This window comes from Semicossyphus pulcher, unplaced genomic scaffold, assembly GCF_022749685.1.
Source record: "Semicossyphus pulcher isolate SPU_LCO1_2020_fin unplaced genomic scaffold, fSemPul1.0.p SCAF_16, whole genome shotgun sequence".
NCBI classification, from domain to species: domain Eukaryota; kingdom Metazoa; phylum Chordata; class Actinopteri; order Labriformes; family Labridae; genus Semicossyphus; species Semicossyphus pulcher.
Window position 1 is genome coordinate 22,038,305 of NW_027211670.1, and position 127,102 is coordinate 22,165,406.

A 127,102-nucleotide genomic window follows, 5' to 3' on the forward strand; every position below is an offset into this window, starting at 1 on the left:
AGAGCAGAAAGTGCTAAATAAAAAAGGGACAGGTTACCTTTCCTTGACTTGAACCTTTGTTTTTTCTGGCCAGCTTTGGCATCACATCCGAGCCTCCTCTGCTGCTCCCGGTGCTGCTCCGGTTCCGTGTCTGCTGCAGCGCTCCGTGCGGCTCCTCAATCCAGATTGCCCGAGCAGTCTGCACGTTTCCAATCGGTCCGAAATAGCTCGCGCGACTCACTCTGAAAATAGCTGCAGCGATCAAAGCGGCAACATTCAGCAGTCCTAATGCACAAGACGGTCACAGTAGCGACACCCATGGGTGTAAGCGGCGTAACCTCGGTCTGCAGCAGGTAGCAGTGCCCGGACTGACGGCTACTTATCGCCCGCCAAAGGTGCCAAGTGTCGGGGCCATTCACAACTACAGTCATGTGTGTGTGCTGCAGTCAGAGCCAGTCGGTGCCCAGTGCCACGCAGCGCCGCAACACAGAGCGCTGACCTGCCTACCACTGGGTCAAGTCCGTTAAATCCATCAAATATGATACTTCCGGTCTTAACTTTCAAAATAAAACTTTAACGGTTGCAACGTTTTTAGCGCTTGGTATAAAGCGCGCAAACACGATCATAATCTAATTCAAAAATACAACATACGTAATAAAATGTATGGATTTTAATTTAGTGCGGGGTTTTTTTTTATAATCACTGCCATATTTCCGGTAATAATCGGTTTTCTTTGACCGGCTTGACACAGCTGAAATCCCAGGCGGGCATATGGAGCAGAGGAATAAACATACAGTGGGGGTGGGAGGCAGGCTTGATGAATTATTTATGATGAAAGAAGGCACTAATACCTAAATCATTCATAATTATGCAAGAGAAACAAGGTCGATGCCAATCAAACTTCAATTCCTCTTCCCTGCAGATCATGGCATTTGACATTTACAATGATAGATGGAGAAAAGGTTGGCCAGTGTTGGACATTAACCTGACCTCTTCCTCAATCAGTCAATAAAATTACAGGCCCATCAGCCTGAATTACAATCAGGGATGCTGTAAAGGAGGAAATAAGCTACACACAGTGCTTGATTATGGCATTCAAGCTAAATGGTCCTCAGCTGACCTAAAGCTTCAAATTAATGTATCATAATTTAACTGTACATTGTTGAAAGGGTCATTTCAATGGAAAATGCAAGATTTAAATATATGGAGAATCATTTATATTGATTATGTTTGTGGTTAAAATGACTGCTGCTCATTTTTTAACGCCCTTTTATGGGCCACCATATTAATGCTGATTCAACCGGTTAGGAAGTTAATTATAATGTGCTTATCTGGCATTAATGTAATCTACTTATTCTCTTATCCAGGGATTTATTCTCAGCCTGTATTCAGATATGAACTAAAGTGGTTAAACCTTTCATTACAGTTGTCTCCATGAGGTGAGGTCACTTTATGAGGATTTGCTCAATCTATAGCAGAGGGTCTCCAACAGGTGGCAGTTGCTAGGATTTTACCGAGAGGTTCACAGACTCTGTACAAAAAATCGACATTAAATGCACCTTGAAAGCCTCTTCCCACTGTCCCACCCCCTCCAATACAAATAATAGGATAGGCCCATCAGCTGTCAATAAAACGGTGATGCTCCTGGCAAGTTTGTCAACGTCTAAACCAATCACAGCAATGTTGCAGCAACCTCCATTGACAGGTTGGGTCAGTTATTCTGCACGCTAGTTGAGCTTAGTGAGGAATTCGGTGCTGTTAGCCTGTTTAACCAGACTTAAGATGAACAGCGAAGGCGGCCACGCCAAGAAAAAGCAGATAACATACTATTTCCACGGGTGGAGTGGGAAAGAACGTTTTTATTCACGAATGTGAAGGACAAGTGTGTGTGCCTCGTCTGTGGTAGCAACGTTTCAGTCGACAAAAGAATCAACATGGGGCGCCACCAGCAATTACGGCGAGCAAGTAGCTCTCAGATGAACAAAGGTTGGAGACCCCCACTGTATTATATTTCTCAAGCTCCTCTGGTTTGTATATCTTCTTCTTGTCAGGAAGCTCCATAAAGATTTGTTGGACCTACAGTTTTTATGACCTTTATGTCCTCTGGTAGTTTTCGAAAAGGCAGCGTAAACCAATTCTCTTTCCCCCTGTCAAACTTCCTCTTTGCTCTCATAGCTTTATTTAGTAATACGTTATATTTTCAGTGCTCGCTCATCATTTCATTGAGGTCAAGCTTTTCAATTTTTTGACTAGGAGGACGACGTTCTCTACAATATCTAGCGTTACTAGCATGAACCATAGTTCACGAGTCTGTAAGAGAGAATGTCATCCTTTGCCTCCACATTGAAAACTTGGCAGTATTAAGACATGCCAACATCATACATCTCAGCTGGAGAGTGATGTAACTAAATAAATCCTGCAATTGGCAGACATGCTGTAATAAACCCACCAGAGGACATATTTGTACTTTAAAAGGTTCCCTCTCTGCAAATGGTAATGAGAAATACCTGAGGGAGGCCCTGGAAACTGTGCTGTGTTGCCGGGTCTCTGTCGGAGTGAGAGTGAGAGTGATGGACGAGGTGGTCACAGAGAGCCGAGTGGTTGAGCCCCGCCAACCTCTGGAAAACCCGCATGCTTCCACTGGCATTGCATTAAATCCCACCAGAGCCTCCTCTGTCTTCCCTTGTACTTTCTCTTCTCCCTGAAAATAAAGAATGAAAAAACACTAAAGGTTAGCGAGCAGCCTGCTCTGCTCTGCTCTTTAACAGACAGCAAAGGGAGGCGAGATTAATGGGGCCTAACACGAGATTGCAGAGAGATCAGCAGAGTCGTGGGGAGCCAGAGAAGTCAGAGAGCGACTCAATGAATGCTGGCCCCGGATCTCCTGCTAATCTATAGGAGCTCCAGCTCCTCTGGCACTGCTGCATGTGTGACGGCAGTAGGTGTCTTTTAAACTACTCTCACAAGTTAAGCCAATGTCAGACTGAGAGATCACAGGGACTGTTTCTATCAGTTATAGCTAATGAGGCGGCAATGATGATGACTGAAGATGTGTCAATATTTTCAGCTTTGAACCAAAGTTAAAGTATCTCACAGTCGTTGATCTTTTTTTTTTACTCAAGTTCTGTTATTAGGTACTTTTTTAGGCAGTTGTACTTAAGGACTGTACAGTTAATTTAAAGTGATAATCTGGAAGATTTTCATTTAAATAAATGTCTGTTAAGTCACTATATATTGCTGAATGAGGTAACACAATGGTGATTGAGCCGATGGCCCACTGATGAAAGCCTTTGCATTTGCAGTATTACAGAAAGGGTGTCTGAGGCGACTTTCGTGGAAAAAAAGCGGCGCCCAGTTAGTGACGCGTTTTCCATCACCCAGCAGTGGTTGAGCTGCCAGAGAGGGTAGGCGGAGCTAAGCATGCAACACTGTCTGGATATCTGGGAAGTGTGCTCCCGCAATTACCGTTTATCGCCAGAGATGGCGCCAAAGAGAAAGAAACTGAGGTCTTTGAGATTAGCACTTTAATATTAGCTGCATAACACGCGCATACACAAACACACACACACACACACCAAACAGAATGGCAATGTTGCAGACAACAAAACACACATCTACACTAATAAATTGCATACTTACATTTTCAAAAGAAGCAATGTTTCCTTTTTCACTTGTTAATAAGTAAGTATGTGTGGTTTCAAAGCAAAGTAGCATCCTACCACACAGACACTACACCCGTCAGTGGATACAGGTATTACACCTTGCTGCAGTCTTGCTTTCACCAGGGTTATTTCACACCTGATTGTATCCGAGCATAAACATTTCTTCCACACTGCCTATCTGCCATCTGTTCTGTTGTAATTAGATCCCAGCTACTGTAAAGTACTTTATGTTTCAGCGTTGTATCTAAAAGCGGCAGGGTGTTGAAAATCTCAGAGGGGGGTTGAATATGTTTTGGAAACAACGTTAGAAAATCAGGAACTGACAGCTGCAAAATATTGGATAAATTTGTCGCTGTCATCCTCTGTCTCATCGCCTCTTTACGATCTGTGCTCTGTGAGAATTAGGATCAAAGTTTGGAAAGAGAGAGGGTAGATACCGAGATGAAATGAGAGATTCCCTGCATGCAGATTTTTCAACACTATCGCAGTTCATGTCAGCTGCAAGAAGGAAGGCCTGAAAGATAACATTTTTTAACACACCATATAAAGAATAAGAAATTCACCAGTTGAAGGACATACTCAGAGCACATCACCACATTTTTAGTATTCCAGCACCCATCCCCACCCTTTATTTAAGCTTTCCGAGACACTCCAAAACCTCTGTGCTTGCCCCCTGTAGTCCTCCCCCTGCAGCTCTGGGAAATGTGCTTCTTCAGAGCCAGAAGGCCCACAGAAGAAAGGCTCAGTGTCCTGCCTTCAAGCTATCTCTAGTGTAACCAGAGCATACCTCCAGATTCGCCAATGACTTCAAAGATTCCCCACAGAGGGAAGGCCTCCCTGGCATCCAGATGGAAGTTCTCTAGGTTTTTGCACTGCAGGTTGTAGCAGAATGCAACTAGCAAGTATTCTCACTACCTGGTGTGTTTCAAAACCAATTTATTTCTGAACTTCTGTGCTATTTCATAATATTAACTGTAGCTTTATATCTACTGTGCTTTTATTGCGAGCCAATATGTTTGATTTCTTTTGGACCGCAGCTTTCCTGCATCTCCTTTTTCCGAGGTAATAAAGTACACCCTGCAAGGTATCACAGCAAGCACAGGTTGGAGCATGTGAAAGGCAGAGTATTAGACGGATCCACCCATGGGGAGGCAAGCAAACAAACAGAAAGCCAAGACATCCTGAAGAGCAAGAACAAGATGAAACACCTTTTCAACAAAACAAACATAGAGTGGATCATAGACTCTGAGCTTCCTCCCAGTATAGAGACTCAAGACAACTTTCTAGGAGGTACTAACAATGTCCAACATCTTCCCACATTAGATATATACTGTCCAGTGAATCTGAAGAAGGAGGAGGAAGATGATGACTCATTAGCCTCGAGGCAGGACACACACGGAGAGAGCGATTTGATCGTCTTTCCAAGGACACGTTCTCAGTCAAGCTCAGCCTCCACAAGCCTCTCTAACAGCATTCATAGTCCGCATAGCCTGCAGCCACATATAAGTACATCAACAATTTCAGATAGAGCATCTGTTAGCAGTGATAGATGCAGTCTCAACTCTCTCCTGGAGCCAAAAAGGCAACTGCATGTAGTCAACAGAGCACTCAGTGGACACACAAACATCTACCTGAGTTTAAAGGAAGCTGGAGAACACGACTGACCGGCCTATCTTTCTCTCCCAGGGCCAGCTTCTGTTAAAGGCAGGCAAACAGGGAGGGGGACGGTCTTCAGGAAGGAACTAGTAGCACTGTCGTGAGGAGAACAAGTGCTGCTGGACAGCTAGATAATCTGAACGTGGATGATACAATGATGTTTTGAATATTGAACTAGTACTCAATCAAAATGTCAAGCAGTCCAGGACAAACGTCTGGAAAAGAGGCCGATTGCAGATCAAAACAAGGGTGGCAAAATAACAGAGATCCAGCCATACATCAGTATGCAAAATATTATTTATACTTTCACTCTGTAGTGATTAAGGCACTATTTCCTTACAGGTATGTCATTACACAGATTATGTTTTGTTTTAATCTATTTATCTCTTTTAGTTCTGCAACAACTATACAACTGGAAAACAAATAAAACAGTAGCAGTATAAAGTGGTATCGAGCGAGTCAGGTTGATGGTACAAGAGAACTGCCTCGGACAATGTGCATCAATGTCACACACACAAAATCGCTGATGCTTCTCTGTGAGATTCCTGTGATGTGACTCAGTTCTCCCAAGACCTGCAATGCATCAACAGAAAGGCGAGATCATCAAATAGTTCATAGGGAAGGTGTTTGTGACAGATGAAGGACACGATAACATTGGACAAGGTAGATGACTTTATATGCTTTGATACAGGCTACATACTATTTGTAGGGGTTTAATACTTAAAGAGTATTTCACCTGTTCCCATTTCCTGACATGGAGGATGAATGTAGCCACAGCGATGACACCAACACCAAGAAGCATGCAGTCTTCAGTCACTGTCACAAACTTCTCTCTGTTTACAAAGGGTTCATTTAGTATTGAAGCAGCTTTAGCAAATATTTCTATATAAACAGAGAATCAAAAGACAGTGTGGAATAAGAAAGAGGTCAAAAGAGGACAATAACCAGCTGTGTCTTTACTTCTCCTCCGCTCCACAGATCCTTTAATTGTTTTTGAGCCTTTGGTTTTGGTTAAATGGCCTGTTCTGCGTGCTTTTGAATCTCCTTCATGGTGTTGTTTTGCCACAAAAGGCAGCCAAAAAAGCTCTAAAAAAATTAACCATCCACTACCTACCCAGCACCATATGTTAGACAACATTATCTGATAAACATGGGGGAGCACTTGGCAGCCAAAGAGCCAGAGATTTCCCTTAGGAGTGGATCAGGAGATATTTAAGAAACAACCAAATTAATGGAAATATGGAACCGTTTGCAATGTCATCTTAAAAGCCGTCAATAATGTGTTCACAGTTGTTTCTGCCGCCTCTAGGTGGACAAAAAATCATTTATTTCACGTTCAACAATCTCGGATCCCATCAGCTATAGTCTGACGACGATATAGCCTCTGGGGACAACGGTGAACATGTCGGGCGTGTAGCCAGCGATTAGCGATTAACGACTCCCAGTCAAGACTTCCTTCTCCGCGTGCTGCATTGTTTACAGAAAAAGAACCCGTTTTTCTTGTGATTGACTTTAATAAACGGGTCTTACCTTTGCTGAAATTTCATCATGATGCAGATTATTCAAAAGTAAAAATGCAGGTCTGTGCAACAACAACTTTAAAAATACTTGCTTGTTGAACAGAGGTCAGATCGATCATTTCTGATGCATTCGAGGAAGTCTGGAAATCTGAACGCTGAACGGCTGTTATGACACAGCGTCCAGGGAATTCGTCTCAAGCTGAATTTCAGATCTAAAACAGATTGTTAGCTGAACTTGCTGCAGATGTCTGTTAATAGAGATTAATAAATCGTTGTCAGATAGCCACTGATGGGAGCCGGGATGTCAATACGGCGCATATCGTTCCGCCTTCTTTCGCTCTCCACGCGGACTGTTGTTCCTGCACATGCCGCAGCCTGCTGATATTGGTCAATATTACTCGGACTACAAGCGTAGTACAAACGGAAACCAGACCACTTGCCATCCCTAAAATCCACGTCCCCTGCCTACATACAGATTACACGTTCAGTAACAGACCTCGCTGAAAGTAGGCTGTACTGCTGTGCACGAGGGGGTGAGCCATAAGAAACACAAGAGACCACAACAATATAGACGGCTCCCAGCTGGTCTGCTCAATCCTGCAGCTTGTCCACTCGACCATGACGGAAACCAACTGTCCACAAACACTGAAAACCTTGGCTTTAATTGACACATAATACCTCTGTTCTGGGGACGGGCTGCCACACTGAATGGTCGTCACTAACAAGGAGTCGTAGATGGAAGTCCTCTGCAGGCTGACGAACTGGAGAACATGGTGGCACAGGTGATGCAGGCGCTCCACAGGGACGGATTGCTCATTGTGTCCTGCAAAAGAATAGTCAACTCATAGGTCTTTAATTCTGGTGACATATAAATAGTGTATACATATTAAACTTACCAAGCACCTCCAGCAGGATTTCCACATATGTCAGGGGGTTTGGGGCATTCAATCTGAATTCAAGCCCTTTCAGAACCATCAGCTCTGATTTCAGTACAGTCTGTTTAGAAACACTGTGGCCGACTGAATGCAGAAAGCGCACGGCAGTATTGTTGTCGATTATCTAGAAAATGGTGCAAAAAGATCATCTTGACTTCACTGAACTTTAAGATGTTTTTTTACCTTGACATGTTTCGACCGCTGTCTTCCTGCAGTCTTCCTCAGAAGAGTCACATGATGTTGCTGTGATGTATCTTATCAGCTGTTGTTTATGTAGATTTGACAGGAAGATCACACCCGCTGCTGTCCAACCGTTTCCTGAGAACAGCATCCCAGGTGTGGGGCTACATATATGCTCCCTCGTACTGGTCCACTGTCCTTTGGACCCATTTCCGGATCTAATGGCCTCCCTGATCCAACGGTGGTACTTGTTGCTCTCTGACCGAACAATCTTGGCCTTTTCCTAGTTCATGGGAAACGGGCCCAAAGGGCAGTGAACCGGGGACGAGGGGGGCATATATGTAGCCCCACACCTGGGATGCTGTTCTCAGGAAACGGTTGGACAGCAGCCGGCTGGATCGTCCTAAAATAACAGCTGATAAGGTAAGTCACAGCAACGTCATGTGACTCTTCTGAGAAAGACTGCATGAAGACAGCAGTTGAAACATGTCAGGGTAAAAAAACATCTTAAAATCATTGTCTACTGATAAGAAAAACATTTTTCCACAGGGTATTGAGAGGTATTAACTGCAGAGGCTGTAGAACTTACATGACTGTGCAAAGACATTTTGCTTGCCAGTTGCACACAAGAGAAGATGATGAGAGGGAATTTCTCCTTGAGCTTGTCAAACACAGCACCCTCATAACTTGTCGGTGGACCAGCAGTCGCACCTTGAGGTGTGGGTGTGGTGAACAAATCCGTAAGGTGCCTAACCATGAACCTGGGTGAGATAATTATATAAATAGAGGCAGGGCTAAACCAATATTGCACAGGCACACAGGAGTGGCAAAAAAAGCAAGTGTCAATCTCCTTCTTACCTTTGAAATAATTCAATGGCATGATATCCAACCAGAGGATCAAGTCTCAGTTCTTTAGTCATCAGGAGGATGTATTCTAAGGCAGGAGAGGGGTGCAGGTTAGCAGAAATAGAAAACAAAATAGAAGAGTTTTTGTTGGAGTGGATTCATGAGGTCAGCAGATTGTGAAAGAGCTGATTATAATCAGATTATACAAAATACATTTGCAGAAAAATGCATCTAAAGCAGGATTATGCATGCATTAAAAGGGGCGCATTAAATGCGTGTATGTATGTCTGACCACAGCTGATGTGCGGAAAACTTTAGAGAGAGAGACCCCACGGAAAGCTGCAGGACCTGGCAGAGTGCTCCGAGGATGTGCAGACCAGCTGGCAGATGCACTCACTGGCATCTACAACATCTCTCTGAGCAGTGCAGTAGTTCCAACATGCCTGAAGTCTATCACCATAGTTCCAGTGCTGAAGAAGTTCAGCATCTAACACAACAGTTCAGAGCTGTGCAAATAAAGTATGTAACACACAATCACAACCATGCTGGGTTCCCAATCCAGCACTCACACCAACAGAGGCACATTGAAGAAACAGCGAGTAAGGACTTCTAATAGAGGTGCCCCGATGAATATATTTACAGAAATGTCAAGTACAAGGAAATATATAGATCAATGCAAGTTATTAACACTGCTTTCCATCTGCTCCTCCTCAATGGCAGGGTTGTTCTGTTGAAGTGCTGACAGCTGGGACACTCTACTACCTTAAGCAGTTTGTGTTGAGAAGTGGCCTCTGTAATAACAGGGCTCACAATTCCAGGTGTATGAAAGACTTCAGAGGGATGACAGGGTACTGTGAGGCTTAGTGGGCCATTCAAAGATTATTCTGGACAGCTTTATCAGTCCTGCCTACTGGCAAAATTATTCAAACGTGTGCAGAATGAAACTGTTATTGTAAATATAGTACCTACAAACAGATACAGTCTCACATTACTTTTTTAATTCATACTATAGTAGGAATGCATGATATTATCGGCATGCCATCAGCAGATTATGGCTTGAAAATGACATATCGGCATCGGCAGATATGTCATTTTTCTGCCAATATCTTCTGCTGATATTTTCCGCCGATAAAACAGACTTTAATTATGCCTAAATGCTCGATGATTCCCTAAAAGCTTGACATAATGTGGCTGTGCGCCAGTTTCCGAAACGGACAGCACGGTTGCTATTTGAAATGGTTGCTCAGCATCGGTCATTCGAGGAGAAGCCTGTCTAAGTTGTATGAATATTACAGTTTTATTTGAAAGAAAATGTTACACTGAAATAAATATGGCATATTGTACATACCCTAAGTTAAAGTAGTTTTCTTATATTGCCCAGTGAATGTGTACATTTTAAAAAGCACTGCATCATGTTATTTCTGCATCTGCCAGTGGGCCACTACAATTAGAGCAATCATGATCACAATTCCACTACAGGGGAGACTTGATGTTCTCTGCAAGGTTGGAAAATATCAGCATATCGGATATCAACAAAAAATCCAATATCGTGCATCCCTGTACTCTAGTTTAAATGACTGTACTAGTGAAGTGTTTATAAACACAGCTGTGCATTCATGTAATTAGAGGGATGACCATTTTGCAATAAGTATGCAGGGTACTAATTGTCACAGCTGTGTGTGATATAAGACGATTAAACCAATAGATAGCACATGATGTGGACATCACATTAATGATAGATGGCTTACCTTGATGGTCTATTGAAAAAATGAGACATTTTGAAGTTGCACAATATTAATAACGTAACTGGGCAAAATTGAAAAGAAATAGAATAAAACAAGCTCATTGTTTTATCACATAACGGTTATAAACGCTTACAGAGTTCAAAATCTGACGTCAGGCCCCTGTATGTTACGCATTTCATCTCGCTCTCTATGGTATAGGCCTACAAGTTGACATTACTTACCAATTAGTCTCTTATCTTTGAAACTCCCACTACATTTTGATAAACTGCTGAGGTTCTCTTTGTTTCTTTTGTTGAGATTAATAAGAAAATCTTTGAGTAGGTCAAAAGAAGCTTCCCGAAACTTGAAACTTATACTTTGACTCGGTGAAGACAAGAATCTCTTCGCCATTTATGCAATCGTTAACTTACACGGACTAACGGTTTTCTTTTTGGACAAAAAAAAACAACACAAATGTTACCTTTACAAGCAATTAAGTATAAATTGAGGAATATGTTTAGTTTTTGGTCAAATAAATTAGAAAACTGTATGTTTACTATATTTTCCAGAAGATGGCGTTGTTCCCGCGCTTTTCATCTGAGGACACCGTCTCCTAGTAGGAACCATACCTGTCGTGGGGGCTCATTTAGATGGTGCACAACGTTGTTTCATTCGCAAGCAGTACATGTTGGCGCTCATAGAGTTCAGCGCAGATCTCACAACATACTGATGGGCTACACAAAGGGCAATTAGAGGACACCAGCTCATTATATCTTTTAGAACTCAGCTTTGCATATAACTGCTGCGGAACAACCTTTCATGCTGCCCCACTGACTGCGGACATGGCTGACAAGACGCCGAAAGATTCAAATGCTCGCACTGCAACCAGGATTGACCCGACCAAAGCGGGTCTTTCTCCAGAACAGATGCATTTTATCCGACAGGTAGAGCTTGAACAGTGGAAGAAGAAAACACATAAGCTGCGGACACGAAACGTTGTGACAGGACTCGCCATTGGAGCACTCGTTCTGGGTATTTGTATCCTTGCCCTGCGCACTAGCGTCAACACAAGGTGAACTATGTAACGTTAGCTTAGCATGCTAAAGTTACTCTGTATTTGTTTAATAAGTCAATATGAGGCCTCATGCTAGTTTATCTCTGAGTGTTTGTAAATTAATTGTCAATAGCCATAGTTTAATTGTCTGGCATGTTTAGGAAATACAAAGTTTCCTCATTCACTGAACGCTCACATGACAGCTTGGTATTCCAGGTGGCGGTTTGGCGTGCATAGCTAGCTGATTTATTAATTAACAATCAGCTAGCTGTCCAGATTAATTCCTCACTGTTGATTGTTTTATATTAAAAAATCAATATTAAATATTAATACCATGCATTTTACTGCAGTTTTATACATACTAAGCTAATTTTTGTCATGAAAATAGAGAAATAGTTGGACATGATAATTATTTTTAAGTCAGTCTTGGTAAGTTTATTTTTAAGTGATTACAAACTGCTGTACGTCATAATTGCATGATGTTACATCAATTTTGACTTTGTAATTCATGTGTTTTATTATATACACATTTTATGTTTATCATACATTATATTTTCCTGGCCGAAATGGGTTTACACATTTAAAACTTTTAACAAAAACAATTCCAACAGAACTGACCTAATAATCTTAAAGCTCCCGTGAGGAGTTTTTCACTGCTTCTGAAACATACTGAAATTAATTCTGATTGCTCTATATGATCTACAAAAGCAAACCAGACCATCAGTGACATGATTATTTCTATATAGTTATTTTTAATGCCTGAAACCGCTGGTGGGTGTAGGTGTCAGGTGAAGTGATCAACTGCATGTAAGCTTTGTTTACATTTTCCAGGACAGAAATTTAAAGTGAGTGATACATATGACTGTTAAAGATTAGATTTTTTGTTAAAACCACCACTTAAGCAAGTACTGGACAAAATCAACTAAGAGTTAAGAGGTACGGCTTTGTCCACAGGGGGCGCTAAAATCAACACAAACCGAAAGTTATATTTTTCTTCTTGCTGTCAAATATTTCCCTTAACCACTTGCTTCCCTGCTAGACGGCTACACATTTTACTCAGTCTCCCAGGAGCGGGTCATGGATGAGATGGACGAGGAGGCCAAGCTTCGGAGAACGCAGGGACCAAAGACTGGTGCCAACTGAGCTGCATGCGTCGCCTGCTAGTTTTTGGACTGTGTGTCTGTCCTGCACTTAACGGAGAAGGGACTCACATGGACACTGATGCCACTGATTAATATTCCATGGCTGGCTGGCCGCTATTTTTCATGTTGAGACAGCGCTGGACTTTCTTCCTGATTATGTAGGGTAATGTGGGGTTCTGCTGCTGGAAAACTAGATGTGTATTGATTTTGAGTAAGTTTGCCTGTCGGTGTGAAGGAGTAATCCACTGACCTTAACATGCTGCCCAGAAGGCCCAGACTATAGAGGAATTACATCTTACCTGACAAGTTTCCAGCCCTGATCATGTGATTAGCATACAGTGCCAGGGGACACTCCTAAATATAGTCAGTTAATGATGTTAAATCTACAGTGGCCTTCACAGCAGAGAATGCGCTGCTGAAATGACACACAGATCAACATGCTCAACATTAAACATATTTATGTTGATGAAGTGAAACTTTATAAAATAACAATCTAAAGTATTTGATCTTTTTTTTAAAACACGAGTGTGAAGTATAAATGCAAGAAAAAAATAAAGTCCTGACAAAAGAGTTTTATTTACTGTACAGTTCATTTATTTTTGTCAAAATTGAATATATATACGAGTCTGATCTAGCCACCAAATCTTGAGAGTACAAATATAAAATAAGACATTGTCAGGGAAAGGCACAGATTCAGCATGGCAGGACAGCAGCAGCTTCAGAAAGCAATACAATTATATATTTACATTCAAAATTTTGAGACTTTCTTTGAATATATTATGAACTTTGGAAAATCTTACAGGAGTTCCATTGCCAGGAAATTCAGTGTGCGTTGGTGATATTCTTATAAGGCAACGGCTACACATTCACAGCTTGGACTGATCTTTGTCTGGAGCCCATAACGCACAAGTTCAAAAGTGTTAGAGGGTTCATCTTCATTACTGCGATCCAATACAAAATATTGTGATCAAAAATGAATTGGAGAATAAGCTCTGCCTCCCTCAGGGACAAAAATAACAGCTCCTCCTCGAGTGAACACAGTTTAATCCACAAATGTGTTAAATGATCAAGAACTAGAGTAGAGAGTACTAAAGTGCACGAGGTGCTTGATCTACGGAACAAGCGACAAATCTGATTTCTGCTTGAGCAAGAATTAAGGTTTAGTTTACTCATAACTTGTAAACATGATCTATAAATGCACTCTACTATATACACATGTACAATCAACAGGAGAGCCAGTAGTTTAAACCTAGGTGGGTTCTGCACGTCTAATCAATACGTTGTTTTTTTATGTGAAAGCGGTCTTTAGAATGATTGTGATGTTTATGCTGAAGCCTTCAGCACCATTTTTCCCAAACTAGTAGTTTGACGAACAGATCATCTCTGCTGAAGAAAGCGCTCGGCTAACATTTCTAACTGTTGAAAAACCTTTTTTTTTTGCCGAAGCATTGACATCTTTATGTGTATTTTTTGACAGTAACAATATATATCCATATTACACTGCTGTCAGTTTGAGAAATCTTTTATAGAACATCTAAAAATGTCCCGCAAAACTCTCGAGTCTAGAGGATGTAGGTCATCCCATCAGGTGTCAACACAACTGAAACAAATGATTTCATAACGCATATATTAATCAAACTGTACAAAGCATCTAGATCGCTCTCTACGGCCCCTGGAAGGCAATGATCAGAGTGTATTCACTGTGCTGTCAGCAGGTGCTGAGACATCAATAACAAACTACAGCTAAAGAAACTTAAAGAGATAATCCGACTTGTTGTCGTTTATGTTCGACAACTGTCAGTGAACGCGTCAGAGCCTCGCTGTGGTTCACATTACTGTGCTCACATTGATTACCGGCAGTGAATCAGACAAGCAGGAAAACAGTAACTTATCATTCTGGGTCAAAGTCATAGACAGTAAAACTGCAGGTTAATAAAATCTGCAGCCCTCTGAACCATGGTCTGACTGCGTTAAAGCCAAAAGCTCGCTCACAGAAACATTTAAAACAACCTGCGATGTGACATTTCACAGAGTTTGTGACTGAATCTGAAAGTTTATTTACAAGAGATCAAAAAGAACTTGTTACTGTGAACAGATCGGTAGGTACTCTGTGCTTCAGCTGCGACAAATTCACATGTGACTGAAAAAAGGGCTGAAAACTGGATGCTACAGTTCCTGTGTAAATCCAGCTTCACTGTTTGTTTGTACGTTGAGGTAAATAACCACCGGCGGAGGGAAGCCGTCTGCTGATCGGTGCGCCAGTGAAAGTGTTCCTCCTACAGGACGGGTTTGACCACTGCAGTCACACTTCAGATGAGGTAGTCCAAAAATACAGCGTGCTTGGCTGAGAGTGTCTTACTAGAAAAACAAGAAAAGAACACAAAGTGAGAACAAAGTCTTTTATGTTGCAATAAACAAGCAGAATTACGGTAATATTTAGTCTGTCAATGCAATGGTCCCTCACCATTCTACTTATGTCAGTGGCAAAGGTGACGCCTTTGCTGGGTTTATCCTGGGAGCCGCTGCTGCTGCCTCCAAGAGAGTTCCTCCTAATGATCCCTGAGGAAACAGGACAAGCTTTAAAAAACTTAGACACTGAGTTTTCAGAATTCCAAAAACAATTTGGTTATTTTTCCCGACCTTGGATTGGCAGTATGTCCAGGCGCTGCAGGCTGTTCCTGCGGGACGAGGGGAAGCCGCTCCCCTTGGACAGGCGGCGCTGTCGGCTGGACAGCATAGCAGCAGGAGAGACGATGCCTGGTGGGGGGATTTTCCCCATCTTCTCATACAGCTCCTCGATCTCCCTCTTCTGGGCGGCCTGCAGGGCCTGCACCTCTGTAATGTGTCTGATAAGGGACGAAAAGGAACGAATGTAAGAGGGTAAAGGCTCGGACGCGCAAGAGAAACAGAAAATCCTTGATGTCTTGTGGATTTCAGGAATATAAAATCCTCAGAAAGTTTGCGTTAACTTTTAATTTTTGAAGAATTTTATAAGCAACTGAACTCTTGAATTGAATTACTTAGAAGAGTAATATTTACTGGTTCTGGCTTTTTGAATGTGAGGATTTATTGCTGTTCACTGTTGGATGCACTCAAATGGATTTGGACTATTTATTGGACAGAACAAGCAGTACAAAGACATCCCCTAAGGTGCTGGGAAATTGTTCTGCTCATAAATCAATATTTTATAACATTTAAAAGACTTAGAATTAAATAAAAACAATCAACAGATGGACAGTTAACGACAACTGCTTCTCATCCGATCAATCATCGGATTATAAATATTCTTAGAGGAAAGTTTTCAGTTAAAAACAGAAGATTTTTTACTATTTAAAGCTCCTATATTGGGCGACTTTAGTGCTGCCACTCACTTCTCTCTGAGCTCCTGAAGCTCCTCCAGCATCTCCTCATCATCACTGTCTGAGTCATCGCTGCTCAGGTAGGGCGTGCTGCGGTTGTAAGTCATCATCCACAGATGATGAAGAGCGTTGCTGTACTGCGGACTGCCCGCCGCTCCGTCCCACAGCCTCCCCTCCATCTCTGCAGCCGTCACCGAGAGCCCGCTGTCTGCCGACGTTCCCATCAGGCTCAGGCTGTACGCTCTCCTCCTCGTCCTCTTTCTCGTCCTCTGTCGCTCCCCTAAAACCACCTCCTCTTCCTCCTCCTCTTCTTCCTCTTCCTCCTCTTCCTCCTCCCCTTCCTCTTCTTGTCTGTCCTGCCGCTGCTGCTCCTGGCTCCCGGCCCATCCCACCTGCCCGTCCACCTCCTGTTTGACCCCCACCGGCGCTCTGTGGGGGTGTGGGTGAGGAGGGGACATTGTGAGGGAGGTGCCCAGGCTCGTCTCAGACTCCCCCTGCTCCTCCGTGCTGCTCTCTGACTGGGTGCTGCCGCTGTCTGCAGGCTGAGGTGCAGCAGGTACTGCGGGCACTGGCACAGCAGGCGCAGAGATGTCCATGCTGGGCGTCACCTTAAATCGCCCGACCGTGACGGGAGCAGGCTGGACTTCTGTAAAACACATGAAGAAAAGGTGTTAATCCTAATTTTATGGTTGCATTGTCTTTTATATAAATCCTGCAGACATTTTTAACTTGCCCAGCTCCCTACGAGGTAAAAAAAATGTTGCATGATGATTTCTATGTGGATTGTGATTGCTGAACGTCTCCTGTTTGAAAACAACCATGCACAAAGACTTTAAACACACCACTTCGGTTATAAAAACCACTAAAGTCATAACTGTTCCCTTAATTTTCTTAAAGGAACAGCAGTGTTTGTTTAGTATCAAAGATATTTTACTGGTAAACATCAGTTCCCTTAAGCTGTTGTTCTCTCTCTACTTACTTCTAGTTTCCACAAATTGGAAGTTGCAACATCTGGAGGGTCAATTTATATGAGTGACAGCCAATCACAGGCTGAACAGCAGTGATTGTTCTCTAATCTGATCAGTACTGACTGATCATCAGAACAAAGCTCATTGCCGCGCTGTGATTAAAATCTCATCATGTGTTTCAGTCAAAGGAGTCTCACTCTGTTTTCATTGTGTCTTACGTCCTAAAATAGTCACCTCTCAGATATATGTGGAGTCTTAATTGATGGAAGCGATAATTGAGTTGTTTACAGGAGTCACCAGGAGGGCTCATATTGTGGAAACTCTGTTGGCCTTGCTTGTGTTTGTGACTCTTCAGCACAGACTGCTGTGAAACAGACTAAACCGAGGTCAGGCTCCTCTGCAACAAAGAGATGGTGCCAGCTGTTCTCCCTTGCATCGTGTGTGCTCAAGACATCTGTACTGAGATTCTGACAAACTACTAATATTTTGTTTTTAATAAAGAGTATTTTATTTATAGAACAGCTGAAGAGAGGAAATGTAGGGAGTAGAGAGTGAGGGACGACATGCACCGGGAGTTGAAGCTGCGATCAGTGTGTTGAGGACTGTGGCCTCTGAACATGGGGCGCCTGCTCTACTGACTGAGCTACACCAGCAGCCCAGAGCCTTTTTAAAATTTTATTTAGAATATGTTTTAGTGAATTTGAAAAAAAAAATTCTGCCTCTTTTCTCAGAACAAATCCTGTTTTGTGTTTTATCCAGGAGACGGTTTCTGGCGTCCACTTTCTAGCCTCTCACGGACTATCTGAATCAGAAGAACTTTATTGATCCTACAGGGAAAGTTACAGTTGAAATTACATGTAACAGATGTATAATAAGTAATTTAACAAAATACGAAGTTTATATACGCTTAAGTGGAAATAAAAATCTATACCGCTTATCCTGTTCATTGTTGCGCTGAGCTGGAGCCTATCCCAGCTGTCATTGGGCGAGAGGCGGGGTTACACCCTGGACTGATCGCCAGACAAACTTTCACACCCACACCTACAGGCGATTTTATGAAGCTAACGAGCATGTCTTTGGACTGCGGGAGGAAGCCGAAGTACCCGGAGGGCAAACGTGCAAACTTTGTCCTATCCAGGACTCGAACCAGGATCCTTCTAGCTAGGAGGCAGCATTATTTTCTGGTATGTACGTCTGTAAAAGTTAGGTAGCAGGGAATAATAAATGCATGTATGATAGCTTGAATAGTTGTTGCACATTGCACCTATAAGCAGAGTGAATGAAGCTCTTCACACAGCCATTTACTATGTATGCTTTTGTCAGCTGGTTATTATCAATGTGCAGAACGTTTCACTGGTCTAACTTCATCTATGGACTGATGCTTACTAATCCACTTACACGTCACATAAACAGTGTTCTGATGCCCTTTCTAATTAAATCTTTCCACCCCTTTCAAAATAAAAGCCTTTCCTTTTTATATTTTGATGCACTTTAACTACAACTTGAGAGAGAATCTGCAGGGCTTTGTTCCCATTAATAGCATTTTAAAATGTCTACCAGTTGCCACTTTGATAACGTAGAGCATAAATCTTTAAAATGAGAAGTGCAGTGTCTCGATTGTCCAGTGCGTGTTGTGTTGTTTTGCCTCTTTTGAGAATTAAACCTCCTTTCTTAATGAGATACCTTCTTAAATAAAGGTTGAATTAATACAAAGAAAACATCTGCAGATCGTTTTAGGTCTTTAACTCCTGCAGTGCCCCAGTTTGCCCACTGAGTGTCCTTCCAGCAGCAAACACAGAGAGCGTCTGGGCCTGTGCCCGCTGAAACAGAGGGACTCTGTTGAATGTGAGCTTCTAAACACTGACAGGTGTGGATGAGGGAGGAGAGCCCTGTAATGAGCGCGTCTGTCCCCTGATTGGTCGCTGCCGGTGGGTAGGGCCGCCATCACACCTACGTTTGTGCTGGTTTTGAATGGAACATTACATCCAGACTCAGTTACGCAACGGCTCCTGAGGCACCGTTAATGGGTGATAATGTCACCAAGGATACGGCGGAGAGAAAGAGCGAGGAAAGTGAAAAACAAGTCGAACAATAAATTGGCTGTAACACAGACAGCAGGCTGTACGCGGACCGAATACATCATAAAATGGAGCAGAGGGAGAAAACCCTTCGACTGTTCGGCTGCTGGTTTAACTGTGTGTATACCACAAGCATGTGTTTGCGTATGTTTGGAGTACAAACATAAACACAACATAGTTATGTCATGTACCACTTCTCTCAGTCCCTGTTAGTTACTTTCACTGCATTAGGTGCTTGTGGTCCAGTGACGGAGGAGAAAACAGCTTCACAGCAAGAGAACAAAAACAGAACTCCTGTTTTGACTCTGTTTGTTTCGTTCTGTGTGCGTTGTTATAAATAAACACACAAGAAGATAATAATAATAATCATCTCTTACCAGATTCAGTGGAAGATGCTTTCGGTTTTGGGGTACTGGTGGTCATCGCAGGTATAGCTGGGTGTGACTGAGTGCTGAAGGATGATAACTAGACAGGAAGGACAAACATTGTTAGCATTAGCACTGCAGCACATTGGGTATTGGCCAGTCATGACCGACCCTCATTAAAACAGTTTCTTTATCAAAGTCTTTTAAAACTCTAACCCCCAAATGCTCACTGAGATAAAATGAGAACACGGTACATTATACAGATCTCACATTGGGGATAAAACTGGTCACCAGTATTGCATTCTGGTACTGGAGTAATAAAGACTGATAAGGGTATCCCTTATGTTTTAAATGACTGATTTAAGTGTCTGTAAACACGCTGGAAACTACAGGCGTCATTCTGTGACCCATTCACAAGACTTATATATTTGCTATCTGTCCCCGAGGTGCATCTAGAAGCAGGACAAAGGGGTTTCAGGTGCGCCGCTCCTGTCGCTGGGAATCTGCTGCAGGAGGAGCTGACCTCTTTAAATCTTTGAGGACGCTGCATCAGGCTGTAGATGCTTTAACTGTCCGCTATACGACTCAGAAAATGCTGACTTGTGTTTACCTACTGTTTACCTCCATATTATACTGCGCTATGTTACTATTATTATATAGCATATTATATTCTGGAATTCTATATGTATATATTCATATTATACTATACATACGGCGTAAGACTGTACTGAACAACACCATATTACATTCGATTCTGTCTTAATATCATACTGCTATACTAACACAATTATACCTTTATATTACTTATTTAGTACTCGCATAGTATTCCAAACCATACTACGTTATAAACATATATATGTACTGTAATATACCATACTGTATCTACTGCCACTTTTATAATGCACCTTATATTGTGCACCTTATACCTCATAGCATTCTGTCTTATCTCATCCTGCTACAATGTTGCTGCTATTACACATACCATGCCACTTTATCTTATCACTTTAACTTGTCACTTACTCCTACTGTATATAATGCTTATTTATTTTTATCTAGTCTTATTTTTATATTGTATTTACTTACTTGCTATTTTGTTTTTGTGCTGCTGCAACACCTGAATTTCCCCGCTGGAGATCAATGAAGGATTATCTTATCTCATCTTAATTGTTGTGTGCTTTTCCTGGTTAAATAATCAAAAAATTGTGAAAAGGGCTCGCCCTTATCTCCCAGAACCCAAGATGGCATCTTAAATGACTCACTGTGACCAAACTAAAGTCTAAAATATATTTATATATATATATATATAATGTTGATTAATTGACATAAATAAAATAAAAAACATATTACAGAAATGTCAAGTAATAAAAACTGCTTAAGAAGTAAGTAAAGGATGCTCACAGTGCTTTCGGGGCTCTCTGGGGGTGATGGAGACAGATCTGACGAGCAGTTTGAACTGGACACTTCTGATCTGGGGTCAACCTGGGCTTGAACCTGTGCTGAGAAAGGGGCCACATAACTGTGGAGACCTTCCACCTGCGTCATGCTGGTTGGACTGTAGAGTCCGACCTGCTGTGAAGTCTGCTGAGGAACCGGCGGGGGAGTGGAGGGCATGGACAGTGGAGAGACGGGATGCAGCCAGTTTGGATTAACGCTCTGAGGAAAACCATTAACTTGAGGCGGATTCTCAGGGCTGTGGTAGATGTTGTTCTGTGCTGGGATGCCCGCTGTGGGGTAAGGGGCTTCTCCTGGTGAGGTCTGGTAGTGTTGTGGGTAGATGGAGGGGTAACCTGACTGTGGGGACATGTGACCGGGCAGCTGGGGGTGGAAGCCTGGGAAGGAGGGCATCCCCTGGGCGGGCAGACTCGCAGGAGGGATGAAAGACTGCGCCATGCTCATAGCCATTGAGATGACGTTAGCTAAGGAGAACAGGGGCTGCGTGTGAGGGGGCCACATGTTGGGATGCTGGGGGGCAGGTGGGGACATGGGGACGCCATCATTGCTGATAGGGCTCGGGGTCTCGTTCAGAGGACTTGGGGAACTGGGGGCAGGAGAGGGGGCGGAAGGGAAGGTGGGGTTGCTGGCTACACGTGTGAGGGGAGGATGGAGGGCTGGTTTGGGGGAACCAGGAGAGCCGGGGTAGGGGAATGGGAAGTGACTGTGGCCCATGTACGGTGAGTGGTAGAGCTGGTGGTGGGGCAGGAGGGACGCAGGGTTGTGGTGGTGCTGATAGTGGAGCGGAGACCCTGGAAAACAGAGAGGGAAAACAGGATTAATTTCATTATCGTGGAAGGGGACGTAGCCTGCATTGTTTTTAATGGCCACTGGGGGGCGACGCCACTGGTTGCATTAGGAAGTTGGATTGCATGAAGCAGATGGAAAAAATTCCTTACATCTCATTTGATTTATTACCTCAGTAAACAAGTTTCTAATGGCATTATGGTCTCAATTGAGAGTTTCAAGCCTTCTAAAAAACAGCGTGATGTTATGGACCAATTTAGTGTAAAATAGGTGATAAAGCAGGGTTTGCTTTTGGGTGTAGCAACCTAGATAGAGATGGAACAATACGAATCAACCCTGTTGTCCAAATATGGTCAGTTCTGGTTCCAACAAAACAAAATGGGGACGCCCACTTCTTTTATACAATCTATGCATTGATGCCAATAAACTTGGGTGCAAGAAACAACACGCACACACGTAATCTCTTTGATTAAATTGTCCGCCTGAACCCATGCTGAATAAAACTCGCCCTCCTGCAGTGGAATATTGGCCTGAGTTGATCCACAGAGAAAAGTGAGATCACTCAGTTCTTCCTCTCTTTCCAGGGTTTTGGTCACTCTAATTCTTCCTTCAGCCTCCTGCCAAGACTTGCGCCATGTGGAGTATAAATCAGCCCCATAAAATCAAATAATAGGCTTTTAAATTGAACAAAGACGTTTTGTTTAATCAGGTGTCTTAGCAGTCGCACACACGGTTAATGGTTTGAGGGATTCGGCATCAATCAAGCCGGAGAGGATGGTCTGTGTGCCATTATTAAGCAGTTTCAATTGGGCACACGTGCGTGTTTACACAAAGTTTTGGGTCTGATTTTGAGATTAAAGCGCTCACGATTGCTTCATCACTCCTTGGGGAAAAGTTAAGGATGCCAATGTTTTATCCGCATCCATTCATTTGACATTCACATCAACAATGGCTCCACAGTTTAAAAACCCCGCCTCCTGTTGCTGGTGATGCAAAACAAGCTCTACTTTTTCCATGCTGACGGAAACATAGGTTAAGCAACACTCTCTGAGGGTGGCGGCCGGCCAAAGAAGCATTGCGAAAGTGACCATGCAGGCAGTGGACTTCCAGCAGAGAGAGAGGACGCAGGACAAGAGGGGATGAGGATGTTCAGATGGTCGCTGAGGCTGGAACAAGGGGGCGTAGGGTGTGCGCTCTAATCTGCTTCAAATGCCCCTCCTGTGGGGATGGAGGCTTTTAAGGGGGAGGGGGAGGCTTTCTCGGAAATTCTGTAGGAGTTTGTGCTGGCAAACAGATGTTGCCGCCTATCGCAGCACTGGGGAACAGCTCATGCTTTACAGCGACAGCATTCATCGCTCCCTAAAAGCCAGAAAGCGCCCTTCAGGTGAGGTAATTACCCAAGAGGCTCGGCTGCACAGCAGACACAGATGAAGGCTTTGAGGTGTGGGGATGGCGGATGGCGCCATGTGAACGTCTGAACAATACAAGAACGAGCCATGAGAAGAGGAGGGGTGGGAGTTTATGAGGTAGCTGAGCTTTGCTCTGACTTATTCTTTGCCAAGGGACTGAAACAATTTCTCAGTGAGCTCAAACAGTAAACAATGCTCGGCCTCTTCGTGGGGACCAGAGGGAGAGGGCGGAGGGCTTTTTACCTGGGGCGTTGTGGAAAGACTGCGAGCGTAAAAGAGGTCGCCCAGGTGAAGTAATGTCTGCACTGAAGACGTCTCCATTGGGGAGCTGGGGGGAGCCACGTGCAGCTACATTGGGGTTAAGCACTCCAAAGTCTAAGACAAGACACACACATGCATAAGTGGATGCACGTGCACAAATGTCAATACACACATGCAATGATTAAAATGCTTAATACGATACGAACAAACAAATGCAGGTTAATGTGACATGCACTAAAACGGTCAGAAGGCACACACTTGATGCTACTTTGTGAGTTTAATGGAATAATTAAGGACTCAATTATCCTTCTAATGGGTGAATTAAGTTCAAGAGATCTGATGTGAGACTCACCGGGCAGAGAGGAGGAGGAGTTGGTTCGAGGGAGGGTGTGACTGTGCAGATTAGGCTGTAAGAGAGCACATTGATAAAAGTCAGTCTCTGCTTCTACGGAGAGAAATGAGCATGTGTAGTTGAGTTTAAAAATGGTACAATTCAGCTGCCGTACTAAACTACTGCAGGTTTTATCAGCAGCACTAATAGGTGGGTGGTTTTGTTTCCATATATCTGTATTTGTAAAAGCAGAATGGACAAAATCGTTGCAGAAAAATTCTCAAGATGTTATGCAGCTGTTTTCAAGTATCAACCTCTTTTACACTTGTCAGAAAATACACAGAATGCCTCTTTAAACGAGGACCTATAATGCTGGAGGTGACCTCAGGGATACGAGTGTTGCTGCTCCGTGTAGTACAGCATGTATTATGTGGACAATAAAGTCAGGACTAACGCAGCTGTAAAGATTTTACTGGTAGCTGTTTCCACAATAAATTCAAAGTTATTGACCAGTTAATTTCACTATTATTATGTCTTTGTGCATTTTACTGAAAGCCATTTAACCTCATAATAAGAAGAATAACTGGCTGCCGTAATCTGGCCTCCTCCCTGCTGATTGGTTAAACCATCGGGATGTCAGGCTGACGGTTGGCAGAACAGTTGTGCTTTTTAGTGAAATGATTACAAGCTGAATTGAAGATGGTGAAACGAACAAGGATTAAGGGCAAGAAGGGCAGCGTTTGTTTCTTGGGTGCAAGGCCGAGTTTGAGTATTTTATCTCTTAACGAAATTATGTTCATGTCGTATTTGCTTTGTCTGCTGACCCATCTATCTGCGTGATCTAATCTAAAAACATGTCCACACTGCTAATATTATTGGGGAAAGAGGGGAGAAAGACGGTCGCTTTCCTTTTCAGACTGTTTGCTTCATCTGAGCGTCGAGTTTGTTTCTTCTTCTTTGGATTTTCACTTCTTGTTGAAGTTGTATCTGTAGTCATCCATCTTTTCTTTGTTTGTTCAGCCATAGGAGATTATTGTTTACTCGCAGCGCTTGCAGAGAGCGGAAAAGCAGCCGCTTAGCTCCGCCTACCCTCTCTGGCAGACCAACCACTGCTGGCTGATGGAAAACGCGTCACTAACTGGGCGCCGCTTGTGATTTGTTCCTCTAAAGTCGCCACAGACACCCAGTCTGTAAAACTGCAAATGCAAAGGCTTTCATCAGTGGGCCATCGGCTCAATCACCATTGTGTTACCTCATTCAGCGATAGATAGAGACTCCTAGTGAATAAGTAAGTCCTATGATCTAGTCTTCTTCTTCATGTGGTGGGTAATCAAAACTAGCTACAGCTGGACAAGCACATCTTTCCAGGAATTCAAGCTGTGTATATACACCTTGTGTCTCTTCCCAAAACTCTAAGAATAGCGCCCAACCTCAGTAACCACAGCCAAAACAAAGATAAACAGATGAGTCTCTGGGCTTGTGGGTTTCTTTGGCTTAACTAGTTTGGCCTGGACGTTACTGGGAAGAGCCGCCATAATGGGTTTTTTCGTGGGATGTGGTCCATGTAGTGTTTTTAATCAGGTGCTGGAGCGGAGCCAGCAGAGATTTGTCCACAGTGGTTTGTGGTAATTATGTAGCCAGAAGGCCGGAAACATGGTGAACAAGGTAAAGGCTCTTACTTGTCTTTTGTTTACATGATGCCGCACACATCATCAGAACATATTTGATCGTTTTAAACAGCAGGCACAAGGAGATTTTGTTCTTTGTGTTCTGCAGAGTGGAGCACATCCCGGCAGAACAGACACTTCTTTTCTTTAAGTAGACAAACTGTATCTGATATCTCGTACAGCCTGGCACCGCTCCCAACAACACCGGGAAGTCTTCATTTTACAGCTTCACAGAATCTTCATTCAGAGCGGCTTCATAAATCTGAACATGGATTATTTTACCCGCTCATTGTGGGCACATATGCTGGAAAGTTCATTATGGTGTGAGGAGTGGAAAGTATTTCCTCGTGTGGGAACAAATACACGTGAAAACAGGAGGCATGGCTTTCCACAAATCATAGGGGCTTTATGACATTAGTGCTTTTAGTAACATTATGTTCTGAGTGAAAGCACTACCTCAGGTGGCTCAGGAACACTTAACCTTCTGTCTTTAAGGGCGGTCTCATGAGGGATGCGGACAGTAAAGAAAGCACTCCACTGAGGTTTTATTTCCAGTGAAAGAAGCTCGACAGTACAGCTTTCCATTAACACCAGATTTATGGTGCTGCCGCAGATAAGAGACACACTAAAGCTGGTGTCATTTATGATGATCAGACACACAATAAAATATTACTGTACTTTCTTTGTTCTCAGCTAACTGTGCTGTGGTGTGGAAAGGAGCAGGTGCTGCTGCTGACCTGAGAGGAAGACAAAGAGTTAACCCCGTTGTGGAAAGCGGGCTGGGGGTATCGGTGCCCGCCCGGGTGGACCGGCTGCTCTTTGGCCATCAGAGACTCGGCCCGTTTGATGATGTCGCCCATGCGGTGGATGAAGCCTTCCTTCTCGGAGGGCAGGATGAACTCATTGTGCACCTAAACGACAATGACAGAAGAAGTGATCACACTTTAGTTAGATAAAAGTAGCAATACAGCATTATTTCAAGCAAGATTACAGCATTTAAAAGACTAAAAATAATTGAAAGGAGACGCACTCCTGGTCTACCATAAAAGTAAAATGGATTGTGATTGCTGGATGTCTCCTATCTTTATCTGTCTTTGTCTCGTGTTATTTTGGCCGTCTTTTTTTGGTAGTTCAAACATCAAAATTATGTCTGTTCCTTTAATTTTCCAGAGAGTTGTATAGGTAAAAAGTACATAGGAAATATCTTGTATAAAAAAAACCCAAACATGTCGATTTATATTTCCGTAACGAAGCTCCGCCGCCATGCAGCCTTTCTCATTTTACATTGGACCAAGCAACGCCGGCGTGAAGCCGCCCCAGTGTGTGTTTTTTTACATAGCGTTCATGGGTTGCGGAAGCAAAACGTGCGCGAGGTGTAAACAAACAGCGCGTGCTTCAAATACACACACACAGCGCTGTTCTGTCCTGCCGGCTCTGCCGCTAACGCTGACGTCGTTCCGCCTCTGGTACTACCTCCGATGCCGGCTCAGAGGCGGAACGACTTTGCCCCACAATTCCGCCTCCGTGTGTTTTACATACAAGACGAGGCATAAGCGTGTATAAGCGGCTTGTGATTGTTTTTTTATGCGATATTAACATTTTTTAATTGTTTATATTAGTGCTTAAGTAGCTATTTACTGTTTCAGCGGTTTAAGGTGATGCTAATTCTATAAATTTTTACTTAAAGTTTGGGAGCTTAAACTTTAATCATATTTTAATTCATCATGTTTTTAGACTGAATTTCTAACTGTAGAGTTAAGAGGAACTATAGATGTCTAATACATAAAAAAAGAACAATATTTGCACTAAATGGAGACAAGTACAGATAAACTATCATTAAACTGTACTTCAGCACAGTACTTGGGTAAATGTAGTGCTGTTCCACCACGGAAAAGGATAAGATACATTCAGTACATGATGTTTACTGGTGTCCCTCTAACCACACACCAAAACAAACACCCACCCGCTCGTAGCTCAGGCTTATCCTTTGGAAATTGTACGTAAATGTTGTCTTGTAAATCTTCAGTACAGTAGTTTATTAGACGTTGTTGTTTTGCATATTCATGCAGCTCTGAATGTTGCTGTGAATTGTGGGTTGGGGCGTGGTGACCGTTTCCTGTCAGCATGTTATAACTCAGCTCATTTTAAACCCCGCTCTGAGAACCGGGGGGGGCTGCTGAGATGCCATGCGCCCATGCTGCGGCTGGACTCCGTAAACAAAAACCTGCTGAGTTTAAGAGTCAAGAAAACAGAACATACAGTGAACAAAAAGTGAGCACGCTGCCTCGTCAAACAGGCTCACTACCTCTTTAATGAAGCAGTAAGAGGGGGGATGAGCTGCCTACCTGCGTCACTCCCTCCACTGACAGTTAGATATACTATCAGACTGATTTAGGATTGAGGCTGTTAACTGGAAGGGAATGAATCATGAGTACATGCGGCTGAGATAGAGGAGTCCTATCAGCTGACAGGGTGAGATCATTTATATATTTCTGTACAAATTATTCAAAGTGCCAGAAGGTCCAGCCTCGAACGAAAACTGATTAGTTCCATTGTTCCAAATCGCCTTCCTACGCCATGAGATGGCTTACAAACATCATCTCTGTCCACATGTCAGCATCATGTTCATGCTGTTTGAGGTCCATGTCGTTCATGGTTGCACCCTTTCATGACATGTTCAAGATGTCCGGTGCATCATGTTGCCTGTATTCAGCCTCACATGTTTGATATCTTTGGATACGATGGCATCATCCCCGCACACAAAAACAAAGTGAGCAATGTTTTGCAGCACAGCGTGGATTTGTAACTGCTGAACCACTGCTGTGTCCTTGGGGAAAAGATATGAAACGATTGTTAAATAAAATGTCAAATGTAAGTCAAAGATTATCACTTGAAATTGAAATGATCCCTTCTTTAATCTCAATACTCGGGGGTTTGTTGCTGCAGCCTGGTTTACTTCATATTTCACTCTGTGATACCTGTGGAGTAGCTTTGCATAATTTACAGTTAAACTCAGTCAGCTCTGTCCCTTTAAGAAACCCCGCCCCTACAAGCCCGCTTTCTTCTGATTGGCCAGCTCTCAAATTGCAGCGTGTAGAAAAAACTGTGTGAAACCTGGCGTTCACAGCAGCCTCCACGCTGAGCTGAGAAGCCTGGGGTTTACTCCAACATACTTTGACCTACAGATTTGAAACTTCACCCACGTTTAGTCTGAACATCCAACATTATTTATATGTCTTAAAATGTGAAACAGCATAATACCCCCTCTTGCCCAGCTATCTAGCAAAGGTTACAAAGGTTCATTTAAAATCTAGGAGGCATTAAAAGAGTTTTAATTTGTGATGAGGACCAACAGTATATATCAGCTTCTCTTGTGCTCGCGTTGTGTTCCAAGTTTGCTTTGGTTGTAAATAAACTATTTTAAATTTGCTTTCTTTTTCCTGGGTTTTAATTTAATGGGAACGTAACAATTTGGGGGCTCATCCAGGATATGAACCCGGGACCTTTCACAACAGTTTTTAGGTGATTTGTTTCTCTGTTTTCCAGCAGGATTACGGAAGATCTACTGGCCAGATTTCTATGAAACTTGGAGGAAGAGTGTAACAAGGACCAAGGAAGAACCGTTAAAATGTTGAAGCTGATATGACTCAACAATCGAAAATAGCATCCTTATGAAGAGATTGTTTGTGCAGATTTGACTGAACTATTCGCCTCAGTGAAGGTTTGTATTTCCTAAGTGACGTCCAAGTTTTGCTTCCGTATCCAAAAAGATCGTTTGTATTAACAAAACATGAATATAGATTTCTTTTACAGTTAGAATCAGAAAAATGTTGGATAACTTATCACCAATATCTAATCTTTTTACTTAGTTCAAAGCCAGATTTCACAAAAAAATCAATACCGTTCATATCTTAAGAACAACAGAAACCTTTGTTTGATAACCCGATCGAATACGATACCTGTAGATGATTGTTAGGAAAGAGGCTCAGGAGCTCATGACTCACCATGACAGCAGCGATGTCTTCGGGGTTATCTCCATCCAGGTCAAACTTGAAGGTCACCATCTTGTCATTGTGCGTCTGCAGCTGACACTCCACCACGCGGTCCACTTTATCAGAGAGCTGCAGAGACAGACGGGATCAATGAGGAGGGATGACAGGTGTCTGTTTACCTTCTGACGGACGAACGATACGTCATTGTGCGAGTGAGCAAACGTGTGTGAATCTACTGTAAAGTGCAGTGTGCTGATGTGTGCACTGTTTGCACCGCATGTGGTTATGCATGATCTGTTTGTTTGGTGCAAACACGCGCATTAAAAGACCACAGAGTGTCCAGATCAGATGAGGAATGAACTGTGGTTGCAGGGGACAGAGCAGCACAGATACCGATAACGTTATGTAATCAGGGTGGAGCTTCACGGCTCGTAAATAAAATGAATCTTCTGACTCAAATATTCAGTCCAGCTGTTTGATTTATTTGTTTATGATGTGTTTAAATGTAATAGCTGTGTTGTAATGGGACAAAACTTTTGATTTATTTTACCCCTGTGATGCGCAGCCGCGACCGAGCCCTCCTCCTGAACAGCTTCGTAGCCGTCCTCCTGGCCGCCGTTTTCTCGCTCTTCTCCGACAGGCCTTCATAGCCGTCACTCAAACTTGAAGTCACATCGGAGGCGTAGCTGCGAAGAGCCAAAACATACTTCTGGTCAGAGAAAGACGCCCTGAAAAGCCACCAAAACATTTTTCATGCAGTCATTTCAAAGCAAATTAATCATTAAACAGAAGCGTGGAAGGAGTCGAATATCAATCATGGCTGATTATTGGACATCACACATAAAAACAAAAATAAACATCACTCTGAAGTGTCAAATAAACTCTTGATGTGGTACAGTGGCTCCTCCTGGGTGTAAACAGCACATTAAAACAATATCGTCCAACAGGCCTGTTCAGAGTCCATATACGCAGCTGGTGTCCTTCCAGAGCGAGCAACACGTCCATGTGATCTGTTGTATTTATACAATGATCAGGTTTTGGGTTTCTGAGAACCCGAGAACATTCAGCATGTTTTATAAAAAGCTTCGGTTCAGCTAATTGTGTCTCTGGGGTCTTTTCAGATCGCTGTGGTCACAGACTCCCCTCCATCCACAGGCTGCAAACATTTACAAGCCTGCTGGCTGGCAGCGTCCGCCTGTCTCCATTTAGAAACCTCCACTACAGGGGTTATTTGAGTTCAGAGTAAAGATCGCTTCAATCGTTAAACACGGCGTACATGGAAATCAGACTGAACACGATTAAACATTTGTGCTGATTTTGAGAAAGCTGCTTCTGTTTCATGATGAAGTATCTGCTCATTAGTCAGCCAGGGAAGGAGTTAGGGAATAGGAGTATGTTCTTGATCCTAAACTGTCAGGGAGCACGATGTTCAACTGTAGATGACATTTGCTCCAAACCACAGCGGACAATTCAAACTGCACGATAAATAAAAGTCTTTCTTTCTTTGGTTACTCTCACAACAATGTTCTTTTTACAATGCTGGAGCCTATCCCAGCTGTCATTGGGCGAGAGGCGGGATATACCCTGACTTACCACCTGTCAATCACAGGGCTGACACATACCTTTCAGACATAACCTTTCACACTCACATTCACACCTAGGGGCAATTTAAGAGTCACCAATGAACCTAACGAGCATGTCTTTGGACTGTGGGAGGGAGCCAGAGTACCCAGAGGGAACCCACACGGAAATCTGTCTGTCTGTCTGTCTGTCTGTCTGTCTGTCTGTCTGTCTGTCTGTCTATCTATCTATTGAAAGGTGATATCCATATCACAAAACAATAAAACAACATATTTTAACTAGTTATTTATTATAGGCAGAATTAATTATAGTTAAGCACATAAATCAATTTTAAACTGCAGTGACAACACTTGCTTAAAGCAGGATTTTCTTTATGTTTTTTCAGACAGTGAAGACGTCCCCTTGAGCCATGCATAAGCAAACCAGTTTCAAAGAGATCAATTAAATATAAAAATGTTTTTTTTTTTCTTAGAAAGCGTAACATCTCATGGACAGAAGAAGGAGCCACGATGACTCCTCCTCTCACACATGTAAATATTATCTGTCGTCCATAGCCGGCTCTCATGCTAAGAATAAAGCTGCTCTCTCCCAAACATCCCACCAACATGGAAAACAAGGCCTCCACAACATCTGAAACCTGCGAGGGTCCACGCTGCCTCGCTGCAACAAAAACACAGAAGAGCCCGTCGATCGCCTCGGGCTTGTTGTGACAGCCCCACAGATGTGCAGGAGGAAGACGAGGGGGAGGAGTTAGAGAGGGGAAACTGGACGTCTCTACTAGATTCACATCGATTGTCAGGCCTCTGACTTAAATAAAGACCAGACTATTGAACTCCTTTGTTCACTGGGGGTTAAAAAAAGAGCAGAGTGAGGAGAAAAGAAGGCAGGAGATCATTACCTGTCCACGGGGGAGTTGAAGCCGCTCTGGGGCCCTGAGTTGCCATGTTCGATGTTGTTGGAAACCGCGATACTCTATGAATAGAAAATGAGGGTAAACGTTGGTAAAGACTTACATTGATTCTTTTTCCGTCAGGCTCCAGAACAAGACAGGAAACATTTTCCACATGCTGACTTTTAAGTGCACATGTCCCGGATTTTGTCAACACACAATGTTTCATTTCTCCTCAAGGAAAATTACATAAACTGTGAAATCAATTTGCTGTGGCTGACATGATGAGTATTTAGTGACATGTTTCAACAACGATTTGATGGATTGCCATGATATTTGGCGCTGATATTCCTGCCCCCGTCAGGATGAACTCTACTCGACTTTCATCTACTCCTCCAATATTGTGCAAGACTTTGGTTTAAAATATCTGCAGACTTTTAGTTGTTCTTTGTTTGGTAACACATCTATGCCCCCTGGTCTTGTGTTCCCTCACCTAAAATACCCTTTATATGGCGCTTTGAGGAGACCTTTTTATTTTTTTTAATGTTTTTTTTTTGCCTTTTATGCCTTTAATCATGCAGCGGAAAGAGTCCGAAATAGGGGAAGAGAGAGTGGGGGATGACGTGCATCAAGGGGCCGAGGGTGTGAGTCGAGCCCGGGGCTGCCGCATGGAGGACTGAGCCTCTGTGTGTTGGATGAGCGATTTATCCGCTGAGCTAAATGTATGTCTCCATAATGTGCTGGTTAAGCACATTCAACAAAAGACTAATTCCCCCAAGATGCACCACAACGCAACAGGAAGTCATTCCTGCCTGAGGCCATCAAACTTTTCTACTCATCCCTCTGACTCTGTCTGACACACTTACTTACATGTTACATTAAATGTATATATAATTCACAGTTTTAACATATAATAATACATTTTATATAGTTTTACTTTATGTATATTATATTATTTCTTCATATTTTTAGTTTGTATCGAGCAACTGCAATGCACAAATTTCCCCCCGGGAGATAAATAAAGTCCTCTGATTCTGATGAACTATTTATAATAATAAATGTCCTTTTATGATAATAATAACACAATAATTTTATGCCTTTATAGGCAAAGAGGACAGTGCATAGTATTAGAAATAGGGGAAGAGAGAGTGTGGGAAAACATGCGGCAAACGGGCCGAGGGTGTGAGTCTAGCCGGGGGCTGCCGCATCGAGGACTGACTCTCTGTATGTGGGATGCGCAATTTAACCACTGAGCTCAACCGGCATCCCCAAGGAGAGCTTTTAAAGGTTTTTATGTCCTTAACAATGTTTTTTTCCTGAGATCAAAAGTTCAGTGTATGTTTGCCTGGGTCAAAATTGTAAACTCAAGTGCAAACAGGCTTAGAGCCTACTGGTGCTATACTCCTGGAAACCTTTATGTTCAAACTGTCTTTGAATCATACACCTCCCATTGCTCTTTTGCAACTCTAACTGCAAATATAGCCCTCTCTAATCTCTGAGGACCTTTGCCTTTGTGAAGCTCTTTGAATCACCCCTGTATGTGACATGTGCTGTATAAATAAAGCAGCCTTGCCTTATCGTCAGGTGTTCCTCTCCAGCGTTACATCGTTACATTCTCGCTGTCAGCGCTGTATTATAGTGATTAATGTTAATGAAGGAGGTCTCGTAAAGTCTGTCTCTCCTGCCTCCCACCTCCCCGCGCTCTGCACCTCGATAACAAGCTCTTTATCGGGGCCACTCACCGAGGGGAAGCGGAGGGCCGGGATGAGGAGGCCGTTAGCAGTCGGGGCGTCGGGGTGCTTGGTGGGAGGGGTCACGGGCGAGTTGGAGCTGTGGGCCTCCAGCGGATCCTGAAGCCCAGAGGAGCTCAGATAGCCGTCCGTCTCGCAGTCAGCTGTTTAAACAAAAGGATGTAAGCCGTTAGCATGTGACTGACTGTGGCCTGAGTGGCTGACACAAACTGTACTGCACACACACACACACACACACACACATCTGAAGACCCCAAACTGAGACCTACCACACACATTAACACATTCAAAGCTGTGGAACAGGACTACTCTGGAGACACAGGAGAGGATGGATTTATTCATGAGCTAGGACCACCGAGAGGAATATTTGGGCTGTTGTGTTAATAAATACAGAGAACACACACACACACACACACACACACACACACACACACACCATGAGACCTACAGGGGCTGAATAATTGAGTTATCCACAGTCTCACATTTCACTGTATGCCTCCCATGTGCTCTGAGGTCTGAACGCTTCCTGCTCAGTGAAATTGTTCAGCTAAATTTGTCTTATGAGGATTTCTTCACCCAAAAAACTCAAACTTAAACAAACTGGGAGGTTTTTAGAGTTGAGCTTTGACAGAAACATCTGATGCACATGTGTGTGCTGGGGGTTTCAGCTGTTTAGGAGTACATTTTCATCTTTACGTGTAACTTCACTAAATTTACTGTTGCTTTGACAGTATTTTTTACTAATTTACAGTATCAGACAGTCACTCGTAACTTTTCAGAATAAAATATCCTTTGAAAATCTTGATTAAACCACCCATAATGGTATCTACCATCCATCCATTATCTATACCGCTTATCCTGTTCAGGGTCGCGGGGAGGCTGGAACATATCCCAGCTGTCATTGGGCGAGAGGCGAGGTACACCCTGGACTGATCACCTGTCAATCACAGGGCTGACACATAAAGGCAGACAACCTTTCACACCTACAGGATATTTTAGAGTCACCTATGAAGGAGCATGTCTTTGGACTGTGGGAGGAGGGAACCCACGCATGCACGGGGAGAATGTGCAAACTCTACACAGAAAGGCCAACTACGTCCGAACCAGGGTTCCACTAGGAACTTTCTAGCTGTAAGGCGATAGCGCTAACCATTGCATCATGTTTTAGTCCCAATAACACTATATATATTATATATAGAGAATGTAATAACAGCCTCACCCAGACAGATGTCTTCATTAAAAATGCTAAATGTAATAATGGATCAATAATGTGATTTTATAACACTGTGTAATGACTTCTTTTTATAAACAGCTAATAAAACGTCTTTATTTTTGCCCTTTTAATTGTCTGTTATTGCTCATTTTATTAAAGTAAATTATGTAAATACAACTTTTTAAATGCTACATTATGCAAATGCATTTAGAGGTTTTATAATGTAAAGCTGTATTAAAATTGCAAGTTTATTATTCATTGTTATACTTGCTAGTATGATTAAAGGACATCTGTTACTGCATATGTGTTAGGATTACCTCTTTGATTTGAAACCATCATTGAATGCACTATTGTGTCCATATTATCCACCTGGTTTTAGGTGTTTAACGGACCTTTAGATAAGCCTTGAGCTTTTCATATGATGTTTGGTATGGTGATGTTATATTAGGCAGCTCACAGTTAGCAGAGGACAGGCTGTTGTGGCGCATGTGGAAGTGCTGGTCCGCCTCGGGCTCCTCTGGCTCTGCGGGGTAGTTGGAGCTGACCCCGGAGTCCACAGAGCTGGTGACGGGGGACAGGAGCGGGGCCGGAGGCGTCAGAGCCGGGGTGGGGGACTCTGCTGAAACAAAGTCGCTGGCTTTCGCTAAAGGAGGCTGCAGCTCTGCTTCTTCTTCTATGGCCTCCTGCTCCTGCTTCTTCTTCCTCTCCTCCGCCTGCCGCCTCAGCTTCTCCCTCTGCCGTTTGATGGCCGTCACCCTGTCCCGAATGGCCTTGGCCACGAGCTTGAAGTCTGCCTCGCACACGAACCCGAGCACGACCTGCATAACAAGACACAGGACCGGTCAGGGCACAACATAAACACATGTGTCACGGCCAGTGGTGTTGAATATGCAGACAATCCACACAGGTCTCGCTGACCTGCTGTGACATTAACAGCTCAACCTGTGGTACAACAAAAGCTTTCATTCATACTTGTGATTTGTAAAACTAAAGCATATTGAATGCATTCTTCTGTCGGCCTTACACAGCCTCTTGTGACACCCGGTCCAGCAGAGAGGGACACTCAGTCCGAGCCTGCCTCTCAACACATATTCAGATTACAGGAGACCGGCCGGACTAGATGTCCCCCGCTGATACCAAATTTGATCTTGATGAAAACTGCCACAAAGAGATAAACAAGTAAGGAATTGTGGCATGCATTTTCATTAAAAGTGACCTCTACGGAGGGGGCTGTGGAGGACACGAGCGCCTGTTTCGTAACAAGCAAGAGAGCCATTATATTATTAAAGACGTGACCCGGGCTGCTTCCTGAGACACGCTCTCACATTTCCAACGGCTGATGATTAAATGTTGAGCTGTGCCCTTGACACACTCCGCAAGGCGCTCTCTTTACGGGCCAAGTTTGTGCTGTCATAACAGAACCGTAAAAGAGGCATAATGATGCTCGGGTGCATTAGCGAGGCGGCTTTCACTGTGTGGGGTCAGGGGTCAAAAGAGAGATAACTCAGACAGGGATTTTTTGTTGGCCTAATAATGTCAGTCTCTAAGTCCAATATGTGGTTGTGAATTTAATCAACTTTAAACCACATTTTCCTTCCTTCAAAGCATCCTTCTTCTTCAGGGAGGAATTTGGAGCTTAATTAGGACCATCGGTGTCAAAAGCAACTCAAGTCAGCCTTTCCAAAGAAAACCAATAAAAAGCCATCATCATTAATCAAGCTCAGGATGCAGAGAACCATGTGGGATCGGCTGAAGTCGCCTCTATCTGTTGATCTGACATCAATTACTCAATTTCCTCACTAATAGCTGCTGCAAACAAGGCGGGGAAAGCAGTCAATATTGACCCCCGAACACACAGTCTTTATGTGTCGGCCTACCATCTCCTGAGACACCTCCTCCGGCACGTCTTTGTAGAGCTCGAACAGGAACTCGATGGCGTTGTTGTCCTTGTACTTCCCGTGCAGCTTCTTGGTGTCGTCCATGCGCAGCCACAGCTTCAGGCCCGGCTTCACCATGTCGTCCTCCTCGGCCAGCTCCACGTGCACGCCGTTGTTCTCCTGGAAGAAGGGGTGATCCAGGAGGTCCTGAATGGTGTACCTGCAGGGAGTGAAGAAAATCTGCTTTAGACACCTAATGTGCTTTTCAACAGCAGAAACTTTCTCCAGGAACTAGAGACCTTTTGAGGAACTTTCAATAGAAGGAATCAGGGTCTAAATTTAGTTCTGGGGTAAATGATTTACCCCCTGAGAAGTCTCTGCTCGGGGGGGGTCGTACTTTCCAAAGGTCCAGAACCTTTCAGGTTTGAGATGGAGTCAAAGAAGAAAGCCTACGACAGATGGACCGCGACAAGGTGCATGCCTTGCTGAGCATTTATGTGAAATAGGACATCCAGGGGGAATTGGAAACGGCGACCGAAACGAGAATGAGAACGCAAAGTACGTCAGTGGCCTGATTTGCGTAATCCTCCCAGGACTTTAGGCCGCTGTGCAAACGCAAACAACGGGCCACAGGATCCATTTAGTTCCTTGAAGAGAAGTTCCTGGAACTAAAAGTTCCTGGTACTTTTGGTCGAAAAGCACCTTTAGGGAACTTTAAGGATTAAAGTTTTGCATTACATTTGTTTATCATAAACTGTATCTGTCTATAACTTATTAATCAGATGACTTCAGCTTTAAGAGACGTATTTGCTTTCTTTTTTGCCAGGGGATGAACTGAAAACGAGAGTTTTACATATTCTATTGTTAGAAAAGGGTTGAAAAAAGTACTTAAAAGTAAGCCTCTCATGATAACATGCATATGGTAAACAAATCATTGTGCTAAATCACATCAGTACAATCAATCAACCAAAAGGGTGTTTTTAACCCTTTTTTGGTCAAAGACATACCAAGCTCAAACAATGTCCGACTGTTTTTGAAGCTGAAACTGCTGCCTCTTTGGATCACGCTTACGGTGCGGACACACTGAACATAATCTCACGCGGCCGAATATTCGCCCCCAATCATTGTGTATTGCGAGCGCCTGATTTGCTGCTCAAAGCATGCTGCTACCTAGCGACACGCAACAGGCAAGCAGCACCACTTTTTAACAGCTTTTCTACCTCATCATGTCATAATCATGCATTTAAAGAAATCAGTGATACATTATTTAGTAAATAAATCGGGTTTGACTGAAAAGATTTGCCTCAATTTGCCCCAATAAGTGACCAGCAATTCTGGGCCGGCGCGAGCGTAGATGGATTGGTCACGTACAGTCTGTCTGCGCCGTTACTCTGTATTTTCTGATTCAGAAGCTTAGATTTCTCATCACTGTGCTCCCGAAAGGCATCAAGGGTGCATGAATATTATGCAAGAAGCTTAGTGCTTTAAAAAAACAAAAGATGCCTCTCAGTGCAAGATCTGTGAACTCTCTGTTCGGGCCTGAGGGAGCATAAAAAACAGTGCTCAAAATATTAAACTTTGTCTGCACAAAATCAAAGTTAGATCCTGTTTGATTCAAAACAAAAGCAAAAAAAGGAAAAAAGAAACACTCATGTACATTATTTATGCAGTTTATTATTACACAGTGTATGTGTTCACCTTTCGTCATTGTCCATACGAATGCAGCCCTCAATGATCTCCTTCAGCTCCGGGACTTTGACTTTGTAGAAACTGTCGGGTTTGATCCCCTGTGAAAACAATCAGAAGAGTTTCACTTCATCTGTTCGGCAGCAGCAGCCACTCCCAGCCGCTCCGCATGTCGCCCTCTGCTTTGTGACATCTGCCACCAGCCAGCATGACATTCGGCTCTGCGATCATGTCAACACCAGGAGGAGAACAAAACCGAGAGCTCTTAAAGGTGGAAAAAAACCCAACATGCCAATCCTTCAACTCCTGACAGCCGGAGCGTCTTTGAAGAGTTTATCTCTAAACAAGAAAATACTCTGGAAGGACTCCTCAGAAATAAGGGAGGTGTTTCTTCTTAAATGCTATCACGAGAGCGTACACAGATTACTGCAGAGCTCCCATTCCTGTAAAAACACTGATACGACAGCAGAGGAGCAAGGTCACCAAGATGTTTGGCCTACAGATACCCGAGCGACCAGCTGATGTTGGGTCAAAACACCCGAATAATTTGACTCACAAGAAAGAGAGCTGCACTTTGTTATCACATTTAAAGGCTGACATGTCACACAGTAACTGCTCTCCTCTTTGTTATGACCACAGTTTTCTTCCTGCTTCAGACAAAGGACAAAGCTGTGACACAGTTAAAGCCCTTAGCGAAAGAACACCGCTGTGTTATGTAATAATTGAATTGAGAACTTTATGTCACCGCTCCTCTGCTGAGTCCAACCTCAAAAAAGCTCCAGAGCACTCTCACTCCTTAAAATCTTATCTGTATAATCTAATCTGTAAAATGTGCCTGAGAGGATCTGAAGAGGAGCACACATGTTTCTCTGTAGAAGGAGTTCACTTCAGTGACCTCACAGGCACCTTCAGAGCAAGTCAGGTTTCCCTCCTCAATCCAAATCTGATTTGTGACCGACCGCTTTCCTGCGGTGAGTTCAGGATAAGATCTGGAGAGATAAGCTGATGTCAGACTGACTTTGTTTGGTGGTTTACATTTGGATATTGTTCATTTTATGATCCAAACACAAACATTTCACACAATTATAAGAATGAAACTTCATCATGAAGGTAAAATGTGCTTCTCCATTTTATAGATTTCCGTCCACTGATAAATACACACCACGGAGAGCACGTGTTACTTACTTTTGGTCATGGGAGATTTTTCAAGGTTTTTTTTGCGCATTTGTTTCAGAAAAATATTCATAATGCTTTATCATACAATTATATGTAATTATAAAATGCTGTTGATAGCTGGTAAAGAATCTATCACAAGGAAGTGGGGTAAAGCGGATCCCCGTACCCCTACCCAAGAACAATGGAAAAGAAGATAGAGGAAATCTATATCATGGAAAAACTGACACATCTTTAGTGCAAGACGCACATTTGGAAGACAAGTGGGAGAAATGGACATTATTCACTCAATTAAGCGACGAGGATTACGGGACAGACAACTGATTTAAGAGACAGACTATAAGAAATTTGGGCAGCTATGGCTCAGTGGTAGAATCGGTCGTCCTTCAATCGGAAGGTCAGAGGTTCGATCCCCAGCTCCCTCAGGCTACATGTCGAAGTGTCCTTGGGCAAGACTCTGAACCCCAAATTGCTCGGTATGAATGTGATATCTGATTGACAGTTGGGCACTTTACGTAGCAGCCTCTGCCATCAGTGTGTGAATGGGTGAATGTGACATGTAGTGTAAAAGCAGCTTTGAGTGGTCGCAAAGACTAGAAAAGCGCTTTATAAGTACAGTCCATTTGCCATAAGAAATGCAGCTCCCAAACAATATAAGTTCAATTTTAGTTCCTTATATCACTCTAATTCTATGTTTGTTTGTTTGTTTGTCTACATGTTCATCTGTGGGCTCTATAAATGATGATAACGTCAATCAAAATTAAAGTGGAAAACAGAAAGATTTGTTTCTCGCTTGGTCGGACAAACCAAGAGACTTGTATACGCACGTTTGGGCTCTAAGGACTTGTTAAAGGGTTAGGGTTATTTTTAACACTACTTTCTGAGAGTGTAAAAACAAACAATCAATCAATAATCATTACGAGAACATTTTTGGACCTTCTTAGAAGAACGGATTCTGTTACCGATGCACATTGGGCTTCTGCCAAATCCAGTAAGATGCTAAACAGCTTCTTCACAAAGGCAATCAGACTCATTAACAAACTGTGCCTTCTCCCTCGCCGTCACTGACCTGACATCACTGCATCAAACGGACCTGGGTTTAGACTTTAAATACACCGCACCTTCAAAGATTACAATGTATGCTGCTCCTTAACTGTTCTTTATTACTTTTACTTTTGTACTAGGGATGATTACTTTAAAGATACGTTTTTATTAGATATATGTATGCTTCTGTTTGTTGTCTGTGACACAGCTGTGGGCTGGGAGAGCAGTGTCTCGTCTTTTTTATGTATGCAGATACATAAAGAAAATAACTGAAGCACAGCTAAGAGGCATGTTTTACTCGCTAGTCTATTAAATTGATGTTAAATTAATACATATAATAAAAGTCTGTTGTTACCACCCATATGGACAATTATTTCTAGAACCTTCCAACCTTTGTAAGAGTTCTGTTTCTCACACGTCTCACTCCGGGCCTCTTTAATGACTTCACACACAGCTCAGTCATATTCATGAAAAGTTACATAAAGTTTAGAGGCGAGTGTTTTATGTGAAAAAGAAACTTTCACACGTAAACTGAGAGACGTCGCCTAAAACACAAACAAACCCTGAAAAGCACAGCTAATACAAATTTAATTAAACTCTGTTGCATCATGGGTAAGCTTCTCCTCCTGCACATGGAACATTATTACGTTGTCCTGTGTTTGTGCAGCGGCCAGACCCGCTCCTGCTCGCTGGCATTGTCGCGTTCTCACTTTCCAGCCGCTGTCGGACTCTGTTTGCTTTGCATACGCGAGAGGTGAGAGAGAGACAGCCTTGTTTGTGGAGCCGCAGACGGAGACGAAATTTCCAAAACATATAATTCTAGCGTCGCCTGCTCGAGCCCACCGTGGCGTCATCGCTGTACTTGGCACCCTGGAGGCAGCTGTAATACGGGCGCTTAAAGCCTCCGTTGTAACGCTTTGGTCATAAAAGAATTCACTTTACTCCTTCTGGTCTTTATTTCTAAGAAGTCCGACATTTACGTCTGTATAAATCTGACTGGTGTGACTTTAATCCTGCATGACCAGGCTCGGATTCAAGCTCTATTCTGCCTCAGTATATATCATCAAATCTTCCATACATCTGTGCTTCCTTAAGGTATGTTTTCCAACACAGCTTTACGGAGGAGGGGGATATTCCAGTAAACATCATAGCCTGAACCAGTTAAACCGGATCTTTAAACTGGTACGTACACCGGTAATCAGTGAAACATTTGCGTCATGATTGTGGGCTGAACGGAGAAGCGGTCAGTTTATCATACAGCTCCACATCCTGAGCTTGTAATGGACAAAACTCAGCCTTTAATAGACAAACTGCGGCTTTCATTCCACGCAGGCCCCCTTCTTTCCAAGCATTCAGGATATCCACACGCATGCACAAGATATCCAGCTTCCTCTCGCTTTAATTCCAGCGTGCACATGGAGGAAAGCGAACACATGTGGACAATTACATTAAATACGGGGTCCTCCCCCTTCCTGTACTCACGCTGGTGACTTTGCGGTAGATCTGGGCGGCGTTTTGGCACTCGGAGTACGGGTACTCAGAGGTGGCCATCTCCAGGATGCACATTCCAAAGGCGTAGACGTCCACCGCCTCGTCGTACTTCTCCTCGTACATCTCCGGGGCCATGAACTCTGGTGTTCCTGTCAGGGCAGAGATAATGATCAACAGTTGTCTAAAATCAGTGAGAGACAATCAAAAGTTAATTTCAGCTCAATTTAATCTTCGTGGACCCTGAGGAAGAATGTGGGCAGCAAGTCCAACTGTATATACAAAGTCAACCTGTAAGCACCCAAAGGATACAAGCACTACATGATACCTTCACAGATTACTCATGCTTTAAAATGCTTCATGGCTACAAACTTATTTATGTTTATATTTTACTTGTCTAGGCAAACAGTCTGAAAAGGAAAGCGACCATCAGCAAGGAAAATCAAGAGTTACAACCGGAGCCAACCGTGGACGTCACACATGCAGCACTGTCTGGATATCTGGGAAGTGTGCTTCTGCAATTACCGTTTACTGCCACAGGTGCCGCCAAAGAGAACAAAACTGAGATCTTCGAGATTATAACTTTAAACGTTGCATTTATTGATATTTTATGTCATATATTTTATATTTTGGGGACAGCACAAACTGTAAACACGGGACTGACCTAATTAGAATCTTTTAAACTTGCAAGCATATTAGGAAACAGTGGTTTTCTTGCACATCAGGCAGATACTGAGCAACTCTTACATCACTTTTGAGTGTTGTTTCTGTCCATTTAATATGTTCAGTCCATTATTCACTCTCCTTTTAGCTCTGTTTTGGTCCTCACCAATTCCTAGGGGTCAAATCTGACTGATAAACAGCTAAAACACACTTTGTTCACCAGCTACTTGCTGACTTTATCCGTCTGCTGCTCGTTGCAGAGCAACAAGTGTACAGAGAGGAGAAGCTGCCTGCTGCTACTGAAAACTACGCTATCAAAGTGTCCCAAAACAGTAAATGCTTAATGTTTAAACGCTCTGTAGAGCTGCACCATCTGTTGATAATTTCCTCTGGTTTTTCCCTACAGACAAGTACTTTAATACATACTTTTGATCTGTTGTTAATGTTAAAATATTGATCAGTGCTGCTTTAAAAACATGGCAGAGAAAGAGGCTTTTTTCATCTTCAAAAGAATCCAACTTTCTCTAACATTAAGAATAAAACATCGTCTTTTCTATGAATTGATCAAAAGAAGTTTTGATTTGGATCTGGGAGTTAAACTCAAAAAACTTGTGTAACTTTAAACAAGAACCAAGTAACAACACGTCTTTATATCGCGTCTGATGGCGACACTCCCTGAACGTTCTGTGCTTTACGAGGAGTGAAATTAAAAGCCATGAGAGCAACGATGACGCATTTCAAACTGCGAGCACGAATTCAGACTGTGCTTGTTTGTGTGTCCACAGAGTACTGAGATGGTTATAAACTGTTAGATTGAAGCGTAATTGATGCAATTTGTGGAAATGTACACTCACCAATGACACTTTTAGCAAAAGAGGCACTTTTGAGCGTGGCCAGCCCCAGATCTCCGATCTTGACGGAGCCGATGGGGCCGGTGATGAAGATGTTGTCGCACTTGAGGTCCCGGTGGATGATGGGAGGAGTGCGCGTGTGCAGGAAGTGGAGCCCTTTGAGGATCTGACGACTCCAGCGCTGCAGCAGCTTCAGCTTCATCTCTTTGAACCTCTTCAAGTACCTAAAATACAAGGATAGTGATGGTTTAACAGTGTCTAAACATAAGGATAAAGAGAAAATGCCACAAAACAATTAATCTCTTATTTTTACAGCCAAGACGAAGCCCTAAAGTGAGCGAGTTACCTGATTCTCTCCTTGAATATTGTCTCCAAAGTGAAGCTACTCTCTGCTCTCCATTCTGCATCTTTTATCATACCTTTCAAAGCTGTCAAACACGACACAAATATCCTCTTTGCAATGGAAACTTGTAGAGTTATATTTGGTGAAAGGACGACAAGCCATTTGAGAACTTCCATCAAAGAGGAACTACTCGTACTTTTTGGTATGGAGCTGTCAATAATTACACACAACGACCTGCAGGAATATGACGCGGAGACTCACGTTTTGAGCGTGCCTGACGTCATGAGTTCGGTCACCAGGATGATGCACTTGTGGCCCTTCACCGTCGACTTCCAGGAGTCGTGGAAGCGGACGATGTTCGGGTGCTGCAGGCCCTTCAGCATCTCCACCTCCTCGCTGAAGCGCTGCCGCTCGGCCTTGGTCAGCTTACGGGTCTGCAAAGACAAAATCACAGTTTTGAGTTGAAATGCTCAGTTGTATCTTTTTATTGTGTATTTACATGAAACACGAGAAACTTCAGCTCCCTGTGCACATGATTGTTAGGCTACAGAGGTTTCTATTACACTTTAAATTGTCCTACAAATACTCCCCAGAATAACCTCCTAATTACTCCATATTTATAGTAACAAAGAAAGCGTTTGTACATGATTTATGATCCTTTCATGCTTTGCAAAGTTTGCCTTGTGAGGTGGTAGAAGCAAAAAACTGAGCAAAGCATATTTAGATTTCATGCACAACTACCTCCTTAGTTAACCTCCTTAGAATGTTTGTAGAATAAAGTCAGAATAAAGCATCAATAAGTGCTTTTTAATGCCTAATAAAGAGTTAAAATATGTCTACTCTGCATGCTAATAAGCAGCTAGTTAATAGTGAACATGTGCGCCTTAATATAAAGTGTAACTAAGGCTCCTTGGTTACTGCATGTCTGCATCTCTGTACTGATTAATTTACCTCCTAAGTTGAGGATTAACCCACTTGTGTTTGCGGCTTCATAAGAGAACATGAGACTCTGTTGATCCCTGGAGGGAAATACACAAGCCTCATCGACAGACATGCCATTTTGTTTCACTTCACTCAGCTCGACATCCTGTCCATGTTATGTTGGCCACTTGCTTCTTGGCAGGGGCGGGGGGTTTGTTGTGTTGTATGAGATTCAGATCAGAGCATTATTTCCCAAGCCGAATTCCCCTCGAGGACAATAAACTATATTTAATCTTATCTTAAACATCCGGTAACATTCAGCCGACGTAGCTGTCATGCTTTTATTGTAGGTCAACAAAGACGCCGTCACTGGTTTGTGGGTGCGCTTATCATTATCCAAGATGATCGCAGACATATGTCGAGTTTTTATCACCACTTTTCATCCTTATTGTTTAAAGATGTAGCTAATAAACGTCTCCGGCATAATCCAAAGCTCTGAGTTGTTTTATATTTCTCTAAGTAGGGCAAACAGCCGTCAATAGGTCTAAGCTTAATCCAAAAGGCCTGAGCTGGGTTCACGACTCACCCCTGATTACACATCTATTAGCATACTAATGACCTACAGAGGGCTTGTATTTCTGGCTCCGTCCACCAGCCAGTTAGAAGTGAAGAAGCCTTTCGGATGAGAGGTGAAACGTCTTCAAGAACTTCAGCCAAGTCCAGTTGCAACTACCATGACCTGAATGACTGAGAGCCTTCACAGAGAGCCGTCAATAAGCACAACAGACTGATTTAAGTCACAAGGAAGAAATGTGAGACGCAGAAAGGGGTTATGACGTCTAAAACGAGGCTTGAAATTCACAATACTGCTGCATTTTCTGCTCTGCTGGTTTTAACACGGTAAATAAAAGAAGCGTTCCACTTATTCCAGCATGTAGATCATAATGAGGGGTCAGCAAAGAACGTTTGCATGATATTTTGCATTGAAATATTGCATCAGTGCATGAAGCCAAATATATACGGAAGAGGATTAGGGCCACTGGGAAAAAAAAAAAATGTAAGGTCCACATTTTTTTTTTTAAATTTTATCCTGAGAAAAAAGTCAGAATACAATTTTTTTTTTAATTTATTGGACCTTAATTTTTTATTTTTTTTCCAGTGGCCCTAATCCTCCTCCGTACGTATAGATCTTCTATTATATAGATTATAACGGCAATATCGTGAATACAGATTCAACACAATGACTTTCATTAGCTGTCGCAGTCGGCAGGATTGGTAGGAAGTAGTTTCAAACAAAAATAGTTCTTTACTAGAATTTAACATTTATTTCTTTTAAGTAAGTGGTAACGTTCCTGTACATGTTGCATTGATCAGAAGTTTGCATTCAGCTGAGTTGAACTTACTGCAATACAAGTAGATTTTTTGAACAGTGATGGCCAGTCTGTCTGTGAGGTAAGCAGACTAAAAACGATGTCTTATTAGACATAACAAATGTTGACAAAGTTTTCCTTCTGGGACTTCATGTGTAGCTGAAACAGGTAATCCATGGCAATATATGATACTGCAAAACTCGCTTCGCGCTTTTCTCGTCTCCCAACCACTCAAAGCTGCTTCTTCACTCCATGTCACATTCACCCTTTCACACTCACAGTCACACACTGATGGCAAAGGCCTAAGTGCCAATCTTGCCGATTGATACCAGATGGTTATGCCTTCGGGAGCGATTTGGGGTTCAGTGTCTCGCCAGAGGACACTTTGACATGTGACTGTAGCAGCCTTCCGATTGAGAGACGACCGACTCTACCACAGCCGCCACAGCCGCCACAGCCGCCACAGCCAGCATATGGCAAACATTTTAAATTGTACTTATCTTGCATTCTGTTTTATTAAATCATCTTTTTATGCCTATGTTGAAAAAGACGGGACAGTGGATAGTTTAAAAAAGGGAAGAGAGCTCGGGGATGACACGTGGCAAAGGGCCGAGAGACTCTGTATATCGGACACACGATTTATCTGCTGAGCTAAAGCGGTGTCCCACTTATCCTGCGTTCTGACTAAATATTGTGATAATGTTGTGTTGCTGGTTATTCTCATCCTTAATCGTGTACACATCAATCAATCACTGTATATGGTTTGTTTAACCAGGTTTCTAGTGAGTACTCTGGCTGGGGATGCAACTCGAGTCGAGGATCAGAAACCTGTTGAAGTTGTAAACATGCCACAATATCCCATTCTGTGTAATCCAGGTTCCTTTAACTAGTTTACTTCTACAAACACAAAAGTATTACACTCCCAAACTTGGATAAAAGTGCGCATGTAAACAGAGAAAGTAATAAATTAACCTTGAGGTGACGTTAAAACATTTACAATCCAGTAATGCGTCTACTGATGAAGGCCATATGATACAACTGAAAGTCTCATAACTGCGACTAAATGGACCTTGATGTCCGATTGTTTTGTCAACTGTAGAAATGCAGCCGTGTTGACAGCTGAGTTGAAGAGTTCTGGTTTCGTCAGGGTTGTGTGTGTTCGGTTACGTAAGTCGGTAGCAATAAACAGAGTGTACAAACACACGGGCCAACTTGATAAATCACTGTTACTCTAACTAACGAGCTCGCTGAGCAACTGGAAACCACAGGTCCTTCCACCTGGGCGACCCTCTCATTACATAATCACATGTTTTCCTATAAGGGGAGCCTGACTTTATATATATACGGAGGAGGTCCTCAAAATCCATGTCAGACTGCACCAAACACTGCCATCACGCTGCTGAACAAAGACATTTTTGTGCTTCCTCTTGGATGAATGGCCCGATTTAGGTGCTCTTGGAGTGACTCTGCCTGTGGTGGGTGGTTAGTGGAAAACTCCTGGGAGACTTCGGGACCATGAATCCTGCATTGAGGCAGAATTCTGGGAAAAAATCTCTGCATATGTTTGTGCTTACAATCAGCTTGACCACCGCTCTCGGCTCGCTCGTTCCTCTTGGCTTTTCCCCCACTGAGTGTGAGTTAAGAGGTGCTGCTGCTGCTGCTTCATCGGCACAGGAGGAAGACTGTTTAATAGACCATGCGCCGTCTGAAGTCACACAACGTAAGGCCCCTTTAAAGTGCGTCAGTCACCTGTCAAAGTGTCGGATCGCACAAGTGACTCCAACATGATGTTTGTGATGTGAACACAGGCTGTAGTTTATTCCTCGTATGTAAGACTTCTGTCAGAAAGACTAAATGGTTTTCAAAAAGGGCAAACATGAAGAGGTTCAGAGGAGTGACAGACTGGACATCTGGACATTGGCCACAAGGGCCACCAGACTACTGGCCACTTCGGCCGCCCACAACGGGTCATCACTGCATTAATAAAAATAATATTAATATTATCAATAAAAATGTATCTTAAATCTAAAAATATATCTTATGTATGCGGCAAAAAGCATATAAAATGCCTTTTGAATTGTTAATTTTCCCACGTTCTCCTCGATGTAGCCGGTTATAACGTCAAGTGAGAGCGACACCATGAATTCAGCTGGCTACGCTAGCATTGCTAAGCTAAAAGAGAATGAATCTAAACACTTTATCTAACGGCTGACAGTGAAAACAAATGCCAGATTTATTTCCCAAACTTTGCCACTGCTGAGGCCTCAGCGGGCGTAGCTACCGGTGTCACAGAGAGTGCTGCTTAAGCTAGCAGCGCTAACATTTTAGCTAACATTAGTTTACATAGAGTTAAGACACATTTATCTTTATATATTAATAAAGTTTTTAGAGTATGTACCGCACCAAGAAGTGTTCCTGTTGTGTTTTAAAGGAGCTGTTGTATTATGTATCATGACTTAATGTCTAGCCTAAAATGGAAGCTAATGTTTTAGCTAGCTCTCTGCCGCTCTCACGGACTGTAACGATATTACTGTCTGTCGTTTGAGTATGTGTCTACTTGGGAATGTCTGCATTGGAGTCGTTCTGTCTGGTTTTATCACAAGCTTTTTATGTTATGTTGGCATTTTGTTGGTTTTGGCGTTTGGTTTTTAAAACAGGGCTGCCGGTCTGTTGCAAATGTCAGGGCCGTTTCTGATCCCAGTCCACCACTGGTTAAAATAATGACTGACGTTAAAGATATCATCAGGGCTATAAAAGCCAATAAGATCATACAAATGATTCAATTTAACTTTAATGTTATTTCCGCTTCAGTAGCTCAATTTAGTTTTAAGGACCTCAAAGGCGGCAAATGACAGATGAGGACATTGAAGTTTATTCTCTCTTTTGATCATTCTGTCCCTTAAAAACAGACGCAACATGACCCTAATTATGGCGTCCATGTCGGAGTGCAGTTTGCGCCTGAGCCGGGGTGAGTGAGTCAGTGGGTTTATGGGTTGCATCTGCATATTTGTGTATCTAAGCACGACAACATCAGACCCCTGCATGGCGAGCTCGGTCTCCTGTGGATAGGTGTTTGCGGCAGTGAATCATGCTCGAGCTGTGGCGTGCAGCCGATCCTCTTGGAGACGTCGACTCCTTCAACAAACCGCAGGATTTACTAGAGCTTGGCATCGCTGGATGGCACGATTGCAAAATAGTAAAATGGAAAAAAAGCAGACGTTTGGCAACTTTAGAGGAGCTACTGGGAAACGTTCGCTCCTGCTGTGGCAACTATGAACCAAACTGCTCATAAAAAGTGAGCTGATAATGTGCGATTATTCAATGTGACTCAGCAAAACCTGTCTTCAAACCAAAAAACTGAGGAACTATTGATGTAAAATGTCAAAGAAAGAGGAAAATGGAAAAGAAAAAGAACAAATATGAGCTGTTTCACTTCGCGATGCTGTCATCTGATCGCATCGCTATTGGTGCTGGCTAATTTCTGGGTAACATAACAACGCCTCCTGCCAGTAAAAACAAACACTTAAGCTCTAAGTAAGAGCAGAAAACTAACCACACATGGATTCAAATCATGACAGTTGGCAATTAATTCAAAAAAAGGTCCAATAAATATGATTTCTGTTGCTGTTACAGAGAACTACAGATGCTTTCAATTAGACACAACGATATCTATCTTTGGTCAGAAGCCCTTTGGGTGTTCCCCAACGGAGGAATCCTCTGTTGACAGCAGTGCAAGGCTTTTATCTAACTTTTCCATGGGATATTTTATTGCACCAACCTCTCTGCTCTTAAAAAAATGAGGCCAACAATCATTGCATAACACTGGAGCAGGCCGTGCAGGGGGGGGGAGCAATAAAAACAAACCATCTCTGTTTCAAAAGACAAGTGGGTCTATCCATAAAAAGTGTTTGGATTCAAAGGTGTGTAAAGGAGCCTCCGCATATCCTGTTTTCTCTTCCAGCTGGACGTTTTATTCTTAGCTCCTGGGAGGTGTGTGTGTGTGTGTGTGTTGAGTTGGGGGTCTGCAATAGCTGGGGTTGGAAATACTTGGGCCCGGTGCCACATAAGTGGAGTTACATAAGCAGTGTTGATGGTAGAAGAGCCGCTGGTATTAAGAAGTCCCTGTCAGCGCCCTTATTATGACAACCAGGACATGAACACGACATGTCAACGTTTGCACCAAACCAGGTGATGTTTGCTGGGATGAACAGTTTGTTCACGACTGATACTGTGAGTCTGAGCAGGACTTTAATAAAACATCCAGTCACTGCGGACGGACTGCAGGAATACAGAGAGGAAAAGTAGGACGAGAGAAGAAATGGGTTCAGTCATTCTGCTTATAGCTGCAGGGATGTGTGTTAAGGGTGAGAAGGAGACGTTTCAATGCAGTTTTTCATCTCCATGGCGTGAATACTTGGATCTGTGTTCATCAGTGATGTTTGGTACGCAGCTAAAAGAATGCGTTATTAATGGATTAGTCAACGGACACAAAATGGAAGGCGGGAAACCACTGGGAAATGTTATTATATATTTAAATTTTAAGTAAGTAAATAAGTAGAACTCATGTCATCATAAATAAACGCCTATCCTGTTCAGGGTCGCGGGGGGCTAGAGAGTCCTCAGATGTCATTGGGCAAGAGGCGGGGAACACCCTGGACTGATCACCCATCAATCACAGGGCTGACACACACAACCTTTAACACTCACATTCAGACCTACAGGCGGTTTTAGAGTCATTAATGAACCAAACGAACATGTCTCGTCAGTGACAAACCAAACTACTCAATTAGAAACTTGCAAAAAGATACAGCTGGTGTTCCATATTTCTTTTGTTCCCCGCCTGTCAGTCCGTCCCCATCCTGTCTATGGCACTCACACCCAAGCCTACACTGTTCCCACTGACGATGATGAATATTTAAAATAAACAGGTCACAAACAGGTGACATTAATAAGGAAAAGACTTGTTAGTTTATCCCAAAGCAGCTGGGAACTGTAGTCAATAACAAAGACTGCGTAGATTGGAGTAAATAATGCATTAGCTGGGGACTACTTTCTTCCGCGGATGAATCCACATTGAAGAACCAAGTGAGTAGCTGGATTTTTGTTATGTAATTTATGTGTAATTTTAAAGTACCCATGTTTGATATAGGGGCATGTGTTTACAGGTGTGTATATGTGTATACGACTGTATGTGTACTTTTTTTTTACTTTATATTTTCATTTTATTTCCTGACATGTTTTAAACTTAAAAAAAGTATGAATCCATTGGAAAATTAAGAGAAGCTCAATTGAGCTTGAAAACAGTTGTTAATTGAAGCCCTAAAAAGCAGCTGTTAATAGCACCAAGGCAGACAGAGATGACGTTCATCAGTTCCTAAAATAAAAACATTAATCTGTTCTCTTCCATCAATCTTGACCTCAGTTTGAACCCTTTTAGGGCTTTAAAGGTAACTCTTCCCTCCTATTCCTGCCATTAACTTGTCATTGAAGGTGCAGTTAACAGGCCATAACTTTTGTGCTCCAGATGCCGAGCCCTGCAGATAGAGGCCACAGTTCACAAAGACCCTTTAATGACAAAAAAAGACAGGAGAGAACCTGCACCGCTTAGGCATTACCAAACTCCTGTCCGTCAGAGCCGGGGACGACGGACTCGCCAAGATGAGGGATTGAGGTCAAAGGGAAGTAAGAACAAAAACGTTCTGACCTCATGCTTCTAGCGCTGACAAACACATTCTGACTGACACACACGTTCTGTAAACACGCACGTAGGCGCTCACTCCCGTACAGTGTTGCATTTAGACGAACGCAGGTGAGAACTGAGGAGGCAGTGTGCTCCTTCCAAGCAAAACCTGACATGTTCTGTAAATGGAGCGGCCAGAGGGAGGCGAGTCGTTAATCCCATGAGGATTGAGGACTCTGACTGCGGCTCTCACTCCGACTGCCTGACCTCCTGACTTGTGGCGCCCAGCTAATTACCTGCACGAGAAGAAGGACCTAGATGCAGGATTACACTATCTCAGGTGTGCGTCAGAGGTGAAAAGAGGCCTTTAAAGAGAGACCTTTTCCATGAGGTTAAGATATGAAATTGTTTCAAAAGCATCTCTAAAACTGGAGCCATAAACACACAACATAAACAAACGATTTTGATCCCTTAGATGTGTTCATTGATTTAAATATTGCGCACTCGTGGCCCTTTTTATAGAGTTAAAACCAACTTGTCAGTGCTCCCTAGTTGCCAATCAATGCAACACTGTTTATAAACTACTTCAAACCTACTTAAGCTTACTTATGCTGCTATTTCTTGTTACTTATCTGTAACAATATATCTCCAATAAGCTAATATCTGCCAATACACTTGCCTGGTCTCGCTCTGATATTCAGTATTTGCACAAGAACGAGTTTTCCATCTGAGTTGTCTCGTAAATATTGCATCACATTTTTTAAGAGATTGATTCCTTTGCGAGCTGGGAGATCTCTGCCTTTTTCCCTGTTTACTTTTGCTATTCATAACATCTCGTAACATGCCCGGTGTTTGCTTTAAGTGACTCACTTAAGCCCCATTTAAAGTCTTCTATAAACTGCTCCGCTATAGCCCTTTAAGACCCCTTTTTCTTAAATAATCCTCTGGCCTTTCAAGTTGAGATTTGTGTTGCGCAATGACAGGAACCGCTAACTTTTCCTTGCACGCTACTCGCACGGTCCATCCTCTTCCTTTTCACCTATAAGCCCTGTATTCATGCCTTTTGTTGCACTACTTTACTAGCAGTTTGTGGCTGCAGAAATGACAAAGACTTATCTAACTGTAAATATCGATAAAACTACAAACTGCAATGGCGGACATGTCAGCACAGTGAACATGCAGGAAATCATTCATAAACAATGCCTCCTCTGTGACCCTAATGCAGCTTAGATGGTGCATTTGAGGACCAGTTTGACTTGTGACACCTCTCACTGACCACATGAGTCTTCACAGGTCAGAGATAAATGTATGTGAAGACGTTGCTCCAACCATTTCAAAGAAACCCGCGAGGGAAGAGTCTATGAGAGTGTTAATGGAACAAACACTTTGTACTCCTCAGCAAACACAGTGAACCACAGAAGATCACAAGATGCCCGAAGGAAACGGCATGTACAAGGTTTGTCTTGAACAAATACAGCAGAGGGGTCAAGTCAACACGAGGAATCGGCTTAGTTGTGGGTCGTCCTGTCTACTGTAACTAGCTTATGTATGAGGCACAAATATGACATTATGTCTGTGATGACTGAAGGTTTTCAGTGAGGAAATTGACAGGTGACGAGTTCAAAGACGACACAGTCAGTTCCAAGTTAAAAAGCAAAGTGAATTTATGGTCTGTAAAGGGGTTCAAATCTATGATGAGATTAAAAAGATCAAACAGACATAAAATCATAAAAAACGTAAATGCTTTTAAATATTATTTAATTCTTTATTGTTTTATTCAAACAGCACTAGAGTTGATCTGTGATCTGCGAAGAGGTGTTTGATTGCTTCTGTCTGCACCCGCATCCTCATTTAACTAAAGGTGTCGCTGAGGAAACATCACGCTATTCCTCCTAATTATTCAACTATGTTGTTGATTTTAAACAGCGTAACCTTGCTGTAATAACTTGCTAATACGTTAAAAGTCTAAAGAGAGTGTTAAGGTAACATTTTGAGCAGGTTAAGTTTTGGTGTGAGAGGAGCGCCTGCTCGGTCACAAAGGAATAACCGTAGCTGCGTCGAGTGAAGCCCGGTTTTATACTTTCATTTATGTTATACTATATTTTTTGTCTACATTAAAATGTACATATTTCTCAAATATCCTTTTTTTTTTTTGTTTATTTTATTACTGCATTCTTTTTAAAATATATTTAATTCTATGATATTTTATATTTCCCTTATATCTAATATTAACCCTTTTAATTGGAGCCTCCCAGCCTAAGAATTTCACACAGTTGTTCTTGTATCACCGGAGCGACAATAACCGTCTTTAATCTTGATACTGATACCAATGTACTTAAATACCGACTAATACAAAGTACGCTTCAGGTAACAGTCAAATAAAAACATATTCCTTATTGTTTATGTTTGTTATTGTCACATGATTATTTACCTGACACCATGTTTTTTAGGGGGGGAAAGAGAAGTGAAGATACACCTTCCTAATCCCAGGGGGGAAATTCAATGTTTTTACAAACATGCTACACACACATAGGCCCGAAACACACACATGCACCAACAGGACTCTATGCAGAGCATGCATTGATGGAGAGATGTCAGACACCGCTTACCTACCAGTCCCAATGTCCATGCTTGGTCCGAGCCAGGACCGGCCACCCTCCCGTTCCCAGGCCCGTACACACTGAGCTACCTGAGCTGCTGTTATGGTATCAGATCGGTGAAACATAATGCCATAATCTAGGAAGTAACTGTATCGCTTAAACTCTAACTTGGAGTTGAGTTTGAACTTTAGAGTATTTTTACTAGTGAAATGTAGAGAGTGTAAATACCTTCCTGCTCATGTGTTTATGAGTAAACTCTTCAGTGCCTGTATTTATAAATGAGGCTGAAGGTGTGACTGAGGAAACATAACCACATCACTCTCACCCAATGTTTACTCGGCTTAAACTCAGGAGCGCTAAAACCCAACAAAGAGAACATTTCTACAAAGCCAGACTTTTACCCTCCTGATGTGCCCGGCCTGCTCAACGGCCGCCGAGAATTCAATAAACAAGTAATGTGTCACATGAGATTCCTCCATAAATAAACAACTTTGTTTAGCGTCTCGTCATCCGGCAGACTGAGGCCCATTATTGAAATGGTGTGTTCGGGTCTATGGCACAGCAGACATAACAGCCTGTCATCCTCCGTCACAGCTACGTCGCGTCGAGCTGTAAAGGGCCGAGGGGAGGCAGAGGGCTCTTAAACCTGATTAAACAGAGTCAACAGGTTCAGGGAACTATGGCAGCCACTAAGAATAATCTGTGTGCGGACATGTTTACAGCAGAGAGCCTTTCTCATCACCTACTGCTACTGAAACGGACAAATCCCATATATTCGACCAAATACATCCATTTACGTCATTCTTTTTGGGTTTCTTAGCACATTTATAGGGTTAAATCATCTAAAAATGTTTGTATTTTATTAACCAGCCAAGTATTACACACAAAAAAAAGCATCTAAATAACGACCAAACATTTCACCTTCCCTCTAACGGCAGCCTTGTAGAACGCTGATTTTATCTCATCACTGACGTTAGGGAGTGTAACCACCAAGCTCCAAATCTGATTACAGGCATTACCACTAATTATTTTAAACGTTTATAATGTTTAATGACAGGCCTCAACAAGCTCCTCACCATACATCTCTGACACGGCTTAAAGGTATGTCCCTCCAGGGCGGATTCCTTCCATCTTCTGGCGCCTGTAACAGTATTTGCACATACTTGTTTTTATTGTTTGTTCAGGTTGACTTTTGTGTCACAAAGGTGGGCTTTTACCAAACAAGAGCGGAAGAAAACGAGTACAGGAAGGTCACCGCTTACCTTTTTGTCTCTCTATATATATGTCTACATCTCTGGAGAGGAATAACTACCAATTATTTTACAAAGATGGAAGAAGATACATTGGTCTCTTTTGCTGGTGTTCAGCATTTCTGTTTGGAAATAATGCATTTATAATGTTGTTAAAATGTTGCTGACTGCCACTGGGTTTGGCATGCTCAGATACATCACCAGATCTGCAGTTATAAATTAAGATAATGCAATCAAAAAGATTTTTTTAGATGTAAATGTTCCAACAAAGTTCTCTGATTGGATAAGTGGCATCCCATGAGTGCTAATGTAGAGCACAACATCACAGGGACGAACTGAAATGAGACGGTCTGGTCTGCAGAGGATTTCCTGTTTGCTTGCCGCACCAAACGTCGCTCCTGTCGCCTAGCAACAGGTAGCAAGCAGGCTAACTAGCTAGCATAACTAACATCACGTAACTTAACCTATTATTTTTCAAAATAATTTGTTTCAAGGGTCCGTTCGTTTTTTCAAACATGTGTAACACCAGCTATTCGATTGAGTTGAAACCAAAACCAAATTTAAAAGTGTATCCCTCGGCCGTGTCAGAGTCCGCCATCTCGTTTGAACTGGCGCGCAATGAATGCATTTGTCGGCCGCATCTGAAGGAGCCTTCGAATTGGGACAGACTCTTGTTTCACTGGTTGACGATAAATTAAAACAAACAGATTAATGTACATGATTAAAACCAGCTGATCTGTGGTCACTTGTAGACAGATGCAGGAGAATGTTTGGGTTGCCTGGCAACAAAAGTCCAGTTTCAGTTAAGTTGTGGAACGAGTTGAGTTGAGTAGTACAAAAGCAATATCAAACTCAAAGCTGTGATGTTATACTGAATATCAGCACTGCTGGGCCGTCATCTCTCCCTCTAATGTGATATTGCCTAATTAGTAAATGGATGAGTCAGTTATTTTAGAGCTTTCTTGATTAAATTCAAAAGGATTTTTTTTAAGGTTGTATAAAACTGGTTAAAAATGATCTATAAAGTATTTGTAAATTTTTTTTTATCAATAATAAAAAACAGTTAAAATTTTTAAGGATGCCTTAAAAAAATGACACAGAAATACATTCTTTAATCATCCCACTGGCCCTTAAAATCTACTCTATCTTGACCTTCTGATATGGAGCCACTGTTACAGGCGTATATTAGATGACAACAAAGCTGTCACAGTTTGAACTCTCCTGACGCTGACGGCTCCAAACATCTGGTTACCCAAAGCCGGACGATATGTTAAGCTTTGTTGGGAACTGGTATTTGACAGGGATCTGAGCAGGAGAGCGTCGGAGCTCGGCCTTTTGAAGTTGTTATGACCCGAGGCTCAGCATGCAGGGAAACGTGCGCTTTCATCCTGGGGCAGTTCTGTCGTTTTTAATATTGCTTTCCATGACGCTGATATTAAACCTTTGACTTTATGTAGCACATATCTGGGAAGAATTGCAACATTCTTTTATTCCCTTCATAATAAAAAATGTTATGTTTTGTATCTGTTTTTCGGGAAGAAGGTTAACTGAATCCTGAAGCATGTGTTATGTAGAAACTGTTGTTTATTTGCTCCACTTCAGGTGGCTGCAGGAGGCGCAGCAGCAGCTTACTGTTACACTGACAAACAACGTGCTATCAAGTGCCACTGGCAACCAGGACCGGATACAGTTTACGAAGTGATGGTATGCAAGCCGTGCCCCTTGTAACGGGAAGGAAACAGTCTGAAAGATTAATGAAGCCTCAACTGGCTGCTCAGCTTTTTCCTATAAAGAGTAAAAACGTCGGATATTCTCGGAGCTCCGCCTTTAGAAACCAACCGGAGTTTAAGATAAATGTGAACTCAGAGGTCAAGTCTTTTTAAATGAATGTTTCTGTTGACTGAGAAAACATTCTACACGTGTTTGCTGATGGGTATCACCTGGTGCCGGACTCCAAACAGGTAGAGTTATTACTGTACACCAATGGCTGATTCATCCCAGGACTCACATGGCGACTTAGAGCACATTACCACCCCCAACACCTCCGTCCTGCACGCTCCGACACACATGGTCAGTTCAGAAATGACCAGAGGTTACCCCGCCGAGCAGCTTTTTCCCCTCACCAAGGAAGGCCTCTAAGCCCCAACAGCTATTAAAACTTGAGGTCTTTGGTTTGTTTAGGAAGCAGGACTCGGGCCTCTGCGGGGCCCACAACTGCAGGGAGACCACGTGTTTTTCCCCCTAAAGGATCGTACAATCACACACCGTCAATAACAACAACACGGTTTGATATCGGACTGTTGTAGGCAAAAGTTCAGAGAAATGTGTGACAACAATAATTCATTTAAGTCATATGTAAAAACAGCCAGTTCCACATTATCAAATATGATAAGAGGATTTTTGTGTTTTGGACTGTGGGTCACAAAAAACAAGCAATGGAAGACATAGACATTAACTCTGGCTCTGGAAAATTATGATGTAACATAATTCGATCAGGTAAATGATCCAATAAGCAACAGATTGAATCAAAAACTAAAATAGCTCCATCATAAGCCCAAATGGAAGTCTTAAGACTGACTGAACTCTATATATGACTGTTGCTACAAAACAACAACAAACTAAAATCTTTCACTTATCATTGCTGTGTATTATGTGGAACATGTGCAATATGAGTATATGTTGTTTGTGGTTGTGACTGGTGTGTGCTTCTCTGTTTACATGTTGATTGTTGTTTGTTTTCATTGTTATTTTATATATTTGTACTATTGTGGAGGCAGCTAAATGTGTGCAGAATTTGAGTCCAAGACAAATTTTTCTGCAGGGACAATAAAGTGTATCGTATCGTATCGTTTTGTGTCATGTTGTGTTGTATTACATCGTATTGTCATATTGTGTCATGTCATATCGTATCATGTCATATGGTATTGTTTCATGTCGTATCGTATCATGTCATATGGTATTGCATCATATCGTATCATGTCATATGGTATTGCATCATATCGTATCATGTCATATGGTATTGCATCATATCGTGTCATGTCATATTGTATTGCATCGTATCGTGTCCTGTCGTATTGCATCGTATCGTGTCCTGTCATATTGTATCGTATCATGTCATGTCGTATCGTATCGCATTGTGTCGTGTCGTGTCGTATCGTATTGTGTCATGTCGTATCATATCGTGTCGTGTCGTGTCGTGTCGTATCGTGTCATGTCGTATCATATCGTGTCGTGTCGTGTCATGCCGTGTCGTATCGTATCGTATCGTGTCATGTCGTATCATATCGTGTCGTGTCGTGTCATGTCATATCATGTCGTGTCATGTCGTATCATATCGTGTCGTGTCATGCCATGTCGTATCGTATCGTATCGTGTCATGTCGTATCATATCGTGTCGTGTCGTGTCATGTCGTATCATATTGTGTCGTGTCGTGTCGTGTCATGTCGTATCATATCGTATCATGTCGTGTCGTATCGTGTCATGTCGTATCGTATCGTATTGTGACATGGCGTGTCGTGTTGTGTCGTATCGTGTCATGTCGTATTGCGTCATGTCATGTAGTGTCGTATAGTATCCTGTTGTATGGTATCGTATCATAAACTAACCAATCCTGATCCTGTATGAAAAGACAAAAGATACCTTGATAAAAATATCACAGTTTATATAGTTTACATGCAGGCAAAGCAACAAACAACAATATGGAATTTATTATGTTATGTATATAAAGATAAACAGTAGGGTACAAAATTAAACCCTTGAATCAATGTTGTGTAATCTGACACGGATTGAGACCAAGCTTTTTTTAGTGTCATGCAATTAACCTGCAGGATCTCTATTATTAGACTGTGTATAGAGGCCTTAGTGTGCGAGGAATCATCTCTTTGAAGTATAGTTGTGTTATGCATTGATTGACAGAAGATCTAGAGCAAAACTTAATGCAAAATGTATTATATTTATAATAGATATACAGTATGTATTGTATTTGTCCTCCTTTAAACCGGCAGAGACAATGCAAAACTGTAAACTAAAACTACTCTTCTAGGAGTGGTTATTGTTGTCTTGAAAGGATCTCCAAAGCCTGGTGTTGAGTAACAATCTTTCATAAAGCAGAGCTTGTGACTGTATAAAATCTGGGTCACCAGAACTTTCTTACAGGAAGCTGGAGACTTTAAACACGCCTGGACTGAGGGATGAAACATCCCAATAATCGATCTTCAGAGAGATCGCAATAAAAGCTGTGACTCAGCCGGAGACTGCACTATCGCCAACAGCACACTTGTGTAAGTAAAACCACAAGAGCTCAGTCATTATATCTGGCAGGAGAACCAGTTTCTAATCTGTTATTTCCACTGACAGCTCCCAGTCTGTGGCTGGCAGAGAGATCATATGAGTCCAGTTGGGATGCTTTGTACTGTTGACAATGTTGATAAAACATTTTCTTAATTGTTTGGTGAAGTGTATTACATTATCAATCAATAATATATTTAATTACATGCCGTGTTATGACTTCTCAGTATGTGTTTGAGCGCCTCTGTAGCCTGACTAAAACGCATCTTAAAGGGGCAGTTCGCCCCTGTTAAAAGCTACTGTCAGTCAGAGCTGGTGTTCTCTGTAATCGATAGAAGCAATAATATTTTAAATTGGCGCCACAGCTGTGGAGAAAGTTGTACAAACAGCTCGTGGTTTCACCCATTCTACATTCCTACAACACCCAGCAATGCAATCGCTGCAGGCAAGGCTCAGAGCGGTACAGAATCCGAAATACGACGAGAATATACCGGCGGTCTAAAAACTCTTCAGGTCTGCAGTCTACATTTCAAACTGACGATTTAGAACGAGACATGACATCGGAGGCGGGTGTCCTAGATTGAGGAAGTGTAGTTTAGCGAGCTCCCTGGCCTCCGGTTTTCCAGGGTCCATTGGAGAAGCGGATAGCGTCCTCCAAAGGCAAAGAGCCAAAATGCTTTTTTTTCCTACCATAATGGCATTAGCTCCCCATCACAGCATGATAGGACTGAGGTTGAAAATGGGCAAACTGGCCCTTTAAAGACCTGTCCGTGCAAGTTACCTGGGTTTATTGGAGAAATTTGTATCGCTTTACAGCGTGGCTTTCTGTTAGGTAGCATTCCTCTCCTGTTACCAATTTTATCTTAGCGGAGTATTCTCAGTATGGACACAGAAAAGAAATTTACAGAGAACGCTGAGAAGAGTGACCAAGCAAGACAAGTGACAAGAGCAAATCTCGGTTGGAACACCAAGCTGCAAAAAATACAAATTCTTGCAACTTCTTCTTTTAACATAATGTATACTTTACATGGGAAAAAAACACTAAATCAAATAAATTACCTTAAGTTTGAGAGACAACAGGAACAGCCTTAAGCAACCCTGAGTCTTTGAACTATTTGTATTTCTTTCTACCATCCATCCATCTGTTTTCTGGACCCCTTTATCCTGTTTGGGGTCACTGAGCGGGGCTGCAGCCTCCCCCAGCATCGATTACTATACAAGAGCCAGTGTACAGTCACCGGTTTATCACAGGGCACACAGAAAGCACTTTCACTCACCTACACACTTATGAGTAATTTGGTCTCCTAAGAAACACACGAACACACCAAAAGGCCCCAGGCCCCTGAACACACAGTCACAATGCTGCCTCAGCTTGTACCTACAGTATCCACCCTGCTGACACACTATCATAGCAGCCAGTGATACTCTGTTATCTAGTTACAGAGCTGCATGATACGAGCATGCTGTTTCACTTAAAGAGCGCACATTAAGTACAGGACAAGTGTTACTGTATAGGTAGAAACAGTGCGGCCCTCCTCTCAGGACCGTGCAGAGCTAACGCAAACAAACAAACAGCCCCGACGTCAACGTGACTGAATGCAGCCTATCGGTTTGGGCCCCCTCTTTCTCCTCCGAGAACATTGCAGGCTCTGATAAGCCGGATCCTGCTGCAGCGTGGGCCCTGCGAGGAGAGACAGTGTTGATGTTGGCTACAGAAGAACTGATAGGAAGCCCACAGCTTGTGTTATGTCACCGAACACTAGCCACATTCAGATAAAGGTTACACAGCGAGGTTTGCAAGAGGCCCAGGCAAGAAGACGAGAGAGCGAGGCAACAGAAATTGAAGTGCGGATTTATGCTTTGTGTTTAACCTAATACGATTTTACAGCTTTGATTTAATCTGCTGCTTTATACGAGCTTCAAAACACTTTACGGTGCAGTTCAACACAGTAATGGTGCCAAAGCTTTCTACAGCAGGAGTGATGCTAATCTTTACACCCGCCTTTTGTCCTGAGGTAACTCTGTGTCCTTGAGACTTTAAAACACAAAAGGTTGATCTGAACTAAACACATTTTGGTTGATCGATTGTTACAGAGCTTCAACGAAATATCGATTAACTATGTAACAAATAAAATCATCGTTTTTAACTTTTTTTATGAATAAAAATGTCTCTGATTTCACCATCTCTAATGACAATATGTTCTGGTTCCTTTACTTTTCTGTGACAAATAACCGGATGTCTCTTGGTTGTTGACAAACAATACACGTGAGGACGTCATTTTGGGCTTTGGGAAACACTGATGGACATTTTTCACCATGTTCCAACATTCAACATTTTGACATTTGTAAATGGTAAATGGACAGTACTTATAAAGCGCTCAAGGTGCTTTTACCCTACACGTCATGTCGCTAACCATTCCCACACATTCCCACCCAATTTGGGGTTCTTGCCCTGCGACACTTTGACATGTAGACTGCAGGCAGAGTCCGTTTCCACCTTTAAGAAGAAGCTAAAGACCCAGCTCTTTATGAACACCTCTGACCTCAATGACAGTGATGCTATTGATGACGATGACATCGAGGATGTAGTTTATGCTGAGTAGGATTTTCATGATGATGATGATGACTATACTGATCTTGTTGATGTTGCTGATGATGATTATTATTAAAAAAAAAAGACGCCCTACACACTGCCTGTTGGCACCAGTGTCCGATCGCACTTGAAGCTGTTTGTTGGCTCTTCCTGACTTCGTTTCCTCCTGTCTTGATCGTTGCTCGTGTTGTATTGACTCTCAGATGTACGTCGCTATGGACAAAAGCGTCTGCTTAATGAAATTATAACATTGTAAGACGACTGACTCAACCCCTGCCGCTTTCGTGAAAAAAGGTCAATAAAATAAGTAACGATAGGCAAAACAGCTGTTCCCTCCTGACTTCAGTTTTCATGCTACGCTAAGCTAACCACCTGCCGGCTGTAGCTTTATGTTTAGTGGACGAAGGTGAGAGTTGATCGATCTTCCCATGAAGCTCTCCGCAAGGAAGCTAATAAGTGAACTTCACAACATGTTGAACATTTCCTCTAAATGCTGTTGAAACACGAGAAGCTGCAGCAGGAGAAAAAGTGCTAAAAACACATAATTACTGGTACCAAAAAAACAACATGGAGCTTTGACAGCAATTACAAGAGTGAAAAAAACTGCTTTTGCTAAATCTTGTTTGTCCATTGTACGTTTTAGTTATTATTTCAGACTTAACCCTGCAGTTAAAAGGAATGTGCCACCGATTAATAACAGCCCACAGTCGGGGGCAAAATCTCAATAAAGAGTTTCCACAAAAGAAAAAGCACTTAGACCAGCGACAAAAACAAAGACCACACATGGAGCACATTTACTTTTACACCCTGGTATGTCATAATCAGCAGAAAAGTGTCTCTCAGCCTGTGTTGGGCTGGCTAATTGGTTGTAGGCGCTGCAGTGTTTTTAAAGCCTGAATATGTAGCGTTAGGCACACAGCCCTCATAAACACAGATAGCTCTGCAAATACAGGTGGCCGTGGTGAACTAGAGTGCGCTGTTTATAGAGCATGATCATTAAAGAATGTGTGTCGGGTTAAGGTTTAAAAAAGTGTTCGGATGTCTGCTCAGGCTGGAGGAAACAGCTGGAAGCCGCCCTTAAAAAAGATCAGGTGTTGTGCAACCGGTGCCCTTTAAAGAGGCCGAACAAAGAGGATATCAGGCTCAGTGCACTCATTCCTATCAGTGCGAAGTCGCTCACAGTGATGTTGCATTCAAGGACAGATTAATTTAGCGCTATGACTGATGGTCATGGCGGTTTAGTGCAAGCAGCCGTTAGCATGACATACAGGTTGTAAAGTTTGCCTCCGTGTGGATGAATGGAAGCGGGAGGGGACCGTCATCCATTTTTTATCACGTCTACATTTCCCTCAAAGCCCAGTTTATGTTGCCTATATGGCACCTGAGTCACCTGCGGGCCTGCGGGGGGAGGGGTTGCTAGGTAGCCGCCACCTGGGATGTTTTATTTTTGTTCTGCTTCTTTTAGGAACAGATCTAAAGTTACACACACGGGTGGTTAAAGCTCTAAAGTCCTCATCAAGAGTTTTCCACTACGCCACAGTAGCCTTAATTGCTTAATGACCGTGAAGTCGTCCTGATAATCAGGCCGAATTCCCGGTTCATTTCATTTGATTCTTCTGTATGCTTTTTATCTGAATTGATTGATTGGATCGTGTGGCAAAAATCATGATTAGGTTTTGTTTTTTTAAACCACAAGAAAAGCCAGCAACAAGCCAACAACAAACGTTAGACAGAAAACTTCACTGGGGAAATACAGACTGTAGAGGCATGAAGAGCTGAAGTTAAATACAAGCTGTAAGTGTTCAAAAGTCTTTTACATTTGGACTGTGTTTAAAGATGATTCTGTTTGGGTTCTTACAGACATATAAGCCGGTTCTGATCTGTTATAAATTAAAAAATAGCTGGTTAAACTAACCAGACTGACGTGTGGTTAAATCTTACACCATGTTTTGTGTGAGTGGTGATACAAATACATGTAGGCTATTCATCAATTAGCTGGATTCCATATAAACCGACTGTTCTTGTTCAGGTATTTAATATGTTATATATACGTTATGTTGTAACATCTCTCATTGTGTCCAACTAATTGAAGCTGAAGGAGCTCTGTTTCCAGCGAGTGTTTACTGCTCTGTTGTATTATAGGTGTATTATTAGCGAGTGTTTATGAGCAGTGTCTTATTATTGTAGCCTGCGCTGGCTGAGCGTCGGTGTTGCATGTCATGGAAGAATCTAAATGTATTGTTTACTTTATGTGGACTCCGCCCAGACTGAGCCGAGCTGCGTTCACTGTAACCACACTGACAGAGAAAACGTTTGGCAGTAAAAGAAAATGATTCAAATCATGTTCTGCATTAGTGTGAATCAGGTGGAGCAGATGTCTTTGCAATCCGAGCAGCTGAACCTCGCCGCCTGCAGATTACAGCTCAGGCTGTGTAATACATAGTTACAAGAGCTTAAGGCATTTCTACCTGACATGTAATGACGCACCTTCAGCTGCTGCTCCGTCAACATTACAGAGGAGAGCGTGTTTAGCCACCAACAGCCAGCTTTTTGTGTCCAGTTAAGCAATCAGGGGCACACAGAGGGAAGACAGGGGGGCGGTGATTTCGGCTCATAGATGTGGCCGCAGCTGAGTCTTTTGAGGTTAACTTATCACAACAGTAACCATATCAACAACGGCCACCTTTAAGCTCATTAGCAGCGATTAAAGGAGCTTAACTGGGCCCATGTCTGGAGTAAAGGGATGAAACGGCATGCTTGTTTCCAATACGGCCTCCCGGAAGAGAGCCACGACACTTTTCACGCCACAAAAGTCTGAGTTTAAAAGTCAGACCGCAAACACTGCTGGACCCCCTGCTTGTTTGTTTATTACTGGAGGGCATAAAAGCTCCACAGCAGTGCAGGTACAGGGGACATCTGTGCCTCTAACAGCCCTGGGAGTGTCCCTGCCTACCCAGAACAGACACCTGTTGTGTGAACTGACAGGTGGCCTCTTGAGGAAGACGTCCTAACCTGCTGCTGCTGCTGGTGCCTGAGCCTTGAGGGCAGCTTCACTTCACCCTGAGTAATCCCTGACTGTCTGTGTGCCGGTGCCTCCTGCAGAGCTTAAATGCATGACAAAGACTGCCTCTGTGACTCATGTATTTAGCCGAATGAGAAGGTGCTTTTCTCCTGCAAATAGGTCTTCCAATATCTGTAAGATCTGATGAGAATAAGGTTTACTTCTAATGTCAGCTGCAGGGGCTTTAACTCCTGGTGTCGAGGGTAGGAGGGCACAACTTTGCGCATAAGAAGGCTAACAGGCTGCCAGTCACTGATAACACATGCCACACACTGCAGCAAATGTTAAGAGTGGAGAGCTTAAATCTTTAAATCCTGCACTCTGCTATCAAGATTTTTAAGCAAGAGAGGTGGCACCTGCTGCCCAGGCTGCTTGGTGTCTCTTTGCCAAACAGGGCTGACTACTCTATATGACTCCACAGACAGGAACTGGATTACTTGTGATGTTTACATCCAACACGTGAGCGCAAATCCTGAGCCAGACACGATCTCTTTGTCCTGATCCGCAAGATGGAAAGATATCAAAGCAGAAATTGGAATAGTGAACACGGTTCATCAGAGCTGAATATAAATGACCTATTGCCTGTCCGTTCTTGCACGTGAGGCGCTCAGAGAGCTCGTCTCGGTGTCACTGGTTGTTAATGAAAACAGAGATTAGAGGGGATCATGGCAGGCAGGCAGGCAGGCGGAGTGGTTCAGTCGGAGCTGACTGCTGACAGGATGACCTGTGTTAGCAAGAACGGGCCTGACACAGCCCGACTCAAGGTCAACGAGGAATAATAATCGGTAGATTAGCTGCTGCACATCCACTCTGCTGGCCTCAGAGCGGGGAATTAGAGCTGAGTGGGGCAGGAGAGTAGGGAAAGTATGCCAAAGCAAGGTTTGTTTGCTGGGTAGAAAAAATGAAGATCTAGGAGAGTGTTTCATGCGCAAACTTTGCCTGAAAATCTGTTCAACCTTTTTAAGTTTAAAGCTATTTACACAGTGCTTTAATGTGCAGACTTCTGGCTATTTAAACACCAACTGAAAAGCAGTTTCACACATATAAAACATGTACATTTGTGTTGATCAACTCTTGCAAGCAGCGTTTCAGTCCTAATTGTGAGGTTACAGTGTAAAACACAAGAGTGCATCCTACCTGTAGCTCACACCATGCCACCTCCACTGTCGTCTCTGTGTCCAGTCCTTTATAGACCGTCTTGAAAGACCCCCTCCCAATCTCTATGTTGAATTTCAGGTATCTTCCATCAGGCGACGTCGCCACCGCTTTGGTCTCCACGTCCTCCTTCTCCTCCTGCTCCCACTGAGCGTCAAACGTGATGCGAGACAAGATCTTGTTCTGCTTGTTCTGAAGTTCATTTTCAGACTCCGAGCTGGCGTCCTGAGCGCTGGATCTCGGCTCGGGGTCCCAGTTCCCACCGAGAGACCCGGCGTCTGGCTCGTGGCTGCAGGGGGGCGTGTTGGAGCTGGTGCCCGGGCTGGACACCGGAGACGGCGACGCTGGGGAGTCGTCGGTTTTCTCATCCTCTGCTCTGGACTCGGGCAGTGATAAAATATTCTCAGCAGACCAGGACAAGGCTTTGGAGAGGGCGCCGCTGTACAGAGGCGAGTCAATGTCCATGCTTATTTTCTGGAGCCCATAAGAGTTTCTCCGTGCGCCCAAACCGTGCGTCCTCAGCACGGATGGGACCCGGGACAAGCAGTCTTCAGTCATATCCAAAGAGAGGCCTGGGAAACCGCGACCTGGTATCTCAACCTGTGCGTGCGACATTGTAGCAGGTTCAGCGCGTTCTTGATAAGGAGCCTGGATGTGGAAACGGTAAGGAATACAGAGTACCGTTACTTTAACTTCCGAGTTACTTTCCCATGATGTCAGTGGCTTTAAACAAAGACTAAACCACAAAATAAGAGTTTATTACATGACTAACAAGTCAAGATTAAACATGTATGTCTATAAATCTAAGCTAACAGTACCTGTAGCTTAAGTCAACCGTAGAAATATCTTCTAAGTATGTTAAAAACACAGAAAAGTAAAAGAAATATACTTACTCATAACACTCGCTGCGTAAAAACACAATTTATAGACGTTACGCGCGCATAAACGCACATTTACGCATCTTTCCTGTCAAATAATCCGAGTCGTCCTCTCCTCTTCTCTTCCCTTTAGAAAGTCCTCAGCCATAACCTCCCGCGAAAGGACGGACCTGCCTATATCAACAGAGCTCTGGAGGGCTGTGCGTCCTGTGCGCTCCGAGTGCGCGCTCCCGACTCCGCCCCTCGCAGCATTGACGCGCTAATGAGAGTATCCAGAGGGAGTAATTACAGCGTTTTCTGAGAAGTGTTTGCAAACTAGTACGCTTTAAAACCCCAACATTTCATTAGAGTGCGTTTCCTTTTTATTTTTTATTTATTATGCGCAACTGGATTATGCGTAATTGGAATATCTTTGGAATGCAGACTGGAGGGAGAGTTGGATAAGACGTAAAAAAGGGTTTATCGGTTGAGTTTCTTTTTTAATTTCCTCGTATTGATTAGCTGGCAAAGTGCCTGATGGAGCCCTTCCAGTGACGCCAGAGAACAGGATGTCCCCTTTTCTAATTGGCTCCTTATTGACCAGTGCAACATCTCTAGTTCCTCTGAATTAAGATACATCTGACGAGTCACTTCACTACAGGTTGCTCTCACCCTGTCGTCACCTGATCAACCTGAATGAGAGAGATAAGGAGCCCACGGGGTGGAATGAGCAGTGCGCAGGACTAACCTGCAGGGGGAGCCAAGAGGAGAGTCACTGCTGCTGAAACTCGACACTTTTATCAGCCAAGGCCACACTGCTGGGCCCCACCTGTCCTCACAAGCGCACACAATGGGTGTTATCAGGAAACACACACACACACACACACACACACACACACACACACACACACAGGCAGGCAGAATTCCCTGGAGCTGTATCATCCCCACAGGCAGGGACACTGAGCACATGATGTGAGCGGACAGTCTCGTATATGCAGTCATTCAGTACAGCTGCAAGCAGAAAGTAGAGCATAATAACATCTCCAGCACCGCGCAGCCACTCTGCAGGGCGCTGCTGACATTATTATACACAACATCGGACACATTTTAAGAGTGTTAAAGACCTCAAGACATTTTAGAAGAAACAAAAACAAGCAAATTTAGCAAATTTCTAATTTATTTTCCTACAGGATATGAAAAAAAGAAGGTTTGATATACACAAAATAGAGAGAGAGAAAGAGAGAGAGAACAGGAGTGTCACAGTAGCTACTGCACAATAATAGGATGACAGCCGTCATGAAGTACATGAAGTCCACTATTATTAAACTCAGCTGAGGTGAGGGTTGATGGTCCGAGTCCCTGTGTCGTTCCTCGTCTGGAAGCATGTATTCTCAAAATAAAAAGTCCCCCTGGTGTTGCATTCTGGGATGTCTTTGGGATGTTTTGGTTGGAGCTGAGGAACGTCAGCCCAGCAAAAAGGTACAGAGCTAATCATACCGAGGAAATGTGTTAACAGGGAGAAGTCAGGATAAAACTAGTCGTATTTACAATAAAGAAAGTAAAGTCACAGCTGTCACGTATTCAGATAATAATGTTAACTCCCCTGATAGACTCATTGCATGTTTAAATGGCAACAAAGTTACCTCAAGAAGAGCGACAGCTTTAAACACACTGTCACCTAAAAATGCTTATTTTACCCCAAACACTTACAAATGATATACGTTCTCTTCCAGTAAGAAAAGGCTTTGAACTTGGGCAAACCAAAAGGCAACAACAACTGCAGGACCAGCATCACCTGCGCTGGGGGTTCAGGTTCACCTTGTGGAGCCTTTAAGTGGCTAAAAATTTCCCTGTTAAGGTGCAGTATGTCGGCTCCCAGACAGAGTGTGTGTGATTCCAGCACCGTTTCAGAAGAACTTGACCCCCTTCCCGTCATCCATGGTGATGACCTCCGCTCTGCCTTCTGTTTGTAGAGCCTGCAGCGAGCGCAGCAGCATCCACTCTTCTAAACCGTGAAACTCTGAAGAAACAGATGAAAGATTGTGTTAGAAAGTTAAACAAACGTTTATATAGAACCTTTCAAAATAGAGTTACATGTACTTTAGAAGGAACACTGGAACATCTCAGTACTATAACATGAGGATGTCACTGATTCTGCAGAGTTGTCAGGGATAATGTGTAGTGAGCAGGTTGTTATCACCGAATAGACACCTGACTGAGGTTTTCTGTCCCATTACTGTGAGAGTATGTGGACATTTTGTTTTCCATTCACCGTCTTTAAACACCGCCGTATCCTGTACTGTGTTCTGTTTAATGTTTACTTCCTGTGCCGTCTTCAGTTTTGTAGATCTTCCCGTCGTCGCCTTCAGTTTTTACATCTTTTAACCTTGATCGCCGTTTTAAAACAAGCCGACATAAGATTTTCTAAACTTCTTTCCGCGGACTGATATGATTACAGTTAGTCATCCGGATTGTGTGCTTGGAGCTGAATCCCTAGCAACGGTCTGTTCTTCATAGCAACGGTCTGTTATTGAGAAATACGGCCCTGTGTCCACATATGCCTTTTTCTGGCAGAAAAGCGCTGGCCGGGCGCTGGGAAGCGGTAGGATGAAGCGCTTGTGCAGGGAGAGAAAAAACGCTGCACGCTGGTCGTGTTTCTATGACGAACAATAAGTTTAACATACTATACAGCTAACAACAAGCTTAAGGCACTACGAGCGGCCGATCTGCTCCCACGAATGGGCTTCTCTGTCTCTGTTGTGATACTGTTTGTTTGTCATATGTACAGCTCCGACAGAAACAGCCAAAACAGTTTGCTCCTCCATGGTTACCACGGTGACGAGTGGCGCCCCAATCTGATTGGTTGCCTAAATAAAACTGCGGTGACGACACCAGCACCTTTCTGAAAGGTTCAGAGATTTTCAACTCGAAGCGTTCGGAGTGGCCGCACAAAAATGGCGGAGCGCTCTGTCCTCGTTGGGAACAACTGAAAAAAGACGCTACGTATACCCGGGGTCTAACAGACCTCAGAATGCTGCAATGAACCAATCAGAATCAGGTATTTAACACAGCCGTGTAATAATGTGGTCTATCATTAATTGATCGCTTTACATACTTCACACATGATGCTGATACATCTAAAGAGTTTAACATAACTTGTTTTAGGAAACAACATCAAAGGTGTCCATTTGGCTGATAAAGCACGATTAAGTTTCCTCTGCGGTGAAATACTGAGGAACAATCGTGCCTCAGTGCTCTTCAGGCTGCCCTACATGCTATGATATGAGTCTGCCCTACATGCCTTTGGTTGGAAAGTTCTCTGTGAATTAATTACAGAGCGGATCTTTAAATCAAAGCCACATCAATAACCTATTTTAATATTAACGAGCGTTTCAGTTTAAAGGCGTTATAAGTTTCCCCACACTGGACCCCTCCCACTTTTTAATGCTTCCATACCTTCACCGTCCGTGTCGTCACCATTGGACAGCTCGTAAAGTGTAAACACAGAGTTGACCATCCCGTTTTTGGAGACCTCAAATGAAAAACAAAAACAACAGGATTAATAAACAACATCTCTTTCTCAGCAAGTTTGGAGGGACAGTTAACAGTGGAGCGCTATGGAACCGAGGAATAAGCCGGATTGAGCTTTGAACACAAGGATTTGTTGACAATGACAACAACATAGAAAACATCAGGGGGGTATACTGCTCCGGGGATCAACCTGAACTAAACACCACCTACTGACCAATCAGGTCTCTTGATTCAGGAGCTCTGTGAGCCGATCGTGAGCAGAGAGAGAGCAGTAAACACGTTCATTTTATGAATACATTCATGAAAGATATTCATCGAGCTTTACTGATATACATCTACAACAGAGACCGATCAAAGCACTGGAGCCTGAAGTGCTTTTGTACTGATAAAATATGAAAGTAAGCTTTGAACCACTTAAAGAGATGGAGCGGTGATATCATTGACTTTATTTACACATTCACACAGTCTGTTGTCCTTCCAGCATTCAGCAGCTGCAGCTGAGTGGATTTTAGTCTGAACGTCTTCATATCTTTCTAATATCGTTTGTTCAGACGATCGGTTGATCAGCAGACGGCAGACACGCTCATAGAAACCCCGGGTTGACTTTCCCAATCGATAATCAGCATCGTTCGACCGCTTCGTGTGATCTCCTTTGATTCGTTGTGAAGCCAGATCAGGAAAACATACCCTGGGAATGTTGAACTCGCTTCGCAGTATAGGCCCCAGATTTACCCCTCCTTAGAAGCACAACAAACTCCTGCTGTAGTCATCAGGCAGTAACGGGTTCCAACCAGATATCCAAAGGAGAACAGTGAAAACTGCACGTGTGTGGGGAAACTGTGCAGGCTCTGTGCGTGTCTGGGAGCTGCAGGCGCTGCTGTGTTTCTATTGCTCATAAAGTTTGTGTTTGACGTCGTCCTGCAGCCCCAAAAGATGAGCTCAAGTCAACCTTAATCAACTCCATCTGTCATGTTCTCACTATAATCATTAACTCGATGTTACGTAACAGTATGACTTTTAAAAAATGTGAAGGTGTTTTTGTTTTTGGGATGACGTCCAAAGCGACCCGGCTGCACGGTGGTTCAGTGGTTAGCTTAGTCGCGTCACAGCTAGAAGGTTGTTAGTTTGAATCCTGGTTCAGACGGAGGGGGCCTTTCGGGGTTTCAGTTAAGAAAAATCTGTGTGTCCTGGAAGCTTTCAATGGGTGAAATTACAGTTAAATATTATCTGCATTTATTTAGCTTAAAAACAGTTGATAGGCAGGCTATATCAAGGGTGTAGAATTGGGTAGGGAAATGACTGAATTATCCCTTCAATCATTTTGTCCAAAAATTGAAATACGTTCAGTCCAGGGCGTAACCCCGCCTCTCGCCCAGTGACAGCTGGGATCGGCTCAAGCTGCCCCACGACCCTGAACAGGATAAGCTGTGTAGATAATGGATGGACAAATTGACCCTCAGATGTCCATGCTGAGTCATTTCGTCGAGTGGTGTTAGGCTGTGATTATCTTAGAGGCTCTAATAACAAAACTATTGTAACACTGAACAACACGCTCTAAATTTAGCTCTTATTTATGGCCTCTGTGAACACTTTCTTCTTTCCACAGATGTACCGACATGTACAGTTTCACAGACAGCACAGTACGTCTCTTCAGTTTGACTCACCCACTGGTATATTAACTTGCCCCATTCCTCCGGTCGTCTCCACATGACTAAGCACCGGGACTTGTTTTTGTCCAACCACTCGAGGTTGCCTGAAGTCAGACAAACAATGATAATAAACAATGATTACTGTTAATTCACGGCGAGGCGCTGAGACGAGCATTTGTCACGTCGACACCGAACGAACTTCAAGACAGAACAAGATTTACCTTTTTTTCTCAGTTCCTCAAAAACAACTTGAATCGCTTCCATCGACAGTTTTCCTGGAATTCGGTTAAGGACGAACACAAAAAGGAACAAATATACAGCAGAAAAATAAATGTCTCTCATCTCTCAACCTCTCATCTGGCTCTCTTTTAGTGACTGCTTAACGTACTTCCTGTTGTGACTTGATATTTGCCATGTCTTACGCACCTGCGCCTGTGTGCCTATGTCTCTTCAACACAGGCCACTGCAGCGTTGTAGGGGGCAGCTACTGAGGTGGTATCTAAAACCTACCTTGCTTGCAAACATTGATATCCTGTAGGATGTAATTTTATGTCCTAATAAAGGAAGCCCATCAAACAATCTACGCAAACAGTTGTCTAATGTCTGCAGAGTAAACTGCTGGTCTCGGCTGGACCACAGGTAGCCTGTGAGGATACGTTCTATCTTCTTGTTGTTGAACACGGGGCTTTCCTGAGCCTCCATGACGTCCAGGGTGTAGAGCTTGTGATGCCGGCAGTAGGACAGAGCCAGGGAGCACCATGCCGCAAGCTGCTTCTGTCTCGTATCAACATTGGGCTGTAGCCTGTCCACAAAGAGACGAGAGACAGATGTAAAGCACGATCAACACGAGTCACACAGCAAACCAGCAACACTGAAAGACTCAATCCATCTCAACATGAAGAGCATAAATATGATCGGGCTTTACTTATAAAAATATCATATTTAATTTGAAATACAGGCTATTGTATACTCGTGTTTTACCATCTTTAACCTGTGTCGTGCGTTTTATGTTTTGGCGAGATAAAAGCAGTTAACTTCCGCACACGGTCCAACTTGTAGAAACTACATTTATTTGCTTACTCGACCTTTCATCAGGCAAACGGTTTGCCTGATGAAGGTCGAGTACCGACGTTTACTTGCAATCTTAACAGATTTTGTCCTCTCCTACACACCTGTCCTATGAAACAGATGTGAGTTCTTCCTCTACCAAGATAAAAGCAGATAAAATCCCTGTGATGTCAGCACAAGCTTTATGCAAACATATACTGACAGATTTGACTGTTAGAGAAAAAACATCCTAGATTAAGCTGTAATGTACATATATATACATATATGGTGCAGCTATCGTAGCTTGTTATATTAAACGTAATCAGCATGACGTGCATCTTTCATATTTGGGTATTTAGATCACAATAAGCTATTCACATTTGTTTTTATGTTTTATCTTAATTGAGTCTCCATAACGTTTTGCATTTCTGTTCACATACTATCTTACACTTTTGATTTGATCTCCGAATTTTGAAATTGTTATGATACAATGAGTTCTCCCAGTTGGCTGGGGAAGAACTTGACTAGCCTGCACACATCCCTGACTTACACCCTACCTACTATATTCAGGATGAACAGAAATATGAGCCAGGCCACATCATACTACATTAGTGTCAGACCTCCCTAATGCTCTTACGTGTGAATGGGGGAAAATCCCTGCAGCCAGGTTACAAAATCTTGTATCTAGCCTTAGAAATTAGATTTCCAGTAATTCATTATGAAACACCTAATTAAAAACAGCCCTAAGCCACACGTACATGAAGTGTACAGTATGTTTCTTAACGTCAGGGAGCGTGAAGACCACAGAGTGCCAACGCAGCGTTTCTAGAATACAGTGACACAGCAGATACATGTTAACACACTTATCAGACATTAGCACTGATTTATAAGCGTGGCCACTGGCGTTTCAAATGAAACTTAAACACTTCTACGAAAAGTACTTATCAGCTGTCTCAGTGTTGCACACGCTGTATCTACAGAAAAAACATACAGTGTAAACTCAGCACACCGGAAATTATCATGCTCCTTGCATTTATTTGGAATTTCAGCTCTGAGGTCTTCTTGTTGTTTTGCAGCCGGTGTTACATCAAAATCTGTGACCGTGGAAGATCAACTCCAGGAAGAAGACTGACGTGCTGCTGGCAATTTTATTTTTTAGCACCTATTAAAATACAGCGTGGGGCCATGATGACAATCAGTGTACAGTTGCAATACATACGAATTAAATTACCATCCAGTTCGCACATTTTGAAGGGTCACAAAATTGGCTGCAAAACTGGTTATGAGTCGGTGGACTTGTAAGTGTAATATCAGTGTTTTGGCAGGTGACAAGTTGAGGCAGTGTTGGCACTCAAAAAAGCTAGCTAAAGCTAATAGCTCAACTCTTACTCTATATAAACTTTCAAACACATCCATTAATTAACATGTTTCATTACTCTTTATTAGTCGGCCCTTGATGAGTCGTTGAATGAACCCTCTAGAAGCTGTTACATAAACTTCAGAGAGCTGGTATCTAGGTGTGTGTGAATCACTTCCCTAGCAATCTGTTTTGTTTAACGAGTTAGCCAGCTAACAGGATGGTAGCTCGCAAATCGGCACACTTCGGTTCAGTGTCATATAAAGAATAGAGGGTGGTTATTAATCTAAAACTACTGTTTAAACGTGTTTAATATAAAGAGTTGACTTACGTAAAAAACGGTGGAAAATTATATTGCCAGGGCCACTCAAAACTCATTGCAGTTGATGCGGTGCTCACAGCTGACAGCTTCCGGAAGTGCGTCCAACCGCCAAATGGTTCCGTCAAACTACACAGATTTACCATAAACTTTACACAACAAAAAATAAATGATTTGTTAAATGAAAATAAAATTAAATAAATTGTTATAAATATCTTAAATTATAGTCCTTCTTCTAGTTAGGATAATTTTGTCATTCATGACCAAGGCTAAGAAATGAAAACCATTGAAGCTCCTGCAAGGAACTTTCAGCTTGTGTTGATTTTGGTGCCCCCTGCGGACAAAGCCATACCTCTTTTGTCCTGTACATTCCTAAGTGGTGGTTTTTAACAAAAAATATCATCCTGCTTTCTTTAACACTCATATGTATCACTCACTTTAAATTTTTGCACTGGAAAAGGTAAACAAAGGCAGCGTGCAGTTAATCGCTTCGTCTGGCATCCACCCCCCACCAGCAGTTTCAGGCATTAAAATAACTATATAGAAATAATCAATTTAGTCGCTGATGGTCTGGTTTGATTTTGTAGGTCATACGGAGTAATTTAGAATTAATTTCTGTTTCATAACCAGCAAAAAAAAAACCTTTACGACTATGGGGGTAAATCCAAAATACAATAAAATATTTGTTTATGCTTTGTGCATAAAGCTGCTTTAAATGTAGTTATTCAACATCAAGCGAGCAAGTATAACTACTTCCTGGTACTTAGTTCCCTTCTTTGAATGAAAAAAAAGCATAACACAGCAGTATATAAACTAGTTTAATCTTTGATCATGATTTAACATTTAAAGGCAGCTTAACAGTAATGCAACATTAATTGCAAGAAAAAACGTTAATACACTCCTCAAACACACATACTAAGTACTTTCACTTCTAAAAATTAAAGTACATTTAACCGATTATACTTTTGTATTTAAACTTTAAACTAATTTAAACTTTATTGTCTCATTTTCAAAATGATACCAGATAGTTGTTTATATTTCCAATGTTTATGTTGTTCTTTTTGGACAGAAATAAACAACAATTCTTTTTTACAAAGTTATTTTATTATGGAATAACTTGTGCATTTTCAACAGCTTTTAGCATAAATATGCCGTCTATTTCTATTTACAGATTATAAATCTTTTCTAGAATACACTTTTGTGTTTCATGGTCACACTGATTTCACTGCCAAAGTATGTAAGTATTTCATATTTGTAACGTGTTATTTTACAGTTTCTTCACGTACAGCATGATTGAAAATAAACTATATGTTGTATTCTATGTCATCATCTACTTCACAGCCAGATGTTGGTATTAATATTTCTTTTTATACATTTCTATATTACAATAAAATTCACAGGTAAAAATGAGTCTTCAGAACAATAAAACAACATTAGAATCTCAGTTATTGGCATGTGTGATATTCTGTAACTGCAACTTAAAAACAATATTTAAATGTCATTAAACTTTCTAAAATAAAGATGGAAGCTATGGTTGATCATGTCTTAAAGAGAGCATTAATGCATCCGTCCAGGTTTGACTTGGGTTCTATTATCACTGTGATTTAGACATAAACAAGTAAAATCTCCAGAAAGGAGAGGCAAGAAAGACTTGTGAGATTAAGACAGCTGGAGTGTCAGGGAGCAAGAGCAATCTGATACAGTCCTCCTTCCACCAACGACCTCAAAAGCTCTGAGACGGGAAGCTAAACCACACCTGTCTACACCTGTGAGGCTCCATTTCCAATCAAACAATACTGCCAAAGATAGTTCTACCAGTCAGCCTCCTATGGAGTAAATCTGGACAAAACAGTGGTTAAACTTGCTTCAAAGACATTTGAAGATCCCTTTATCTAGTTTTAAACGGTTAAACCTCAAATATTCTGAGCAAAGAAGACTTGAAGAGCCCTTCAACGTATTTCACAAGAGGAGTTTTAGACGTGGCACTGAAGCTGTTTATGTGCATGCAGAAGTTAAATCTAGCACTTCAAAGTAACTCGAGCACATTGAGACGTTTGCCCAGGTCTGCACTGGAGGCTCGCGACTGCTTTAGCTGGAGTAGAAGATATGCCTGTATTCGTTCAGGATGAACTCCACTATCTGGTTCTGGAAGACCATGTGCATGGCGATGTTGTTCGACTCCGTCTCCGGGCGAAGAAGAGTCGGGCCGAACACGATGGCTACATTCTGCACGGTCATGCGATTGTCCTCCCCAAACTGAATCAACCTGTCAGAGAAAAAGAAAGAGACAAAAGTCTTTTTTAATCTATTACACGTTGTCAAACTGTTTAAAGGAAACATGCAAGTAAACCAATAAGAATACCTGCATAAATGGCCAAAAAGGAGTTTCATGGTATCATGATTTGACGAAGGAAGCGACCTGACCAGGTTCGACATGCAATCCACCTTTGTGTTGTAATCAGGAATTCCTAAAAGAGACAAAAGTTAATAATCCGTTTTAAATTTTATCTACATTTAACAACCAGCAGCTGCATGACGAACTTTAATTCAAATATTTACTGTCTTCAATCAAACATACAAAAGTTTATCGATAAAACAATTGATATTTTATCAAATTAGATTCATGGATTAAAAACTCTGCTCACTGATGGCTGTGACGAAGTCATTAAAGTGGCTGAATGGGAAAAGCGGCTCGGGAAGCTCTCGGAAAAACAGCTTCAGCGCTCCGGTGATGACGTGAACGTCCTCCCACTGGCCGTCCTCGAGGTCCAGCTCCTCTGTTTTAACACAACAGGTGCAGAGCTCATTAAAGCACAGCAGGGGGCGCTGCTGTTTAAAGCGTGATACAGCAAGGAATGCATCCGTGCAGTGTGAATCATCTCCTCTGTGTGTCGTGTCATTTAGTGAAATATAACTGTACCATGATCGGCCTTGAAGCGTAGTTTCTGAATGACAGCGAGGTTCCCACTCACTCTGTACAGTCCATCAATGTCTAAACCTGTAGATCAACACATCAGCACCACTCAGTTTCATTCTAAACATCTTACAGAGCACAAATTCTTCAACAAAATAAAACACGGTGATAGAAACAAGGTGGATCACCTCTTCTTTCCACTGCTTTGATGCATTTATCCACAAAACTAGGCACTGTGTTCCTCTCCTGTGCGCACAGTGTGGCCAGATGACAACCGAACACATTGTCTACAGAGAAAAACAACATTATTAGTAATAGTAGTATAAGTAGGAGAAGTAACCTAACAAGTGATAATTATTGCAACACATAAAACAAACACACGAAACACCCTGGTAGGGTTATATTCTTAAATATCAGGCACTTCTGGGTTAATTTTGTCTCCGCTTCAATTAGCCTGACAGAGCAACATCACGTTACAGCAGTTTGAAATCACCCCTGATGTAGCCTTTCTCCTTGACGGACTGCAGCGTCGGACGCTTCATGAGGAACTTCATCAGCTTGGTCCGAACCTTCTTCTGGTCCGTCTCGCCTGCAGAGCTGGTTGAGTGTGTGACAGTCGGCCTGGAGGCTGAAAAGAAGCAATCAGACATTGACATGGTTGTAGCCTGAGTTAATACCAAACTGGGTCAAAATGACGAGAATATTCACGCCTCAGTTAAACAATGTTAGAGTGTTTTTTAGTTCAGCTTACGCCTTCTCTTGTCGATGCCTCCTGCGACCTTGTCCTCTCGCTCTGTGCTGGCGATCTTCTCGTACAGGTCACTGTCATCCTCCTCTGAGTGGTGGTCCTGGTACTCCTGATGAACGCACATGCAGAGTGATTAAATCAGTATCAGTAATAAGTATCACACAGGTTAGCCTGCACAGTTTTTAACCTATATATTTAAGTGTTTAATGAGCTGTATTGTCCAAAATGAACAGATTAGTCACAAAGGTTTGTCATATTTTTGTCTGTAACTTTCCTTATAGTGTATTTTTATTAAAAAGAACTTGATCTGTCAGTAATTTAAGAAGATTTTCAATGCAAAAAAACATATTTTAAGTCATTATTTTTCTATTGAAGAGCATTGATCTGCTTTATCATCCCTTGTTTTAAAGGGGACATATTTTAGCTGTGCAATCAATTTTATATTATTCTAACATGTTTTTGAATCACGTTGGTGAAGTTTGTTTCGTTTTAAAAATTGTATACATATTTTATTTTAATTATTTTTCGGAGCCTCTCCTTCCTCCTGAAACAAACAAGCCGTTTTGCCATTCAAAGGTTAGAGACCTTAGCCACGATTGGCTGACAGTATTTGGAGTGACCGCGTAGCCCCTCCCCCATATGGGGGAGCAGCCGCACGGCACTATCACTCCAAAGTTGAAAACATGGCTGCTCTAGGATCAGTTATTCGGCCTTATATGTACGAGCCAGAATCGCCAGGAGGTGTCAGAAAGGTAAGTTGATATCTTGACAACGGCAAGGCAAGAAGGCAGCCTGAGGTGAACGATGGTGAATGACGATTGGTCGATTTCAGCGAAAGCAAGGTTCTACGTAGAAACCTGTGGCTGTTCTGAGCGGCCCATTTCAGAGGCGACCTTTTTAAAAATGTAATTCTGGAAAAACACAGAATTATGCAGCTTTACTTTTTCACTATGAATAATAAACACGCAAAAATGTGAAACCCATGAAAATATGAGAATATCCATTTTAAAAGATACGGCTCCTTTAAGACACAGACACAGACGTCTACATCTGCGATAAACGGCAGATTACGAGCAAAATGTCTCATCTGAAGAGAGAAAAACTTAAACACCAAACAATGAAACAATGTGCCTCTTAAACCGCTTCTGCAGTAGATTTTATTTGTCAAGCTCGGGAGAGAAGGACAAAATATTTAGTTGAAGAACAAGCTGTAAAATGATTGTATTCGGCGACTGAACTTTGGTGTCATGACATAAACAAAAGCTGGGAAATGTCCATCTTGACGATGAGCAGACTTACCAGTTGTCGTATGGTGTCCACTAACACTTTGTGCCAGTCGCTGATGATGCTTTCTGTATCGTACTGAATCAGAAACTCCACGCCGTTCTTCCCCTTTAACTGGAAGAGAGATAGTGGGATATTAAAGTTATTCAAGTGCGCACAAACACATTTAACTCTCATCCCTTATTCTATGATCGGATATAAAAGCATGAGATTTAGCTAAGGAGAAGACATTGACAGTTGACACACTATTCTTAAATGGAGATCAGAGAGCTCAAAATAAAAGCACACGTGTTGTTTGCTTAAGATACCAACACCCCTTCAATGGCACACTTTGCATTCCTCCTTCGTCTACAAGCGAACACACCTCTAAAACATTCTTTTTGCTGGATTTGTCCTTCGACGCCCAGCCAATCGTCGCTCCCCGCAGGTCCACCGTCACCTCCGGGACAATCTGATTGGTTTTGTTCTGCACGGAGGAAAAAAAAGGGAGAAAAAACAGCTGTTTACGAAACTGACGGCGCCACATTCCACGAAGCGAGCCACGCTTGAACAAAAGCTGCGACTGACCCCGTCAGCTTCTTGCCTGAGGGCTCGACCGTGCTGTCGCTCCTCATAGAGGCGACACATCAGCCTGCATCACACTGCGGGTTTGTGTTTCATTTTCTTTATTAGGTGTGAAACGTGATACCGAAGAGAAGAGTGAATGAAAATTACGTTTCAGGCAATGTGTTGACGCTTCAGGCCAGTTATTTCTCACAAGTTCTCACTCTGGAGAAGTGTCTGAGAAATGTTCAGAATGCAACACGAGCTGCATTCAGGTGTCAGAGCTTCTTATGAACACAGGATGAACAATTTCTGCTCCTGTGAGTCAAACTGAGGTGGAGGAAATATTCACATCCTTCACTAAAGTCAAAGTCTCTGCAACTTAAAGTGACAAGAGACAAGTTTTTTGCTAATAGTTATCACGTGCATGCGTGGGTTCTCCGGCTTCCTCCCACAGTCCAAAGACATGCTCGTTAGGTTCATTAGTGACTCTAAAATTGTAGGTGTGAATGTAGAGTCTGTCTCTATGTGTCAGGCACAGTGCAGGTGTATCAGTCAGGATCAGTGCAGGTGTATCAGTCAGGAACAGTGCAGGTGTATCAGTCAGGATCAGTGCAGGTGTATCAGTCAGGATCAGTGCAGGTGTATCAGTCAGGAACAGTGCAGGTGTATCAGTCAAAAACAGTGCAAACGTCCTCTACACTGCCTGTTGGCACCAGTGTCCGATCGCACTTGAAGCTGTTTGTTGGCTCTTCCTGACTTTGTTCCCTCCTGTCTCGATCGTTGCTTGTGTCGTATTAACTCTCAGATGTACGTCGCTTTGGACAAAAGCGTCTGCTAAATGAAATTGTAACATTTTAATATTGTGTATCCCCGCCTTTCGCCCAATGAGAGCTGGGATAGGCTCCAGCCCCGCCTCGACCCTGAACAGGATAAGCAGAATAGATAATGGATGGATGTAGTTTTTAAAACAAGCAAAAAGAACAGTGTTCCTCTAACATTAATCTTCTTCTTTTCTATCGTACAGTGAGGGTAAAATGGATCCTGAGATCTACAGGCGGACCAATGCAGCATCAGCAGTGATGCGGGCGTCGTAGCGGACCATCATGGTGAAGAGGAAGCTGAGCCTGAAGGCAAAGCTTTCGATTAGCACTCGATCTACGCTCCAGTTCTCACCTATGATCACGAGCTTTGGGTTGTGACTGAAAGAATGAGGTTGAATTTAGTTTCCTCTGCAGGGTGTCTGGGCTCAGCCTCAGAGATAGGGTAAGGAGCTCGGACATCAGGAGGGAGCTCGGAGTAGAGCCGCTTCTCCTTCGCATAGAAAGGAGCCAGTCGAGGTGGTTTGGGCATCTGATTATGATGCCTCCTGGGCGCCTCTCCCAACTGGGAGGAGACCCCAGGTCAGACCCAGAACTTGCTGGAGGGATTGTATATCCCGCCTGGCCTGGGAACGCCTCGGAATCCCCCAGGAGGAGGTGGAAAACGATGCTGGGGAGAGGGACGTCTGGGTCACCTTGCTTAGACTGCTGCCACCGGGACGCAGCCCCAGATAAGCAGAAGATAATGGATGGATGGATGGATGGAGTGCGTGAGTGCTGCAGTTCTGTTTGTTTGTTTTGATCACCACTACCATCCACCAGATACACCGTTCAGGATTAGGAGCTAGAGCAGTGTATTATGCTACACTTTCACGATGTAATTTGTCAGGTCGGGGAGTCTTACAGTTCTTTGTTAGGCTCTGAGGGAAACAGAAAGCGGTCCAGTTGTCTTTGCGACAGTGGAACCAACAGTAATACCACTGTGAAAGCCTCTGAAAGATAGTGGAGTAGAGTGAAGTAGCATCAAGAGTGAATGCTACAGTAAAAGTACCTAACTTTCTACTCACAGGAGTAAATCTAGTTTGTAATATTCCATCACCGCACACTAACTTGAAGAGTATGTCGTACCGAGGCCCCCGTTGCTGCAGACTTTGGGTCTTTGTGGAACGTCAGCACTCCTCCGAGGAGCACCGTCCACGTCTGGGTCCAGTTTTTCCTGAAATGGGAAAAACAAAAAAAACACATCACTACTTCAGAACAAAGAGTCGGAGAGCTTTGGGGGAGATGACACACGAGTCCAAACACACCGAAAACTGAAACGTGAGACTGTCCCGTCTGTGTGAAGCTCACCTGACTTTCTTGCCGTTCTCGCACACTTTTGTTTTGTTGAGAATTCCAGCTTTCTCCAAGTTCTGCACCTGCGAATAAAAAAGATGAAGTTAAAAGAAGTTATGAGAGGATATGAAAGACACAGAGCTCCAGTGTTTTATACAAACATGGTCAATAAAGCCATGCAGGCAGCCTTTACAACCAACCTTCTCTCTTACAATCCGTGCACAATTACTTCCTTATATCCCTCATATACTACAAAGTCATGAATTGATCATCCATTTATGTGTCAAACTGCAGAAAGGGAGAGTGTCTTCCTGTTCTTCCTGCCAACATGCATCAGTCAGCCTCCCAGCACTTTATTTCTCCCCCTCCTTTTCTCTGACACTCACAGTGACCATGACCTTTAACCTCAGACTGCCAAAATCTAATCAGGTCATCTTTGACTCCAAGCGGACGTTTGTGCCAAACTTTAGGGTAATTCTTTCAAGGCCTTCCTGCGTGCACGAGACAGACGGATAACCTGGAAACACAATGCCTCTGGCCAAGGCTGTCACTGAAACGGAGGCATAAAAATGGGTCACATATATATAGTCTGAAAAATAGAGCTTGGTGAAACTTAAAGGAACTGGGCGCTGGTATTTATAGTGAACGTCAGCCGTAGCTGCAGCTGTTCAGCGAGCAGTTGTTCATGGGAAAGAAGGAACATTTCAGGCACATTCGACTGATGGATCAATTGAGTGTGGGCTCTGCTCTTTTGAGTGAGTTTTGTTTATAATAAGAATAATGTACAATATAGCCAGTCTTATTATTTGATGTACAAATTTTGAGCATTTCTGTTGTCGGCAATTTATTAATAACCTCCTACTACAAGCGATAAGCAGCCCTATAAGCTGTTCAGGCATTTTTCAGGACTGTGATTGAATTAAAAGTCTACTGGAAAGACATTTTGTATTAAAGAGCAGCTCCAGTCATGTTTTAAGACATATAAAATGCTCTGCTTGAAATAATAATTACCTTTAAAATCCTCCCAAGGCATCTCCTCCTTCTCCCTCATTAAAAATTCCTGAATCTACATAGGCCCCGCCCACTATGCACATTTCCAACCGCCCCCTCCGTCGCAAAAACAAAACACGTCTCTGCCATCGTTTAGTGGCAACTCGTTGAAACTTAGCTAGCTTGAAATGTAGTAATTAGCCGTAGCAACGTTAACGTTAGCAGTCAGTAGTGAGTTCGCAAAAATGACGATGACGGTTACAGCTGGCTGGCACATCGCCTAAGTGGTTGCCATAGGTTACACATAATGATATGCATAGCGTCACCCGGTCCATTAATGGGATTGGCTCCTTAGGTTTGTGACGTCACAAACCTGCCAGTCTGAAAGCGTGTTGTTCAGCCTGTCCTTGGTACACTGCAGTTTAAAAGCAGACAGGCCCAGCCACGGAGATGACTGCTGATGTTGTCCCTGATATGTCTTGTAGCACATGAAGAACACCACATGGAGATGTTTACAAGGTTAAAAACTGGATTCTCACTGGAGGGGGGCTCTAACAACTAAGATCATTACTGTCATGAAGCATTTTGTGGAACTGTGTGGCTATATCTTATGTGTTTATTCTTTTGTCAACGCTGCTATTCTTGGTTGTTCACTGCAGATTTACAAATCAAACGTTTGCAGTAAATTGTGTGGCTGATTAACAACCTGAATGCAACAGGTCATAAGCTCAGATTCTCCCAGAAGGTAAAGATGACAGTGGGAATGTAAACAGTACATTTATCAGGTGGGCAGTTTGATTGTAACATGCAACACAGAGGTGGAAATGCATCCTAAAACGAGCAACAGGAGAGTTTAAATAACCAAAAAATCTTTGATGCAAGGAGTGAAACATTTTAAAGTACAACACATGCTCCTTAAGTGATCTCAAGTTGCACCTATTGCCCATCATAGATAGACGCTGCTATCTATGCATGAAGCTCAGTGAACTCTCAAACTAACCACCCACATTGTACCGCAGCCACCTCGATGTCAGATAATAGGGGTTTCTCCAGGGTCTAAACCCAAACGCCTTCAGGGAGAGACACAGAACACCATTCAGACACCAGGGCAGGTCGCAGCACTCGATAACTCAACAGCTCAGTCCCGTGTTTTTCCTGCAGTAACTAGTATCAGCAGACCGGACTGGCAGGACAAATGTTGCACTCACGTTGTGCTGCGTCTCCGGAGAGTTTCCCGTGCTGGAGCTGTCGCTGCTGTAGTCCGACGTGTTCCTCCTGTGAGTTGGGACGAACCTCTGAAGAACAGCAGAGGGAAAATTTAGGATTTAGAATTTATAGAAATAATAAGGCATTGAAAATTAAATTTAGAATAATATTCAGATATCTTCTCATTTATGTCTTTATATGTCTATGGTGGGAAAAAGCAGTAGCATAAGTTTCTTGGGCATTTATAACTGCTTCCTGTTGCTTTATTTATTTGTATTTAAGTAATTGCATGGTCATTTTTCCTCTTGAATGTGTTTATGTATCTTTATCATGAAGTCCATTCTTTACATTGATAAAAACAGACGCTATATGGCGAAGAAAGACGCGGTTGCCTACATACTTATGGTTACTTTCTGTCTGGTGGCTTAGGCCAGGCCCAAACTGTGCGTCCCACTTTGTGTCTCTAGTTTTGCATTTGTCCCTTTCCTATTAAACATCCTAAAACCAGATCTATAAAGAACTCTTTCTTTCCAGTTTAGTGTGGAAGCACCTTGACCTCAACTCCATCCAACACCTTTAGGATGAACTGGAAAACTGACAGTGAGCCAGACATTATCAATCAACACCGGTGATGCTCCTGTAGCTGATTGAAAGCCAATCCCTGCAGCCACGTTCCAATATCTGGTGGAACGTCTTCCTGCAGCAGACTAATGTCCGTTGTTTTGGTATGACACAATAAACAATCAGCATGCACGGAACTGTTTGTCTTCTATTCTACTTGAGTACATCTACCTCTACTCCTCTACCTACCTTTGACTGAACTAGTTTTATGCCACTTTCAGAGATAATATCTGCTCTTTGTTATGGAGTTGTATGAAGCTTCGGTGGGATTAGCAGGGTATCATTTTGTACTTAACGAAAGATAACGTTGTTAATTACCCTACAACAAACTCAAGCAGAGCATATTAAGTCCCATTTTATATCTAATCCAGTTGCACTAGATGATAACTTAAGTGTATAAATTATAATGTTGTGTATACAAGAAAAGGACCTTGAATGCTGCTTAGTTTGCACTCTGAAAAAGCCATTTTGCATAGCGAGTACTTTTGATATTCCAACTTTTGTATAAATGTGTATACATTCTACTATTCTACTGTGTATATCTACCGTATATATTTACTTTTTGCAATATATTGTGTTATTATTGTACCTTGTATGTGCGAAAATCAATAGAAAATAAGGAAAAAAGATTAAAAACACATCTTAAAACAATATTTAGATTAGAATAAGATCTCTTTTTGTTAACTCTAAGGTAAAAGAAATAAACACAGAGCCCAGCCCTGAACTTAAATGCCACCACTAGTGTGCCCTTGAGCACAGTGTTGAACCTCTGTCTGATTCAAACGAGTTGCTCAGAAGGAAAAAGCCCTTATTTGTATTTGTTTGTGTACAATTGTAGCTCCCTGTGCAGCTCCGTCCTCAAGCTGTCAGTGTAAATACGAGTGCACTACACTCGATTTGCCTTGCTAAATAAGGGTTTAAAAACCTGGGAGTGTCGGCTGTTAAACAGGGACTCACACTCACCACTTCTGCCTGACTGGAGCTTTCTGTTTAAGTTGACTGACACACCCTGAGTGTGTGTTACATGTACATGCAGGTCTGAGTGTGAGTGAGAGCATGCGTGCGTACCCCTTCATCCGAGGCTTGGCTGAGCTGCGCAGGTCCCATGGTGTGTCTCCAGTTTTTGAAGACTGACACGTTGTCTGCCTCGACACCGTTCTCCATCCTGGACAGGCCAAGAGCTACCGGGGCCTGGAGGGACCAAAACACAGATCATTTGGTTTCATTGTAACACAACATTTTGAAAACTTGAGAGATGAAGTGACCTGTTTTACTTTAAAGTCATAATCTCGAAGATTTTCACTCAAATAAATGTCTGTTAAGTCACTATCTATCACCGAATGAGGTAACACAATGGTGATTGAGCCGGTTGGCCCACTGATGAAAGCCTTTGCATTTGCAGTATGACAGACTGGTGCTTCTGCCCAGTTGGTGACGCATTTTCCATGACCCAGCAGTGGTTAGTCTGCCAGAGAGGGTAGGCGGAGCTAAGCAGCTGCTTTTCCGCTCTCTGCAAGTGTTTTGCGAGTAAACAGTAATCTACTATGGCTGAACAAACAAAGAAAAGATGGATGACTACAGATACAACTTCAACAAGAAGTGAAAATCCAAAGAAAAAGAAACAAACTCGACGCTCAGATGAAAGAACGAAGCTGAGATCTTCTAGCTTACCACTTTAAACCAGACAAGAGTAATTTGAAACTTCTTTCAGGCTAGATTCATGTGCTTAATTATAAATATTTCCATAAACAAAGTGGAAAGTTTTTATTTACTTATCCCCACGCAGTGAAGGATCTTTACCTCAGGCAGGTGCCATTGAGACTTGGAGCCGTCCCTCAGATAGTAGTAGGTCTGCCCTCGATCATCCACGGACTTGATCCACTGTTACACAACAACATTTAGGAGTTAAAAAAGATTCAAATGCACCTTTTTTTTAACCGTAATAAAAAGATGTACCAAGAGTTGTCCACTTTAAATTTGCAATTAGATGGATTTATATTGACCTATGAGAGATGGCCAAAAACATGTTCTGCAATCAGGCGTCATGGTGGCCTTTCTAAAAGTAAATCTTACGTCAATTCCTACTTTTTGAAACATAAAGCACCACGCAATAAACTGTTTCAGAAATGTCCAACGCTCTGAGAGTGTTTTGAACGCAACATTTAAGATCTTAAATTCTGTCTTCCACCACGCCCTCTGTCCTTGGTTCTACCTGCTCCGGAGAGTGTTCACTGGTGAACACCCAGGTCCCGCTGGGTTCCACAGTGAGGTTCCAACCACTCGGGGTACTTCGGTCCAGGTTGGCCCTGGGGATGATGGTCCGGCTCACGTGGCTGAGGGTGTACTCTTTAGGGAGGGTGGGAGGGCCTGTGGCAAGCTGGAGCTGGTCGTAGGGCTCTGGTGGATCAGGAGCGGGGTAATCCTCCGAGGGGTAGTCCTCTTCAGGAAGAGGAGGCTGGGGATTCACAGAAGGTGGAAACACATAATTCTAAAAATCATTCACAAAAACTTGAAAGGACTATTAGAATATATTGCATTATTATTATTAATGTTATTTTCCAGGGCTTGTGACCCCTTGAGGTCAAGAGATGCCTCCTTTAAACTCCCTATCACGGGTTGCATGTGTCAATGAGTTGTTTTTATATTGCCTTTATATAAATGTTCTCATTTCAGATTGATTTAAAAATGTTTTAGGTCACGCTGACAGTAATTCACAAAAGGGAATATATTTAATTAAAAATGAAAAAAAAAATCCAGACTTATATGAAAAAATTGAGACCACTTGCATGTTTGTAGGGTAAATGTAAAGCTACAGCTAGCAGCTAGCTTAGCATAAAGACTGAAAAGGTTAGCCTGGCTCTGTCCAACAGATTAAGACATTTTGATTATTTGTTTATTTATTAAGACCCACATTACCTTCTGTCTTAAACAGTAGCTACTCTTCCTGCGGTCATTATTTCATTAACAACATTTCATTAGCTGGATTACATGCATCCATAACATTCAGACACGTTGAATCTTGTGTATCTTATCTGTACAAAAGTCTAAAAATAACAATCTGTGGTTAAATGGTGCCATGTTGGCAAAGCGCAGCTACTACCTGGAGCTTTAACTTTGGACAGCCAGACTAGCTGCTTCTCCCTGACTTTATGCTAGGCTAGCTAAGCTAATCATTTGCTAGCTTTAGCTTCATACAGTATTTCACAGAAACCGACTAATTTCCTTTAATCATCACTTGCAGAGTCTGACCTCAAGATAGGGAACCATTGCGATAATGCTTCGGTCTGACAATGACTGGTCTTTTTCTGAGTTCAGGTTTTGTGTTGAAAAGTTGCTTCATCTTTCTAAATAATGTCAGCTGAATCATTTTCCACTGACCCCATTTATTGAGTTCAAGGACTTGAATGTGACTTTGATAAATACTTCACAGCGACTCCATGTCCTCAAACGATATTTCTTTCTTGGCCCATTAACATTGTTCTTCAGCTCAAAAATTATGGGACAAAAAAAGGGGTCATTTGTTGCTTTTTTGTGAAGAAAAGTAGCTGAAAACCATCTGAAGTGCTTTGTTCTTATCATTTGAACATTTCCCGGCTTGCCTTGAGTTTTATGATTGTCTTAAACACTTAAAAATATGTATTCAAAATGAGGACAAATCTATATGTTCTTTTAAAGTTAGGGGCACAACTGTTTGGGGCTTTCTGCACTGGTGCTGTGGGCTTTTCTAATGAAAATGAGTCCTGTCTGCTATGTAGGTGCTGGAGATTTAATCCCATTAAAAGCAGACTGTATTTACATCTTTCCCCTGGGTGAAGCTAAAACAGGAGACAGTAGGGGCTAAAGTAGAGCAGCCAGGCTGTCCTTACCGGCCCGTCCTCGTGAAACCTGTGCACACTCATCGGCTCCATCTGAGCGGGATACGGGCTCAGCTGCTCTGGAGGCTCCCAGGACGTTTCCCCAGACATCGGGTTGTAGAAGTAAGGGCGACCGCTGCTCTCATCCACTAACTGCTCCCACTCTGATGTCCACCCTGAGGGGGAGGCGGTGGACGGAGAAAGGGCAGGAGACTGAGGAGGTGAGGGGGAACAAGGTTCCTCTTCTGGAGGTGGCTCAAGGTCTGTGGGGGAGTCTAGAAATGGGCTGTCCCAGGTGGTGCGCCCCGTTGAGGGGTGGTAGTAGTACTCTTGTCCACTTTCTTGGTCAACATGCACCTCCCATCCCTCTGGGTCAAGGTAGGAAGGAGAGTATGACGAAGGAGCCGAAGGGGGAGACTCTGAGATGCTCTGGCGGAGTTGTGCTACATTGACGTACACAGCTGATCTGAGAGTTTCATTCTCCACCTGCAAAAAGGCCAAAAAACATATATTTAGAGCCTCAAGTATGCATAAAATCTTCTACGGATTAGAATGAAGGTTAATGTCGGGACAATGAGAGTGTGCTTTCGTAAAATAGTCAAACAAGCTTGCAAAAGACTTGTCTGACACTTTTATACAGAACTTCGATGATGAAAGATGTGTCAAAAGGTGTGAAGTACCAGCCTTCAGCCTGCTGTTCTTAGTATAACTCTCATTACATAATTCTTCCGCATCTTAAAGAGCACAGGAAGTAGCCTACAGCTGAAAAAAAACAAACCTGCACCACAGAGTTGTTCCTCCCACAACAATGAACATAACCTAATTCTACATCCATTTTCTCGCATAGAAACGCCCACACAAAGGAGTTTAATGCTCTCAAGTCAGAACAGTGTCGAGTTTACGTCTGTAATTATCATCCTGCCAAAGCAAATAATGTGCCAATCTGTGGTCTGCTTTTGAGAGACAGCTTCGATGAGCACATGATAAATAAAAATAAACTCCATACAACAAATTTGAAACTCATTAGCTAACGTCATACACAGCTTACAGTGCCTTATGGCTGTTGAAACCTGTTTTAAGACAGAAATGTGAACAAAGTTCCTAAAAATAGTCACAGCTAATGTTAGCATCACAAATGGTAATGCTAGCTACATTTCCTATGAGCAATATTTCAAGTTAAACCAACTACTGGTATTTGATTGCCCATTATCACAGTCAAACAACAGCTAACGTTAGCATTCAACTACTTCCTAGCTAACATGACCATTTGAAATTGTTACATGATAAAAGAGGAAATCATTACATTTCTTGATAACTGTAATTTTAGCTAGAAGTTATTAGAAGTTACTCTCCTGTTATTGAGCTTACATGTTAGCATAGCCTGCCTAGTTAGCAAACTAAAATGCTGACGCACCATAAGCTAATGGTAATGCAAGTCAGGAATTTTCCATAGTATCCTGTAAGACTTTCAAATAGTAATGTTAGCTTGGAAGATGATGAATGTTAGCTGTTGTGTGAAGATAGCTAATAGGTTATAAAATATGTTGTTTTTGCCTTTTGTCAGAATACTGATGTTTATATGACTCAAACCTTGTACCTCAACAGTAGAACATTCTAATCTTACCTTTCATTTAATACAAACTGCCTTTTTGTGTAAAAGAGGAAGCTGCTGTAACCTCAATGTCACGTTACTTTCATGAACAGAGCTCTTGATACCACTTGCTTCATGTCATGCAAATTTCCTCCATCGTCACAACTACTTTGTTTAAAAGAACCACAATTTGAGTGAAACTGAGCGGCAATGAAAGGTCGCATCTGTCCTCAAACTGTGGCGCAATAAATGGTATCACAGTTGAAATTACCCCTGCCAAAGTACAAACAGAAGTTGTTCTTTTCTCACCTGTGCTCCACTGAGACCATTCCCCATCACAGAGAGACTTCTGGGATTAACCGCCTTGCAGAGTCTTTTAAACGCTGTCATAATGACAAGAGAGCCTGCTGACACTTTCAGACTGCATTTATAACTACCTCTTGTCTCTCAGCTAGCCTCACAGTCTATATTTACCAAGACCTGAGACCTTTATCTGTCTGCATCTGATCATCGCTGTGCTAAATATGCAATGCTGTAAAGACATGTAAGGTAAGGAGGCCGACAGGCTGTGGTGGAAAGTGCATTGACTTCTGTAGTGTTCTTGCATGAAAATTTAAGGTACTGTTACTTCATGCAAGTATTTCCCATGTTTATCTACTTGATACTTCTAATCCACTACATTTTATGTTGTAGATTTTATCGTACTTCCTTCCTATTGAATATATTAGGCCCTGTTCAAGTCATTTTAGTCTAATATCGTTTTCCATCAGCCAGCAGTGGTTGGTCTGCCAGAGAGGGTAGGTGGAGCTAAGCGGCTGCTTTTCCGCTCTCTGCAAGTGTTGCGAGTAAACGGTAATCTACTATGGCTGAACAAACAAAGAAAAGATGGATGACTACAGATACAACTTCAACAAGAAGTGAAAATCCAAAGAAGAAGAAACAAACTCGACGCTCAGATGAAGCAAACAGTCTGAAAAGGAAAGCGACCGTCAGCCAGGAAAATCAAGAGTTACAACCGGAGCCAACCGTGGACGTCACACATGCAGCACTGTCTGGATATCTGGGAAGTGTGCTCCCACAATTACTGTTTATCACCAAAGAGAACAAAACGGAGACCTCGGAGATTAGCACTTAAACTTTCTTTAAAAAAAAAAGAAAAAATCCAATGTTTTAAGAATAAGTCAACAATTTAAGTACAAATTCATCCTTTTAAAGTCCTTAAAAACAATGCATTATTTTTATAATATGTTGCAAGCACCTGCAATGCTCGTTCTATTCTTAACATGTTGACTTACATAAAAAATAGTCTAAATACAGTATTGTTGCTGATGATTGTTTGATTTTTAGGACATAATTATATCCAGAAACACCGTCATGTGTTTTGAGTTTACAGATTAAACTGCACATTGGTGAATAAGGCAGATAAAAGTATTTGCTCCACCTCAAACTAGCATACCAGCAAAATGCTACTTGACATGCATGAGTAATAATAATCCTCTAATAAAATACATAAAGTACAGAATGACACCATCAAAGGACCTCATACTGTTTTTACTTTAAGTATTAAAAGCTGATAATACTTCTTTGCTTTTACTTTACTTGTAATAGAGTACTTTTATATCACAGTGATGCTTTTACTGTGATTTGAGACTGATTTTGATACCTCGAGCACTTCTTCTTCCTTGCAGAGCTTAAGAGATAAAATAAAAGTTGTGAATAAAGATTTCAATATATCAAAGAGAGGAGAGAAATTCCACATTAGCGGTTTCGTTATCAGCTGTGGGGGTTTTTTATCCGTCCATTCAATGCTACCACTTTGCTGACTTTGCTTCATTATTCCTGTCAATATAACTGTGAGGCAATCGATGCGGACAGCCAGACAACTGACCCTGAAACATTGATTCCAAAGAAGCACACAACGACTGCAAAGAGACAGACAGAGGAAATGAAACAGCTGCATCATTGATCTCTGAAATAGCTATGCTGGAACATCCCTGTCCTGTAGCAGTGAAAGTGAAACAGAACAAGCAGATGCATATCAATAAATACTATGATGCAACACATGATTGATTGTCATCAATTTCAAGGGAACACTACTACTGAATAGTAGCATTCAAATACGTCAGACTAAGTTGCGTACAAGTTCACTTCTATTTAAACCGCTATAGTCTGTATGACAGGTTTCTTAAAGTGGCTAATGCTACCAAATATTAGCTCTAGAGTTGGTTGTTTTTGTCTAAATTACATTACTGAAACTGTTTGCTGACTTTATAAAAGTTGTGCTAATGTTACACTATGTTAAGCTCATTCAGATGAGACCAAAAGATGGTGTATTTAAAGGAACGGACAGAAGAGACTCATGGGAAATGTGGGGGAATTCAATCGACTGATAAACTGTTAGTGACTGTTAAGTTAAGTTACATACTGTGGCTTTCAGTACAATTTGAGGTACTTTTGTTTTACATTTTGTGGTTAATCATACTTCTTACTACACTACTTTTAGGATGATATATACCAAAGTGTGACATTTTTTAAAAATAAAATTCAGATTAAACAAGTTTCAAACATTTTTAGCATGTGACCCCTTTAAAAAACAAAGTTGTTAGCATTTCCACCACAGACATCTTTTACCTCTAAACTCAAATGGTTTAATTTAATAAAGTTAATCTTTTTATCACAAAAAAACTCTTGGCCCTTTTCATGTGATGCTAGACATCTACCTTTTGAATCCAAAACAGAATTATGTCTGCTTCTGCTAGCATACTGGTATGCTAGCACCATTAGCATGGAGTTGACAGAGTCCCTTTAACATATGTTTCAAACACAGCTAGACAATTACTTGCGGTCAAATATCTGTACTTAACGTTCAAAAAGTTATAAAGGCTACAAATTCTTCTTTTAGCAGTACATGTTTGATTCTTAAGTGTTTTGTAGCACTTACGTTAGCGAAGATGCTACACTAATGGCAGTTTATATTAGCTTCTGGTTAGCAAGCAATTACAGCTAGATGTACAATCACTGCATTCTAATTTCTGCTTTCTACAGGTGCAAAAAATTAATGGGTACAAATTCTTATTAAACCGCACCTGTTTGATTCTTAAGGTAAGTGTTTCTGTTGTTTTCTAACATTTACGTTAGCAAAGATGCTACAATAATGGCAGTTGATATTAGCTGTCTGTTTAGCAAACAAAAAAGCTTTACTCTTTACTCTTGCTAAGGTTGCTGTAGTGCAGACTACAAACTCTTGTTGCGACCACTTTTAGGTATTACTATTATAGCTACAGAGACTAGATATTCATAGCCTCAGTTGTGCCCTTTCTCCCTTATATTGCACAGGAACACAGTCTCTGTCCTGGACGTCATGAGGAGGGAGAGAGTAGCCGATGACAAAGGTCAATTTGGGAGAAAAAGAGTTAATTATTTTTTTCTTTGTCATAACCTTGTGACTCTTAGAAGGAGCCTTAAACATGTTAGAAAAGCTTCACCTCAACCAGCTACAAGAACAAAATGTTGCTCACATATTAATGCATCATTAACAATCTAATGATTACATACATACAACTATCACTCGCAGGGGGCTTGTTCTACATCTACTTCTACTTTTGACACTATAATATAATGTGTTATCAACTGTTAAAACATCCTTATGTGTTCTGAGTTGTTTTTAAGTATCTGAAAGCTTCTTCCAACTGCCTTTATGCCCTAACCATCATCATCCATCTGTCTATATGACAGGAATTGTATAACGTGTATCAGTTATTACAAATCAAACAGTTGGTCTGGTTGTGATATGAAGAATTGGTAGTTGCCGATAAAAATAGGCATTTTCTGCAGATGTCAACAAACGTGACGCTGCTACCTAACGCATATCATTATGACATAGCTCATCCTGACACCTGTTTCTGGTCTGGTTGTTGTGATAGGAACCGACTGACAGCACACGTGTCAGATTCAAATTGTCACCTCATTTGCTGGTCTTTCAGCTAAAGAAATACGTATTCTAGACTTAAACTTAAGTAAAAAGGGTTTTTTAACATCCTAAAAATCTAAAACATCAAAACCAGCACTTTCAGTCACTATTTTGACTCAGTACAGGAAGATACACAAGCAGAGGTAGTGTGTAAAGCAGGAAGCGGAACGGTTATCAAAACATATTAACATATGCTAATAATAACAAGCATGCTAACCACAGAGTATGATGTTTTATGATGTAGTAATATAGCTGCGTCGATAACATACCTGAGGAACCACCGGCAGAGTCAAGCCCCGCTTGGCCTGGTGACCTGACCAAACACTGGAGTACGTGTCCATCATGCTGTTATTGTTCTATATACAGAAGCCATATATCCAAATGAACGAAAGGATATCGAACTCGAGCATGTGAAGACGGTCTATAAGCTTCTGATGAAGAGAGGCGCTAAAGGAACGTTCATAAACACCTCCTCACGCACACATCCTCCTCTGCAGCAGCTGTGACAGTTGCAGCCCAGATAGAAAGGAGAACTGTGAGCTCTGTTACAATAGTAGCAGGAAGGGACTGTGCGAGGACTGGGTGAGATGTGTGTGTGTGTGTGTGTGTGAGCATCTGTGTTTGTGTGATCACATGCATGAACTCCTGTGCACAGGATAAGGGGGGGTAGAGGGTAACTGTCTGTGTGTACTAAGAGCCAAGAGCAGAAAGAGACAATGAAAACAAGATAGAGAAGAGGGTTAGATAGAGTGTGCAACCTAAATTTTACAAGGCACTTCAACCTACTTCCTGCTTGTGAGCGCCATATGATCAGAAAGGAACCGCCTCAATGGAAACAATGCTTTAGTAAGAGTACTTATTTTTTTCTTCCAAGTGTGCAGCTGCTGCTTTAAAGTGACTGCATCCAACTCTCAAACAGGAGGTCACCAATCTAAAAATGGAGGGAAAAAAGGAAGCAACATTTTCCCACAATAATATGAAAGAGGTTGTCTTTTTTTAACACTGTTCTAATGACACATGTTTTTAAAAACAGAGTGAACGCCTGAAACAGGAAGTCTGGTTTGAGTGCCAATTGTTCAATCGAAACTTCCTTCTGCATGTGACAGTGTTAGCCAGCCTGCAGACAGCAGGCGGGTAAATTTGTGGCTGTTTTTTGTGGGCTAGGGCAGGGGTTAATCTCAAATTAGGTCTGAGGCTAACTGTTGGTAACTTTCATGTTCGTACTGCGACATCTTTGCTTGGCTTCAAACATGCATCGCGGGTGTGGTGAACCAATGCTTCCTGTAAGAAACAAAAACTTTTACATTTTGTGTTTGGACTGAAAAGTCTGCCGGCAGGTACTTTGACTGTATATAAGGAGTAGAAAAAGCCACCAGGTGCCTTGAACCTGCAGTGCTTCTAATGGCAAACAGGGGGCGACTGTACTGGTTGCAAAAAGAAGTGTGATTTTGAGTATGGTTATCAAAAAAATTGCTTTATTTTTCAGTTGAATTATGACCTGAGTATGGGTTTGTGTTCTTTAAAACATCATGATGTTCATTTAGTAAATTATCGCCTCATTTACAGTAAAACTGACGATAGAGCAAGGTATGTCTGTCGTATGGTCCTACCAAAATCAGCATGTTGACGCAGGTTTTTAAGACCTGGGAAGACCTGCTAATAAATGCTGCTTGTCACTTTTCCCATTGCCAGTGGAGTATACTCCTTTCGGCCTATTTTGTGCTGCGTCACCGTCTGATGTCACAAACGCGCTGGAAACAGGGGAACAACAAACTTTCCCTTGGATCATACGTAGATCTCTCACCTCGCTCTCTTCCAGTGTTGCTGCATCTTGCACGAAACAAAGAACTAATTCGGTATTGTATGTTGTTCGGTATTTATGGGACAGCGACCGGAACTTCAGTGCACGTCATAGCACTATGCTGAACGAAAAGGGGGGCAGAGATTAGCATGTCGACACAGGGTTTGTGTTCCCATCAATGCCGATCGGAGCCGAGGTGATAATTACCCGGGTCTACTGCAGAGTCATTTGACTGAATGCAAATTGTAACCTTTCCCACTCAGCAAAAAAGCTGTGTGTTAGCTGTTTTTTTGACCAGTGGGAAAGCGGCTTAAGAGGAGGGAAAGGGGTACACTCAGAGCAGTTTGTTTACAGCAGTTTTTTTTCACTAGCAAAAATTTGCATGCAAATAAATATCAGTTTCACCTTGCTTGCACCCTGGCAATAGCTATGAACTTAGCATGTGCTAACCCCTAGATTCTCTCAAGCTCAACGTCCAAATATTGTCACTGCTGGCCCTGGGCACATGCACACGCTGTGACCGGCAGTGAGACTTTGGCATTCTCTTTTCTTTAATCTTGTTTTTATTGATAGTACATTTTTATCTTGTTTTAACTAAGGGATACCCTTTTAGTCTTGAGCACTGTCCTCACTTTGTGTATCATGTTTACCAAGTCTGTCTTGTGCTGCTGATTGTGTGACTCACTCACTGTAGGCCAAATCTACCTGCGGGGACAAAAAGTAACCTAACCTCACCTTAAAGAACAAGACGGTGATGACAATCTCACAACTTTAAAACAGTAGTCGACAAACAAATGACTCACTACGTCCCCTTCTCATATAAAGTCTATAATTCAAATGTACTGAAGGGAAAAAAGTTGTAAATATTATGAAGTTGTGTTAGATTTTTGAGTTATGAGAACATTTTTGCGGGGGTTATCTTTTGCTAAAGCTAAGAAGAGTTGTACTTAGCTTGTTTTTGGAGGAACATGCAAATGCTTTTGAGTAACAATACTTTTAAACAACAGCATTAAAACCTTAAACCAGCATGAAAATCCTGAAGCAATGTGCAGACAACTCTTTGCCCTCAGAAATGCATGAAGCAGCAATCTGCCTGATTACTTAACCACATTAGCACTCATCCAATCAAACAATGGGGAACCAAATTGGGGCCCAAATCACACCACAAAGCACACAGTCCGGCTATTGAATCCATCAGGCCCCGCCCCCTCTTACATCACAATCCTCATGGCCCAGTGTCCAGGATGAACTCCAGAAACCCAAATGAGGAATCCATCAGTTCATCATGTTCTTATCTTTGGAGTTTCTTCATGCTGATGTATAAAACCTGCTGATATTGCTTGTTCATGACAGATTCCTCCCACTCGTACTCTGGAGGTTAAACGTTGTCTGTGTAGGAGGAGGGGGAAATATTTTAGTACCAGTTGCTGCAAAGCTCTCTGAGGAAACTTCAAATGGAAACCCCACTCTTTTGCAAAGATGCCACCTTCACATTTGGTTGCAGGTGCAAGAAAAAACAGTCGGCATGCAAACAAACTAAGTTTGTCTAGACTTCAGCTGTGATGTGTAACCCTGGAAAACTTCTGCTCTGCTCCAATACCTGCTGCAAAACACCAATCAGGTAATAAAGTACGTCATTATAACTCTACAAAAACATTTCATAAATAGTAATGACACAAAAGACATTCCTGTGCTTATGACTCATGCAACTCTTGACAAAGAGCTGCCGAGGCTTCCTTTAGATTATCTTTACAGTGCTCTGTAAAGGTCTATAAGACGGTCTGAAGGACATGAAGACGAGGCCAAAAAATGCAGACTTTCTGCTTTCTCTTACATTCATCTGCATGCTGGGTGTGAGCACTACGTTACAATCCTGAATCCAGTAATCACCATCTGTGGACATTTTCATCTCTTACTCCAGCTTAGCTGAAGTTTGTGCTTCCCATATTTTACCCTGACATCCAAACGACTAAGTAGAGCATCAGTTTATCTAAAAATAAATACCCAACAACTTTGGCTGAAACTCTCTTAAAAACATGGCCGTCTATTCTTAATGACTCCCTGCAGTGAGAATCAAGTGTTTAACCTTGTAAACATCTCCATGTGGTGTTCTTCATGTGCTACGAGACATATCAGGGACAACATGAGCAGTCATCTCCATGGCTGGGCCTGTCTGCTTTTAAACTGCAGTGTACCAAGGACAGGCTGAACAACACGTGTTCAGATTGGCAGGTTTGAGATGTCACAAACCTAAGGAGCCAATCCCGTTAATGGACGTGGTGACGCTGTGCATATCAGTATGTGTAACCTATGGCAACCACTTCGACGATGTGTGAGCCAGCTGTAACCATTGTAATTTTTGCAAACTCACTACTGACTACTAAGGTTAATGTCACTACTACTAATTACTACATTTCAAGCTAGCTAAGTTTCAACAAGTCGCCACTAAACGATGGCAGTTACAAGGTAACTAAACGTCATAGTCGAAAAAACATATCAGGCACAATTTATAATTTTAAGCAGAGAATTTTATATGTTAGAAAAGATGACAGGAGCTGCTCTTTAAGGTTTTTTTAGATTAAAAAATTGAGCATGAAGACATGTCATTTCCCACTACCTTCTTAGTAAGGATAAGAGCAGTCGCAACCTGATAAACTGGCTTTAATCTAATCATACTGCTTTTATTTGATTAAACAAGAATTTAATTTTATTTATTTAGTTCAATTCGAAACAGCTGCAGTCGATGCAAATGGGCTGGGGTCTACCTCAGCACAGGAATATATGATTAAAGGAATATTGCAATAAGAGTCAGTAATATAATATGTAATACAATAACAATCACACCTTTAACGTCTCTGTTGACAAAATCAGATTAAAATGTAACCTGTTTTTCAAGTTGAAACTGTATTCCCTAATCCAAACAAAGATGGCAGCTGGAAAAGACATTTGTCCTTCTCCATTTGTGCAAAAAAAACAAGATTATTTTTGTTTTATTTTATTTCCTTACAAAATTACATGTAAATGAGCGAGGACATATGATGGATCCACCCACCAGAATAAGGAACAACTTGAAGCATTGGTTTTAAATCACTGATATTTTTTAGCTCTAACTGTTGCAGAAAATTGGATGCTTCACTCGTTGACTTGAATCTAATTGTGCTTAATGAGAAGCACAAACGTCTCTCATATGAGGTGCATACAGAACATAGAGTTCAGATAAAAAAATGTACACAAACCTGTATGAAGCAGCGGCTGCTTGTAAAAGCTCACACAGAACAAGCCTCATTCCTGCAGCTTTTCTGGTTAAAGAGCAAAATGCATCAGTGTCCAAAGTGTTTGTACAACATGATGATCACAAAAAGCGAAGATGAAAGGGTTTTTTCAGAACAGGTGGCTACGGCTGCATGCACCTGTTCTTATTTACACTTTGCGGACTCATGTGCTCAGTCAAGCAGGCGTGTAGAGAGCGAGACACTCACACGACCTGTTGGAGCAGTTTTTTGGCATTTGATTTAGTCTGTTTCACGGAGCAGCTGGAATGACTGAGGTGCTCTCGATGAAGCTTCAGTTCCTCTTAAAATATGGAACAGCAACGTCTGCTCAAGATTAAAGGCCAGAATGTCACACATGCAGGGCTGTAATGTTCACAGGAACAGAAAGCATGTGCTCACTGTTCTTTAAGCTGCCAAAGATCAATGGGACGTTGGACCCCTTGTGGCCATTATCTAAACTAAGTGATTAAGATCGCTTGGACATGTCTTCAATATTCATCACAGGATTTTATCAGTTGTATCAGATTTGGCTGTTCCATTCTCAGCTTCAACTACTCCCTCATGTTTTCCTTCTTCAACAACACAACCAACTTCCTATAGCACCCTACAAGAGTCTCCTGTTTACCTGGAAGAAGATAGGCTGCCGCCCAGATGTCAACATATTTCTTGCCATCAACTTTCTCCGTGTTTCAAGTCCCATCACTGCCTTTAACAACTATATCCTTTAGCCGAATAAAGGATTTAATTCTGCAAGTGAGCTTAAGTTAGCGACAGCTCGGCTCACAGCCCCACAATCCCTCAAAAGTGTCCAAGAAACACTCTGCGTTTTTATGGTTTTAATCAGCATGTCTGTTTGTTTTGGGGAGACGGAGACCTCTGCATTAGTAACTCACCAACAATAAAAACTGAAGGGCTATGTTAACAGTATTTGGACTGTCATGCTGTTGCTCCTGCTTTGCTCTTTGTACAACGATGCAGCCATAAGCACAGATATTCAGCTGGCATTATGCAAGTCGACTCAGGGTGTTTTTAGTTGATTATTCCAATTAGTGGCCAGGCTTAAACCTTAAAGGATATGTTCGGTATTTTTAAACCTGGGTCCTATTTTTAAAAATTTGGGGGTTGAAATGACTCATAGGAACAAAAACGTTTGGAATCGGCCCTATAGATGGCCTCCGACGGCAGCCGGTTCACCCTCCTCTGCCTGTTGCCCCCCTCTCTCGCTCCTCTTTCTCTCTTCAGCTTCTATGAGCTCTTCGTCCGTGTACTCGGGCTGAAATCAAATGCCTCATCTTAATCGTCGAAATCAGGTAAATATTCAGCCATGGCTTTTGAAATATATTCTTTCTGGCACTCTACGTAAACAAATCCTCTCTCCAACTCTAACTCACGTTTCCACTGTCCTGTTCAGGTGAAACGTCACCAGCTGCGAGATTTCAGAGCAAGACTTCTGTTTCTTGCTACACAAAAAGGATGTTACTCTTTAAAAACAGGACGATCTTTGTTGGGATCATTTCTGTAATGTTGTCGGACACCTGGAGTAACAATCAGAGCCTGTCAGTGGCAAAAACAAGCACTTTTAGTGGACGTACTTTTATCGGGAACCAGTGCCCCAAAAGAACAGATTCCAAAAGTTTTTGTTCCTGAGTGATTTCGAGCCCCAACTTTGTAAAAAAAAAAAAAATAGGGCCCAGGTTTAAAAATACCAAAGTTATCCTTTAACGAAAGATCTTGCAAGGACACTGGTGCCAAAGATAGCTACAAACAAGGCAGTAACTTACTGTTAAGGCCTAACATAAGTATAATCAAAAACAAACGAGCAAAGCATCACCATAAATTAAATCCAGGCACCACTCCTGCGAGTTTTAAACTAAATACTAACCAAACTTTGGACTCCCAATCCCAGCTGGATCCGTCATCCACTTATCAAACTTAACATCCCATTAGAGACCAAAGAATAACCTTCATTACGCACCCTGGATATTAACTGACCTACATTTGGGCTAATTGCAAGTTCTGCACATTACATATGCACACACACGCCAACTGCATGGCAGGGCTGGCACTGAGAACTCTAAAGCCCTGCTTGTTGGGAGTCAGGCCAGACCCCTCACATCACCATGGAGATGGCCCTCCATTGTGGGGGGAGAATTAGTGCACTTGAGGGGTCCTGGCACGTCCTCAGTCCTGTTACAAGTGTGGGGTTCATTCATGCTAGAAACACGGATTTTAACGAGTTTAGTTTAAAATGCAGGAATTTTAACATTAACGTGTTTGTAACTGCGTTAAAGTTACACTCCCACTAAAGCAACAAACTGTGCTGGTAATTACAGGTTTATGATGCACACACAATCACTGGTTATACTGGGAGAGGCTACAGCCATTACATGACTCGAAGTGCCACACACAGCTTTATCAAACACTTTCCCCTTCACGAACCGGCTCGTAACCTTGCAACAGGTGCAGAAAACAATGGCGGTGAAACTTACCTGAAACTACAGGTTTTTGTTGTTAATGTTCATTAAACTGCATCCAACAGGAGAGCAGGCTACAGGAGGAATATATTCACAAATGTTTCATCGTTTCCCAGCGGTGTGGTTACTCTTTATTCCCAGGAGAGCCATCGGTGCTGGGGAAACCAGGTAGCAGCTGGAGGTTTGGGAGTGGCTGGCTGGAGCTCTCGGATTAACCCTTTCAGTTCCTCAGAAGAAGTCACCAAGCCGACACGACCTGTTTGTAACCTGTTCTCGACTTACATCACTGGCTGTACGCAGCATTTTTACAAGCCCTTTAACAAAAACACCTCCCACTCCTTCCAACTACAGCTTGATCACAATCTACACGCCTCTAAACAAGACACAAAGTCAACACAAAGTGCTCTGAACTTAACTTTCATTCATATTAAAGCCATACACACCCGGTAAAAAGTGACTCCACGCCCGTAGAAACTTTCGCTGAGCAAAACAGATCTTGAATCAGCTGCTTTTTTCTGAGGTATTCATGATAGAAACACCTCTTTTCGACCATTGAGATGGCATGAAGGGGACGGCCAGCCATTCATATGCTGATGAGCTGGCACAGATACTCTGAACTCAACCAACACGGTATTTCAAGACAGGACCTTCACTGCAGAAAGTGTCAAAATCAGCAACAAGCTAACTTTCGGCAAACTAATCATTTAAAATAGTCCTAATCAGTGGTGGGAAGTAACAAGAACATTAACTCAAGTAGTGTAGGCTACTTTAAGGGAAACAACTAATATTAAATATTCTGTTGATATTTTGCGGACTTCTTCTAAATATGTGGGGGAAAAATAATTGGAATTGTGGAGGGGACTGCAAGTTTGAACATTTAAAGACACAGGTGACAGGGTTGTTGATCTAAAAAAAAGCAGTACGTTTACACGTTAAGCTCACTCATCTTTTATGCTAGTTGCTTGAGGCTACATTACAAGCACAGCACATCCAATCCAATAACAGACGTTCTGCTTGATTGGCTTTGCATTGTGGGTAATGTAGTTACCGGGTTTTGACAGGGTAGGAAAACGTAAGAAATGAATATGTCAGTTTGTTTTGTGTGTGTGCTGCTAACTGTGAATGGAGTTTTACTTTTACTTTGAATTGCTTTCAAGATTATATTTTATAATACAAATTCACAAATCATTTTTACATATTTAACTACTAAACTACTAATGGTTTAAAGCCTGGCACAAATAATAAACCCATTCTTGACCATTGTAGTGGGTGATAAATCTTTATACAACTAAAGTTTTAATTATATTAAGCATTAAAGCTTTGCATACCAGGGGCGTGGGTGCAAGACCTCTATAAGTCCTCTTTTTTTGCAAGCGGCTACAGGCTACATTAGCCGCAACCAGGAGAGCGCATCCAATTAACAGACGTTCTGCTTGATATGCATTGTGGGTAATGTAGTTGCCGGGTTTTGACGAGAGATGTTATAACTTGGTGAACTGCATCAGTGTGTGTGTGCTGCTTCTTTTGAATGGAGTTTTAATTTTACTTTGAATTCATAACTTAAGGGGCTGCTTTAAATAGTGGGTGCTATTAGCTGTTTGCTAGGTGTCACCTCAGCTAACTCATATTAGCCTAATGAACTTGTGTGTTGCTGGTGCCTTTTGGAAAAAAATTCTAGAAAATACCAGACATTTGGCTTATTGTGCGGTTAATTGTACTTAAAGCCGTTGAAGAAGAAGTGCTGAAGCTTTTATTGGTAATTTAAAGCTCCTGTGAAGAACTTTCGGTTTGTGTTGAGTTTGGCGTCACCTGTGGACAAAGCCGTAACTCTTCTCTCTTTGCTGATGTTGTCCTGTACATGCTTACGTGGTGTTTTTTAACAAAAAGCCTCATCGCACTTCCGTTATATATCAACCACTTTCGATTTTTGCTCTGGAAAATGTCAACAAAGGCGGCGTACAGTTCATCGCTTCGTCTGACACCTACCACACACCAGCAGTTTCAGGCATTAAAAATAACTATATGGAAATAATCAATCTTGTCGCTGATGGTCTGGTTTGCTTTTGTAGCTCATGTAGAGTCATCAGAATTAATTTCAGGCTGTTTCAAAACCTGCAGAAAACTCCTCACAGGAGCTTTAACATCTAGTTATATTTTATTTGAGCACAAATTAGCAGGTAAACGTTTGTGCACGTGCCATATGTAGCTTGTTTGCTCTTTAAGTATCAATCATATCCAAGTGCAGTGGTTCTTCTTAAATAGGGCCTTTTAAAGGCAAACAAGTCAAGTGAGTTTTATATTTGTGATTAAGTAGGATCACCTTTTAGAGGTGCGTTTTTCTGTTGATTTGTGTAAAAAGCAGCTTCATTATTCAATACTGAAAGAGTTTAAAAGATGGAAACTTGTATAGGCACTGCACTGTAGTAGACAAAGCCGACAATGTACATCTTTACATGATAAGACTACACCCTCTACTGGCTGTAAAAATACAATGTAGGAGTGAGAATTGTATGATAACAGTGATATTACATGAAAACCATACCTGCTTAATTGGAAGAGCATCTGTGGAAGAAGTTGCTTCTGTTGTTTGATCCAAATCCTGCTGCTCGAACATTAATGTGTCATTTGAAGCAACAGGAGCGGGCAGCACAGACTCAGACTCTGTTATATTAATCTCCGGTATGGTGTCATATATGGGTGAATCAGGAGGTAAAGGAAAGTCTATATCCTCATCTTGCAGAAGAGTCTGTGGGTGTTGTATTTTTTCATCCTCTTGTGAGCTTTCTGACTGTTTTTGTCTGTTCCTGACCTTTGGTGCAGGATGAGGTTTTGCATACAGTTGCATGATGTCAGTATTAAGAGGTGCGGAGGTATTGTTTGGTTTTAAATCATCCAGGTTGTTTTCAAAGCTGTTATTTAGTCCTTTCTTTGGAGTCTCACAGAGCTTCACATCTGGTATATCGTCACATAAACCAAAAGTGGAGAACCGGTATTTCTCTCTTAAACTATCCCGAGTAAATGTCTTAGCTGGTTTTATATCAACCACATCCACCGGCTTGTTGTCAGTGTCACACTCAGGTGAATCCAGCTCATTAGAACCTGCAGAGTCTGCAGAAAGCGACGAGACCTCCTTCACATACTGTGCAGGGACGTAAAACGGCCTGCTGTGCGGGTCTTTGCGGACGTGCCACCAGTGCTCATTACTCTTGGAGAGCAGGATGTACCTCTCATTCGGCTTGATGGACACGAGGCGTCCGTCCTTCGCTGTGTACTCAAAGTTGTACTGCACTGACACAAGCTCCATGCTCCAGTAGAGATGTGTGTGGTTTGTGTGTTAACGCAGATGCCGTGTCAACATCCTGGAGCTGGAAAATAGAGGAAGTGAGAAGTTAATTTTGGTTTAAAGAAGAAGTGATTATGAACAGTATGCTGGGCAGCCGTCACAGTTTATTGACAAACAAAACAAGACGCTTTACATAGCAGCAGGACATTTTTGTAGTTCTGTGTAGCGTTGTTGTAGTTTTCTGTCTCTTTTCTTGTCCTAATGCATCTCTGTGTATTTTGCATCTCTTTGCAGTTGTTTTGTGTGCCCTTATGATTGTTTGGTGTCTTTTTGTGTCTATTTATAGTCATTTTGCATTTTTGTAGTTCTTCTATGTAGCTAGTTTTTGTTTCTTTGTCAATGTGCATATTTTAGTTGTTGTCTAGGACCCCTGTAGTCTTTCTTTGATCTTTTGTGTGTATCATTGTAGATATATTTGTGATCCTTTGAGTCTCTCTTGCGGTCTTTTGTGTCTTTGTAGTCATTTTGCATTGTTGTAGTTGTAGCCTCTAGCTTTCTTGTAGTACTTTCTCCTGTTGTTGTACTACTTCCCTGTAGTTTTTTTTTTTGTCTCTTGCCTGCCTCACGCCGGTTTGTGGTCGTTTTTGTGTCTTAGCTTTTATTTCATGTCTCTTGTGGTTGTTTTGTGTCTGGTTTTTGTGGTCATTTTGCATTCTTGTTAGTAATTATTTGCCGATATACGATATGCCGATATTCTCCAACCCTTTTTTGCCGATCTACGATTTAAATTCCAATATATTAGGCGCGTTTTTTTCCACCTAATTGCAGAGAACACAACAAGTCTCCCCTCTGGTGGAATTGATATCATGCCTACTCTTATTGTAGTGGCCCACTGGCAGATGCAGAAACAACATAATACAGTCCTTTTCAAAATGTACACATTCACTGGGCAAGATAAGAAAAGCACTTAAACTTAGGGTCTGTACAAATTACCATATTTATTTATTTGTTTCATTTTCTTTCAAATAAAACTGTAATATTTACACAACTTAGACAGGCTGGGATGAAGCTCTCCCTGAGACAAACCTGACAACAGCTACAACTAGGGCACATTGTACCTCCAAAACAAATACATAAAATGAAATCTGTCCAAAGGGATCCTATGAAACTAAGTGCATTGTACAACTGTCCAGTGATTAAGGCCAACTGAAATAACAGAGAAATAGTGTACTCTTTTTCGCGGTGTTGAATAAATGAGACTGATAGGCTATTAAAACTGTTCCTGTACCGCAGACATCTTATACCCGTCTTCACGGTTGACGAAAGAGGCGTGGTGCAGGCTGTGCGCGCACGCACAGGTTATGTCATAGCATTACATCCTGCTGTTTTAAGGGATATCGAGCATTCAGCAAATTTAAAGGGTTTTTTTATCAGCGGAAATTATCGGCAGAAAAATGACGATATGGCATTTTCAAGCCATTATCTGCCGATACCGATAACATGCCGATAATATCGTGCATCCCTAATTCTTGTAGTTGTTCTGGGTTTCTATGTAGTAGTTTTCTGTCTCTGTCTTTTGTATTTGTAGCTGTTTGTCTTCGTATTGCGTATCTATGTTATTTTTTAAATTTAAATTGTCATGTTGCGTCCCTTTGTATATAGTGAAATGGCTTATAGTCTTTTTCCTTTCTTTGTTTTCAAACCTGAAATATTTAAGTCAAATCCAGCTCTGGCACAGTCATCTATCCCTGTGCTTGATATTATCACAAGAATGCTTCCTTAACAGCAGGAGTCATGCAGTTTGGAGTTAAGCGTTAGAACTTAAAGCTGACAGAGGTAAAATACATTGCTTATAGACAGGAAGTCGCTTCCATTTGCTGCAAGACAACTTCAATCTAAAGTTACACACCACGACAGCATCAGCCTCGCCACAACACAGGAAGCCTGCAACAACCTCGACTCGACATCAGAGTGGCATCACGCAGCAATCTCAGTTTGTCTCATCAGGCTCTTGTTTTAGCCGTGAAACACTTGGATTATTATTTACAGCTCTTTGTTGTGTCATACAGCAGCAGCAAACATGATACAAAATAACAAGATGTTGTTGTTAGCAACTATTTCATGAGTAAAGTTACTATTTGTGTTCTTGTTGTAGCCAAATTGTTAAATCTTCAAGACCAGCGTTAGTGACCTTATTCACGTTTACATCCTTTTTGCAGTTAAAAATGCAATATTGAATAAAAAACATTTTAAAGTAAATAACAGAAAAAATAATTTACTGAGCTCTATGACAGTTGGATTTGACAAACAATATCCTGTTGAATTTGGAAAAAAAGTGTCATTTGACAAAAAGAAGGGAAAGTCCGTGCGACACAAATGAATCAGAACACATTCTCAATCTAAAAACAGACTAAACAATTAGTTAAATCATGTCCCAGGCTGTCGAACCCATGAGGCCCCAGTGCTGGATAATAACTTGTCTACTTGCCTGATTTTGTTTCCATAAATTTCCCGTCATTGAACGTCTCTCAATCGTCCTTGAAGCAGTTTTGTGTCTGAGCAGCCGGAGTCGTAGAGCTCAAACTGCTGCTGTCTTCATGTACTGTTTCTTATACCTACCGCACTCTTGTTTCCTGTTCTGTGTGTGTGTGTGTGTGTGTGTTTGAGTGTGTGTTTCTCTACCAAAGAGAGGCACCCAGTGATACATTACAGCACTAAAGGCCACAAGAAATGGGAAGTGTGACTGATCATACTTCCCAATGTACTATTGATATTTGTGCATTCTTTTTATGGCACCTCACTGACAGGGGGTGGGAAGGAAAAAAGTGATCAAGTGGTGACTCGTTTTTGACATTACATCACAGAAAAACTAAAAATAACACAAAAAAAATATTTTTTAAAGTATTGTTTTAAGCAGAAGAACAGAAGGCACATAAAAGAAGAGAGAAGAGGAAAGCTTTAACAACTGAATAAATTATGAAACCATTATGACTGTAAAACAAAACCACAGTTAATGTCCATCGATTTCTATATGTACTTGCATTTATTATTGCTGTCAGCCGGGCACTGCTTTGTCAGATGTGAAGCACGTGTATGCCCTCTGCTGGATTTTTGAGTCAAAAACAATCAACAGTTTTTTTCACAGAAACTTTTTAGAAAATTGTTTATTATGTTGAGGTATATCACAAATCTGGTGATGTAAGAATTTAAATCCATCCCTTTTGGCCCTCTTTTTATGGAGATAAGATTGACTTTAATAGCATGTTAGTAGACTTATAAAATCAATATATATTTTTACTTATTTTACCAGTAAACATGACGTTTCAGAAATTTACACTTGAGGTATTCTTGATATCATAAGAATGCTTTTAAATCACATGTACACTAATTTTCTGTGTATTTATGGTGTTGTAAAATTGGGCGTATTCGCTTCTAAACGTCTGTAAATCACAACTAATTGACAAGTTACACATACAGGCTGCAAATAATAGCAATTTCTATCATTTCCGTTTCTTGTTTTCTCTGCTTACACCCCTGGTATGATCAGTTTGTGTGTATAAAGTGACAAAGTATCTATTTAGCCCTGTAACTGTAAATGTTAAATGCCCTGCTTTCAAACAGCTGTAACTGCCGATAATACTTTATTATATCATCACGACGGATGACACGGCTGACGAAGTCATGACTGTGATAGCGATGATTATTTGGGTTTTTCATTGTACAGAAGGGGAAGCCCCGCACAAGGCAGGGCATCAAAAAATTAGGTTGAACTCATATTGTTCCTCTCCACGGAAATCTTTAGTAAAAGGCGAAAGATTTATACGATCTGAAGAGAAACATGAGTGTACTGAGGAGTAAAAGTTTAAGTGTGCCGAGTGATTCTCCGACATACCCACTACAGTGAAGGTGTCAGTGTGCCCATAAAAGTACCTATGTATGATGTATATAATAAAAGTATGTGAAGACGTAATTGGTTTGACTACAGTAAGTTAGATAAATTAGTTTCCAATATATATATATATTTGCGAACATTTGAGATGTTGCGCGCGGTGCATGATGGGTACAAGAACGATAATCTCGATTATTCGCGGTACTTGGACAGTTTTGCTGGCCTTTCGATTGAACAAAATAAAACAATTTCAAAAAAACCAACTGGTTTAAAAATGTAAATTAAAACAATTTTAGACGGACGTAAAAGAACTGTATAAACCATACGCATGCGCTGTACGTCAAAATGGAGTTGCTTCCGTATTAGCACAAAAAGTTTCCCGGTCTATAACAGTTAGTGTTGATGTAGCTCTTCTAAAGTTTCGTCGATTTCCCGGTCTAAATTGAGTCATCTTCAAGGGGACAAAGGGTCGAAGAAGCATTTTCAGACGATAAAACAGACCCAAAAGTGAAGATCTGTAAAATGTATGCCATCAACAGGCGCTCTTGTTCTATAAATAAACGGACTAGGCGAAGTTTTGACTGAAGATAAGGTCTCGTGTCCTTCCGTTACACACAAAAAATAAGCATTTTTATTTGAAAAAGTAAACTAGTTTTTCTTATTTTCTGTATTCAAATCTCATCACGTGTTCACATACTTTTTATTCAACGTACATTATATAGCTTCTTTTATGGGTACACTGACACCGTGACTGTAGTGGGTACGTCGGAGAACGACTCTGCACACTTTGTCCCTTAATCTTCAGTACACTCTTGTTTCTCTTCAAATCGTATAAATCTTTCGCCTTTTACTAAAGATTTCCGTGGAGAGGAACATTAAGAGTTCAACCTAATTTTTTGATGCCCTGCCTAGTGCGGGGCTTCCCCTACTGTTAAATATAAAGCCCATGTAAGACATTAATAATATCTGTGTCTGATAATATGAAGATACAGAATTTGAGTAGTTTGGTAATAAGTTCTAACACTTGACATTGCCTCGTTTTGTGGTTGTTTCTTAATTGATTCCCCAAGTCTTGTTTAATACCCCTTATAATTTTAGTTTTGTGTGATGTTGCATGCTGCTTGATTGGTGTGTTTACTCAAATGATAGCACAGTAGTCCTGGAAGCTGAAGTGTTGCAGAATGGCTTGATAACATGTTGCAGAGTGTGAGGAACAGGGTGTTTCACAATGGCCTAGCAGCACATTTTCTTCTCAGGATCTGTGATAGCATTCCCCTCTTGAAAGGCTTTTGCTCTGCAGGAAACATTGTAAACCAATGCTTTAGAGAGGATTGTAAAATAATAGGCCATTTATGTTATAATCCTTCCTAAGGCATTGCTTAACTGTCGCATGACTGCAGTGAACACAAAGAGTCTCTCCCACTCTTCAAATAAAGGAATACCTTCAAGGATGTTTCTAAATCCACAATACTTGTCCCAGTAACCTTTATGATGATGAGTGTTTGTTTGGCTTTCAACACAGATGGGTTTTATTTGTGGTAATGCCACACATTATTTATATAATCTGCAAAATTACAAAAGTGAACTGTTAATATGCTTACCAGCTTGATTCCATAAATACAATTATCATGATTACAGAACATAAAGTTGTGTCACAATCAAAATGTTAAAAGTACACCAGACAAATGGCTGTTTTGTGCAAAAACATCATCAATAGAGGACGTACAGAAAATACAGTTCTCGACATCAAACTGGCAGGGTCTTGTGTACATGTAAAGAAACAGTAAAATATTTAATCGGCTCTGGGGTGCAGCTTCCATGCAGTTAACAGCACTTTAACATCATGATATTTCCATTTCTTCATCTTGTTAACAAAGATTAAAAATAAGAACCTTCTCTCCTCCTGGTTTTGAAATCACACTGATGTTAGTAATAAATTACCTGGCAGTGAGTGCGTCCATACTGCACTTTAGACCAGAATTAGGCTTTTAAAACTGTTTTAAAGTGGGCACACCATGAAAAATTGTGACCTTGGTCCATCTACATCCAAAGGATTGATTGGTTGTACTTTGCTTTTTGGTCATCTGTTCAAATATAAATATGTGTTAATATAAAAATAAGGCAGGTTTAATGTTCTTCTCAGTGGGATTTGTGACCCAACTGCATTTTTCTCCGTCCACAAAGCCACATGTTCTGGTTCATATTCTTACACACACGGCTGAGCAGTAAGACATCAGCTTTTCTGCTTCATTTCCCTCAAAGCTTTTAAAACAGGGATTGTAAAATCAACATTTTAAAAGTGTCTTTGTGCAGCTTTCTCTCAGTTCATATGGCCTTGACATCAATAAGGTGGCCATGCTGGGCCCCTTGCCTCAGGGTCTTGATCCCCTGCAGCTTGCGGCCGTGAAGTGTGAAGCGAGACCAGGCGGCCAACTGGAGCAGGGCACAGGTGATAGGCACAAACACTAACATGTAGAAGCAGCCCAGGCGTAGAGGCGGAGTCCCTGAGCCGGAGGCAACGTCAGGCACAGAAACCAGAGAGTCCTTCACAGGTTCCCTCTCAAAAATATCATAACCTGGGTATGAGAAAAAGAATCGTTCTTTCAATGTCAGCAAAACACAAGTTAATTTTCATTTTCAACTACTTTTTACTTAAGGATAAATAGCCATTCTTCAATCTTTTGAAAGTTCATTGCAGACTAAAGAGCAGCAAAACAATTCAATAAATCGAATATAATTGGTTTTGGATGGCTAAGCTATTAGGTTACATGAATAAACTTGTAATAGGTTCACTTGAATACATTGCACAAAATAATAGTGTTTCCCTATTAAAGTGGTAGTTTTTACACTTTGGGGAAACATTTATTTGCCCTGTCCCTTAGAGATAGACGAGAAGGTTAAGACCGTACTAATGTCTGCACATTTAATATAAAGCTACAGGAAGGAGACAGTTAGCTTAGCATAGCATAGCATAGCATAGCATGAAGACATAAAGCAGGGGAAGCAAATCTTGCTTTGACCAAATGTAAAACTACGTAGATGTAACTTTCCGCAAGAATGCAAATAACCATATTTCCAAAATAGTGTAGATTGTTGGTCCAGTCTGGACTGTAATAATACTGATTTAAAAAAAACAATAAAGTTCACTTTGAAGTCTACAAATTAGGAAAGGATAGGAACAAAGTGAAAGTTACGGAACACTGGTCTAAGCTATAAGTGCTACTGCTATAAGTATTTAGTGTGACTCTTTCCATCTATACCTGTGTAAGCACACAGCAGCCAGGTGCCAATGAGTGGGGCGAATGTCTGGCCAGGTTTGGTCACCAGGGCTACCATCCCGAAGAGGAGTGCGGAGGTGGCCTGCTGACGCTTGTTCACCACAAAATCCTCGTCCACCAGATCAGAAATGACCAGCTTCAGCAGCTTGCACGTCCCCTCTGTAAACACCCGGTTACTGTGAAGGAAGGGAAGATATGTGTAATGAAGTTTGTGAAAACACATTAGTGGAGTTCTAATTTTAAAGATGTTTAATAATGTAAACAGAAAAAGCAGTTGTTAATGAGGTGTAGACTAATTAAGGTTTGTTAATTATCATTTAGAATGTCTCTGTTTGTCTCTAAGAAGGGGAAAGGTGACAGTTTCAGGCCTTACATTGAACACTAAGACGTGCCTGTGTGTTTAAAACAACACGGTATTGTTTGAAATAATATAGTAATACAATAACAACAACTTGCAACTGATATGTTTTTAAATAAGCTTAGTGTATAAAATCATTCCCCTAGTGTTGACAACTATCATAACTTTGACGTACAAAATGAAACACACTCCATCAGCTCTGCTGCTCAGTGCTAGAGGGCATTTAAATCCTGGCCTCCCTACTCTGTTGCTTTACCTTTACTCCCATTAAAGAGTTAATTAAGAGTTAATTACAACCTTAATCTTTTCTATATGAAGGGTTGTTTGTTGTGGACTTTATCCTTATCCAAATGGGGGCACTATGGATAGAGAGTGTGTGTTGTTTTCTGCAGGCAACTTAGATTTGTTTCTCAAATCATATCTTTAAGCCTTCCTGGGACTCCTATTTGCAAGCGATCAGATTTAATTTGTGTTTTCAGATAGTCTGTAGAAGCTATGTAGGTTTCAGCAACTAAGCATGCTTGTGTTGCAGCCTTCAAACAGGAAAACATAAGAAATCATGGCAATCCATCATCTCACCCTTCAGATAATGTTTCTGAAATGTCGCAGAACTCGTCTGTCAGACTCGGCAACAGCAGAAGCCGTTCTGCTCGGCAAGTCTGATTCATTTCTGTCAGTCTGGATATGATGTGTTTTTGTGTGGCGCGTTTGAGAGCCACAAAAAACATTTTAAGCTTTGATTTGGGTGGACAAAGAGTCTAGACTTGAGACACGTCTGTGGAAATCTGTGTGGATTGGCTTTTCAAACTGCCTTAAATATGGCATGGGTAAAAATCAATCTAAACAAGGCCATGGTGAGGGTCAGAGGCACAAACTGGAGCCAAGTCAACATTTTCAGGGAAAAAAAACTTGATGCAAAGAAAAGATAACTCAATATTTGGAAACAACATGTGACGACAAATGTTGACTTAACCCTGCCAGGCTCTGTGCGATCCTATTTGTCCTGGATGTGTGCTGCAGTGCGTTTGTGTATTCAGCTTTAGAAATGATAAAAATAAACTAGCAAACAAAAAAGTACAAGCTGTCACACATCTGATCTCTGATGTGTGTGTGTGGCCATACCTAGCAATGAAGATGCACAGCAGATAAATGTGGTCAGCCCCTGCCAGCAGCATAGCCACACTAAGTCCCAGTTTGAGCATAAATAGCCAGCGGATAACCTGGTAAACCCCGTAACGCTGGCACAGTGTCAGGAAATACAAGTTGTTCAGGTGGGGGGCAATGTAAGAGATGCCTGCGTGGGAGCAAAGCAGAGCTACATTAAATAAAAAGACTAAACAGAAAGAAGGAAAGAACAGATAAAGAAAAGCAAATTAATATAAAAATGATTTTCTCTACTGACTCAATAACATCAGATCCTAAAGATTCAGGAGATTCTTTTTCATTTCCACTTCAATAGTTTTCTGAGATCTTACTGAATCTTGGATGTGATTAGATCAAACTACTGCCCTGAATTCAAATAGCAAATTATTTGCAAGAAATGTGCTTGAATATAAAAAGGCTTGTATGGCACCAGCTTGCTGGCTGCTGGTGTTTTTCATACAGGCACACGTGTAAAACCCAGTAAATAAGAAAAACTAACTCTTGGACTTTATTTCAACATCATTATTCGAGTCCTAGCCTGGATAGTCCTGTATTTATAACTGTGTCTGTTCTTGGCACTTGCATTACCCTACATTGAATAAGAAGACTGGCATTGCTTGTCCTTTAGAAGCAATCTTACCGAGTAAGATGGAACCCGTAGAGGCAGAAATATTGTCAGACAGGAGATGTTCCAGGAAAAGAGGGAAGAAGTTGCTGTTAAAATGGCAGTGAAACACCTGTAGGGGGAGCAGAGACAAAAGGAAGGGAATATAATAAATTGCAAGTAAAAGCTATTTAGCTTCTGTATAAAAGGAGAACGTTTCATGGATTTTCTGAAATATTGATAGTTAAGTCACATGAGATCATCGTTTTTCCACTTGCAAGGATGTCACAAGTTGTAAAGTTTTTAAGCCATCAGAGACATCTTTGATAATTATTAATCTCTCCATCTAATCATTCTCTGTAAGTTTTCTGTTGTAGAAACTATAAACATATACAAACATACATTTTTGACAATTACAGGATTATTTTTCTGATTAAGCACTATGACAACCTCAGACAATAGGATAAACATTTTTACTTTTGTCTTTACAATCCAACCTTAATTCTGGATTAATTTCCCCTTATTTCTAAGGACATTTTTATCAGGTCTTTCCAATTTATCTCTCCCTGCATATTTGATGCGAGTAGTATTTTACCTGTACAAGGTTCATTGACACAAACCACAAGAAGTTCTTGTGTTTTGAGAGCTGCTTTAGGTACTGTCCGATGGTGACAGGTTTGTCTGGGTGTGTCAGTGGAGCATGGCCAACACTCAAGCTGGGAGAAAGAAAAACAAAACAAAAAGGTGTGAGGAGCGAGATAGAGAAGAAAAATACAAACAGTGTCCATTGAACATCACTACATCAGTTACAAAGAATATCCTGGTCTATAGCAGATCCTTACTCCTTGAGTGTCTGTGCCTCGTCCAGTTTTGGAAGGACTTCCTTTTGGAAACGATGCCGTAACAACCGAGATACCAAGAAAAAGCCCAAAATGGAAAAAGCTGCCAGAGTCACGCAGAAGAGACGAAAGGAGTAGAAATCCTCCTTGTCCCAGAAGGAGTACGACAGGAATACTGAGAACGAGCCCAGAGCGCTGAACACTGAGCAGTGGAAGTTGAGGCGTGTGCGATCAGCAGCTGACACAGCGAGGTCAGCCAGCAGGGCGCTGTGGTGGAGGTCCACCATGGTGAGGAAACCATCGTACAGACACAGGCACAGCAGGAACTGCAATCCTGGACTGGCCCAGGCCACCCAGAAGGCCAGGAAGGACAGGGCGAAGAGGGGGCCATTTGTGGAGAGGGCTTTTAGGCGCTTTAGCACCACCTCTGGAGATGTGATCTGAGAGCCTGACCTGGGTGGAAACAAAGGGAAAAATGAAAGACATCATTAGAAATTACATAAAAACACACGTTTTTAGATAATTAAGCAACTTATCAGATGCAAAGAGACGGATGTTTTAAAAAGGGACAACACTGCCACACCTAGTTAGATACTCTCAAGCTATTTGAATCTCTTCTGTTTTATGAGGAGTGATTTTAGCATAGCAAATAATAGTGAAAACATCTGAAAAAAGACACAAAAAAGGGAAGTGTTGCGCAGCCCTGCTGTAAAACACCAGGCCAATGAGGTAAAAGGGAACACGTATAACCATTTTTTTCCAGGAAATAACATGATCACCTTGGTTATGTCAATAGGGAGTCATAGTTTGCTTAACCATAATAAAAGTCAAACACAGATGGCAGACTATGTTTGAAAACTCATGTTCTGATGACGTATTTACCGCGGATTACGCAGGTTACTTCAGCTTATTAAAGAATTAATGATGACACATGAGCATGAGTGGACATACTGTATGTCATTGACGATATTAGATGATGTGTGCTAGAACAACAGTAGTAGAAATTTAAAGGTTGACAGGCAGGCCAGGACTGATTGGAGGGCATTCAGATGTCAGAAGAAAGGATTTGATATCCTTCATGTCAGGATTATTTTACACAACAATATAGTACATGTCTAAATACAAATATATTCACAGAGCGTGTTGCTCTAGGTTTCAAAAAGTGGCAGAAACATACAAGGACAGAAAATTGGCAGTTAACCTACTGGCCTCTTTTCACAGTGAAAGGAGGAAGAGTCTGTTGCTATAATTTGCTCTTTTACAAAACAGGAAAAACTCTGTTCACTGTTCTCAGACAAATGTTTTAAATGTTTACTTGTATAAATTTTTTTTATTTATATCACTGTTTTCTCGTAGAAACGGGAGGAGGACGAGCAGATGGAGACACTTACTGAGGAGAGCTGAGGAAGGAGCGATCACTCAGCCAGCCAAAGAGAGGGTCGTTCAGACTGTTCCATATCAGGAACACCGTCTGTGGAGCAGCGGAGAAAACAGAAGACAATATTTTACAGATAATGAACACATAAATAACAATTAAAAAAGACCTAATGGCCCATAGTTTTCCATACCAAAACAGATAACTTTATTTTAGAACTAAAATACTGTACTACATGAGTCTTGTAGTTTTGGAAATGCTCAGGCTCATTTCAATTGTTGTTTTTAAGGAAGGAAAATTGTGGTCAAACATGGTGGCCACCTAGAACCAGTTTGCAGGACCATCATACAACCTTATAAAACCACTGCTGATGCACATCGACAGAGGCCTGGCAAATTAGTGCTACATTTCAAGCCTTGTCTACAGGTGAAAAATAAGCTCACATGTTAAATTGACACATCCATGTTGGTCTATTGTCACTCACCTCTCCCACCCAGAAGGAGACTTTATCGATCTTGTAGACGGATACAAATGTCTGCACATAGTAGAGCAGGAACACATTGTGGAGGATGGAGGTAAACAAGGCCAAAGAGCCGTAGAGCACTGCAGTAGAGAAGAGACTTTGCCAGCAACCCCAGACCCTCCTGCCCATTCTTCTTCCTCAATCACTCTGCTCTCTCTTTCTTTTTGCTCCGCGCCAAGCTGCAATCATCTCAGGGCCTGGCCGACCCGGGGTCACCACCTCATCATAGCCTGCAAAAACACAGTGCAGGTGTATTAATCCATTTAGACTTGACAGAAACTTTCTTCAAGTTATATTCAGTTTAGTAGACTAAGGAAAAAAGATTCTCTCATCCTGTAGAAAAACGACTCTAGTTCTGAATATGCTGAAAATATTTCAGGGCATTACTGGAATTTACTGCAGAATATCAGGGTTCAAACTTAGCATGAACAACACATAACAATATTAACATGCCTCTCTCTAAATACAGAGTTTAACTAAAAGCAAAAAGAGCTATTTATAAGTAAGTAAGGCTGTGGGCCACATTTCCTTTCTCCTCTGGCCCACGCCCAGCTGTGGAGTTTGTGTGCGTACAGCTCAGTTATTTTTATGACCACTTCTAACCCTTCCACCCTACTGTCCCAGTGTTCCCATAAAAATCTAGTCTTCTTCACAGAAGAATGACAAAAGGAGAGTCATACAATACTCGGTCCTTCTTTTCAGGCTTTAATGTGCTAAGGTGTCATATTCAACATTTGCAGTCTGAGAGTTACACGAATTGTGAATGCTTAAGGATCAATATAAGACAGTGCTTTATTAATATAATTCGGTATCAGATGCAAGAACTCACAGGCTTGGAAAGCACACAATGTTGTCTCTATGCCACTCCCCCTGTGATTACCGAGTTTCCCACAATGAATGCAAATCCTGCACCAGTTTTACTGGCATTGTTTCCTTTTGAAGCCTGGAGTGCAGTCTCATGCATAAGAAGAAAGAATTCACTTACACATACCATCAGGCTCTTACTCCACACCTGTCTGCCACAGGCTGAGACTTGCCCTGAATGCAAACATCAGCTCATATGTTCAGTAGGGAGCCATATAATAACTGATAATAACAGTGTCTCAAGGTGATGTGATTCTTTGTGTCTGATTGCACCGCAATGTAACATATAAGCAAAGCTGTGAAACCACAACCTCCTATCATGATCTATGTGAGATTGCAAACCAAACCAACCTTCCTATAGTGCAACAAATCTTTCCAGCCTGGTTCCTATCAGATCCAAGCAGTGAGGCAGGATGACTCCCAGCTGCATGCACCATATCACATCTCTAACACACACACAGTATCTTACTAAATCAGAAAACGCCTGCTCCCCTTGGGAAAAGGCAACAGAGCATCTACAAATATCCAATTCATGTCCTCTCAGCCACAACAGATTCAGAGCCACTTCCACCTGTGGAGAGGTTTCTTAGGAGGGAAACTGTGAACAACTTGTTGTATTTAATCTTAAAGCAAAAAGATATGGTCGCAAAACAAACGATGACTCCCTATCTCAAGACAGATAAGCAGAAAAAGGCAAAAGAAGTATCAGTAATCGCATTTACACCACTTTATGCACACATTTAGATAACAAATGTGAGTTTTAAAATAGAAGCTGGATGCAACAACCCTGATGTTATCCACTGGATCGGTTAGCAGTTAGTGAGCAGATTTTAAACTGTTCTATGGATTTTTTTTCACAGCACACATTTTGACTTCTAACAGGAGGAAAAGCACAGGTAAAAGGCCTGTATATAAGCTGGAACAGTAATATAAGCATTTAATAAAATTGGAAAAGGCTAATAAAGGACAATATTTGACCAGGAGTATTCTGTTTGAGCTATTTAACATACCAAACCCACAGTTAAGGACGAGTACTGTTGCTTATAATTGACAATAAACTTATAAGGATTTGTTTGTTGATTTCTCACTATCTAATAACATTAGTGATACCACCGGCTAGCTAGTTAGCGTACTAGAAAATACGCTCGGGGATTTTTTCTGTCATATTCGTCAAAGAGACAACTAACATCTCTAAAATGTTGTAGTCTGCTGTGTCTGTCAATGGCAGCTGGCAAAATCGATAGGTTAGTTGTAAGGCAATAATCGACATTGATTGGGCTTTAGAACCCAGCCAACTTCCGGTAACGGTTAGTCTGATTTTACTGCTAACACTAGCTAGCTATTAGCTGGTTAACGATAACAGGCTGCATTTCTAGAGATAAGCACATTTTAAAAAATATCTTTAAGTATGTTGACATCATGGTAAATAAATGTTACATACCGAAGAAAGAGCTGTTAACCCGACCTAATAAATCGTGTTCGTCTCGTCGGAGAGCTAACTTGTTGGCTGTGTCTCTCGTGCTAGTCAGCAGCAGCTGTGTGTGAGTAACTGGCCGGCGCGAGCAGTACCACGGAGGCAGACAGACCACGTCACTGCAACCACTGAGATTCGTGACGACCGTAAACTGTAAATGGGTTTCCCAGCAGTGTGAGTATTGAGCAGTGTACACAAACAGGTAAGACTAACAACGCCACCTAGTGCTAAATAGACAGATTAATAATACAAAATATAAACAAATTACTTATTGTAAGCTTTAACATTACATGACAAGCAATGATTAGATAATTGAGCATCTCTTTCCACATTTGCAATTAAAAATGTAAGCAATATACCACTTATATGACATTTCTTTCGTATTTGTACACGAACTACTACATTTAAATGGTCGTATGTTTGGACAATTGTGGTTCAAACTGTAGGAAACAATTTTTAATTCAAAATTGCAATTTTGCACAGCTTTCTAGTTTAACTCGTAAAGATCAAGCATAATAGGCCCAAATTACACATATTTCTGTTTTCTACATCATCTGAATATATTGTTCCAGTCCAGGTATCTCCCTTAACATATTTCAATGAAAACTAGGACAGAGTAGGTGAAAACACACGGTTGCTTTGGTTTGAAAATTAACTGTGGGAATGACCATTTGTGACTAGATATGAACTATATAAACATACAGATACATGGGTCTACTAGTAGGCTATTTGGGTTAAGACCTCTCAAACACCTACAATAGGGGAATTTACATGGAGCTTCAAAACCCCTTTGTATTAATTGAATGGATTGTATTAAATATGTGTCTTTCCATATCTTGTCCAGCAGAGGTCAGTCACAGGGCACATATAATTTGTATATTGTCCTTCAAGTTTAAAGACAGTAGGGCACATTGTTATACTGAGAAAAGTGTTTTAAACAATTTCAAGAAACAAGAACAACTCTATAATACCCATAAAAAGGTTTAAGTAAGTGTTTCAGTTATATTTTTATGTGGATTTTACAGCTTTCAGCATCAACACCCAAATAACATTACATTATTCAACTGTATTAGTTATTTCAAATCATGAAGAACCATTTTTAAAAACTATTGACCATCTGACAAAGACTCTTTGAGTGTCCAGGTAAACAACAACCATGTGTAACGTACATAAAGAACACATATGGACAGAATAATACTATTATTATCTAACCAGGAGAAAACTGAAAGATATTTTTCTAAAATATTGAAATATCCAAAAGTAGCCCAAGTATTCAAATAAGGAAAAGCTGCAACAAGAGATGAGGAAACAGTATGGTCACAAGATAAGACAGGGTGACTTATATAGGCTATGAATCCAGTGTGTGTGTGTGTGTGTGTGTGTGTGTGTGTGTGTGTGTGTGTGACAGGAGGTGGGGGGAGTCTTGGTTGTGTGTGAACACTGGATAACTGCAGCAGCAGCAGAGCAGCTCGGTGTTTCGCCGCGGAGAGGACGACTCAGAGGATTTTTGTGGACTCCAGGAAACAAGCAGGTGAGGCAGTTTCTTCTTCGTGTTAAATTACGTACGTTTATGTGTTTGCTCCACTTTCCCTACGCACATACATTATGCACACATCCGTCTGTACGCAGGTGAAGGTGATTAAAGAGTGCGCGGGGCTGCTTTTTCCCTCGCGCTGCTGCAGTCCAGGTCGGACAGGTGCACATGGGCGGATGTTTGCGCTTACGTTGCATGCGCTGGACTGCTAGCACACTTTGGAAACCAGTTATTGCAATTAGCCATGTTTGTTTAAGTGTAACGATAAAATGCAGCAAGGACATGTGTGGAAGTGTTTTGTGAAGTCACTTTTCATACGGACTGACTGTGCTGTTCTTAAAGCTAAAGAAGTAATATGATAAAAAGTTAAACATAATATGCTTTATATTTCTGGATGTGTGTTCAGGCTGTGCTCTTACTGATGGTAGACGTAGAGCTAGATGTAGCAAGATGAGACAAAGCATGTGGAAGAGAGGAGGGGGAGTCATATCTAAAGTTGTTTATTGAAAAAGTTCGTTAAATCAACAATTTAAACGTATTAAATTTACAATTAACAATGATAAAGACAATTGGATAAGAAAGAGCTGCAATTTTGGTCATTAGTTTAACAGTGAGCCACCCTTGATAAGGGGTTAAGAAGCAGTTAGTAGAGGCGTTATTAATGGAAAATAGTTCTTGATTCATGAGATATAATTTATTATAAATCTCTGAGCAAGTAAAAGTCCAGCATTCAAGTCAGAGTACAAATATAAAAAGTACTTATAATGCATAATGCCCTTCCAGAGGGTTTTAATATAATGTGTATTGCATAATTGGATAACCACTGGTGCATTCATTTGTTAACAATATTTCAGTCTTGTGCTGGAGCTATTTTTGATTTGACAAATTTACTTTTGGATAGTTTAATATAAAACAGTAAGACTACTTTTGTTGATCGTGTGTCTATGCAAACTCTTTGATTGAACATGAACTAACCTGGCAGATTAATATATTAAAAAAGAGTACAATAGTCCTCTTATATACTGATATAGAAGTGAAAAATAGCTTAAAACGTAACTAAACTACTTAAAATCTTGCTTGAATACAGCAGTTGAGTAAATGTGTCAAGAGCTTCTGCCTCCCAGAGAAGCATCAGCAAGTCAACTGCAATTTTCAAATAAATTTTCCAGTCATAAATAATTCTTAGTGATACGTCAAGTCTGCAGCTGTAAATATTTATACGTTGTTGATAACTGGTTTAGTACCTCTACAGTCTATTTTCTCAGAAGGTCAGATGTCAAACCGTCCATCGGAGGTGTCTTCATGATTATTTAAAGAGCTCCCTATAAAGAGGATAAACAGCAGCCCCAACCTGGCAACCCAAAAGCTTTTGTTGTTTTACAATCTCATAAATAATCCATCAAGTATTAGTAATTGATTTACCTTATGAATAAAGCAATTTCATGCATAAAGGCTGTGGTATTAAAGAGCAGTACAGATGACCAGTTTACCCATTTTAATAAGTGACAAACTAAGACCATATACGACTATACATGCAACTAGCTGAGGCTGTACAGAGGCTGAAGAGAGCTATTATATCTAGAGTAGGCTTCACTCTTTTTATAATGTAGGAGAGCTCATGAGTTAAAAGTCATTTTTCCAATGAGTCATAAATGGATTTTTTTAGATGAAACCTCCGATTTTAGAATCTGAATTAGTGTTATCGCGTTTAAAGTGTTGACATATCTGAACAAGACTCCATATTATGACTCAACAATATCATGATTCATTCAATAACAGAACATGCACACAGCAGAAGAAAAAGCCTTTTTAAGTGTCTTTCTCAAATCATCATTTATCAGACAGACCCAAAAAAAACAATACTTCCATAACATCACTACTGTATATTTCCAGTGAACAAACAGGCTGATTATTTGCATCACAATCTTTATTTCGTGCTTCTCTGTGAAGAAGGATTTCTATACATCACAGTGAACGTGGCCCGCAGCGTGAACCCACTCATTATTTCCTTAATGTGCGATTTCATCTCATTTATGGTTCGGCTTTCTGCCAGCCCTCAATGGTTTGAGACACAGAAAGAAAATGTATTAATATCTCCTTTAAATGTAGCATATAAAGTACACAATCCCCTCCATGAAGTTACAATCATTCAGTCAATTGTAATCAAAAGGGAGGCAGTTTTTTTGGCATATTAAGAGAAGGGAAATACAAAAATAGCTCATCAGTTTTTATCAATCTTTCTGCAGAAATATCAATCTAAGTACTTTGCGAATCATTTCCCTCTCTGACAGCCTTTCATATTAGAAAACATCTTTCTCTTAAAACCTCTTCAAATTCAGAAGGCGAGAAGGATGTTTGATGAGCACCAGAGGCTACCGCTAAAATTAGGCTAAAATGTCCCAGCAGATTTCTTTGCAAACCTGTCTCTATGGATCAATGAACAGGAAGAGACTGATGAGGAGAAAAGGAGTTTCGGAAACCGCCTGCTGTTATGTTCGATTCCTCTCGTCTCCCGTCATGTATGACGCATCGCTCGTGTCACTGCCAAGGCCGACATGTTTACCTTTCCCTCCTGGAGCTTCATTGCTGTCGTCAGTGAGGAAACACAGCATACAGTCTATAGTCAGAGCTCGTGCCAGCTCATGGAGTACTGTACACACACACACACACACACACACACACACGACACAAATGCAGATGTGTTGAAACAACGCTGTGTTTGCTGTGGGCTGCATGAGGGCAGCAGCTGACAAAACCACACCAAAGGGCTTCTCACCAGCATGCCCGCGCCTCTGCTTGATCTGCTGTCGTCTGGTTTGCCACAGTTTTAGCCAACAGTGGTTTCGGAAGAGCTTATGAAGTTTGAAGCAGTCATCGAACAAGATTAAAGTAGTACGAGTATGTGTGAAAGAAGTTGTATTAATCCTTTTTGTGGCTCCAAAGGAAGCTGCACAACATCTCATAAAGTGACTCGTGATGTAATTTGAGTCAACATTGTGCAGAGGTGAGCTTACCACACCTCTAAAGCCGGCTTCTCTTCTTGAGAGTGTCTGAACAGGGAACCTGGCGAGTTGCATGATGGGAAATGTAGGTTGCAAGTTTTTTAAGTTTTCCAAAAGTAAGAAGAACGTGGGGCTGCATGGTGGTGCTATGGTTAGTGCTGTAGCCTCACAGCTAGAAGGTTCCTGGTTCGAATCCCAGTTTGGGTGAAGTGGGCCTTTCTGTGTGGAGTTTGCATGTTCTCCCCGTGCATGCTTGTGTTTCCTCCCGGGTACTCCGGCTTCCTCCCACACTCAAAAGAGTGCTTTGGAGGGTCCCTGTCTAGGGTGTGACCCCACTTTCACCCAGTGACAGCTGAGGCTCCAGCCCCCCTGTGACCCTGAACAGGATAAGTGGTATAAATAATGGATGGATGGAGAAGCTTACAACACCTCTCGAGCCTGCTTCTCTCTCTGATTGAGGTCATATCTTGAGGCTATGTTAACTGCTACTAGCATAACACATGTGAGTATCTGAACAGGTAGACCCGTGAGTTGCATTGTGGGTAATGTAGGCAGCAAGGAACAAGAACATGTTCAATAAAAGCATGATGTCCCTGGCTGTAATGTATCAATTTTGTATCAATCGGGCGCACTCTTTATTACTCAAGACCGCCTTTCTATGGAGCAACCTCCATCATGCGGTAGTTGACTGTCATCATCATGTGTATTTGTGGTTGTACAACAAAGGACGAATCATTAGCAAGCATTTATTGCTTTTAGGGAAGGGAGTCCTTCTAAAAGCATTACACAAATTAACAGTGCAGTCATTTTCACAAGTAGGAATGCCACCTATCTCATGTTTGATGACTGAGAAGCAGAACTGAACTACATCAATTCAAAGCCACAAGACATTTTTTCAGAGTTAAGGTTGAAGAGTAACGCTGAGCCAAATCCTTCCAGCTCTTCTCAAAAGAAAGCAGTGTGATCTTTCTTGTTGGTTCGTTTTCTGGTGAAACAATTTCAAGCTCGGTTGGACAAATTAACCAGAACTATCCAGAGCTCACAATCCAATCTGAAACTCCTTCTGTTTCTGTACATTGGTGATGAATTTCTGCTATGTTTACAGTTTGCTTGACCTTTGGAGCAGAAGTTGTACAAAGTAATCTAAACTCAGCGTTCACTTTCTGGTTTGGTCCGGTGCTTTCAAGGTCTTCATCTATGAATGGAGTTGAAAACATGTGAAAAATATTAAGAAAAGATAAGTGTATTAATGCCAAATTATCTGTAAACTCTTTACATAAGCATGCACAAAGCTGAGAACCATCAGTGCAGCTTCAGTTCCTCCTGGTTTAAGTTACTAAAGTGAATCAGTCCTAAAGCTTCTTTAACTTCAGACTGAGCAGTGGAAGGTTTCATGAAGCAAATGCATGGACATGACTTTGGGATATAGTCCAGGATAATCTCAAGGTGAGGGGATCCCTATCATCACGTACTCTTTCCCCTTCTCATCTCTCACTTTGTTATCTTCTAGGTCCGTTCGAAAGCTTAGCACCCAAACTGCTAACAGAGAGGTCATTAGCCTCATTGTGCTTCATACTGGGAGTGATTAGCAGCAGCAGCCGTGGAGATTAAAGCTGGGAATTCTCCAGTGTCACAACGCGGCGGAGCGGGATTCACAGCGTTGACCCTTTGATCAGTGACAGAGCCAGAGAGCGGGCAGCCAGGCGGAGATTGGGCTGATGGCACGGGGCCTAATCTCTAGATTATCCGTCATGCTGCTCCGGTGTGCACACTGCTAATTAAGAGGTGTACATGTGTGTTGCTGTATCACATCCGGGGGAGCATTATTTAACTCCCCAAACTTTTTAAATACTGTTTTATGTAACAGCACTTATGTAACTCACTTTGGGTAATTGGTTGTAATGAAGGA

The 127,102-nt window shown here is 41.8% G+C and overlaps 6 protein-coding genes and 2 non-coding genes across 9 annotated transcripts; 2 read left to right on the plus strand and 6 right to left on the minus strand.

Annotated features, from left to right (window-relative positions):
- Window positions 1–5,756: 5,756 nt before the first annotated feature.
- cntd1 (cyclin N-terminal domain containing 1) lies at window positions 5,757–10,913 on the minus strand. The gene is made up of 7 exons (XM_069665143.1): window positions 10,745–10,913; window positions 8,791–8,866; window positions 8,522–8,693; window positions 7,714–7,876; window positions 7,496–7,640; window positions 6,034–6,130; window positions 5,757–5,870 (listed from the first exon to the last, which is right to left on the minus strand). The coding sequence occupies exons 1-7, from the start codon at window positions 10,911–10,913 to the stop codon at window positions 5,757–5,759; spliced, it is 936 nt and encodes a 311-aa protein (XP_069521244.1).
- A 422-nt stretch (window positions 10,914–11,335) lies between these two features.
- On the plus strand, window positions 11,336–13,256 carry coa3a (cytochrome C oxidase assembly factor 3a). Its single transcript, XM_069664874.1, has 2 exons — window positions 11,336–11,540; window positions 12,596–13,256. The coding sequence occupies exons 1-2, from the start codon at window positions 11,345–11,347 to the stop codon at window positions 12,697–12,699; spliced, it is 300 nt and encodes a 99-aa protein (XP_069520975.1). The 5' UTR covers window positions 11,336–11,344; the 3' UTR covers window positions 12,700–13,256.
- A 35-nt stretch (window positions 13,257–13,291) lies between these two features.
- wnk4a (WNK lysine deficient protein kinase 4a) lies at window positions 13,292–67,458 on the minus strand. The gene is made up of 20 exons (XM_069664389.1): window positions 66,826–67,458; window positions 44,187–44,359; window positions 43,586–43,806; window positions 42,063–42,220; window positions 38,376–38,464; window positions 36,678–36,897; window positions 35,258–35,618; window positions 33,579–33,730; window positions 31,846–31,919; window positions 29,917–30,052; window positions 29,379–29,495; window positions 26,112–26,285; window positions 23,729–23,783; window positions 23,359–23,490; window positions 20,867–21,711; window positions 19,481–19,568; window positions 16,070–16,703; window positions 15,339–15,544; window positions 15,163–15,257; window positions 13,292–15,056 (listed from the first exon to the last, which is right to left on the minus strand). The coding sequence occupies exons 1-20, from the start codon at window positions 67,456–67,458 to the stop codon at window positions 15,054–15,056; spliced, it is 4,566 nt and encodes a 1,521-aa protein (XP_069520490.1). The 3' UTR covers window positions 13,292–15,053.
- A 1,432-nt stretch (window positions 67,459–68,890) lies between these two features.
- vps25 (vacuolar protein sorting 25 homolog) lies at window positions 68,891–75,689 on the minus strand. Its single transcript, XM_069664710.1, has 6 exons — window positions 75,616–75,689; window positions 73,537–73,682; window positions 73,102–73,155; window positions 72,896–72,984; window positions 71,157–71,232; window positions 68,891–69,720 (listed from the first exon to the last, which is right to left on the minus strand). Exons 1-6 carry the CDS (start codon window positions 75,660–75,662, stop codon window positions 69,608–69,610), a joined length of 525 nt encoding a protein of 174 aa, XP_069520811.1. The 5' UTR covers window positions 75,663–75,689; the 3' UTR covers window positions 68,891–69,607.
- Window positions 75,690–76,507: 818 nt separating this feature from the next.
- On the minus strand, window positions 76,508–106,373 carry arhgap27 (Rho GTPase activating protein 27). 2 transcript variants are annotated; one of them, XM_069664327.1, is made up of 17 exons: window positions 105,570–106,373; window positions 89,932–90,405; window positions 88,278–88,520; window positions 87,866–87,946; window positions 87,134–87,256; window positions 85,447–85,533; window positions 83,264–83,331; window positions 83,042–83,129; window positions 80,914–81,015; window positions 80,565–80,663; window positions 79,269–79,374; window positions 79,011–79,145; window positions 78,706–78,804; window positions 78,524–78,601; window positions 78,249–78,380; window positions 77,966–78,071; window positions 76,508–77,869 (listed from the first exon to the last, which is right to left on the minus strand). In XM_069664327.1, the coding sequence occupies exons 1-17, from the start codon at window positions 106,329–106,331 to the stop codon at window positions 77,692–77,694; spliced, it is 2,961 nt and encodes a 986-aa protein (XP_069520428.1). In that variant the 5' UTR covers window positions 106,332–106,373; the 3' UTR covers window positions 76,508–77,691. The 2 variants fall into 2 exon arrangements, with proteins under 2 accessions (XP_069520428.1, XP_069520429.1); XM_069664328.1 differs by lacking the exon at window positions 105,570–106,373 and adding an exon at window positions 95,750–95,955 and having other exon boundaries at window positions 83,024–83,129.
- A 3,668-nt stretch (window positions 106,374–110,041) lies between these two features.
- LOC138594066 (U5 spliceosomal RNA) lies at window positions 110,042–110,156 on the minus strand. Its single transcript, XR_011308360.1, has one exon. It is a non-coding gene; the product is annotated as a U5 spliceosomal RNA (small nuclear RNA).
- Window positions 110,157–111,005: 849 nt separating this feature from the next.
- On the plus strand, window positions 111,006–111,120 carry LOC138594064 (U5 spliceosomal RNA). Its single transcript, XR_011308358.1, has one exon. It is a non-coding gene; the product is annotated as a U5 spliceosomal RNA (small nuclear RNA).
- Window positions 111,121–111,713: 593 nt separating this feature from the next.
- On the minus strand, window positions 111,714–120,730 carry mfsd13a (major facilitator superfamily domain containing 13A). The gene is made up of 9 exons (XM_069664656.1): window positions 120,625–120,730; window positions 118,281–118,549; window positions 117,813–117,892; window positions 116,425–116,874; window positions 116,178–116,298; window positions 115,619–115,715; window positions 114,958–115,129; window positions 113,460–113,653; window positions 111,714–112,775 (listed from the first exon to the last, which is right to left on the minus strand). Exons 2-9 carry the CDS (start codon window positions 118,446–118,448, stop codon window positions 112,525–112,527), a joined length of 1,533 nt encoding a protein of 510 aa, XP_069520757.1. The 5' UTR covers window positions 118,449–118,549; window positions 120,625–120,730; the 3' UTR covers window positions 111,714–112,524.
- Window positions 120,731–127,102: the final 6,372 nt, after the last annotated feature.

Bases quoted from the DNA above. Each gene is read 5' to 3' on its own strand.
- cntd1 (XM_069665143.1), bottom strand. From the start codon at position 10,913: ATGGCGAAGAGATTCTTGTCTTCACCGAGTCAAAGTATAAGTTTCAAG. The intron at 8,694-8,790 runs GTAAGAAGGAGA...TATCTCACCCAG, and splicing joins GCCATTGAATTATTTCAAAG to GTTCATGGTTAGGCACCTTA. The intron at 6,131-7,495 runs GTATTATGTGTC...CTTTGTAAACAG, and splicing joins AGCCCGTCCCCAGAACAGAG to AGAGAAGTTTGTGACAGTGA.
- coa3a (XM_069664874.1), top strand. From the start codon at position 11,345: ATGGCTGACAAGACGCCGAAAGATTCAAATGCTCGCACTGCAACCAGG. The intron at 11,541-12,595 runs GTATCCTTGCCC...CTTCCCTGCTAG, and splicing joins AGCACTCGTTCTGGGTATTT to ACGGCTACACATTTTACTCA.
- vps25 (XM_069664710.1), bottom strand. From the start codon at position 75,662: ATGAGTTTTGAGTGGCCCTGGCAATATAATTTTCCACCGTTTTTTAC. The intron at 73,683-75,615 runs GTAAGTCAACTC...CTTTGTGGACAG, and splicing joins AATTTTCCACCGTTTTTTAC to GCTACAGCCCAATGTTGATA. The intron at 69,721-71,156 runs GTATGGAAGCAT...CTGTTTCTTCAG, and splicing joins TGACGACACGGACGGTGAAG to AGTTTCACGGTTTAGAAGAG.
- wnk4a (XM_069664389.1), bottom strand. From the start codon at position 67,458: ATGTCGCACGCACAGGTTGAGATACCAGGTCGCGGTTTCCCAGGCCTC. The intron at 44,360-66,825 runs GTAGGATGCACT...TTGTCTTTGCAG, and splicing joins TGGCATGGTGTGAGCTACAG to ACCCGTAAGCTGACCAAGGC. The intron at 30,053-31,845 runs GTAATGATCTCC...GGCTCTTCGCAG, and splicing joins TTCAACTCCCCCGTGGACAG to CTACGCCTCCGATGTGACTT.
- arhgap27 (XM_069664327.1), bottom strand. From the start codon at position 106,331: ATGGAGCTTGTGTCAGTGCAGTACAACTTTGAGTACACAGCGAAGGAC. The intron at 83,332-85,446 runs GTGAGTGCAACA...TTTTATTCGCAG, and splicing joins CTCCGGAGACGCAGCACAAC to GTGCAGAACTTGGAGAAAGC. The intron at 77,870-77,965 runs GTATTCTTATTG...TTTCTCTGACAG, and splicing joins CTTTTTGGCCATTTATGCAG to GTTGATTCAGTTTGGGGAGG.
- mfsd13a (XM_069664656.1), bottom strand. From the start codon at position 118,448: ATGGGCAGGAGGGTCTGGGGTTGCTGGCAAAGTCTCTTCTCTACTGCA. The intron at 116,875-117,812 runs GTAAGTGTCTCC...GTTTCCACCCAG, and splicing joins TCCTTCCTCAGCTCTCCTCA to GTCAGGCTCTCAGATCACAT. The intron at 115,130-115,618 runs GTAAGATTGCTT...GCTCCCACGCAG, and splicing joins TACGGGTTCCATCTTACTCG to GCATCTCTTACATTGCCCCC.